This window comes from Stegostoma tigrinum, chromosome 34 (genome assembly GCF_030684315.1).
Source record: "Stegostoma tigrinum isolate sSteTig4 chromosome 34, sSteTig4.hap1, whole genome shotgun sequence".
NCBI lineage: Eukaryota > Metazoa > Chordata > Chondrichthyes > Orectolobiformes > Stegostomatidae > Stegostoma > Stegostoma tigrinum.
In genome coordinates this window covers 205,919-350,097 of record NC_081387.1, presented here as the reverse complement: position 1 = coordinate 350,097, position 144,179 = coordinate 205,919, and the positions used below count along the sequence as shown (strand labels likewise).

Genomic DNA, 144,179 nt, shown 5'->3' with positions numbered 1-144,179 from the left:
ACCCATGATTATGGAACATAGAATTGATTGTCATTATATTAAACACATTAATGGTTAACAATTTCTGCAAGAGAAAATGTAGATGCCTAATGCCACTTGTGAAAGAAATCCAGTCTTTTACCAATCTGTCCTAAATGTGATTCCTGATTAAATCTTGAATGCCTTCTTAAATAGCCATTCAATTCAGAAACAATTTTGGATTATCAGCAAATGGTGGTCTAGTTAGTGATTCCCTATGTTTATAAAAGAATAAAGATAATGATTTATAAACCACTGAGGTGAGAGATAAGTGGCACAATTAATCAATCCTACAACAAACCTGTTTCATAAGCCTTTGAAATGTGACTGGTGCATTTTTCATTGCAAAGTGCATTTTAAATTGATATAGCTCATTTGGGTTTACAAAAAACAAAGTTATTTTGCTCTCTCTGACAAAGGTACTTGCGAGTAATGATGAAATGAGCCCAACTTAATGACGTAAATGTCGTGTCCTACTTTTTCCACACAATCCTCCAGCCTTGGAATTGGGTATGAGTCCGATGAGTCCAATAATCTATGCAGAATCACTGAGTACCATCAGGTTTGGGAGCCAATGCAACTCTACTCACTTTGACTCGTCTCTACGATATCTTCTTGGAGCATCACTCCCACTTCCTTCTGAACCTGCATTGCTTTGAGAGGATTAAGCCATTAGGGGTGTTGTTTCAACAGATTAGCAATCCCTACAACCTCATGTACTATAGCATTAGTCCTCCCCATTCTATTTCTACATAGGTTCTCATAGCACTGGAACAATTTCTTTCCATTTAGCTCTAATTTCTTAGGACAGATAGTTCAGTACCCTTTCCCATTCCTTAAGGACCTCCTCATTATTCAATTTATTCTAAGGCTCATCAAATCTAAATAATCGATTTGACTCCTCACTCTGAGTGGCAATAACTAGTGCCTGTTTTTCCAAGATAACAAGGTGTAGAGCTGGATGAACACAACAGGCTAAGCAGCATCAGAGGAGCAGGAAGGCTGATGTTTCGGGCCTAGACCCTGCTTCAGAAATTTTTTTTTTGTTTTTTCAGTTCACTTTCCTAGTCATAGTAATGTTTCAGCATTTTCACATGACATTCCTAATACTTTTTTCCCCTATCTGGCATCTTTACCAGATAATTCCCCTTTTTCAACTTCTTGTTAATCTGATAGGGACTACTAAACCATGCTTTGAAGGGATCTCCTATTCTAAGATTTTACAGTAGATTTCTAGCTCGGGTTGTGGATGTTGTGGTTCGTTGGCTCACCAAGCTGGTTCGTTGTTTCGTAGACGTTTCATTACTCTTCTGGGTATCATCAGGGATCTCCCATAATAGCACCAATACTTTAACCCATGGGCAAACAAATTTGGGATTTCTCAGTGATAATGGGAACTGCAGATGCTGGAGAATCCAAGATAATAAAATGTGAGGCTGGATGAACACAGCAGGCCCAGCAGCATCTCAGGAGCACAAAAGCTGACGTTTCGGGCCTAGACCCTTCATCAGAGGACATAGAGCAGTTTTTCCGCCGCCTTCGCCTCCACGCTTACTTCTTCAACCGGGAACCTAACCCTCCCTCCACTGACCCCTTCACCCGCTTCCAACACAAGTCCTCCTCCTGGACACCACCCCCAGGCCTCCTACCTTCCCTCGACGTCTTCATCTCTAACTGCCATTTTTTATATGAGATTTCTCATCTGCTTCTTGCTTCATTTGGTGTTGTGTCACCTTCAAATCTACTCTGTTTAATCTTTCTTGCAGATCAGTTATGTAATTCAACTGTGAGATTTCTGACTTCAGACCTATCAACGTTTCCTTAATTAATTTTTAAAAACCCTCTTACTTTGTGTTCGAATATCAATTCAAATGAAGTAAACTAAGTTGATTGACTTGGAGCATCTCTGATAATAATACAAATGGAATATCTTTATTCCAATCATTTGGGTAATCCTAGCAATAAGCCCTCAACATTGTCTTTCAGTTCTGATGCCATCTTTCTAGTGCTCCCTTGGATTCAGGATGGTACACACTTGATTTAAAATGTTTGATGCCTAAACCATCTACGACTATGTTAAATAATTTGGCAGTAAAAGTGGACCCTTGGTCTGACTGAATCTCTGTGTAGTCCAAAACGGATAAAGAAAGCAAGCAACTCCTCCACGACACTTTTTGCCTTGACATTCCAAAATGGAATTGCCTCCAGGAACCTGGAAGATACATCCATCATGGTTAGCAAATACTGGTTCCCACTTGTGGTTTTAGGGAGGGGGCCTACACAATCAGTCATAACCTGAGTAAAAGGTTCTTCAAATGTGGAAATTAGCATCAAAGGCACTGGTTTTATCACTGTCTGTGACTTTCCTACCATGTGACATGTATTGACAGGTATGGCCAAATTTAACCATACCTTTATGTAATCTAGGCCAATAAGAATGCTTCTGTACCTAAGCCTGAGGCTTCCTCATTCATAGGTAATCTCTTACGAGTAATTTGTGTGCTACTCACAATACTTCCTGTCGGTGTTCTACCGGCAACACAATCCAATGAACTTCTCCCCATTCCTTATCTGCACTAACCTGCCAAGGTCTCCATTTCTGCCTTAAGATTTTTTCTTAAGGTATTACCCTTCTGGAATGCACTCTGATTCCTTTATAAACCCTTTAGCTGCCTCATCTTTTTATTGTAACTCTATTAATCTTTCAGAACTGATCCTCTGCCTGCTTGGGTTTTTCCTTCACCATCTCATCAAACAGAGTAGCAGCTAATTGAACCCCAACTCCTTCATCTTTGTCCTTTGTTTTAACTTATGGCTGTGGGATCTTGTCACTTCACAGTGTGGAAAAGTTCCAAGGTATTTTTCTTTTAATTTCTCAGTTCTCTGGTTTTCTTTTGGCTTTTCCACTATAAAGGGTATCACTCCCACCTGTGATCCAGCTGTATCATTTCCAAGAATAAAAATTCCTGGAATAGTCAATTTCTCCATCACTCCCACTATCACTTCCTCAGTTTTGATTGGACTTTCTAATCTTATTTTACACAGGGGAACACTACTCCTCTTCCCATTTATTCCCAGACTACCACTCTCTCAGGCAATATTTTAGAAGAAGTGCAAGAATTTTCATCTTTTACTATTAAGGACAGACTAACTCCTGTATACTGTAATATTTTAACTTCTTTTCTTACTCTCCCTGTTCTACCTGAGTAAATCTTACCCACATATTGAAGTGTTTGAAAAGATAGGCGTGATGTTATGATCCAGCCTGACTAGGCTGAGCACTGAGACTAGACTGTGACAAACATTACATTGGACAAATAGGAAGGAAATTAACTACAAAGGTACATGGACATCAATTGGCAACAAAAAGACATGACCAATACTCACTCATCTCCATCCACATAAGGAGAACCACCAATTCAATTGAGACAACACCACGACCCTGGGACTGGCAACAGGAGAGACAGGCACAGGAATTCTTCGAAGCCTCGTACTCCAAAAAGAAAGCCATCAATAAATACATAGAGCTAGACCCCGTATACTCTCCACTGTGGAGGATAACCGGAAGTAAGGTAATCCAGTTCAACAGACACCAGAGTTTAAATAACAGGAGGGAAAACACACTGGTGCTTCATTGGATGCTGCACAGGTGATGTTATGCAGCAGGGTAATGAAACATCTGCAGAACAAAGAATCAGCTCGGTGAGCCAACCAACCACAACGCCCGCAACTTGAGCGACAAATCTACTCTAAAAATCTTATAGGCTGAGCACTCTCCTGCAGCTTCTCCACTTCTTTTCGGATTTCCTTCACTACCTTAACTAATCCCACTGGTATAGCCTCTTTTACGACATCTTTTTCTCCAGTGCCTCTCTTAAACGACCAGCACTGATTTTGTGCATCCTACCTTAGTGCAGTGAAAACACCTGAGGTCTTTCTCCTCTTTTTCATCCTCTTGGGTTTCTTTTTTCACATGGTAAACTGTTCTCAGTGATTTACCTGTTGCTTTTCATTGAAGGATCTCCCTTTTTCCCAATTTCTATCCCTCACAGGATGGTATTGCTGTCAGAAGCTAGATTTCAATTTATCTCTAATGTGTACTCATACAGCATCTTTGCAACTCTTCTCGCCATTTTAACTTGCTGTTCCTCAACATGGTTCTTATCACTTCTGGAAGTGAGTTTTTAAACTCCTACAGCAGAATTATATCTCTAAGAGTCTCGTATGCCTGTTTTGTCTTTAATGCTCTCATCCATCCATTGAAGTTGCACTGTTTAATTCTTTCAAACTCAAAATAAGGCTGACGTGGTTACTTTCTCATATTTCTGGACTGTTGTCGATATGTTTTTAGTACCAATTTGTTGGTAGTCAAAATAGCCTTTTTTATTTTTTCAAACTCTCTGGACATCTCCTTTGACAGTGCTGCTGTAAGAGGGACCTCTGTAAAGGCATTCAGAGACTCAGAGACAACAAAGTAGGGCAGCACTTAAGAACTTTATTGAAGCAAAACACCAGTGTATACGCAGGGGGAGAGGTCTAAGATTCATTCAGGATTTTGAACTCTCTGGTAAGAAAGTACTACTTTTAAGACCATAAGACATAGGAGTGGAAGTAAGGCCATTCGGCCCATCAAGTCCACTCTGACATTTAAATCATGGCTGATGGGCATTTCAACTCAACTTCCCCGCACTCTCCCCGTAGCCCTTGATTCCTTGTGAGATCAAGAATTTGTCGATCTTTGCCTTGAAGGCATCTAATGTCCCGGCCTCCACTGCACTCCACAATGAATTCCACAAGCCCACCACTCTCTGTCATCTCATTTCCGTTTTAAATTTACCCCCTCTAATTTTAAGGCTGTGCCCACGGGTCCTAGTCTCCCTGCCTAATGGAAACAACTTCCCAGCATCCACCCCTTCTAAGCCACGCATTATCTTGTAAGTTTCTATTAGATCTCCCCTCAATCTTCTAAACTCTAATGAGTACAATCCCAGGATCCTTAGCTGTTCATCATATGTTAAACCTACCATTCCAGGGATCATCCGTGTGAATCTCCGCTGGACACACTCCAGGGCTGGTATGTTCTTCCTGAGGTGTGGGGCCCAAAATTGGACACAGTATTCTAAATGGGGCCTAACTCGAGCTTTATAACGTCTCAGAAGCTTTTATACCGTTACACAAACAGACTGACACAACGCCGAAACTATATTAAGATAACAAAGTGTGAAGCTGGACGAACACAGCAGGCCAAGCAGCTGACGTTTCGGGCCTAGACCCTTCATCAGACCCAAAACGTCAGCTTTTGAGCTCCTAAGATGCTGCTTGACCTGCTGTGTTCATCCAGCTTCGCATTTTGTTATCTTGGATTGTCCAGCATCTGCGGTTCCCATTATCTCTCACCGAAACTGTATTAATTACTATCCACATCTAGGACCAGCAGAAAATCTAACAGCACCGCGCAGTGTACTATCATGATATACTATCACACTGGGGGCTATTGTCCATTGAAATCTTTACAAAAAAAAACATGCATTCATCATGCCTAGCCCTGACCCCTTGCCAAGAACATCTGCAGACTAGAACAAAGAAAACTACAGCACAGGAAGAGGCCCTTTGGTCTTCCAAGCCTCTGCCAATCCAGATCCTCTATCTAAACCTGTCACTTATTTTCCAGGGATCTGTATCCCTCTGCTGCCTTCCCATTCAGTGTCTGCCTTGATACATCTTAAATGATGCTGTCATGCCCACCTCTGCTGGCAGCGCGTTCCAGGCACCCACCACCCTCTGCATAAAGAACTTTTCATGCATATCTCCCTTAAACATTTCCCCTCTCACCTTGAAGTTGTGTCCCCTAGTAATTGGGTCCCCCATTCTGGGGAAAAAGCTTCTTGCTATCCACCTTGTCTATACCTCTCATGATTATGTAGACCTCAATCAAGCACCCCTCACCCTCCATCTTTCTAATGTAAATAATCCTAATCTACTCAACCTCTCTTCACAGCTAGTGCCCTCCATACCAGGCAACATCCTGGTGAATCTCCTCTCCACCATCCTTTTGGCAATGCGGCAACCAGGACTGTATGCAGCATTCTAAATGTGGTCAAACCAAAGTCCTATACAACTGTAACATGACCTGCCAACTCTTGTACTCAACGAATGAATGAAAGCATGCCATATGCTTTCTTGACCACTGTGCGGCCTGCGTTGCCACCTTTAGGGTACAGTGGACCTGAACATCCAGATCTCTCTGTGCATCAATGTTCCCCAGGTATTTTCCATTTACCGTACAGTTCTCTCTTGAATTGGATATTCCAAAATGCACCACCTCACATTTGCCTGGATTGAACTCCATCTGCCATTTCTCCACCAACTCTCCAATCTACCTATATTCTACTGCATTCTCCAACAGTCCCCTTCACTACCTGCTATTCCACCAATCTTAGAGTCATCTGTAAACTTGCTATTCAGACCATCTATACCTTCGTCCAGATCATTTATGTATATCACAAGCAACAGTGGTCCCAACACGGATCCCTGTGGAACACCACTGGTCACAGCTCTCCATTGGGAAATTCCCTTCCACTACAACACTCTGTCTCCTGTTGCCTGGCCAGGTTTTTTTAATCCATCTAGCTAGCACACACTGGACCCCATGCAACTTCACTTTCTCCATCAGCCTGCCATGGGGTACCTTATCAGCCTTACTGAAGTCCATGTATATTACATCCACAGGCCTTCCCTTGTCTATCAACCTTTTCACCTCCTCAAAGAATTCTACCAAGCTGGTAAGACATGACCTTCCCTGCACAAAACCATGCTGCCTATCACGAATAAGTCCATTTTCTTCCAAATGCAAATAGATCCTATCCCTCAGTATCTTCTCCAGCAGCTTCCCCACTACCGACATCAGGCTCACCATTCTATAATTACCTAGATTTTCCTTGCTACCCTTCTTAAACAAGGGGACAACATTAGCAATTCTCCAGTCCTCCGGGATCTCACCTGTGCTAAGGATGCTGCAAAGATGCCTGTTAAGGCCCCAGCTATTTCCTCTCTCGCTTTCCTCAGTAAACTGGGATAGATCCCATCCAGACCTGAGGACTTGTCCACCCTAGTGCCTTTTAGAATACCCAACACTTCCTCCTTCTTTATGCTGACTTGACTTACAGTAAGCAAACATCTATCCCTAACCTCAATATCTGTCATGTCCCTCTCCTCAGTGAATACTGACACAAAGTACTCCTTAAGAATCTCACTGATTTTCTCTGATTACTCGCATAACTTCCCTCCTTTGTCCTTGACTGGGCCAACCCTTTGTCTAGTTACCCTCTTGCTCCTTATGTATGAATAAAGGGCTTTGGGATTTTCCTTAACCCTGTTCACTAAAGATATTTCATGACACCTTTTAGCCATCTTAATTACTCATTTCAGATGGGTTCTACTTTCCTGATATTCTTCCAAAGCTTCATCTGTTTTCAGTCGCCTAGACCTCATGTATGCTTCCTTTTTCCTCTTTGCTAGTCTCACAATTTCACCTGTCATCCATAGTTCCCTAATCTTACCCTTTCTATCCCTCATTTTCACAGGGATATGTTGTTCTGCACTCTAATCAACCTCTTTTTAAAAGCCTCCCACATATCAAATGTGGATTTATCCTCAAACAGCTGCTCCCAATCCACATTCCTCAACTCGTGCCAAATTTTCATTCCCTATTTTCGTTCCTGCTTGGAACATCCTGAAGCCTGTTCTCTTATGAACAATCTTCCAACTAACTACCTGTTTCTGCACCAGCAAGCAAGTGCTCTTTTAAGACTTACTTTTAATCCTTACCTATATATCTGTCCATTACTACAGATCTGTTTGAAAATTATCATTCCATAAGAAATCTACACCTGTATACTCTTTTCTCCTTCACTGCAAATAATTCACCAGCTCTACCTACTAATTTTGTTTCGATCAACAGATGCACATGGTCTCTGGCCAGTTCAACTGTGCAGCCAATTTCTCAAAGTAAATGAAAAAGCCTCTCCATCTTTTTAATTCAATTTTGGTAATGTTTGGACATATTTGCATATATCACTATCTGGCTGTTGACTACGATAAGTTTGCTCATCATGACTTCTATTGTGTACTTTTACTTCTCTCATTTGAAGTCTTTTTGCTTCAAGTTCCAACTTCATTTTTTCCAACTCGAACATTCTTTCCCTTTCTTTACCTTTCCATTCTGCTTTTAACTGAAATTCAAACAGTTTCAGTTCACTTTCTTCTCTCCCTTTTCCCCGTTGAAGTTCATTTTCTAACTCTTTTGTCTCATGTGCGATTTAATCTTTTTTAACTCCAATGTACTTGATTGTTTCTCTGGTATGCCTAAATGCTTGGCTAACTCCATCACAATTCCAGCTTTCTTATTTTCTGCAGTTAAACCCAATTTTAGCCTGCTTGCTAATTCTACAAGTGCCACCTTTTCTTGTTCTTCTAAACTTTCTTGGCAAATTTGGAAAGCATCTTCTGTAAATCTAGACCCCCAGCGGGGTCTCTCGATTCCATGCTCAGAAAATGAACACGCGCAGTCGGTCTGGTTGTTTAAGATTTACTCTTTATTTCTTCAGTCGGCCGGGTACAGATCATCCGGAAACACAGAAGTTGAGCACTTCTGTATTCCTCGGAGGAGCTGCACACACAACTTTAATACAAAGACATTTTTATACTTTTCTTAAAGCAGGGTACATAGCATGATTGCATAGTGTATTCAAACAATTACCAATCAATACATGATATTGTTTCATTAACAGTTACATAATCCAACAATATTAACTGGTAAACAACTTATGTCACAATGCTTAGATAACAAAGTGTGTAGCTGGATGAACACAGCAGGCCAAGCAGCATCTCAGGAGCACAAAAGCTGACGTTTCGGGCCTAGACCCTTCATCAGCTCTGATGAAGGGTCTAGGCCCAAAACGTCAGCTTTTGTGCTCCTGAGATGCTGCTTGGCCTGCTGCGTTCATCCACCTACACACTTTATTATCTTGGATTCTCCAGCATCTGCAGTTCCCACTATCTCTGGTCACAATGCTGAGGTTACTTTTTGTCTCGCCATATAGCGCCATAACATTTGCTACTGAAGGTCAGCGAGAATGGTTAGTACTGCATTATCTTATCATTACTGCATTATTTATGCAGCTCTAGCAAAACACAGAGTTCCCAGGCTAAAAGAGCAGCTCTAGCAGTATTTACAGTTCCCAGGCTGGAAGCCATTTTGTTGCCAACTTGCACCAGCAGCCATCTTGTGCCTGGACCCAAATTTCAGATTCTCATTCGAACCCAGAACCTCTTCAGCAATGTTGAGAGCCATTTCCCCACTTTTGATTTAACCCACATCAAACAACCAAAATTAAACAGATTTTCCACTTCTCACTTAAGTTTTATTTAAAGATTTGGGACACTAGTCCCCACATCTGTTTAAATCTGCTGGGATCTTTCATACCCTAAATCTATTCAAATCTGTCCAAATCCTGGACCCAAGTCCCCAGTCTGTTATAAAGTGGAGGTTGACCACCCTCTGAGAACTAAAACCGAAATACCCGATGAGGTAATCTGTAAAAGAAGTGTGAAAAGTGGTGTAACATGCTCTTCGGCAACTTCTAGCAGTTAAATAATATAAATCCCTGACACTCACTTTAAAATCAACAAGTAACAATTTATTTGTCTAACTCTAACAATGAACAAATGAACAGTCCAAAGGTGTGCAGGCTAGGTGGATTGGCCATGCTAAATTGCTCGTAGTGTTCAGGGGTATGTGGGTTAGAGGGGGATGGGTCTGGGTGGGATGCTCTAAGGAGCGGTGTGGACTTGTTGGGCCAAAGCGCCTGTTTTCAGACTGTAAGGATTCTAATCTAAGCTAGTAACAAACAGAATAAATCTCTTCTAACCACTAACTATTCCCGAACAATGGCAAGATTCTAATGGTACACTGTTCCAATAAATAAAAGTCCGACACATATAACAAAAAATAGAGATAGTGAAGTGTGGAGCTGGATGAACACAGCAGCTTTTGGATGAGATGCTGTTCAGAGTGTCAGTATGGACTTAATGGGTGAAATGCCCTGGCCCCACACTGCAGACATTCTAAATATTTCTGAAATGTTATCACAATTGCCATCTTTAAAGAAGTGAGTTCCAGATTCCCACCACCTGAGTGGAAAAGTAATATCTCACATTCTCTCTAAACCTTAACTCTATGCCCTCTCATCATGATTCCACCACCAAGTGAAAAGATTTTTCCTATCTACTACCCTATCTACTATGCTCCAATAATTAAATATACCACAATCACATTCCCCTTTTATCTCCTTTGCTGCAATGAAAACAAAACCAGTCTATCTAATATCATATGTCAGTGTCTGGGAGAACTGTATCCTCATTGAACATTTTCAGTGCCACCTCCACAGAACAGCTATGAATTATTTATACACCAGGTAGGCAATGACCCAGTGGCATTATCGCTAGACTATTAATCCAGAAAGTCAGCTAATATTCTGTGATCTGGGTTCAAATCCCACTATGGCAGATGGTGGAATTTGAATTCTCTAAAGTCTGAAATTAAAAATCTACCATTAACCATGAAATTATTGCTAATTGTCAGAAAAACCCATCTGGTTCACTTAAGACCCTTAAGGGAGGGAAATCTGCCACCCTCACTTGGTCTGGCCTGCATGTGACTCCAGGCCCACAGCATGTGGTTGACTCTCAATTGTCCTCTGAAATGGCTTTGCAAACCATTCAGCTGTACCAATCACTACAAAGCCTCAAAGAAATGAAACTGGATGGGTCATCTGGATTGACCTTGGCACTGGAAAAGACAACAGCAGAAACAGCCCTGTTGACCCTGCAAAAGTCTCCTCACTAACATCTGGGGGTTAGTGCCAAAATTGGTAGAGCTGTTTCACTCCCAAGTTAAGCAACAGCCTGACACAGTCATACTCTTAGAATCATCCCTTACAGACAATATCCCAGACACTATCATCCTCATCCCTGGATACGTCCTGTCCCACTGGCAGGACAGACCCAGCAGAGATGGCAGAACAGTCTACGCAGTCGGGAGGGTGTTGCTCTAGGAGTCCTCAACACTGACATTCAACCAATTTCATCAAGCCTGCTTCAATGGAGACTGCAGAAGGCCATGCCAGGAGCAGCACCAGGCATACATGAAGATGACGTATCAACCTGGTGAAGCCACCAAACAGGACTACTTGCACACCAAACAGCAAAAGCAGCAAGTGATAGACAGAGCTAAGTGATCCCACAACTAATGGATCAGATCTAAGCTTTGCAGTCCTGCCACAACCAGTCATGAATGGTTGTGAACAATTAAACAACTCACTGGAGGAGGCTTCACAAATATCCCCATCCTCAATGATCAAAGAGTCCAGCATATCAGTGCAAAATATAAGGCTGAAGCATTTGCAGCAATCTTCAGCCAGAAGTGCCAACTAGATGATCAATCTTGGCTTCCTCCAGTGGTCCCCAGCATTACAGATGCCAGTCTTCAGCCAATTTGATTCACTCCACGTGATATCAAGAAACAGCTGGAGACACCAGATACTCCAAAGACTACGAGCCCTGACAACATTCCGGCAATAGTACTGAAGACTTGGTCCAGAACTTGCCAAGCTGTTCCAGTACAGTTACAACAATGGTATCTACTTGACAATGTGGAAAATTGCCCATTATGTCCTGTGCGCAAAAAGCAGAACAAATCTAACCCGGACAAATACCACCCCATCAATCTACTCTCAATCATCAGTAAAGTAATGGAAGGTGTCATCAATAGTGCTATCAAACAGCATCTGCTCAGCAATAAACTGCTCAATGACGCCCAGTTTGGGTTCCGGCAGGGCCACTCAGCTCCTGACCTCATCACAGCTTTGGTTCAAACATGGACAAAAGAGCTGAATTCCAGAGGTGAGGTGAGTGACAGCCCTTGATATCAAGGCTGCAATCGACTGAGTGTGACTTGAAGGAGCTCCAGCAAAACTGGAATCAATGGGTATTGGGGGCAAACTCATTGGTGTTTGAAGTCATACCTGACACAAACGAAGATGGTCATGGTTGTTGGAGGTCAATCATCTCAGCTCCAGCACATCTCTGCAGGAATTCCTCAGGGTAGTGTCCTAGGTCCAACCATCTTCAGCTGCTTCATCAGAGACCGCCCCCACCTATTGTAAGGTCGGAAGCAGGGAGGCTCGCTGATGGTTGCATCATGTTCAGCACCATTCATGACTCCTCAGAAGCAGTCCATGTTCAAATGCAACAAGATCTGGACAAGATCCAGGCTTGGGCTGACAAGTGGCAAGTGATATTCATGCCACATAAATATCAGGCTACAACCATCACCAATAAGAGGCAATCTAACTACCATTCCTTGACATTTAAGGCGTTATCATCACTGAATATCGCACTATTAACATCCTGGGTGTTATCATGGAGCAATGACTCAACTGGACTCACCACATAAACACAGTGGCTACAAGAACAGGCTAGAAGCTAGCAAAATTGCAGCTTCAGTAGACTCACCTCCTGACTCCTCAAACCTGCCCACCATCTACAAGGTACCAGTCAGGAGTGTGATGGAATACTTTACACTTGGAGTGCAGCCTCAACAACACTCGAGGCTTGACACCATCCAGGACAAAACACCCCGCTTGATTGGCACTACGTCCACAAGCACGTGTTCCCTCCACCACTCCCTCATTAGCAGCAGTGTGTACTATCTACAAGATGCACTGCAGAAATTTACCAAAGATCCTCAGGCAGCACCTTCCAAAGCAATGACCAGTTCCATCTAGAATGACAAGGGCAGCAGACATATGGGAACACCACCACTTCCAAGATCCCCTCCAAGACACTCAACATCCTCACTTGGAAATATATTGCTGTTCCTTCACTGTCGCTAGGTCAAAATCCTGGAATTCCCTTCCTAATACCATGGTGGGTCAACCTACAGCAGGAGGACTGCAGCTGTTCAAGAAGGCAGCTCACCACTACCTTCTCAAGGGCAAGAAATGCTGGCCAGCCAGCAACAAATGACTTAAAAATATATCTGAGATAACAAGGTGTAGAGCTGGATGAACACAGCAGACCAAGCAGCATCAGGGGAGCAGGAAAGCTAACATTTCGAGCCTAGACTCTTCTTCTGATGAAGGGTCTAGGTCCGAAACATCAGCTTTCCTGCTCCTCTGATGCTGCCTGGCCTGCTGTGTTCAACCAGTTCTACACTTTGTTATCTCAGATTCTCCAGAATCTGCAGTTCCTACTATGTCTGAAAATATATTTGATTGTTTTTGCCATTTGTCAGGGTGACTCTGAAGTGATGGCTACTGCAATTAAATCAGGGCTTACTGTGCCATTGGGAGAATTCATTATGAAACAGCCTGGGATTCTTGATCTTCAATCTTTTTGTCTTTTTTTCCTTTTCTTATAGAATCGCTACAGTGTGGAAACAGCCCTCGGCCCAACAAGTCCACACCAACCCTCAGACCATCCTACCCAGACCCACCCCTCTATAACCCACCAAATCTACACATCCCTGAACACTGCAGGCAATTTAGCACGGCCAACCACCTAGCCTGCACATCTTTAGACTGTGGGAGTAAACCGGAGCACCCGGAAGAAACCCACACAGACACAGGGAGAATGTGCAAACTCCACACAGATCGTCTTCCAAGGGTGGAATCAAACCAGGGTCGCTGGCACTGTGAGGAGCCAGTGCTAACCACAGAGCCACCATGCCACCCCTATTAAACCTGGGCTCGTCTGGGACCTTTTAAAAGCAGACAAATATACTAAACTCAAGGATTTACACTTCCATTGATTTTACAGATGCTTTCAGATCGCCAATTTAGTCAAATGTCTAACTGTACATTACAGTGCTTAAAAGCTTGTAAGCTTTTTCCAAATTCATTTGGTCCTTGGTTTCTGAGCTGAGGAATCTTTATTGAAATATACAGAGAGGTATCAGCAGGCCAAGTGAGTGGAGCACTGATTGCAGGACAGGGCAGTTGATCAGTGACTGGCTCATAGGATCACATGAGGGCATCACCGGTCAGTGACAAGATCCCTGGTCACAGTGTGTGATCAGTAGGTCAATGGTTAGGTCACTTAGCAGTTGGTGGGGTCAGACATTGAGTGATTTGTCAAGTCATCACTAGCAGGAGTGAGGGCTCCAGTAACTAGATCTCTGAACTCAGGAAAGATAATCAGTTATAGGATTATCAAATTGATCACAAATGAGTTCAGCGGTTTACTGATGAGATAAATATTCACTGGAAAGGGTCATGAAACTGCTGACCAGATCATTGAATACCAAGAAGGGTCAGTGGGCAGGTGACTACATAACCGATCACAGGGTACAATCAGCCTTTTGGTGAGCATATCATAGACCACAGCATCACAGCAGCAGGTCAATTACTTGATCACTGATCACATACAGGGATCAGGAGATTGGTGGCTCAATTACAGATCACAGGAGGGGTCAGCTAGCCAGAAATTAGATCACGCGTTAAAGGCAGGATTGTATCCTTGTCATTTCTCTCTGGATGTTTACAATTTTTCACCACACAGTAAGTTAAAGGTACTGTTTTTGTGTCCTGTTTTTCCACATTTCCTGAGTTGGATACATTTTCTGTTTCTCTTGGAAAAGCTAAAAATCCCTGAACCCAGAGTAATTGAGTAGAGAAATATAAGATGGTAATTATTGCACTTTATCTGATGTTTCCTCTTCAAGTTTCTATTCTCAGAGGCTACTAAAATAACTGTGATATAATCACAAACATGCATGCTCATTTGGTTTGAAGTTGCATAGCATTTTTATACATATGTACACTATTTTATGACAATTTTCCACTTTAAATGTTTCTCCATTTTTTCATGTTGGGATGATATCAGTGATTGATGAAACCATTAAAGTTTTGTTTTTGCCAACTTGGTGTCTCTCTTTCTAGCCCCTTTCCAATATGTGGCAATGTTTCTGGTGACCAGTGACTTCATAATCAAAAATATTTGTAGCCAGTGGCAGTGGAAACTGATGAGTAAAACAATCTATTTTCTTGTGAATAAAAACCGAAAGAACTAAGAATGCTGTAAGTCAGGAACAAAAACAGACGGGAAGCTCAGCCCGTCTGGCAGCATCTGTGAAGAAAAAAACAGAGTTAATGTTTTGGGTCTGGTGACCCTTCCTCAGAACTCCTGAACTCCATATTCAATTGCTGACAACACTGACTTCGACAAACATCAAGATATCAGCCCACACTTTCCTCTCAGCAAGCGTGCAATAACAATATTTACCAATGACTACAGTTGCACAGGAAAGCCAACAGCAGTTGGTGTGGAAGAAAGGCCCTTTTCAAGTTATATCTTTGACTTTGTTTTGTGTAAATTGGGAAAAGATGTTGATTCTTAATTTCTTTGGAAATAACGTATCAACTTATGAAGATATGAAAGAGTCAGATAAATGGAAATTTATTAAAAGGGACCTTGGTGTATTTGAATAACAGATGTCACAGAACAGTTGAAGACAACTAGAGTGGTCGCATGAGAATGACACAAGATATAACATTGCAACAAACCTCTGGGATGGAATAGCTACAAGCAGCAGCAGAAGCTGGCAATTTAATTATCTTCAAAAACAGAAATTGCTGGAAAAGCTCAGCAGGTCTAGCAGCATCTGTGAAGAAAAAACACAGTTAATGTTTTGGGTCTGGTGACCCTTGCTCAGAACTCCTGTTGCAAGTTATTAACTGCGATCACAACCATGGCTTTCACAAGGGGAGCATAAAGGAGCAGAGTGAGCATTAGTAAGTTGTAATGCCAGGATTTGGAGGGTTAGAGGGGTGGGGGGCAAGGACAACAGCTGTAAATAATATTTAATGTGACAGGTCTCCACATTAAGCAATGGGTAAAAATGGATTGGTGCAGTAGGGTGAAGTAATGTGGGACATGGATAATGTGAGGGTCACCTGGCAACCAAGCAAGATCTGGTGCTAAGTGTCAAACACAATAAGTTGACAGCTATAACCTTCCTTTCTCTAGATGTGAGCTGCTCTGAGAAAATAGCTGGAACCACCAGAGGAGAAAGTGTCCGTTTGATGGCAGAAGCATGCTTGGTGGATGCCACAACATCGTCACAGCAAAAGAAAATCACACACCAAACATTTACAAAGTGCAGCTACATTGGATTTGCAATCACTGCATTGTGCATTTCATATGTATTCAGAGTGAGGCTGTTTCAGAGTTTGATGTTGGTCAAAGGCAACTTGCTACATGCTAATAAAATGTGAGGCTGGACGAACACAGCAGGCCAAGCAGCATCTCAAGAGCACAAAAGCTGACGTTTCGGGCCTAGACCCTTCATCAGAGAGGGAATCTCCAGCATCTGCAGTTCCCATTATCTTTGCTACATGCTACATTTTTTTCAAATTGAACTTCAGCTTCTCAATAATGTTAAAAAGTTAGCAGCAATGACAGTACAAATGCTAGCATTGGCTGGAAGGAAACTCACTACTTATTAAATTGTCAAGCGTCCTGTGTGAACCACAGCAAGTTCACGTCCTCAGAGAATCATAGAGGTCCATGGTGCCGGTCGAAAACAAGCACTTAACTGTTGCCACAACTTGACCTATAGCCCTCCATGACTTGGCACTGCATTTAAATACCTTTTCAACGTGTTGAGGGTTTCTGCCTCTACTGTCCTTACAGGCAGTGAGTTCCAGATACACAGCATCCTTATAGAGTCCTGCAGCATGGAGGCAGAGCCTTCAGCCTAAACTGGTCCACACCAACCAAAATATCCATCCATGCTAACCCATTTCCCTGCACTTGGCCCATATACTTCTAAACCCTTCCTACCCATGTATTTGTCCAAATGCCTTTGAAATACTGTTAAGGTACCCACTTCAACCACTTCCATTGGCAGCTCATTCCATACGTGTACCACCCTCAGTGCAAAACATTGCTCATCAGGTTCCCACTTATTCTTTCCCTTCTTACCTTAAACTGATGCCCTCTAGAATTCAATTCCCCAACGCTGGGAAAAAGACTGAGTGCATTCACCCTCTTCATGCCTCTTAAAACTTCTGTAAGATCCCCTCTCAGTCTCTTTCTCTGTAAAAAAAAAAGTCCCAGCTTGTCCAACCTTTCCCTATAATTCAGTCCATTAAGTACTGGCAAATTCCTGGCAGATTTCTTCTGCATTCTTTCCAGTTTAATAACATCCTTCCTAGAGCAAGATGACCAAAACTGAATACAATAATTCAAGTGTGACCTCACCAACGTCCTGTACAACTGCAACATAACTTCCCAACTTCTGCATTCAATGGCCTGACTAATGAAAGCCAGTGAGCCAAAAGTCTTCTTCACTGTCCTGTCTACCTGAGACTGTTTGTCTAATTCCATCAAAATTCACCTAGCCCCAGTTTAGAACTTGAACCTGTGGACCAATTTTGTCCTTCCATATAACTATTTTAAAATTAATAGGACTATGGTCAACTGGTTCCAAAGTGCTCTGCAACTGTCACCTCAGGCCTGCCCTATTTCCCAAGAGTAGGTCGAGTCTTGCCCCCTCCCAAGTAGGGCACTCTATACACTGCTTGAGGAAACTTTCCTGAACATACTTAACAAATTCTATCCCATCTAAGCCCTTAATACTATGGCAGTCCCAGTCTATGTTAGGTAAATTAAAATCCCCTACTATGACAACCTTATCGGTCCTTCAAGTCTCCCTAATCTGCCCTACAACCCCAATAATGTAGACATACCCTCCTTATTTCTTAGCTCCACCCTCAAAGCCCGACTAGATGATCCCTCAGTTATTTCATCTCTTACTATTGATCTGGTGCTCCCCTTAATCAAAAATACAACTCCCCCTTTCGTCTTTCCTCCACTTCTGTACTGTCTAAAGCATCTGTACACTGGTACATGAAGCTGCCAGTCCTGTCCCTCCTTAGTTATGTTTCTGTAATGGCTATGATATCCCATTCCCATGTACTTATCCACACCCTGAGTTCATCAGCCTTACCTGTCAGCCTTCTTATACTGAAATAGGTACAATTTAATCCAACAGGCATTCCTTGTTCCCTGTCATGTTCCAGCCTGGCCTTGCTATTTCTGATTACTGTATCTCCTTCCTGCATCACACTTGTCTCCCTGCTGTTGAGGATACCACCCTTCTGCCTGTCTAGTTTAAATACTCCCTTGTAGCACCAGCAAATCCGCCCACCAAGATCTTATTACCCCCTCCAGTTCAGGTGCAACCGGTCCCTTTGAACAGGTCACCTCTGCCCCAGATAAGATCCTAATGATCTAAGAATCCTGCCCCCGTACCAATTTTTCAGCCACACCTTCATCTGCCATATCCTCCTGTTCTTATCCTCACCAGCAGGTGGCACTGGAAGTAATCTGGCGATCACCATTGTCGACGTCCAGATTTTTAACTTTCTTCCTAGTGCTCCTCAATCACTCTGCAGGACCTCATGCCTGTTTCTACCTATGTCATTGGCACCAATGTGCACAATTAGTTCTGGCTCACCCTCCATCTTGAAAACTTTCTGCCACTGCTTCAAGACATCCTGAGCCCTGACTCCCAGGACGCAACACACCATCCTGGATTCCTGTTTGCGGCCAAAGCATCTCCTGTCTGTCCCCCTAACTATTGAGTCTCCTAGCTCTGAGGTCCTGTTTACCTTTACCCTGTCCCGCTGAGCCCCAGAGACAATTGTAGTGTCACCTAACCAACTACTGCTGCTTTCCCCTCCAACAGTATCCTCTGGGTGAAAAACATTTTCCCTCACCTTACTTAAATCTATGCAGCTTCGTCACTGATTCCTCCACCAAGAGGAAATGTTCCTCTTGACCACACCATCTATGCCCTCATTTACATCTTAATCACTTTCCCCCTCTGCTCAAAGGAAAACATTCTCAATCTATCCAATCTCTTTTCATATCTAAATGTCTTCAGCCCAAGCAGCATCTTGCTAAGTCTCCTCTAAACTCTCTCCAGTGCAATCACATCCATCTATAATATGGTTTCTACCATTGCGCCGTGGCCTAAACAAACAAATTCCAGCATGACTTTCCTGCTCATAAACTCTATGCCTTGGCTAATAAAGAGAATGTTCCCATATGACTTCTTAACCACATTATCTACTTGTCCCACTACCTTCAAGGGTCAGTGGCCCATGCACAACAAGATTCCTCTGAAGAACGATAATACCCAAAATGTTGACTTCTCCTTTCCTCCAGATGCTACCTGGCTTGCTGTGTTCTTCCACCCTCCTGCTTGTCTACCTTGGATTTCAGCATCTGCAGTTATTTTTTGTCTCAGGTCTCACTGATCCTTGGTGCTTCCCAGGGTACCGTTTATCATGCATTCCCTTGCCTTGTTTGTCCTGCCCAAGTGTATCACCTCACACTGCGCCAGATGTAATTTCATTTGCCATTGATCAGTCCACGTGGCCATTTCATCTATATTGTCCTGTAATCTAAGGTTCAAATTTTGTATCATCAGTGAACTTACTGATCAATACACTTACATTCATGTCTAAATCATGTATACATCACCTAAAAAACAGGACCCCAACACTCATTTGTGGAATCATTGTATATGTTGCTCAGAGCCGCAACACATTCCTGAACCAAGATAATAAAATGTGAGGCTGGATGAACACAGCAGGCCAAGCAGCATCTCAGGAGCACAAAAGCTGACGTTTCGGGCCTAGACCCTTCATCAGAGAGGGGGATGGGGGGAGGGAACTGGAATAAATAGGGAGAGAGGGGGAGGCGGACCGAAGATGGAGAGTAAAGAAGATAGGTGGAGAGGGTGTAGGTGGGGAGGTAGGGAGGGGATAGGTCAGTCCAGGGAAGACGGACAGGTCAAGGAGGTGGGATGAGGTTAGTAGGTAGCTGGGGGTGCGGCTTGGGGTGGGAGGAAGGGATGGGTGAGAGGAAGAACCGGTTAGGGAGGCAGAGACAGGTTGGACTGGTTTTGGGATGCAGTGGGTGGGGGGGAAGAGCTGGGCTGGTTGTGTGGTGCAGTGGGGGGAGGGGATGAACTGGGCTGGTTTAGGGATGCAGTGGGGGAAGGGGAGATTTTGAAACTGGTGAAGTCCACGTTGATACCATATGGCTGCAGGGTTCCCAGGCGGAATATGAGTTGCTGTTCCTGCAACCTTCGGGTGGCATCATTGTGGCAGTGCAGGAGGCCCATGATGGACATGTCATCAAGAGAATGGGAGGGGGAGTGGAAATGGTTTGCGACTGGGAGGTGCAGTTGTTTGTTGCGAACTGAGCGGAGGTGTTCTGCAAAGCGGTCCCCAAGCCTCCGCTTGGTTTCCCCAATGTAGAGAAAGCCGCACCGGGTACAGTGGATGCAGTATACCACATTGGCAGATGTGCAGGTGAACCTCTGCTTAATGTGGAATGTCATCTTGGGGCCTGGGATGGGGGTGAGGGAGGAGGTGTGGGGACAAGTGTAGCATTTCCTGCGGTTGCAGGGGAAGGTGCCGGGTGTGGTGGGGTTGGAGGGCAGTGTGGAGCGAACAAGGGAGTCACGGAGAGAGTGGTCTCTCCGGAAAGCAGACAGGGGTGGGGATGGAAAAATGTCTTGGGTGGTGGGGTCGGATTGTAGATGGCGGAAGTGTCGGAGGATAATGCGTTGTATCCGGAGGTTGGTAGGGTGGTGTGTGAGAACGAGGGGGATCCTCTTGGGGCGGTTGTGGCGGGGGCGGGGTGTGAGGGATGTGTCGCGGGAAATGCGGGAGACGCGGTCAAGGGCGTTCTCAATCACCGTGGGGGGGAAGTTGCGGTCCTTAAAGAACTTGGACATCTGGGATGTGCGGGAGTGGAATGTCTTATCGTGGGAGCAGATGCGGCGGAGGCGGAGGAATTGGGAATAGGGGATGGAATTTTTGCAGGAGGGTGGGTGGGAGGAGGTGTATTCTAGGTAACTGTGGGAGTCGGTGGGCTTGAAATGGACATCAGTTACAAGCTGGTTGCCTGAGATGGAGACTGAGAGGTCCAGGAAGGTGAGGGATGTGCTGGAGATGGCCCAGGTGAACTGAAGGTTGGGGTGGAAGGTGTTGGTGAAGTGGATGAACTGTTCGAGCTCCTCTGGGGAGCAAGAGGCGGCGCCGATACAGTCATCAATGTACCGGAGGAAGAGGTGGGGTTTGGGGCCTGTGTAGGTGCGGAAGATGGACTGTTCCACGTAACCTACAAAGAGGCAGGCATAGCTGGGGCCCATGCGGGTGCCCATGGCCACCCCCTTAGTCTGTAGGAACCATCTTGCTCTGCTTCCTACCACTCAGCCAATTCTGTACCCATTGGGCAAACTTCTTTGGATCGCATTGACTCTTAAGGTCACTATCAATTTGTAATGCAGGACCTTATCAAATCCTTGGTGAAGTCCAAAAGGACGATGTCAAACACCTTATCCCTCTCTAAATGTGCTCACCTCCTCAAAAAAAAAGTCAAGTTGGTCAGACAGGACCACCCCGTAATAAAAATATGCTGACTGTTCTTGCCTCTTAGAGCAGATTCTTCGCCTCAGAAATTCTTCCAATAGTCTCCCCACTAATGCGGTGAGCCTGAATGGTCTCTCATAATTGAGTTCTTAAGCACAGAAAAAGGCCCATCTGCCCATCACGTCTGTACTGGTCCAAAACAAGCAATGATTCTGCAGCACTTGGCCTTACAAAACTGGCTTGAAGGTAGGAGAGAGAGGGTGATGGTGAAGGGTTATTTTTCGGACCGGAAACCTGTGACCAGCAGTGTGCCTCAGGGATCGGTACTGGATTCACTTCTTTTTGTCACTTATATAAATGATTTGAGTGTGAAATATAGGAGAAACGGTTACTATGTTTGCAGATGACTTGGAAATTGGTAGTGTTGTGGACCATGAATAAGCACAATCTCACACCACAAGGGGGTCTTGATGGAATATACTGATGAGACAAAGAATGGAATTTAATCAAGGTAAATGTGAGATGTTGCATTTGGGTAAAGAGTAGGGCTTATATGTTTAATGGTAGGGCCCTGGGGAGAGTTGGTGAACTAAAAGACCTTGGGGCAAAGGTTCATAGTTCCTTGAAGGTGGAAACACAGGTAGGCAGGGTAGTGAAGAAAGCACAAAAACAGACATTGCTGGAAAAGCTCAGCAGGTCTGGCAGCATCTGTGAAGAAAATATCAGAGTTAACATTTTGGGCAGTGAGCCTTCCTCAGAAATGATGGTAGCTAGGAAATTATCAGTTTATATACAGATAATAGGGAGGGGGAATGTGGTAAAGAGCAAATGATTGGTTAAAGGATAGTGCCCAAAGAGACAGAAGAGCAATTGGAGAGACAGAGGAGTTGATAACAATCTGACTAGGGGGGTGAACAGTTGTTAATGGGGATTGTTAGTGACTAACAATAGGTAATGTGTAATGGCAGGCTATCTGATAATAATTCCTGGTGTGTGGGGTTGGGGGATAGAACATGGGAGAATTTAAGCTCTAAAATGTTTGAGCTCAATATTGTGTCCAGAGGGCTGCAGCGTCCCCAAGTGGAGAAATGAGAAGTTGTTCTTTCAGCTTGCACTGAGCTTCACTGGAACATTGCAGCAAAACTGAGAGAGATGTTGACCAGGATACAGGGTCATGCGTTAAAGTAGCAGGCAACTGGAAGCTCAGGGTCTTTTTTGCAAGATGTTCTGTGAAGCGGTCATTCAGTCCACACTTCGTGATCCCAATGTAGAGGAGACCACATTGTGAACAGCAAATGCATTAGACTAGATTCTGGGAATTGCAGGTGAAGTGTCGCTTCACCTGGAAGGTGTGTTCAGGCCCTTGGATGCTGGAGAGGGAGAAGGTAAATGAGCAGTTTTTTTTATTCATTTGTGGGATGTGGACATTGCTGGCTGGCTAGCATTTCTTGCCAATCCCTTGAAAAGGTAGTGATGAGCTGCCTTTTTGAACCGCTGCAGTCCTCCTGCTGTGGATTGATCCGCAATACTACTAGGGAAGGAATTCCAGGGTTCTGACCCAGTGACAGTGAAGGAACGACAGTATATTTCCAAGTCAGGATGGTGAGTGACCTGAAGGGGAACTTGGTGGTGGTGGTTTTCCCATATATCTGCTGCCCTTGTCCTTCTAGATGGAGGTGGGTTTGGAAGCTGTTGTCTTTGGAGGATCTGCACTGCATCTTGTAGATAGCACACACTGCTGCTACTGAGCGTCAGTGGTGGAGGGAGTGAATGCTTGTGGATGTAGTGCCAATCAAGGTCTTACACCTTTGCCGGTTGCAGGGACTTTGATGGGTGTTGGGGGTGAAGGAAGAGTAGACTAGGATGGCCCAGAGGAAACAGTCCCTGCGAAAGGCACGCAAGGGAGGGGAGGGAAACATGTGTCTGGCATCTCACTGGAGGTGGTAGAAATCGCAGCCGATGATCTTCTGGATGTGTATGCTGGTGGGATGTAGGTAAAGACAAGGGGAACACTATCGCTGTGCAGGAGGGAAAAGAGAGAAAGCATGGGCAGAAGTGTGGGAGATGGGTTGGACCCAGCTGAAGGCTTTGTCGACAATCATGCTGGGAAGCCCTCGGTGGAGATAGAAGGTGGACATTTCAGAGGTGCCTTGTCGATATTGGCCTCATCTGAACACGTGACAGAGACAGAGGAACTGAGAATGTGATGGAGTCTTTACAAGAAGCAGGGTGTGAGGATGCACAGTCAAGGTAGCTGTGGGAGTTGGTCGGTTTATAGTGAAAATTAGTGGCCAGTCTTTCCCCAGAAATGGAAACAGAGACATCGAAGAAGGGAACGGAGGAGTCAGAAATAGACCAGGTGAAAGTGAGGGCGGTGTGGAAATTGGAAGCGAAATCAATGAACTTTTCCAATTCCGGACGAGAACAGGAAGCAGCACCGATGATGTCATTGATATATTGAAGAAAGATCAGTGGGGGGGGGGGGGCAGGAATGGGACTGGGACAAGGAATGTTCCGCGTGTGCCACAAAGAGACAGGCATAACTGGGGCCCATGCAGGTACCCATTGCCACCTCTCTGGCCTGAAGAAAATGAGAGGAGTTAAATGAAAAGTTGTTGAGGGTGATGTGCACAATACTCCAGCTAAGGTGTAACAAGTGTTATTGCAAAGTTCCACATCATCTCCTTGCTCTTGTACTCTAAGAGCCTTTTAAGAAAGCCAAGAACACTGTATGCTGTATTTAGATCTCACTCCACCTTGTCCTGCCACCTTCCTTGATCTGTGCACATATACACCAAGATTACTTGGCTCTGGTACCTTATTAGAATTGCACCCTTTATTTTTTATTGCCTTTCACTCTTCTTTGCACAAAAATGCATCATCTCACATTTCACTGCACTGAACCTCATCTGCCATTTATCCACCCACTTCAACTTGTTGATGTCCTTTTGAGTTACACGTTATCCTCCTCACAATTCTTTCGAAGTTTAGTGCCCGATCTCACAGGCTCCATCCTCCCAGCGTCACACACTGTCTGGCCTTACCGGCTCCATCCTTCCCAGATCTAGATTGACACCCGCTCCAGTAAATCTGTCCATAAACAGTTTGATAATTAACGCCGATGCCGTTTCTCACCCTCACTGCAGAATCGGGATTAAAGAAAACTCCCGGTCCACCTTCCGGGCTCTGAATGACAGACAGGCGCAGTTAATAGCACTGTACAGCCGCGCCGATCTCGCGCAGGTTCAGTTTAACTGCGACCTACGAAACTCGATGCTGCTTGAGCCTGCTGTGTTCGTCCATCTCCACAGTTTGTTACCTCGGATTCTCCAGCATCGGCAGGTCCCATTATCACCGTCAAGAGCCCGCCCCGCTTCCAGGGTGGGGCTTAGCGGCACACTCTCTACTTCGATTTGTAAGCCTGCCCGTCAATCATCCTGCCGAAGCCAATGTAATGTGCTTCTCTATTCCCGTCGCCCTCTCGATGTCTGCTGGTTTACGTCTGCGACTGCGTTCGGGTGTGAAGTCGACGTGAGTTTGAGAACGGAAAAAGATTGTTCTTTTCGTCCGTAAGGTAAATAAATAAGCGGAATCTCAAAAAAGTCACTAATCTCAGGACTATTGCCAGTGCTTGATTTAAGGGATTGAATGTGTGGTTGACGAGCTTGTGCAGCAGATTTCTGTTACGATTCCTGGCCAGGTAGGGGACCTGTGCAAGGTTACACTTTAATGGAACTGGGACAGATATCCTCGCAGTGAGATTTGCTAGTGCTGGAGGTATCTACAGGTCACTCGTGGGAGAGTAGGATATGGTACTAGTTAGGAGGTGAGAGAAAGAACAGGGTCATAGAGATCTACAACTCGGAAATAGACTCTTTAGTCCAACTCGTCCGTGCTGACCAAATAAATGTACTCCCGTATGTCCTATATCCCTCTAAACCCTCTATTCATATAGATGCCTCTTAAAAGTTGTAATTGCACCAGCCCCCACCAATCCCTGTGGTAGCTCATTCTATACACACACCACCCTCTGTGTGGAAAAAGTTTTTCCTTAAGTCTCTTTCCCTGTCACCTTAAATCTGTGATCTCTAGTTTTGGACTGCTCACCCAAGGGAAAAGACCTTGTCTATTTGCCCTATCCATGCTCCTCATGATTTTATAAACCTACACCTTAAAATGCCACTTTGCTGCTCTCCTGTGGTGAGTTCTCCCACACAGGTTTCTCCACTGTCACCTGTGTATTTTGCTGTTTATTAACTTGTCTTAGATGAACTCTGATGTCCAGAGATACTTGAAATCAACCAGCAGAGGCAGTAGCTGTGCAGATTCACAGCTAGGTCAGACAGCACTGGAGGTTTCCTTCTCGTTGAATTGCTTCCCATGTGGTCACTTCCACTGCCTTTGTCTGTCTTCCTCCTTTTTTTAAAGTGCAGTTCATAGAATTCCTACAGTGTGGAAATAGGTCGTTTGGCTCAGCAAGTCCACACTGACCCTCCCCTATAAACCAACTTAATCTGCACAGCACTGAACACTATGGGCAATTTAGCATGACCGATTCACTTAGCCTGCACATCTTTGTACTGTAGGAGGAAACCTGCGTAGACGCGGGGAGAATTGAACCCAGGTCCGTGGCGCTGCATGGCAGCACTGCTAACCATTGAGCCCCTTTGCTGTTGTTTTGATTTTTCTTTCCACAAAGTTCCAAAACAATGTAATAACTTATAAAACGGTAATTACAGCTCTTAGAGTTGGAGGAATTCAGCTCTAATACTGAAAGTATCCAAAAAATGGAGTAGCTCTGAACAGCCGTGAATTTTTCTAGTCCTCCATCACAGTTGTCATGGGAGAGTTTATCGTGTAGACTAGGTAACTAATTAAGCACTAAAGTTGTGGAGGATGAGTTTTTAAAGCCACATGTTGAGAAGCGATCTGAAGTTGGTTATTGCTGGTTCAAAAACAGAAGTTGCTGCAAAATCTCAGCAGCTCTGTCATCATCTGTTAAGAAAATGTCAGAGTTAACATTTCAGGTCCGGTGACCCTTCCTGAGAACATTATGAGGAAGGGCTACCGGACCTGAAACATTAACTCTAATTTTTTTTTTCTTCACACGTGCTGACAGACCTGCTGAACTATTCCAGCAACTTCTGTTTTTCTTCTTCATTTACAGCATCTGCAGTTCTTATTCTTTATCCAGTTATTTCAAATCTGGTATTATTTAATGATGAAGGACTAATGAAAAATCTTGCTAAAGACTCTTTAGGGATGAGTGACCACAATGTGATAGAATGAACTCCATTTAAAAATAAAATTCTGAGAAAGGGTATTCAAATTATGAAGGCATGAGATTCAAATTGGCAGAGTTGGATTGGGAAATTATGAAATTGTATATTTATTTGTAGAGAATCTTGAAAGAACAATTACATGACTGCAGTGACTGTACAGTCCTTAATGGTGCAAGAACTCAAAATAAAAGTCAGTGGCTGACCAAGTTAAGGATTGTGTAAGGTTAAAAGAAAATGCTGATGTACTTGCTTGAAATAACAATCATTTCTGAAGATTGCGAGGTTCATAAGAGTACGATAAAGGAAGACAAAGAATCTGATAAGGTAGGGACAATGGAATATGAATTGCAAAAACAAACATTGAAAATCTAGGAACTCTGCCACCCCTCCAGAATCTCATCACCTTCTGAATGAAAAGATTTTTCCTCACTTCCTGCTAAATTTCCTGCCTCTTACCTGTCCTTGGGCCATTGATTTCCCCCCCCCCCCCCATCAAGGGGAGCACTCCTTGTCCACCACATCTATGCCCTCATAATTTTATATCTCTGTCATGAACCCCTTCAGTCTCTGATCCAAAGAAAACAATGCCAATCTTTTCAATCTCCTTTTTAGATCTCTCCAACTCCCAGCAACGTTCTCTTTTACTCCTCTCCAGTGCAATCACATCTTTCCTTGTAATGTGGGTCCCAGAAATGCACACAACACTCTAACTGAATGAATTAGCTTTATTGTCACGTGCGCTGGCCTCCAGCCTGGGACTCGCCTGCCTGCGCTGGCCTCCAGTCCAGTCTGAAAAAACACTCAGGAGGAGGTGGGGGGAAGAAAAGAGAAAAAGAACGGATGGAGTAGAGGAGCTCTGGCTGGGTGTGCTACTCTGCCGTCATCTTGACTCTGGCCTAACCAACAATTGTTCCAGCATAAGCTGCCCCTCCCTTGTTAAGGGTAAATCACTGCAAGTTACCTTTACTTGTTAAGAATTCTCATGGACAATGATTTAAACTTTTATTGCATGTAGCAACAAAATTAAGACCCCTCAAGTTAGCAAATAAAGCCTTACAACTCAACTTGGCTATTCCTGATTAATGGTGGAGTTTAGCTATGATTCCAACCAAGTGTCCAGGGTTTGATTTGTTTGCAGTATTCTGTGGCGTTCTGCTGAGAGAATGTTCAGGAGTTACTTTCTATGAAGATTTTCCTTCCTTCAAATTCATATGATCTTACTGACTTTTTTTCAATTCCTTTCATCCAAAATATTGACTGTTTTGGAGACCTTGAGACTGTAGCTTCCTTCCTTGTCAGAAGTAACTTCTTTATTCCTTATTACATTTACCCTAACCTGTCTGAAGACACAGCTTTCCTTAAATTCTTCAGACCAGCGTGCTGAGATTTCCCAGCTGATTCTGTTTGTGTTTCTGATTTCCAGCAGTTCATAGTTCCTGGAAAGTGGAGTTGCAGGTAAACAAGATAGTGGAGATGGCGCTTCATATGTTTGCCTTTATTGGTCAGTGCATTGGGTATAGCAGTTGGGATGTTGTGTTTTGTATATACAGAACATTGGTTAGGACACTTTTAGAATACTGTATTTAGTTCTGGTCTCCCTGCTCTCGGAAAGACGCTGTTAAACTTGGAAGGGTTCACAGAGAATCTGCAAGGATGTTGCTGGGGTTTGAGCTATAGGAATAGGCTAGGCCTCGGAGGCTGACGGGTGACCTTCATAGAGGTTTATAAAATCATGAGGTGTGTGGATAAGCCTTTTTCCCAAGGTAGAGGAATCCAAAACTAGAGAGCATAAGTTTAAATCTTGCCTCTCTCATTAAAAGGTACCTAAAGGGAAACTTCTTCATGCAGAGGATGGTGTGTGTATGGAATAAGCTGCCAGAGGAAGTGGTGGAGGCTGGTACATTTACAAAATTTAAAAAGGCATCTGAATAGGTATATGAATAGGAAGAATTTAGAGGGATATGGGCCAAAAGCTGTCAAATGGGACTAGAATAATTTTGGTAAACAGTTGCATCGATGAGCTTGACCAAATGGTCTGTTTCTGTGCTGTAAACTCTGGGGCCACGACGGTCATTTATCCTTGTGGCTTGAGGTGTCCAATTATAAAGCAGGTGTCAAAACAGTTTTGTTCATGTAGCCTTGACTCATTGCTTTCCCAGACACGGCTAATTGCTTTCAATTCCTGTATAACAGCTTGTCGTTTTCGCCTAACAACTTATTCTAGACAGAGATAACAAGGTGTGGATCTGGATAAACACAGTAGGCAAGGCAGCATCAGAGGTGCTGGAAAGCTGATGTTTCGGGTCTGGACCCTTCAGAAATGGGGGGAGGAGAAGCGGGCTCTGAAATAAATAGAGAGGGGGGGAGGCGGTGATAGAAAGTGGATAGTGGAGTAGATAGATGGAAAGAAGACAGACCAGTTAAGGAGGCAGGGATGAAGCGAGTAAAGCTGAGTGTAGATAGGGAATTGGGATGGGGATTGCTTAGTGAGGAGGGAGGGGCAGGTAAGTGGTTGGAAGACAGACAGGTCAAGGTGGTGATTAAGCTAGTAAAGCTGAGTGTAGGTAGGAAGTTGGGGTGGGGGTCTGTTAGTGAGGTGGGAGGAGTGGGTAGGTGCAAGAGAAGACGGACAGGTCAAGGAAGTGGGGACATGGGGAGTTGGGGGCTGGTCTTGAGATGAGGTTGGGGCTGGGGAGGTTTTGAAGCTTGTAAAGTCCACATTGAGACCATTGGGTTGTAGGGTTCCAAGGCAGAATATGAGGTGCTTTCCTCCGGCTTTTGGGTGGCATTGTTGTGACACTGGAAGAGGCCCAGGATGGACATGTTGTCCAGGGAGTGGGAGGGTGTGTTGAAGTGGTTCACGAATGGGAGCTGTTGTTGTTTTCTGTGAACCGAGCATAGGTGTTCCACAAAGCGGTCTCGAACTTCTGCCTGATCTCCCCGATGTAGACGGAGCCACATCGGGAACAGTGAACACAATAGACCACGTTGGCGGATGTGCAGATGAACATCTGTTGAATGTGGAAGGTTTTCTTGGGGCCTGGGATGGAGATGAGGGGTGAGGTATAGGGGCAGGTGTAGCATCTCCTGCGGTTGCAGGGAAAGTTGGTGGGGCTAGTGGGGAGTGTGGAGCGGATGAGGGAGTCATGGAGAAACCGGTCCCTCCAGAAGGCACATAAGGGTGGGGAGGGAAATATACCCTTCACAGAAGGGTTCGGACCCTAAGGATCCAGACCTGAAACGTCAGCTTTCCTGCTCCTCTGCTGTCTGGGCTGCTGTGTTCATCCAGTTCCACACCTTGTTATCTCAGACTCCAGCATCTGCAGTTCCTACTACATTTTATTCTAGACAGAGTTGTTGCTGCTTCTTTACATGTGGAAAAGTTTTATTTTCGATCCTTTCAATCCATGAACAGATATTAAAGTGCTGAAGTTCATAATATCACAACCTAAACACTATACCTTGGCAAATAAAGATGATGTGTCACATTAACCATTTTATTCAACTTCCCTGAGAAACTTAAGGGACCAGCGTACATGCACACGAAGGTCCCGCTGATCCTTGGTACTTCCCAAGGACTGCCTGTTCATTGGGTATTCCCTTACCGTGATTGTCTGCCCACATGCATCACCTCAATCTTATCCAAATTGAATTCTATTTGACCCTGAGCAGCCCATCTGACTAGCACATCTATATTCCCCTGTAATCTAAGGCTGTCTTCCTCACTATTTGCCATCTGACCAATTTTTATATCATCCATTCGCTTACTGATGAACCCTCAATCACTCAAGCCACAACCTTTTTATGTACTGCAAAGAGCAGTAGCTCAAAACATAAGCCCACTGGTCACAGGCTTCAGTCACAAATAGCTTTTGACAATTACCCTCTGCAGGTGTAGCATCTCCTGCGGTTGCAGGGAAAGGTGCTGGGCGTGGTGGGGCTAGTGGGGAGCTAGTGGGAACTAATTCTGGGTCCACTTTGCCAAATTTACTTGGATGCCAAATACTCTTACCTTCATGATCAGTCTGTCAAACAGGATGTTATGTTAAGCTTTGCTGAAATCCAAATGAACTACATCAAAACATTGTCCTCATCTACACCTGGTCAGACACTGCCTCTCCTTAAAATAAAATGCCATCTATTCTTGGTTGGTCCCTGCTTCTCCAAGTGCAGGTTAGTTCTGTCCCTCAGAATTGCTTCTATTAGTTTCCTGACCCTGAGGTTAGACTGACCTGCCTGTAGTATCCTGGTTTATGTCCGAGGAACATGGGAACAGCATTAAAACATAGAACATAGAACAGAACAGGCCCTTCAGCCCACTATGTTGTGCCGACCATTGATCCTCATGTATGCACCCTCAAATTTCTGTGACCATATACATGTCCAGCAGTCTCTTAAATGACCCCAATCACCTTGCTTCCACAACTGCTGCTGGCAACGCATTCCATGCTCTCTCAACTCTGTGTAAAGAACCCGTCTCTGACATCCCCTCTATACTTGCCTCCAACCAGCTTAAAACTATGACCCCTCGTGTTAGCCATTTCTGCCCTGGGAAATAGTCTCTGGCTATCAACTCTATCTATGCCTCTCATTATCTTGTATACCTCAATTAGGTCCCCTCTCCTCCTCCTTTTCTCCAATGAAAAGTGTCCGAGCTCAGTCAACCTCTCTTCATAAGATAAGCCCTCCAGTCCAGGCAGCATCCTGGTAAACCTCGTCTGAACCTTCTCCAAAGCATCCACATCTTTCCTATAATAGGGTGACCAGAACTGGACGCAGTATTCCAAGTGCGGTCTAACCAAAGTTTTATAGAGCTGCAACAAGATCTCACGACTCTTAAACTCAATCCCCCTGTTAATGAAAGCCAAAACACCATATGCTTTCTTAACAACCCTGTCCACTTGGGTGGCCATTTTAAGGGATCTATGAAAATATGTGGTATCATCTGTCAGAGTGAGATTTGAAGCCAAGTCCCAAGTACATTAGCTTGTGTGTCTGGATTAATAGTCCGATGATATCACTACTCCACCCACACCTGTAGAATTTTGTGTCTTGTTTGTCCATGATAGTTGTCCACCAGTTACCCTTAAAAATAAAATAATTTGACAACTTGAACAGAAAATTGTCTTTGCAGTATTGTATTCTCAGCTGACTCCTTTGAAAGATTCTTTCAGATGAGTTTTGACAGCAATTCTAATAACAAACGGTATTGCAGTTAATAAAACTACCAAGGAATGAATGGGTCTTTATGCTGTATTTATGGTCGAGCGGTCAAGCCACTATCAACCTGCTAGAATTTCAATCTGTGCCGGCCTAGAGCAGCTAATCGTTTTTGATGAAAATTACACACATAACCCCTGTAGGACAGAAGCAAAACAAACATAAGGCCTAAAGTCAATCTTTATAATGTTCCCTTCAGGGCTATTAAAACTATTGCACTTATAATGAGGAAAAATAATTTTTAAAATTAATTTATTTTAATACAAGTCATTCTGTATCCTCAGCACATAATGAGCTTGGCTTATGACAGTCAGCCAACCAACCGCCAACTTAGAGGCTCTTAATCATCATTGTGGCCCCCTTTTTGAACTTGACCAGTGACACACAATGAAGATTAACAGCATGTACCTCTGCATCCTTTGCTTTGATTAGGAATGACATTGAGCTTACCAGCTTGGAGATTCTGAGTCTCTGCTCATTATCAGGGAGCTTAGTTAGGTGCCACTGAGTCAATTTTTGCATCACTATTTATGTTATTTCAGCTTCTTGATGGTGTGGACATCAGAAACTCTTGGAAGCCAATGTTATCAGTACTTTTTCTAAATGGGCCTTGTGTTGCTGGCTAGGTGACTGTTTGTTTATTGCTCATGCCAAATTGCTTAGAAGGCAGTTAAGCGTAAACTATGATGCCTGGCCTAGACTGAAGGGTTTGTTCTGTACCATATGATTCTGTGATTTTATGAATGTGAAGACTGGAATCACATGTATCCTAGGCCAGGTTTCCTTCTGTATAGGGCATTAGTGAACCAAATGGCAATTGAGAATGGTTTAATGGACACGTTCTGGCTAACTTTTTTATTGCAGACTTCCATTGAATTCAGGCTTCAGAAAGAATGCCAAGAGTAGGTACATCAGCATTGCAGCATTCCCTCAACATTGCCATCATTTTCTGCTCAAGTCCTGGTTTGGAGCTTCAACCTAAAATTTCTAACTGGGTAGAGGGTGGAAAGAAGAGGATGACTGCGTCAGTGGAACAAAAATGACAGACACGTTGGAGTTTTTTTTTCCCTTAAATCATTCATGGAGTGTGTCCATTGTCCATTTCTAATTGCCTTTGAGAAGGTGAGAGTAAGTCACTGCAGTCCATGTGATGTGGGTATATCCCAATATGAATAGAACGTAGAACATAGAACAGTACAGCACAGAACAGGCCCTTCAGCCCACAATGTTGTGCCGACCATTGATCCTCATGTATGCACCCTCAAATTTCTGTGACCATATACATGTCCAGCAGTCTCTTAAATGACCTCAATGACCTTGCTTCCACAACTGCTGCTGGCAACGCATTCCATGCTCTCACAACTCTCTGCGTAAAGAACCTGCCTCTGACATCCCCTCTATACTTTCCACCAACCAGCTTAAAACTATGACCCCTCGTGCTAGCCATTTCTGCCCTGGGAAATAGTCTCTGGCTATCAACTCTATCTATGCCTCTCATTATCTTGTATACCTCAATTAGGTCCCCTCTCCTCCTCCTTTTCTCCAATGAAAAGAGACCGAGCTCAGTCAACCTCTCTTCATAAGATAAGCCCTCCAGTCCAGGCAGCATCCTGGCAAACCTCCTCTGAACCCTCTCCAAAGCATCCACATCTTTCCTATAATAGGGCGACCAGAACTGGACGCAGTATTCCAAGTGCGGTCTAACCAAAGTTTTATAGAGCTGCAACAAGATCTCACGACTCTTAAACTCAATCCCCCTGTTAATGAAAGCCAAAACACCATATGCTTTCTTAACAACCCTGTCCACTTGGGTGGCCATTTTAAGGGATCTATGTATCTGCACACCAAGATCCCTCTGTTCCTCCACGCTGCCAAGAATCCTATCCTTAATCCTGTACTCAGCTTTCAAATTCGACCTTCCAAAATGCATCACCTCGCATTTATCCAGGTTGAACTCCATCTGCCACCTCTCAGCCCATCTCTGCATCCTGTCAATGTCCCGCTGCAGCCTACAACAGCCCTCTACACTGTCAACGACACCTCCGACCTTTGTGTCGTCTGCAAACTTGCTGACCCATCCTTCAATTCCCTCGTCCAAGTCATTAATAAAAATTACAAACAGTAGAGGCCCAAGGACAGAGCCCTGTGGAACCCCACTCACCACTGACTTCCAGGCAGAATATTTTCCTTCTACTACCACTCGCTGTCTTCTGTTGGCCAGCCAATTCTGTATCCAAGCAGCTAAGTTCCCCTGTATCCCATTCCTCCTGACCTTCTGAATGAGCCTTCCATGGGGAACCTTATCAAATGCCTTACTGAAGTCCATATACACCACATCCACAGCTTGACCCTCATCAACCTTACTAGTCACATCCTCAAAAAACTCGATAAGGTTTGTAAGGCATGACCTACCCCTCACAAAGCCGTGTTGACTGTATTTGATCAAGCCATGCTCTTCCAGATGGTCATAAATCTTATCCCTCAGAATCCTTTCTAACACCTTGCAGACGACAGACGTGAGACTTACCGGTCTATAATTGCCGGGGATTTCCCTATTTCCTTTCTTGAAGAGAGGAATTACATTTGCCTCTCTCCAGTCCTCAGGTACGACTCCAGTGGAGAGCGAGGATGCAAAGATCTTCGCAAGTGGCGAAGCAATTGCATTTCTCGCTTCCCAAAGCAGCCGAGGACAAATCTGATCCGGGCCTGGCGACTTGTCAATCTTAATGTTTGACAAAATTTTCAGTACATCAGCTTCCTCTATCTCTATCCATTCCAGCATGCACACCTGCTCTTCAAAGGTTTCATTCACTACACAGGTCGTTTCTTTCGTAAAGACAGAAGCAAAAAACTCATTTAGGGCTTCCCCTACCTCCTCAGGCTCCACACACAAGTTCCCTATGCTATCCCTGATCGGCCCTACTCTTTCTTTGACCATTCTCTTATTCCTCACGTAAGTGTAAAATGCCTTTGTGTTTTCCCGGATTCCTTCTGCCAAGCCTTTCTCGTGCCCCCTCCTGGCTCTCCTCAGACCATTTTTGAGCTCCTTCCTTGCCTGCATGTAATCCTCTCTAGCTGAACTTGACCCTAGCTTCCTCCACCTTATGTAAGCTACCTTCTTCCTTTTCACTAGAAGCTCCACCGCTCTCGTCATCCAAGGTTCCTTTATCTTACCCCGTCTTGCCTGTCTCAGAGGGACATATTTACTCATCACTCCCAACAACTGTTCCTTAAACCATCTCCACATGTCTATAGTTCCCTTACCATGGAACAACTGCTCCCAGTCCATGCTTCCTAACTCGTGTCTAATCGCAACATAGTTTCCTCTTCCCCAATTAAATATCCTCCCATTCTGCCTAATCCTCTCCTTCTCCATAGCTATGTAGAATGAGAGAGTGTTATGGTCACTATCACCAAAATGCTCTCCCACCACAAGATCTGATACCTGCCCCGGCTCGTTTCCGAGCACCAAGTCTAGAATGGCCTCTCCCCTCGTCGGCCTGTCAACGTACTGCGTTAGGAAACCCTCCTGAACACACCTTACAAAAACAGCTCCATTCAAATCTTCTGCTCGAAGGAGGTTCCAATCAATATTAGGAAAGTTAAAGTCACCCATTACAACAACCCTACTGCGTCCACACTTTTCCAAAATCTGTCGACCTATGCTTTCTACAATCTCCCTGCTGCTATTGGGGGGCCTGTAGTAAACCCCTAACGAGGTGACTACTCCCTTGCTGTTCCTAATTTCCACCCATACTGACAATACTAAAGCAAACACACTTTAACCGATCCCTTGGTTCCTTCCCAGGAAAATCCTTCCCACTAGCTGGTCTACCTCTTGCTACTGCCTCACCTGCATCAACGCTCACCTCTGGTATACAGCTCAGGTTCCCACCCCCCTGCCATACTAGTTTAAACCCTCTCGAACTACTCGAGCAAACCTTCCACCCAGGACATTGGTCCCCTTCCAGTTCAGATGCAACCCGTCCTTCTTGTACAGGTCCCACCTTCCCCAGAAGGCATCCCAATTATCAACATATCTGAAACCCTCCCTCCTACACCAGCTGCGTAGCCACGTGTTCAGCTGCGCCCGCTCCCTGTTCCTCACCTCGCTATCTCGTGGCACCGGTAGTAAACCAGAGAACACTACTCTGTTCGTCCTGCTCTGCAGCTTCCATCCTAACTCCCTGAAATCACTTTTTATATCCTCAAACCTATTTCTGGCTATATCATTTGTGCCAATATGTAACACGATTTCTGGCTGTTCACCCTCCCCTTTCAGAACTTTATACACCCGATCGGAGACGTCCCGGACCCTGGCACCAGGGAGGCAACATACCTTCCGGGAATCCCGATCTTGCCCACAAAATCTCCTGTCGATTCCCCTAACTATCGAGTCCCCTACCACGAGTACTTTTCTATTCTGCCCCCTTCCCTTCTTTGCCACAGTGTCAGGCTCAGTGCCAGAGAACTGACTACTATGGCTTTCCTCTGGTAGGTCAACCCCCCCAGCAGTATCCAAAACGGTATACTTATTGCTGAGGGGAATGCCCACAGGGGATCTCTGCACTGTCTGTCTGTCCCCTTTCCTCCCCCTAACTGTAACCCATCTATCCTCGTCCTGAGCCTTAGGAGTGACCAACTCCCGATAACTCCTCTCAATTACCCCCTCTGCCTCCCGAATGATCCGTAGTTCATCCAGCTCCATTTCCCTAACACGGTTTTCAAGGAGCTGTAGCTGGGTGCACTTCCCGCAGATGTAGCCAGCGGAGACGTGTGCCACATCTCCCAACTGCCACATTTTGCAGGAGGAGCAAGCAACTGCCCTAGCATCCATACCCCACTTATCTGAACACCCACTCAATACTAAAGCAGAAAGCTCACTTCAAGTAATAATAACAAATTAATAACAAACTTATGTTCAATAGAGAAAGTTTAGAATGAACCTTACCTTATTAACTAGGTTAGAGGAGGAGGGCGGGTGGGAGACACTACAGTTGTAGAGTCTCGGGTTAAGCCGCCTTGCTGATATATATGGTCACTGCTTTCCTTCCCGGCTGCCCCTCTGGTCCTCGTCACTTCCTCTGATGCTCCCGCTCCTTCTCTGAAAGAGGAAAAAAAAACACCGCTGCCCGCTACCGGTAAGTAATTTTAAAAATAAACTGCTTTACCTTAGCTGCAGTCTTCCGGGTCCGTCTTGCCTCCGCTGCTGCTCGCACTCAAAAAGGCCGTTGGCGTCGAAGGGTGAGTATTTATACTCACTGCTTTCCTTCCCGGCTGCCCCTCTGGTCCTCGTCACTTCCTCTGATGCTCCCGCTCCTTCTCTGAAAGAGGAAAAAAAAACACCGCTGCCCGCTACCGGTAAGTAATTTTAAAAATAAACTGCTTTACCTTAGCTGCAGTCTTCCGGGTCCGTCTTGCCTCCGCTGCTGCTCGCACTCAAAAAGGCCGTTGGCGTCGAAGGGTGAGTATTTATACTCACTGCTTTCCTTCCCGGCTGCCCCTCTGGTCCTCGTCACTTCCTCTGATGCTCCCGCTCCTTCTCTGAAAGAGGAAAAAAAAACACCGCTGCCCGCTACCGGTAAGTAATTTTAAAAATAAACTGCTTTACCTTAGCTGCAGTCTTCCGGGTCCGTCTTGCCTCCGCTGCTGCTCGCACTCAAAAAGGCCGTTGGCGTCGAAGGGTGAGTATTTATACTCACTGCTTTCCTTCCCGGCTGCCCCTCTGGTCCTCGTCACTTCCTCTGATGCTCCCGCTCCTTCTCTGAAAGAGGAAAAAAAAACACCGCTGCCCGCTACCGGTAAGTAATTTTAAAAATAAACTGCTTTACCTTAGCTGCAGTCTTCCGGGTCCGTCTTGCCTCCGCTGCTGCTCGCACTCAAAAAGGCCGTTGGCGTCGAAGGGTGAGTATTTATACTCACTGCTTTCCTTCCCGGCTGCCCCTCTGGTCCTCGTCACTTCCTCTGATGCTCCCGCTCCTTCTCTGAAAGAGGAAAAAAAACACCGCTGCCCGCTACCGGTAAGTAATTTTAAAAATAAACTGCTTTACCTTAGCTGCAGTCTTCCGGGTCCGTCTTGCCTCCGCTGCTGCTCGCACTCAAAAAGGCCGTTGGCGTCGAAGGGTGAGTATTTATACTCACTGCTTTCCTTCCCGGCTGCCCCTCTGGTCCTCGTCACTTCCTCTGATGCTCCCGCTCCTTCTCTGAAAGAGGAAAAAAAAACACCGCTGCCCGCTACCGGTAAGTAATTTTAAAAATAAACTGCTTTACCTTAGCTGCAGTCTTCCGGGTCCGTCTTGCCTCCGCTGCTGCTCGCACTCAAAAAGGCCGTTGGCGTCGAAGGGTGAGTATTTATACTCACTGCTTTCCTTCCCGGCTGCCCCTCTGGTCCTCGTCACTTCCTCTGATGCTCCCGCTCCTTCTCTGAAAGAGGAAAAAAAAACACCGCTGCCCGCTACCGGTAAGTAATTTTAAAAATAAACTGCTTTACCTTAGCTGCAGTCTTCCGGGTCCGTCTTGCCTCCGCTGCTGCTCGCACTCAAAAAGGCCGTTGGCGTCGAAGGGTGAGTATTTATACTCACTGCTTTCCTTCCCGGCTGCCCCTCTGGTCCTCGTCACTTCCTCTGATGCTCCCGCTCCTTCTCTGAAAGAGGAAAAAAAAACACCGCTGCCCGCTACCGGTAAGTAATTTTAAAAATAAACTGCTTTACCTTAGCTGCAGTCTTCCGGGTCCGTCTTGCCTCCGCTGCTGCTCGCACTCAAAAAGGCCGTTGGCGTCGAAGGGTGAGTATTTATACTCACTGCTTTCCTTCCCGGCTGCCCCTCTGGTCCTCGTCACTTCCTCTGATGCTCCCGCTCCTTCTCTGAAAGAGGAAAAAAAAACACCGCTGCCCGCTACCGGTAAGTAATTTTAAAAATAAACTGCTTTACCTTAGCTGCAGTCTTCCGGGTCCGTCTTGCCTCCGCTGCTGCTCGCACTCAAAAAGGCCGTTGGCGTCGAAGGGTGAGTATTTATACTCACTGCTTTCCTTCCCGGCTGCCCCTCTGGTCCTCGTCACTTCCTCTGATGCTCCCGCTCCTTCTCTGAAAGAGGAAAAAAAAACACCGCTGCCCGCTACCGGTAAGTAATTTTAAAAATAAACTGCTTTACCTTAGCTGCAGTCTTCCGGGTCCGTCTTGCCTCCGCTGCTGCTCGCACTCAAAAAGGCCGTTGGCGTCGAAGGGTGAGTATTTATACTCACTGCTTTCCTTCCCGGCTGCCCCTCTGGTCCTCGTCACTTCCTCTGATGCTCCCGCTCCTTCTCTGAAAGAGGAAAAAAAAACACCGCTGCCCGCTACCGGTAAGTAATTTTAAAAATAAACTGCTTTACCTTAGCTGCAGTCTTCCGGGTCCGTCTTGCCTCCGCTGCTGCTCGCACTCAAAAAGGCCGTTGGCGTCGAAGGGTGAGTATTTATACTCACTGCTTTCCTTCCCGGCTGCCCCTCTGGTCCTCGTCACTTCCTCTGATGCTCCCGCTCCTTCTCTGAAAGAGGAAAAAAAAACACCGCTGCCCGCTACCGGTAAGTAATTTTAAAAATAAACTGCTTTACCTTAGCTGCAGTCTTCCGGGTCCGTCTTGCCTCCGCTGCTGCTCGCACTCAAAAAATTTGATCAGCTTCAACATGGTACGCTCATTCAGAAAGTAAGGAGGCATGAGATTCAGGGAAATTTGCCTGTCTGGATACATAGCTGGCTGCCCAATAGAAGACAGAGTTTGGGAGGAGATGGAAAGTATTCAACTTGGAGCTCGGTGACTTGTGGTGTTCCGCAGGGATCTGTTCTGGGACGCCTGCTGATTGTGATTTTTATACATGATTGGAAGAGGAAGTGGGAGGGTGTGTTAGTAAGTTTGCCAATGACACAAAGGTTGTTGGAGTTGTGGATAGTGTGGAGGGCTGTTGTAGGTTGCAACAGGATGCAGAGCTGGGCAAAGAACTGGCAGATGGAATTCAAACCAGAAAAGTGTGAAGTGATTTATTTTGTAAGTTCAAATTTAATGTAGATTACAGGGTTAATGGAAGTATGGAGGAACAGAGGGATCTTGGGGTCCATATCCAAAGCTCTTACCAAGTTGCTACCTAAGTTGAGAGGGTTTTTAAGAAGGCATATGGTGTGTTGGCTTTCATTGACAGGAGAATTGATTTTAAGAACCACTAGGTTATGCTGCAGCTCTCTGAAACTCTGGTTAGTCCACACTTGTATTTTTATGTTCAGCTTTTGTCGCCTCATTATGGGAGAGATGTGGAAGCTTTAGAGAGGGTGTAGAGGAGATTTAGCAACATGCTCAAAATTATCGGAAAGGCTGTCGAGGAGCTGGCCATGTCATGCTTCCGCACTGTTTGCGAGTTTGCAGCATTCATATGATAAATGTACTTGTTCAGAACTGAGGAAAGGTCACTGAAATGGTAACTCTGATTTTTCTTCACAGATGCTGCCAGGCCTGCTGAGTTTTTCCAGCAACTTCTGCTTTTGTTTCTGATTTAGAGCATCCGCAGTCCTCTTGGTTTTCGCTCAGAATTTTTAATTTGTCTCAGTGGAAGGGATCAAAAATTTTGTTTTTAAGAGGGACCTGAAATAACTCCACAGAGCTGGTATCCTGTCACCAAGTCACCTTTTATTTACAAATGGAGAGTCCTTGACACTCAACCAACTGTTTCAGAGTGAGCAGGATGTCTGACACTCCAGTTCTTATCAATCAGCCAGGGCTTCCTGACTGGACCAGATTAAGCCCCATTCAGGAAACTCACTCTGTGCTGTCCATCTGGCTGACCTCGTTACATTCTATATATTCCTCCCCTTCTGAGTTCAAGGACACAGGCTGGTTCTTTTTCTTTTGTGGTTTCTGGATGTTCTAGCGTCGGGTCAGGTTCCTCTAATCCTGCCTCAGATACGGGCAGAGTGTAATGTGCAGTAGCTTGCCTCTTGCGCCGAGAGTATCTCGCAAGAAATCAGTTTTATTCTGCAAGTGGAAAAGGCGTCGAGGCAGTGACCATCTCAGATTCCGAGGTATCTTCGATGCTTGACGGGGAAGTCGAACACACATGTTCTCGAACTATTGGAAAGGCTGTCGAGGAGCTGGGCACGCACGTTGTGCCCCTGCACTGTTTGCGAGTTTGCACCATTCGTATGGTCTTGGTGACATTCTCGTTCAGGGCTGTTGCATCTACTTGATTTTTATATGTCATTCGACCTGACCTCACATTGACCATGTCCATTACTCCTGCAGGTCCATTCCTCTGGTTCCTACACCAAACGTTATCCCCTGAAATAAAGTCTCTCACTCAGCAGTCTCATGTCTGGCACTGGCTTTCCTGATGCCGTATCAACCTAGTTTGGTTAGCATGTAAAACAATACTTTTCACTGTGTCTGTCTACATGTGACAGTAATATGTCAAATCAAATCTCATTTATTAACTTCCCATGTATACAAAGATGTATGCAGTGTGATATGTTGACCTTTGGAGTTTCACCAATAGATTAATTCTCATTTCTGTTGCCTTTGAGCTTTTTTAATCAGCTTGCATTCCAATTGATATTTCACAGATTGTAGAATTGTGGGTTATTTGTGTTGTGGACTCCTGCACATTGAGACTATGAATTTTGACTCTTTACTTTCATAACACGCTACCAATTATTTGCCACTAATCACAAATTCCTTTAGTTTGTTAATAAAGTGTGAAGCTGGATGAACACAGCAGGCCAAGCAGCATCTCAGGAGCACAAAAGCTGACGTTTCGGGCCTAGACCCTTCATCAGAGAGGGTCTAGGCCCGAAACATCAGCCTTTGTGCTCCTGAGATGCTGTTTGGCCTGCTGTGTTCATCCAGCTTCACACTTTATTATCTTGGATTCTCCAGCATCTGCTGTTCCCATTATCTCTTCCTTTAGTTTGTTGTTTGACTGCGAAATATACATGGTGAAAGGATTTAGAGGAACTGTGTATGAAACCTGAACAGTAAATGCAGCTGTACAAAACTTGATTTAGTCAAGACAAGAACTTTGGAACTTTGTATCCATGTTGTATACAACAATGTACTTTATAAAGTAGGCCAGCAATATTGTGCTAAAGGTTTACTGCCTTTCTTTTAAGATTTGTTGGTGTTTGATACTGATTGCCTATTTGGTATTAGTTGGAATGCTCTTTCACTAAAAGCTGTCCAGAATATTTTGATGCACTCCTGTGAACAATAAAGAAAGGCTTTGTGAAATACTTAAAGACAGTGCATCCCTTCCACTCGTTTTAACAGGTTCAGCTCGGATCCAGCTGTGCTTAGTTTCAATTTGGCTTTGGATCCAATCTAATTATACTGTAAAGGAATATCAGAACCAAGGGCAGGAGAAGACTGTGCAGCCCACTGTGCCTGCTTCCTCATTCACTACAATCGTGGCTCATCTTGGGCTTCAAATTTGCTTTCCTGCTTGCTCCCCGCATCCCTCGATTCCCTGAGAGAATGAAGGTAAATTTTTTTCTTAGGTACATTCAGTGAAAACAATTGATATATATTTGATTTTGTCATTATGAACCTATTTTGAGCAGCATTTTCTTGGGACATAATTTTTTTTTGATTTGTCACAATCTATATTGGAAGAGTCTACTAGAGATTGAACCCCACTATTCCATAAGTAATTGTAAATATGACGAGTGTAACCCCAAGGGTCATTAATGTCTGACTGTTAACGTTATTGAGGATAAAAAAAATTTGCTCCAGGCTTCATCAATGAATGGGGAAAAAATATATTTATTATTTTAAATGTATTCTTTAACAAGTGACAAAGTGGATTATTGATGATTAACATGTAAACTTAAACTATTCTACATTCAGTGCAGACATGCGTACACCTGTCTACAGTATCGTGGGTGGAAGATTTCAGGAAAGAGAACAAACCCTGTAGAACAAGACTCTAAACCAAAAGCGGGGTAAATGAGGTGACTTTCTCACAGTTCCTGTGCTTTTTGGCAATGGTGTCATGTCACCGATCACATTGATCTTCAATTTGATAGTTGATCAATTGAACCTATGTCCAGGCTTGTATCAGAAAAGGCCTGATTGCACACTGTAGGCATTCTAACACAAGTTTGATTTGTGTATGCTGAAAAGATTTTGGGCCAGAAAATCCTCAGCAAAGACATTTTGGTTGAGAGTTATGTGCTGTGTCGAATTAATATAGCAACTGCCACCGACTGTTGTAGAGTATAGCTGAAAAACAGATGAGTATGGAGGAACTGTTGGGTACATCTCCAGCAAGGTAACAGCCTTTCAGGAAAATTGTGGAAGTAACTATTAAAATTAGAGTGAGGTTTTTTGGTAAATTATTCTTTAACTGAAGTGTGGAAAAATGTGAGCTCAGCAGGAACAAAAATGAAAGGGAACAACACGAACTAGAAGTCAGAAATGGAAACAACATATTGCAAATGTACAGATTTTCTGATGACATCTAAAGAGAAGAGTAATTATTATTTGGAACCTTTGTTAACTGGAGGGTTATGGAGCCTTAATGGAGGCTGTCAGGAAAGGCTGTTGTCGAAACCAGAAATGGAATAGTTACAATGTGCTAAACATACCTGGAATGGTGTTAATAGTGTTTATTAAAAGTATTTTTTGCCGGAAATTATTTTTCCTGAATCCATACATTTTTGGTGAAGACCCAGAATTCTGCTGGAGAACACTCTGGTCCATGTTCACAACCCCTCATTTTCTTTGCAGTGTATTTGATGGAGGATTCTTGACTGACATGGCAGCATTTATCAGCACCACGTTTTTGTTTCTTCAACTGACTGGCGGCTTTAATTCAGGTTTGACCACATCCGAATCATCAAAACTGGTGACAATCCCACTTTTGTTCACCTTTTGCTTTTGATACTTTATTGATGATATCACTATATTGTACGCTCATTCAAAGTTTTCTTCTTCTTAAACTCCAGTCACAAAATAGTTTGGTACTGAAACAGTGTCTTTTCTCACTTCTGCCATTTACTAATTAGCTGGGAAAGTTTATTACATTTGTCACGAAAATGTGATACTGGAGGCTGTTTCCATTCAGACTGAGTTATAATAGTGACAAGACTGAAGCAGTCCATCAAAAGCATTCATCTACACCCAGCCTAGACGCTCATCCTTACAATTTGTTACAAATCATATTTGGAAGAAATAATATTAATGAACAGCATTAGCATAATTGCAATAAGCACTTCACTGTATTACTTTTCTCAGGCATCTTAACTTTTAGTCAGTTGAAAATCGGGGTGAAAGCCTTAGTAACTTTGTAATGACAAACTGTCAAATGGAAGAAGTGCTGCAGTACTGAAAGTGTGAATGACAGTGCAAAAAGATTTAGAAAAATAACATTTATTGCTGCCTCTTTTAAAGTGTTTCAAGTGTGCATTGTGACTTTGAGGGAAATGGTTGAGGAGGAACTAATGAGCCAAGTGAGCTGAATTAATGCAAAGAAACTTGCAGTCTCCAGATTGTCAGAAACCACATGTATGACTAAAATTGTGAGTTGATATCCTGTGGAATTCCCGACTTATGGAGCTGTGTGGATCTAGAGTTGGAAACCTGTCAGATAGGGCTAAGTATGGACTATTTTCTTTCAATTTCCATTATTTCCATGATTGTTATATCGGAAACTTGCATGGACTGAACTTTCTTTCAAAACGACAAAAGCATGGACCTAAAATGATTGCTGTGGTCTCCTGATAATGGACTGCAGCAAGCTTCGGGCAACCTATGTGGAATGAATGAATAAATTAATCTGCATTTAAGTCATGATTTCATCTGTAGTCATTGAAACAGGCAACTGAATCAGCATCAAGAAACTCACATTTCCTGTTGTAGTTAACATATATATGATACTTTTACACATTCTGAATGGAGAGCTCAACTGCCAGTCAGCCAGCTTGGAAAGATAGTGCAGCTAAACTCTGAAATTCCCACTAAACTATATTTCAACAGCTGTTATTAAGAAGAGAGCAGAAAAAGAGAAAAAAGATGCATTCATGACAAGAGCTGGAATGCTTTCTCTCCCTTTGTATCTCATCATGTTGGAAGACAGTGCCTAGTGGAAAAAGCAAATTGGAAAACAACAATTTATCAAGGAAGCAAAGGTAGCTACAGATTCGTCTACTGCTGAGTATACATTTCAAACATTAAACAACCGTTCTCCCGAGCTAAGAATCTAACATCCCAAATGTTCAAATGGCTTGGCCGGAGAAGCTACAAGTAACATTCATACCACACAAACCCTAGGCCGTGACCATCTCCAATGCGAGACAACCGAATCTCCACCCCATGACATTCAGTGGTGTCATGGAATCCCCCTGTCTCACCATCCTTAGGGTCACCATTGACTGGAAATGCAGCTGAACTCGCCACGTAAACATAGTGGCTACAAGAGCAGGTCAGAGGCTAGGAATATTGCGGCAAGTAACTCGCCACCTAACTTCTGAAAGCCTGTCCACCTTGTACACGGCACAAGTCAGGAGTGTGATGGGATGCTTCCCACTTGTCTGGATGGATGCAGCTCAAACAACACTCAAGAAGCTTGATGCCATCCAGGACAAAGAAGTCCATTTGATTGGCATCACATCCACAAACACCCACTTTCTCCAACCATTGATGCTCAGTAGCAGCAGCATGCATTGTCTAAAAGATGCACAGCAGAAATTCACCAAAAATCCTTAGCACCTTCCAAACCCACAACTACTCTCAAGGCCCTCACTTCACAACTTTGTTAAAAAGGCAACTTGATAGGTGACATTATTCTTTCATAATTTTTTTAATGTTGCTGAAATTAAATGATCAGTTTCGATGAGCATTTAGGAGGTGTCTAAAATTATAGCGGGATCTTGAACAATTGGCCATTGGGCTGAGGGGTGACAGATGGAGTTTAATTTGGATAAATGTGAGGTATTGCATTTTGGTAAAACAAATAAGGGCAGGACTTATACAGTTAATAGAGCTGTGGATGGAGTTGTAAAACTGAGAGACCAAAGGATTGATGTTACATAATTCTTTGCAAGTTCGACGTGGTTAAGAAGGCAGTTAACATGCTTGCCTTCATTGATCAGACCATTGAGTTCTAGGAGTTGGTATGTTGTGTTGGGGTTGGACAGTTCATTGGTGAAACCACTTTTTGAGTATTGTTCCGATTGCCTTGCCATAGGAAGGATGTGATTAAATTGGAGAGGGTTCGGGAAACATTTACCAGGATGTTGTTGGGACTGGAGAATTTGAGCTATAATGATACGCTGGATAGGCTGTGACCTTTGTCACTAGAGCTTCAGGAGATTGATGGGTGACATTATACAGGTTTATAAAATCATGAGAGGTACAGATAAGAAGAATAGCAAAGGTCTTTTCTCTAGGGTAGGGGAGTTCAAAACTAGAGCACACATTTTTAAAGTAAATGGAGAAAGATTTAAAAGTGACCTGAAGGGAAACTTGTTCACACGGAGGGTAGTTCGCTTGTGGAATGAACTGCCAGAGGAATTGCTAGATGCAGGTACAGTTCTACTCCGTTGCTGTATGATTCTATGACTCTAGTGTCAATTGACAATATAGCTGTCCCCAGATTGAAGTGCCTCATTAGTTCTAGGATTCCTGCCAACTCGATAATATGAAGCAGAAGGTGAGAACTTTGGAAACAGCTTCAGGTATAAATTGTTTGCTTAAAGTAAGAACTATGTATGTATATTTTGTGATGGCATCCAAACATGCTCTTCTGTTAAAATCTTATTGGCAATATCATTGCAAAACACAAAACACTATCTGTATTCTTGTTCTAAAGGCCACCCACCCTTTGATGCCATTTGGTGTTGAGATCGTGAACCAATCCCTTAATGATTTCCCTTCAATTGTATATTGCCTGAAATAGAAAGAAACAGGCCCGGGAGCCTGAGAAAGAGAAAATTAGAATGAACATGTTATTCTCCCTATTGCCAAGATGTTTTCAGTTCCTGTGAAAAAGTGAATTTTTACAATTGCCTGAGTAGAAATTTATTCTAACCCATTGTATCAGTTCAGTAATCTCAAAAATAAACAATCATGAAGCTGCAATATTAGCAGGACCATTTAATAATATTTGGTCAGGTTTGCGTTGAAGAGATTGAGCGTTATCTATAAAATCAGGAGAGAGTTTACATGGTAACTAAATTACGTAATGGCCTGACCTTTAACAGTGCGCAGCTACCGACAGCACATGACAGTATTGTTTATAAATATTTGTACTTTTTTGCTCCAAATACTAGCTTGTAGAATTTAGATTAAAACAAGTATTATTTTGGAGTCTTTGAGCAAGTTGTGTAGAAACTGCTGATTATTACAGAAATCATCAAAAAGGTGTAAATTGCTGGGAGGGAGAAGAGCTGTTACATTTATCAGTTGTCACGTTGACATATTCCATTGTAGTAGGTAAGTTAGTGTCTTCTGTGATTTATTTGTTATAAATTTAATTTATTTATCTTTTTCAAGTATTTATCTTTTAGAAATTCAAACTAAATTGCCACCAGCAATTTTTTTTTGGTGATCAACTTCGACTCCATTATCCTGCATCACAATCAAATTCTAATATTTCTGAACTGAAGAATCATAGAATTTTACAGTATAGAAGGTGGCCATTTGGCCCACTCTGTCTGTACTGGCTCCTGAAAGATCTACCCAGCTGTGTCTCTGTTGGCCTCTAAATTCAGCACTTTCAAATATATATCTCAGGAAGGGTCATCGGACCTGAGATGTTAATTCCAATTTCTCTTCACAGATGCTGTCAGGCCTGTTGATCTTTTCCAGCAACTTCTGTTTTTGTCAAGTAAAGAGATTTAGATTTTCCCTTACTGGAGATTGTCATTGCCTGACATTTTTTTGTAATGCATAATTCTTACCACTTGTCAGCCCTAGCCTGAAATTTGTCCAGGCCTTGCTGCATATGGACATGGACTGCAGTAATCAGTGCCCATACCCACTTTTGACTTTGTGAAGGAGTTACGTTCATTGATAAAGCAGCTGAAGCTGGTCAGACTGAGGAACTTTGCAGCGATGACCTGGTACTGAGCTGATTGATCTCCAGCAACCACAACCATCCTGCCTTATGCTGTCTATATCTCCAACTATTCGGCCATTTCCTACCTGATTCCCATTGACTTCAGTTTTTGGAAGGCTTCTTGATGTCAAGGTGAGATACTTTTCTGTCAGCTTTGGAAAACCACTCTTTTGTCTCTGTTTGGACCGAGATTGTATTAAAGTTAGAAATTACGTTGGCCCTGATGGAACCCAAAATGAGCAACAATGAGCCGGTTATTGTCCAGCTTCGGGTCCAGTTCTGAGGAACAGTCACTGGACCTGAAATGTTAGCTCTGATTAATTTCAGTCACACACAGTTAGAGAAACTACGCTGTTCCAATCATAACAATTTATATAACCGAGCGCAACCTTGACTTGTACAATGAGTTAAAATTCTAGACTCGACCTCCAGTTACCCAGGTCATTCAGTACTAATCTCGGTCTTTTGATTGTTAACACTTTGTGGAGCTGTTTTATTAATTGTGTGGTGCTGTCATATGAACAGGAGCTGCCAGAGTTCGGTTTATAATTAGCTCTTGTGTAATGCAGTTGATTTCAGTCAAGTTTTCATTATGTTCAAGGAGATATAGTGAGTTGACTGACTTTTATTAAGAGCTGTGCAATTTTTACAGCCATGTGTGTTTCTGCTGAAAGCAATATCTTTTGATGAATTGTATTGCGTGTGTCAAAAATGTGAAAAGATTTAGTTCAGCACACAGTGTGATTCTGAGTTGAGTGGCTTAAAAAATATTTACAGATTTGTGACCAACATGCTTAGTGAATTCTTTGTCCAGGGAAAGCTTTATGAATCTCAGTATTCGTAACATAATCTCAACTATCTAATTTATACCCATATTCCTAGGTTATGCTCTATCTTTCATTCAAATTACTTTATAATCCATCACATGGATAATTCAAGATAACAAAGTGTGAAGCTGGATGAGCACAGCAAGCCAAGCAGCATCTCAGGAGCACAAAAGCTGACGTTTCGGGCCTAGACCCTTCATCAGAGAGGGGGATGGGGAGAGGGTTCTGAAATAAATATGAAGAGAGGGGGAGGCGGACCGAAGATGGAGAGAAAAGATGATAGGTGGAGAGGAGAGAATAGGTGGGGAGGTAGGGAGGGGTTGGTCAGTCCAGGGAAGATGGACAGGTTGAGAAGGCGGGATGAGGTAGCAGGTAGGAGATCGAGGTGCTGCTTGACGTGGGAGGAAGGGATAGGTGAGAAGAAGAACAGGTTAGGGAAGCGGAGACAAGTTGGGCTGGTTTTGGGATGCACTGTGGAGAGGAGAAGAACTGGGCTGGTTTTGGGATGCATTGGGAGAAGGGGAGATTTTGGAGCTTGTGAAGTCCACATTGATACCATTGGGCTGCAGGGTTCCCAAGCGAAATATGAGTTGCTGTTCTTGCAACCTTCAGGTGGCATCATTGTGGCACTGCAGGAGGCCCATGATGGACATGTCGTCTGAGGAATGGGAGGGAGAGTTAAAATGGTTCGCGACTGGGAGGTGCAGTTGTTTATTGCGAACCGAGCGGAGGTGTTCTGCAAAGCGGTCCCCAAGCCTCTGCTTGGTTCTCCAATGTAGAGGAAGCCACACCGGGTACAATGGATACAGTAGACCACATCAGCAGATGTGCAGGTGAACCTCTGCTAAATATGGAAGGTCATCTTGGGGCCTGGGATGGGGGTGAGGGAGGAGGTGTGGGGGCAAGTGTAGCATTTCCTGCGGTTGCAGGGGAAGGTGCCGGGTATGGTGGGGTTGGAGGGAGTGTGGAGCGGACAAGGGAGTCACGGAGAGAGTGGTCTCTCCAGAAGGCAGACAAGGGTGGAGATGGAAAAATGGCTTGGGTGGTGGGGTTGGATTGTAGATGGCGGTAGTGTCGGAGGATGATGCGTTGTATCCGGAGGTTGGTAGGGTGGTGTGTGAAAACGAGGGGGATCCTCTTGTCGTGGTTGTGGCGGGGGCGGGGTGTGAGGGATGTGTTGCGGGAAATGCGGGCAACGCGCTCAAGGGCGTTCTCGACCACTGCGGGGGGAACGTTGCGGTCCTTGGGGAACGTGCACATCTGGGGTGTGCGGGAGTGGAATGCCTCATCCTGGGAGCAGATGTGGCGGAGGCGGAGGAATTAGGAATAGGGCATGGAATTTTTGCAGCAGGGTGGCTGGGAGGAGGTGTATTCTAGGTAGCTGTGGGAGTCGGTGGGCTTGAAATGGACATCAGTTACCTGAGATGGAGACTGAGAGGTCCAGCAAGGTGAGGGATGTGTTGGAGATGGCCCAGGTGAACTTGAGGTTGGGGTGGAAGGTGTTGGTGAAGTGGATGAACTGTTCGAGCTGCCCTGAGGAGTAAGTGGCGGCGCCGATACAGTCATCAATGTAACGGAGGAAGAGGTGGGGTTTGGGGCCTGTGTAGGTGCGGACGAGGGACTGTTCCGTGTCACCTGCAAAGAGGCAGGCATAGCTTGGCCCCATGCAGGTACCCATGGCCACCTCCTTTGTCTCTAGGAAGTGGGAGGAATCGAAAGAGAAGTTGTCGAGGGTGATGACGAGTTTGGCTAGGTGGATGAGGCTGTCGGTGGAGGGGGACTGGCCAGGCCTGCGGGACACAAAGAAGTGGAGGGCTTTGAGGCCATCTGCATGCGGAATAAAGGTGTATAGGGACTGGACATCCATGGTGAAAATGAGGTTTTGGGGGCCAGGGGATTGGAAGTTCTGGAAGAGGTGGAGGGCGTGGGTGGTGTCACGGACGTAGGTGGGGAGTTCCTGGACCAAGGGGGAGAAAATGGAGTCCAGATAGGTGGAGATGAGTTCGGTGGGGCAGGAACAGGCTGAGACAATGGGTCGACCAGGGCAGGCAGGCTTGTGGATTTTGGGCAGGGCAGGCAGGTTTTTAACACAGCACAGGAGATTTGTTGAAACAGTATCTAATGGTCATTAGATTAAGTCCTTTTCTTTATTCACTGCTCACTTTGCGAGTCATTCTGAGCTATTTCCCAAAAATGGTCATGTTAGGCAATCGAATTTGAATTTCTCAGCCAATATCTTTAACCAAAGTTATTGATATTATGAACTACCTATTATGCTTATGAATTGGTTATTGTCTCATAGAGGCCTCTAGCTCAGGAAAGGAACCTTTGGCATGTGCCTGTGAAAAACAGCCACCTAACTATTCTAATTCCATTTTACGGCATTTGTACCATTTGCCTTGTATGCCTTGGCATAGCAAGTATCCCCTTTTATTTCGTAAATCTTACGAGGGTTTCTGCCTCAGCCACCCTTACTGGCAGTGAGTTCCAGATTCCTACACCCTCTTGGTAAAAACATTTTTCCTCTCATCCCTTATGAATCTCTTGCCCCTTACCTTAAATCTACGTGACCAGTCATTGATCCCTGCACCAAAGCGAAAAGTTTCTTTCTGTTTATGCCTCTCATAATTTTATACATTTCAATCATATCTCCCTTCATCTGTTCTGTTCTATGGAAAACAACTTTAGACTGTTCAATCTTTCTTCATTTCAAAAACTCTTCACCTTGGACAGCATCCTGATAAATCTCCCCTGCACCTTATCCCCCCAACCCTTCACTGTGGATTCCAGACCTGTGCCCATTATGCTAGCTGTGTCCGAAACAATGTTTTGCATAGTTCCAGCAGAACCACCCTACTCTTAAACTCAATGCCTTAGTTAGTAAAGGTAAGTGTCCCTTATGCCTTCTTCATTACTTTATCTACCTGACCTGATACTTTAAGGGACTGGTGTACATGTATATCAAAATCCCTGGGATCCTCAGTGCTTCCACCTTTCATCATATATTCCTATGCCTTATTTGTCCTGCTGATGTGCATTCTCTCACGTGTATCCAGATTGAATTCCATTTGCTGCTGATTAGCCTATCTATATTCTCCTGTAATCTAAAGCTAACCTCCTCATGAATGACTACTCCATCAATTTTTGCACCATCTGCAAACTAACTGATCTGTCTTGCTATATAGATATCTAAATTGTTTATAAATAACACAAACAGCAATAAGTCCAACATTGATCCCTGCACTGAATACAGAATTCCAATCACCAAAACACCGAGCAATCATCATCCTCTGTTCTTTGCCATTCGACCAACTCTGGATCCGAGTAGCCAAATTTCCTCAGACCCCTTGGGCTATTCACTATTAGTCTCCCATGTGGGACATTGACAAAAGCCTTGCTAAAGTCCAAGTAGATTATGTCAAATGTAATCCCCTCTTGTACACACCTGGTTACTTCTTCAAAAAATGCAATCAAGTTATTCAGACATGGCCTCCCCTCAATAAAACCGTGACTGTCCTGCCTTTCCAAGTGTGGATTAATTCTGTCCCACAGAATTGCTTCCAGTAGTTTCCTCACCTGAGGTGAGACTTACTATTGTGTATCTTTATTTCAATATACAATATTTATTCACTTTTGCGATATGGACATCACTGCCTGTCTTGAGTTGCCCTTGAGAAAGTGGTGGTGAGTTGCTTTCTTAACCCGCTGCATGCCATGTGATATAGCTACTCTCGCGATGACATTAGGGAGGGAATTCCAGGATTTTGACTTGTTTTAAGCATTTATATGTACTTTTTCATGAAATGCTGACAAGGTCGACAAGGAAATATAAGGATTCAAAAAGATTTATGGTCCTCATGAAGAAATAGTTAGGACTGGTAGACAGACCCTCAATTTGCCCAGACCTGGTGTGTTTGTTGTCGGCCTTTTTCTAAAGCAGTTGATTCAAACGGTCTGATTGTAAAATTCTTTTCCGTACAAATGTTTGCTTTAAAATAAATAGAAGTAAAGAAAAGAATCCGTCTAGAATTAGATTTGATTTGTGTGTGGCTTTGAGAGTGATCTTGTCATGAGTATGCTGTGAGATTACCCCAGAGACTCTGATATGCTAAAGTAATAGACTTTTGGAGACTGGCAACAACTGTTCTGCTTCTGTGCCACCACAAAAAATCAAATCTGTCTTGTTTAGAAATACTTAGAGGCATCCTGTTGCTGTGCATCTGATTTGAAAACTGTGACATGCAAAAACATACTCTTAGCATTACCCTGAAAGATTCAACATAAAGTAATTCAACAGATTTCTTCTATTATCTAGAATATCTTCTGAAATATTTGGTTTGTAAATGGGTAAGTAACAAAATTGTATCAGTGATAATGGGAACTGCAGATGCTGCAGAATCCGAGACAACAAAGTGTGGAGCTGGATGGACACCGAAGGCCAAGCAGCATTTTGACACACCCAGCATTGCCGAAGTGATTACCCACTGCAGTTTAGACACAACTTTGAGTAGGCTTGTCATGAAAGACCAATTTAATCATCTAGTAAGCAGTATGTTCTGGCTGAAATACTAAAACATGATGAAAATATTTGCAATTAGACAACTGTTTTACATTTTGCATTATGCATAGAAACGGACAAACAAGAGGGTTGTGTTCTGAGGAGGGGTCACCCGACCCAAAACGTGAACTCTGATTTTTGTTCACAGATGCTGCCAGACCTGCTGAGCTTTTCCAGCAACTTCTGTTTTTGGTGTCATCTGATTTTCTCATTTTGTTTTGTCATGTTGATTCTTTGGAGCACATGTTTTTGAAGTTGAGCCTTCCCTCAGAAACGTCTCATTTGTTTTCACCAGCCATTTGCTGTGTTTGCCAGCAGCAAAGCCAAAATTTCTTTAATTTATTTCTTGTGAAGCATGCCTTCAACAACCTTAGTTTACCTTATGGGTATGCTGCGCTTTTCCTCCAGGCTTGGTATTTTTCCCTGTATCCGAGTGCAGTTATCAAGTGCATTCTCATGAGAGCAGTTTAATCATGGCTTTTCTTGTTTTGAATTTGCTGTTGTTTTGGGTGTATAGTTTGGCAGTCTGTCGTTTGGTTGTTGCTCTGCTTTGGTTGGAAGGTTAATCTGATTATCTATAGCTGCTGTATCTGAGTTAGTATTTCTTTACCATTGAGTCCATTGTACTTCTGAAATTTGACGCAAATAGAATATAATTTCACTTTGTGACTTTGCTGTTAACACAGTAAATGGAGGAAAGTATTTGCTAGACAATGCTGAGAGGATGTAGAGAATCTACAAACAATTGTAATAAGGGTTACGAATGTGATAACTCTAGCTGGCATATGGCAGTTGAATTTCTTGTGTTAAATTGCTAGATTATATTTTGGAGACAAAATTCTGAAAATAATATCTTGCTGTATGGAAAACATTATCCTTGAATACTGGTCGGTCAGTTGGAAGGCAAAGAAACACTGGGATTCCTGAAAGTAGAAGGAGAGAGAAAAATCAAAGCATTAATGAACCTGGTCCAAAGTCCATAATTGCCAGTGATACATCAGAGAATTTGTTGGTTACCTGGCTGCTGATGCACTAAAGCAGTAACACAAAATAATGAAGTAACAAAAAACCATTCAAAAATGAGAGGGCATTGAAATAACTGACAGCATTGAATCTGCTCCTGTTGTGATGAAAGTGCCTTATTGATTTGTAACAAAATAGTTCCAGGTTGAATGAATAATCAGGGGCTACATTGTATCAACTCAACGTAAGAGTAGTTTGTCTGTGGGACCTCGGGATAGTAATGATAAAGATCACTCTTGTCTATGGTTCCTGATTTCTACTGGTATGTGCTGTGGCAATCTATCAGTTCAGAGATGAAAAGGGTAGAGCAAGGGAAGGAGATTCAGAAGGTAGTTCGTTCTTTCAATAAAATACTTTCCATTTGCTTTGTTGAGAATACAGTCTTGAGTTTTGCAAGTGGCTTTAATAGCGTGTATTTCAGGTGTTGAGGGAGTCAAGGGATTTTATTTGAGAGGTGCTGGTAATTGTTAAGAGGAAATTATATTCTGGGAATATCTTGGTAATACAAATTGGAAACAGATTAACTTTCAAATAAAGATCCAAAAAGATCCTCTGGTTGCTGGTTTGTTTCTGACTCAAAGGACATGTCTTTAAGGGCGGCATGGTGGTGCAGTGGTTAGCACTGCTGCCTCTTGGCACCAGGGACCCAGGTTTGATTCCAGACTTGGGTGACGGTCTGTGTGGAGTTTGCACATTCTCCCTGTGTCTGTGTGAGTTTTCTCCGGGTGCTCGGTTTACTCCCACTGTCCAAAGATGTGTGGGTTAGGTGGATTGGCCATGCTAAATTGCCCATTGTGTTCAGGGATGTGTACATTAGGTGTGTTTTAGGGGGATGGGTCTGGCTGGGATGTTCCAAGGATCCAACTGAACTTTTTGGACCGAAGGGCCTGTCTCCACATTGTAAGGATTCTAAAACTTAAAGTTCATTACACTTAACCAAGATTGGAGTAAAATACTGGAAATGATTGTGAGGAGTGAGGGTCGAACAGCTAATCTAACTAACATTGGCCAACATGTAGGTTTGGAAGGGGGCAGTCTGGCTGACTAACCGCTTTGAACTTTTAGAGGAAATCATGTTCCAGGTAGACTGTGGGAATTCCAAGATGCAGAAATAGGATAAGGTCATTTGGATCTATGAGTCTGCTTTGCAATTCATTTAGATCATTACCTGATCTGACATATATCTAGACTTTAAAAAAGAAACTTCAGCAAAGTTCCATGTAACAGAGCTATTGAAGCTCATGGGACAACATGGACTCAGGGGTTTAATGTGAACTGGCCAAATTTTCTAACAGTGACAAACTGGTGGAGGGAAGGGACTAAGTCTGAGATCAGATTTTCGAAAAATATGTCTGCCACTTCAATGCACCACCTTGCTCCCTGGCCAACATCTCTGTCTCCGGCTTGCTGCAGTGTTCTAGTGAAGCCCAGTGCAAGCTGGATGAACAACACCTCAATTTCTGCTTAGGGACCCTCCAGCCCTTTGGACTCAATATTGAGTTCAATAATTTTTGGGCCTAAACTCTCCCATGTCCCAGCCTCCCTGATCCCACACACCAGGCCTTGTTACCTAGCCTCCCCTGACACACCCCAGTCCCCATTAACAACTATTCACCCTCCCAGCCTGATCATTAGCAACTCCCAAATCTGTCCAACTCTTTTTCTCTTTGGGCTCTACCCTGTTGATTGCTCCTGACCCCACCCACCTCCCCATTTTCTACCTATACAAACTGACGTTTTCCCAGCCACCATTCAGTTTTTCAAAACTAAAGTGCATGTTTAGGCCTGTACATTGGCATGTAAGTGAACCTGCTTCCATTTTCTCAGCTAATAACTGAAAATTTAGAAATCTATTTACATTGGGAGTTGGCCAAAAGTTTTCAACTCGGAAATGTTTTAGATTGCCCAGGGCAATTAATGTGCAGTTCATTCCAAAGTCAGAGGGTATTGAATTCAATGGATGGAGAGGAAGAGGCTTTCGTACGGAGGGATGATTATACAGTCAAAAGTATCTCATCAAAACAGGTTGGATTTGATGAACATTGTGTCAGATGGCAAAGATAATCAATTTGCTGATTCTCCAAACCTTTTTACTCAATCTGCAGTTGTGGAATTATTTCATTAAGTAAGCGAGATATTGATTTTATTTGCATTATTGTGTGTTTTCAAATGTCAATGCAGTAACCTACTCAAAAATTATGGTTCATATCTGGCACTCTGGGTGAAGATGTTCTTATGAGAAACTTTGCAATGTTCTATCGTTGACTAATGCTCTCTAATCTGTAGTAGATTTTAACATAATTATTTATCAATTGGTATATTTTTGGTTTGTTCTTTGCAAAGCCTCTGTCGGAGTCGTGCAAATGTGCCGTTCCCAGAGGGACATTCCGTGCCAGTTGTATTGTAAGCCTTTGTAATGTAGGCCCAAGCAGTGGAGCATTGCTTCATTTGTGTTATTTTTCCAGGATTAATCAAATGTTTTGTATTTGTTGCTTATTAAATAATAACAGCTTTGCCAAATCTAAAATGTCAGGGAGACGCCAATTATAAATCCTGCGAAGGGAACGAATGACAAATTCCAATTAATTTTAAAATTTTTAACACTGATTCTTACAGGAATATTTTTGTCAAAACAGGAACTGTAAGAGTAGGGGAGTGAAGCCCCAGTAATTGCAAAATAAACTACACAGTCTATGTGTAGAGATGATAAAGTGTGGAGCTGGATGAACACAACAGGCCAAGCAGCATCTTAGGAGCACAAAAGCTGACGTTTCGGGCCGAGACCATTCATCAGAAAAGTTCCTAGGTTGCTGCTTGGCCTGCTGTGTTGATCCAGCTCCACACTTTGTTATCTCGGATTCTCCAGCATCCGCAGTTCCCATCATCTCTCTCCACACAGCCTAGGTGTAGTTGCCTCTCGTGCATTTTATTGACTGTACAGTTACAAGAATGATTAAACATTTTAGTTCAGAGATAATGGGAACTGCAGATGCTGGAGAATTTCAAGATAATAAAATGTGAGGCTGGATGAACACAGCAGGCCAAGCAGCATCTCAGGAGCACAAAAGCTGATGTTTCGGGCCTAGACCCTTCTCACTGTTATTTGAATAGAATAGAATCCCTACAGTGTGGAAGCAGGCTATTCATTCCATTGAGTTTACACTGACCCTCTGAAGAGAATCCCACCTAGATCCACCCTATCCAGGAAACCCTGCATTTCCCATGGCTCACTCAACTAGCCTGCACAATGCTGGGCACTATGAGGTAATTTAGCATGGCCAGTCCTGGACATCTTTGGGTCGTGGAAGGAAACCAAAGCACCTGGCGGAACAAGCAGACTCTACAGAGACAGTTGCCTGAGGGTGGAATTGAACCCAGGTTCCTGGCACTGTGAGGCAGCAGTGCTAACCACTGAGCCACCGTGTCACCTCTTTCTCAGCTACATATGAATTTATATCTACAGGCAACTTTAATACTTAAAGGGCTCCTACTCTAACAACTTCAGTAAATTTGGAGCTTCGAAAGAAACAAAATCCTCTTTTGTTGGTCTTAACTTGACCTTTACTGCTACAGCGGGTTAAAGCTCACTCAGTTCTCTCAGCTGTCTGAGATCCATTGCACAACGTGGGATTCTCTAATTTTGACTGAATCTTACCTCTGTAGCTTGAAATGTATCCTTAACTGCAATCTATGCAAATACAGCCTCAAGCCCCGAGTGCCACTAAATGTACCAGTATAGATAAAGGTACTGGGATTTGATTCAGTTGTTTGGGCAGCTGGTTTGAGTGATGCCAAAAACATGGGTTCACTTCCGACACTGGCTGAGGTTACCATGAATTTCCCAATGTTTCAATGTCACCCGTAGCTCAGAGGCATTGGTGACCTTCAGGTTAAGCTCACCACCAGTAATCTCTTGCCCCATGCTCCTTTGAGTCTATGGTGACTTTACCTTTTATATCTCTTAACAAAAGAAGCTGAGTAGAACGTAGATAACCGAGAAGGCTAGTCACAAATAACAAAAAAGCTTTTCAGCTCAGTACTGCAATAAGTGTTAATGTTACTTTGAGTGAAACATTTAACAAATCTTTGAGTACCTGAAAACTTATATCTGCTTTTTGTTTCAGTAGAGAGAGTTTTACACTGAAAGCCAGCAGCAGGAGTATGTTGCAATATGGTTTTTGGGTGTATGTTTACTGTTTATTAAATCAGGTTCTGGCTCTTTGCTCATATCTCCAGGACTGAAGTCTTGCCAAAAATGAGGCCTCAGGGAACAGGAGTGTACCTGGTTTCAGAGAACAAGGAGGCTGCAGGGTGCTGATTAACATAATAAACAGCAGCTAGGAATAGAAGATTACGGCAGGCATTCAGTATAGCAGTTGAATAAGAGCTTGAGAGCCTTGTATTAAACTAGGCAGTGCAGTGATCTGTAGTATGAGGTAGAGAAGCACAGTGGAACTGATGGGCACAGATCTCTGAACTCTCAGCCTGTAGCAAAGATGGTAATAAATCTGAGGGACTTTTACATGAACACATTAATTTACAGATCATTGGGAGTGGTCTGGTATTTTGCTGTGGTCTTCCTTGCCCTGGGGACTGAAGTCCCATTTGATGTCACTGTTTGGTTCTATGTTTACAATAGACTCCCTTCGAGGATTGGTTTTCTTACCTTTGCGCAGAAAGTCCTTTTTGAAAATTTCTTATGTGACCATTGATCAGTTATTTTTGACTTCCAAATTGCCAGTGGTTTAGACCAACTGTTTGATTCAGACGGACCCCAAAATTGGGTACATTAAAGGAAAAACAGCTGGGCCATTGGAAGACGCGAGAACTAGCAAAGTCTTTGACTGAACTTTAGGGTGAGAACTGCCTGAGACGAAGAAAGCACAATGGAAGATGGCTGAAAGCCGCAAAAGACTACTGAGCACCCTGGACCTGGGTATCTTTGGACGAGTCCTTTTGAATTGATGGATGTGTGAAGCTGCTAATATGTAAACCACAATCTGATGGATTTAGTGTGTAAGAGAAACATGAGGACAGGTTAAAACAGGAGGTAATCTTCTTGAAGATGTAAAACTGCAGCACAACAGCAGTAATGGGACAACCTATGGCAGAAAGATGTCGGCTGTGTCAAGGTGAGGCATAATGATGAATGGCCTGAACTTCAGCTTGCAGGAGTTGCTAAGAAAAATTGAACAGATATAGTAAGAAAAACATGATTTTATCTAATGGCCTAATATTTAGTTCTTCATTCCATGTTATTCACTTTGCGTTTAATTTCTGTTGATGCAGTGGTTAATACCACAGCACACATTCTCTTACATACTTCAATGTGTTGTTGATCCGTTTCTAAGTAGGTTGAAAACTGTGTTAGTGCCACGCATAATGGAATTTTATGAACATACAACAGCAGTAAAAGTCAAAGTACATCTATGTTAAGTTTATAGAGAACTACAAAGTGTGTTCAAATGTTGGGAAAAGTCAGTGGAATAGTTTATTTGTGTTTTAGTTAATTACCAGAGATGCCTGTCACAATTTACAGAGAGCATATCCTGCTGTGGAGAGCCATGTCTTTGTTTAAATTGAGAAATTAAACATGTAATGATTCTCTTATATATTCGAATAACTGAAAGTAAATACAGTGGTCATTCTTAAATAGACTCTGCTTTAAACCCCATAAACCTCTCCAGCTTTGAATTGAGGAGGATAGTTATTCACCAGTTTTAAATACATTGATCGAATACATGTGTGTTCCATTTATCATTGTTCTAATTGTTTTGAAGTAGTATTTACTGTGGAGAAATGCAAGAAACCTGTTCTGGCCATGGTTTCCAGCCAAACAATTGGGGCCACAATTTATGGGAGTTTTCTCAATTTTCTGGAACTTAGTAGCATTTGACCATCGACTGCATGAATTATTCATATGCCTGAGAGTTTGTAATTAGTTTTGCTGACCTTTAACTGTGGCCTAATTTCCACTGCTAATTTAGTGAAAGAAATCCATACAGTATGGATTAACAAGAGTGCCTTATTCACAGCATTGTAAAGTTGGACCAGAGAGTGGATGATGCTTATACGAGCATCCATTTGCTGTCAGGTACCTGGATTGATTGAACTGACATTTCATTTCCTGACCTCCTGCCCTTGGCCTCTCTATGGCAACAATTTTGGAATTAGTAGAATAAGGTCTTGTTATCATGTTAAAAAGGGGAATTGTCAAATAGGATGTTTTTGGCTTTTATTGCAGTTTCAGGATAAGAGAAAAAGGTGCTGAATTAATTTTTCAGTGAAATTTGTATCCAAAGGCAGAATGACTGTGAAGTGGGGTTGTATCTGTCTGCAAGAACCAAGCATGTTGTTTTTATGGAATTAACAAATTGATGCATAAACATGGCGGAGGAGTAAAGTGTTACATATCATGGTTATTAGCTGATTAAAGCCTGAGTTCTTGTGCAGGGGTTGTTTCCTTCATGTAGATGCCTGTTGAGCGAGAGAGAGATTTTGTTTATTTGAATTTAATGTCTCTGGAGTTTAACATACTGTGAAAAGCATTTGTGTTGTATTTGCATTGCATTTCATACAGTTTTCAGTGTGCCAACCATGGCACAGAGCAAAGCAGTAGATCAAATGTATGACTGAATATTACGTTCAAGGTAGAGCTCAGTTCATGCAGCAGTCATAGAATCCTTAGTGTGGAAGCAGACCATTTGCTCCATCGAGTCCACGCCGAACCTCCAAAGAGCAGCCTATCCAGATTTATCCCCCTACATTATGCCTGTCATCCTGCACATCCCACAGCTAATCATCCTTACCTGCGTGCCTTAGGACTGTGGGACGAAACCGCAGCACTCAGAGGAAACCCACGCAGACATGGGGAGAACGTGCAAACTCCACACAGACGGCTGCCGAAGTGGGGAATCGAACCCAGGTCCCTGGCGCTGTGAGGCAGCACAACTAACCACTTATCCACGGCACTGCCCACTCAATATTTGGGAAATAAGGGTTGAAGACTAATTGTGTGTTTAAAAATAACCTAATTCTGGCTGAGTAGCTTCTTAAAAGTGCAGTGTTTTTGATAGTAGCAGACCGTTGCTTTAGCTAGCCATTCCTTCGAAGCCTTTCATCAGTTTCTGTTTGATTCTGGAACCAAGAGCCTCCTCTATCTGTTTTCTTTCATTTCGTTCTTCCAATCATTGATGTGTGGATTGCTTTAAGACAAGTTTTAAGCTCATTATCTGCAGATGCTTGATCCTGAGCAATTTTCTTGACAATCTTATTTTTAACCAGCAGTGGTTTGCTATTCCCTTTCACTTTTAGGGACAGACTGAGGAGGCAGATTCCAGATCTACCTCAGTTGGAATGGGAATCGTGTCCATGCAGTTGGCATTATTCTTGAGGGAATTTGCCCAACCCAATAAATCTCTGATATTTATTTTCCATTAAGGGCCCCTCATGCATCCTTTTCAGAGCATTAAAGCCTCACAACCAGAAATTGCTCCGACAAATCAGCACTTCTTAGAAAAAAGAGAGATAACAAGGTGTAGAGGTGATGAACACAGCAGACCAAGCAGCATCAGAGGAGCAGGAGGGCTGATGTTTTGGGCCTGGACCATTCTTCTGATTGGTTTCGGCCTGAAACATGAGCTTTTCTGCTCCTCTGATGCTGCTTGGCCTGCTGTGTTCATCCAGCTCTACACCTTGTTATCTCAGATTCTCCAGCATCTGCAATTCCTACTGTCTCTGAAACTCATTGTAAGAATCAACCTTGATTTCTTGCTTTGGGATCCATCCATTAATTCACATCTTTCCTGTAAGATGGAACCAGGAACGAAATACTTTATACCAGATACAAAATCTAGTGTGGCAGACTAAATTCAGCATGTGTCATGTGAACTGATACAGAAACAAGGTAGAATAAATGTTATAATTTAAATGGCTGCCCAGAAATAAAGACACACATACTCAACAGTTCTCGTACACCGACTCGAAAGTCTTTGTAGGTGGCAGGGTTAGACTATTAGAAGCACAGTCTGTAGCAAGTGCCATTAAGGAATTTATTTACACAAAGCTGAAAAAAATGCAGAGTTGTAGAGAAGGGAAAATGGAGTGGGGCAAATTGGATAATGCTTGCAGGGAACGAAAGTGACAAAGTGAATTGCTTCCTCTCAAGATTTAAGAAACTTGATATAGCCTTGCAAATCCATGTGCAACTTCAATATCTTAAATATAAAGTCACATTTTTACTTATGTACTTAAACATTTTCTTTAGTCACCACTGCAAATATTGAATCGGTGATTTTTAATGGCACTTCAGTCAAAGCCCAAATCGATCTTAGAAATAGGAGTAAGCCATTTATCCCTTGACCCTGCTGAATTTTTCAGTGTTATGGCTGATCTGATTGGGCATTAACTCCACTTTCCTGCCTGCCTTCCGTAGCCCTCAACTCCAGAACTCTAAAATCTGTGAGGCAACCTGGAATTAGTCAGGAACCTGGCCTCCACTGCGCGCTGGGCCAGAGAATTCCAAACTGATGACTGAGAACGTTTTCTTTTCATCCTATTTTACATAGGAGACCCCTTAATTTTAAACAGTATGCCTCGTCCTGGATTCCTTTCGGCATCTACCCCGTTAAGCCCTCTGAGAATCTTGTGTTTCAATAAGACCAGTTCTTATTCTTCTAATCACCAATGAGTTAAGGCCTAACTTGCTCAGGCTTTCCACGTAGTCAAGCCCTCATCCTAGGAATCAACATAAAGAATGTCCTTTTGAACTGCTTCCAATATAAATATATCCTTAAGGAAGGAGGTCAAAACTATACCCTGCTGAATATTGGGGCAGCTAGAATTCCCACCTTTTTTCAGTTCCCCTTGTAATAGAGGCCAGTGTTCCCTGATCTTTCTAATTGTTTCTTAACATTTTGCGACAAATTATGTAGCACCTAGGTATTACTTGTGTGTGTTTGTTACATTGTGTCTTCACAGGACCCTTGTGGTGCAGTGATAGTGTCCCTGTCTTTAGACCAACAAGTTTAAGTTTCACCTGCTCCAGAGGTGTGTAACAGGTTGATTAGAAATTGTCTATATTGTCTTTTCATCCGGTCAGTGTGAGGACTACCAATATCTAGAACTGGGTCTGATGCCATTTCGCCAAAACCTCTGCCTTGTTATTTCAAATTCTTTTGGTTTGTTGCATGTATGCAGAAGTCTGAAAGTAATAATGCTGCCACTTTTTCACCTTACTCCTAATTGTGGTGGTGTCTTGTTTGCCCTTCTTGATAGATATTTGGAGAAAGCTTGTTGTTTTTTATATTTTCTGCCAAATGACTCTCATGTCCCCTCTTTGTGTTGACTTGATTTTATAGTGCCACCCATGGTGGTTCCTGCCTGTGCCTTTCAGAGTGTTGTAGGGATTTTCTTGCTTCCATTCTTGTGTGACCAATTTTCCACACATTCTGTTTTATTTTCTTCTCTGAGCGTAACCTGACGGCATAGAGTTTTACATGGCTATCAATGTTCGGATTGCTGTTCTGACTCTGGCCGCCTTTGGGTTTTGCAAGCGTAGGCTGATTGAGCGTGAGCACAAGCCTATTGTGAATGGCTGAAAGAACATGTTTAATTTGATCAGCTACTTGTTAGCAGACATTTTGTTTCACATGGCATTAGATGTGATTCTGTAATTGGGGCATTGCTTACCAAAGAATCCAAAGTGTGTGTCAGTAGCTGCTCTAAAAAACAATTTAATTGGTTAATCTTGTAATGTATCTTATTCGTTCGAGCTAGATGCGACCTAGTTACATTCACAGGTGCTTTCTCCTGAACAAAATGATTTGTCCAATTTCTGCACTTTGTTTTTTTAATTACCCAATAGCGTGGTAACACTTTGACTAGTTCGAGTCAACTTGTCAATCGATCAGCCCTTTTCCTCTGTGCTATAAATTATGATCCTTTGAAACTTAGCATTCTTGCATTTGTCCTGATGAGTGCAAAGTGGAAAGCTGTGGCAAATTGTGTCTGTTTTTGGCAGTATTCTATATGCTGAAAACGCAAGAGATAACTTAATGAAAGGGCTGTTCCTTCACTGTTGCTGGGCCAACAACCTGGGATTCCCTCCCAAATAGCATTGTGGGTCAACCCATAGCAGGAGGAATGCAGCGGTTTAAGAAGATAGCTCACCACCACCTTCTCAAGGGAAACTAGGGATGGCCAAGAAATGCTGGCCAGCCAGTGACGCCCACATCCCACAAATGAAGAAAAAAATGAAGGATCAACATATTTTTTCTTGCTGATTAAACTGCTGTACATCTCCACTATTTCCTAGATTTATATATACAAAATATCTGACGTTTTTGGGGGGGCAATATTTTGAAACTTTCTTTAGTAATGTTATTCAAGAGTCAGCCTAATACAGATTAAGCTATCAATCTTAAACCTTGTTAAACTTGACAGAAATGAAAACTCTACTTTCCATTTATAGAGTTGATGCCACTATGACAACTTGTTGTCCCTAAATATTGCAAATAATAAAGAATTGCCAACCCATTCTATAATGGTCATTGTTTGGTTTGTCAAAGGCCAAAGGTCCCAAATCTGATTGAATCAACAACTGGATAGGCCTGTTCAGGTTGCATTAGTAGATCTTTAATTAATTCTGTCTGAAATATTTGATTGCACTGCAAGTATATTACATGAAGGCAAAACAGGTGGTTTCGACTATGTGCGGGGCTGAGGGTTCTTGTCAGTAATGTTGTTAACTTGTTGAATCCAACATTTTTTGTCCAGTCCTCCAAAGACAGTTTCCCTGTTTAGCCCTTAATAAACATCACAAACAGAGAGATAAAGCTGGGACTTTTTGGTCATGTGTTCTGGTAGCCCATGATGGCCTGGATTTACTGTAAAAATATCAGTGAAGCTAACGGTGGGCTAAATATTCCCAGCCTTTCTGGATGATGTGGGCAGTGCTGGATCAGTTGGAAAAAATACGACAAGATTAGAAAGAAATACTTGGCTTTGAGAAAAAAAATCCAGTTTTCCATCAAAGGTTTCAACGGTGAGAGATGAGTTTCACTGGTGTGCAGCAAAAGGCCTTTGTGCAAGTATTTAGATCTCATGACTATCTCACCTCACTTTGAGGTGAGGAATTAGACAGTGACAATTACTGACATGAAAGTCAGAGTGGATATTTGCCAGCTGCTGCAACTGCTTCTCTCGCCTCTATCTTGACCAGCAATTGTCAACATCGCAGGGTCTGCTCTCGGGGAAGTGACTGCTGGCACCCGCGTGACAACAGAGTTTGGCTTTGGACAAACCTCCTGCTGATATGCCTTCGACCTGCCTGGATTCACTACCAAATATTAGGTCCAGAACTGTGCACACCCTGCCCCCTCCCCCCTCCCCCGCCCCCGAATGCAATGCAACTCGAGTATTTTGCTCCCTTCCTACCTTGCAAACTTAAACTATTCCAGTGAATGGTTGGGTAGTTAAAGTCCCCTATTACGGCCTTATTATTCTTACCCTTGTCTGAAATTTAATTATATTTCAATCCTGTATCTCTCAGACTGTTCAGGAGCACACAACAGTAAGCTTGCCCTTTTTATGTTTGTTGCCTCCTTCCATATAACTTTGCTTTGTGATCCTTCCAAGTTATAATCCTTCTTCATTGATTCCTTGATCAATATTGTGACCCACCTTCTTTACATGGCCCACTCTTCTGTCTGTCCTGCTCTCTATCTGGTCTGAATACCCAAAAACGACAAGTGATGAGCTGCCAATCATGCCCATCTTTCAACCACGCCTCAGTTTTAGCTATGATATAGTACTCCCACATGCCTATCTGTACAGTCAGCTCATCCGTCTTATTCTATACACTGACCACATTAATGAAATACATTCTATTTAACCATATCAAGCTCACTTCTGTCTTACATGCCATTTGGTTCCTCACCCTTCCAGACTTAATCACTCACTCGCTGACTCAAACATTTTAACTTAGAATCCATCTCAAAATCTATCCCCTCTGAACTACTTGTCAGGATCCACCCTCCTTCCTTCAAATGACTAATATATGTTGTAAACAGTTGTAGTCCCACCGCCGATTCTTGTAGAACCCCACTGGTCATGGGTCACCAAACTGAAAAAGAACCCTTTATCTCCAATTGCTGTTTCTTGCCTATGAACCAATCTGTATCCATGCTAATATGCTACCTCCAACACTGTGGGCTCTCATGGTATCACTTAACCTTTTGTCAAAATACAAAGCCCAAAGACAACACATCTACAGAACATCGAACATTACCGAACAGAACAGGCCCTTCGGCCCTCGATGTTGTGCCAACCTGTCATACCAATCTGAAGCCCATCTAACCTACAATATTCCATGTACGTCCATATGCTTGTCCAATGACGACTTAAATGTACTTAAAGTTGGCGAATGTACCACCGTTGCAGGCAATGCGTCCCATACCCTTACTACTCTGAGTGAAGAAACTACCTCTGACATCTGTCCTATATCTTTCACCCCTCAATTTAAAGCTATGCCTGCTCGTGCTCGCCGTCACTATCCTAGGAAAAAGGCTCTCCCTGTCCACCCTATCTAACCCTCTGATTATCTTATATGTTTCAATTAAGTCACCTCTCAACCTTCTCTCTAATGAAAACAGCCTCAAGTCCCTCAGCCTTTCCTCGTAAGACCTTCGCTCCATACCAGGCAACATCCTAGTAAATCTCCTCTGCACCCTTTCCAAAGCTTCCACATCCTTCTTATAATGCGGTGACCAGAACTGTACGCAATACTCCAAGTGCGGCCGCACCAGAGTTTTGTACAGCTTCACCATAACTTCTTGGTTCCAGAATTCTATTAATAAAAGCTAAAACACTGTATGCCTTCTTAACAGCCCTGTCAACCTGGGTGGCAACTTTCAAGGATCTGTGTACGTGGACACCGAGATCTCTCTGCTGAGAGAATTAGCAGTCCTCTGGCACCTTAGCTGTGGCCAGAAATGACTTGAAAACCTTTACCAGGACCTCTGATATCTCCTCTCCTGCTTCATAAAGTCATGCAGTACAGAAACAGACTCACTTAATCAATATCAAAGCCAACTAACAAACATCAAACTACTAATCCCATTTACCTGCACTGAGTCATTACCGACCATACCCTGGCCCTTTAAATGCTCATCTGTTGCTTCTTAAATATTGCAAGCGTACCTGCCTTCTTCACCTGGCCAGGCAGCATATTACATGTTTGTATCACTTTTGGTGAAAACACTTGCCTCAGATCCCCTCTAAATAGCTGACAGTTCACCTGAAATCTATGCCCTCTGACTTAAACTCATTTACTGGTTCTCACAATAAATCTATGCCTCTCATAATTTTGTATACGTCGATCAGCCTCCTCTGCTGCATGGAAAACGCACTTAGCCTATCAGTTTCTCCTGATAAAACTTGCATTCAATCACAAAACAACACCCTGAAACATATACTGTCAACAAACCTGGCCAACACCTCTGTCTCCGGCTTGCTACAGTGTTCCACTGAAGCCCAGCGCAAGCAGAAAGAACAGCACCTCATTTTCCACTTGAGGACCTGACAGCCCTCCAGACTCAATATTGAGGTCTGTAATTTTAGGGCCTAAACTCTCCCATATCCCAGCCCCCGCTACCCGACACACCAGGCTTTGTTACCACGCAGCCTGCCACGACACATTCCCTGTTGTTAGTGACGAACAGTTCCCATTCACAACTGTTCACCCTCCCAGCCTGATTGTTTGCAACTCCTTTATCTGTCCACCTGTCTTTCTCTCTCTTTGGGCTCTATCCTATTGTTTACTCCCTACACTACCCTCCTCCCTATTTTCTGCATAGAAACCGATGTTTTCCCAGCCACCATCAGTTCTGGGGAAGGGTCACCGGACCAGAAACCTAAACTCTGTTTTCTCCTCCAACATATGCTGCCACGCCTGCTGAGCTTTTCCAGCAACGTTGTTTTTGTTCGTCATTTACAGCATATGCAGTTCTTTCGGTTTTTATCAACAAACCTGTCAGACTCACCAATGCTTTGAAATGCTCCCACTTGTTGCTCAAGACCCTGGGCTCCAGTTGCTCCAATACGAGGCACCTGCTGTACACATGGTCATGCAGACCAGCAGGAGCACTCAGCATTTGACATGTCGTGTAGGATGCAGCAATCATGGGTCAGAGCTTAATTCCAGGCATACCTTAACTGAACAGAACACTGATCTTTGCTTTTAATTTACTCATCCGCCTGCTCAATTGGAGGGAACACAAACCAGTGTTCCCACTCAGGTCTCTGCTCATACGCATGCTTTTCAGTGAGAGCCTTATCTCACCCGCTCCTCTCAATAACATTCTCTGACTGTCACTGGGCCATCACCGGCTCGTCTCAGTAAAACTGACTGACTGTGTGACAGGGCCCTCACCCTCTCCTCTCTGTAACACTGCCTGTCACAGGGCCTTCACCCGCTCCTCTGTTGCATTGACTGACTGTCACAGGGCCCTCACCCGCGCCTCTCAGTAACTCTGCGTGTCACAGGGCACTCACCCCCTCCTCTCAGTAACAGTGACTGACTGGACAGGGCCCTCACTCCCTACTTTCAGTAACACTGCCTGTCACAGCGCCCTCACCCGCTCCTCTCAGTAACATTGACTGACTGTACAGGGCCCTCACGCCCTCCTCTCGGTAACACTGACTGACTGTCACAGGCTCTCACCCGCTCCTCTCAGTAACACTGCCTGTCACAGGGCCCTCACCCGGTCCTTTCAGTAACGTTGACTGACTGGACAGGCCTCTCACCCACTCCTCTCAATAACACTGCCCATCACAGGGCCCTCACACGCTCCTGTCATTAACACTGCCCGTCACAGGGCCATCACGTCCTCCTGTCAGTAACACTGACTGACTATCTCACCCTGGGATCTGAATTGTCCAGTATCATCATCAACTGGGATCATAACACTTGTCATTTCAAAGGCCAAACCTGATATTACCACTCGAAAATGGAATTTGATTCATTCAATTGTCATACATCAATGACCTTGATAGTGTGTTGTAAATTACAAAATGAAACAAAATAGCCCTTCACCATTTTTCTTGTAAAGCAAATCCATCATATTTGATTGTTGTAGTGGTACAAAACACTAGTAAGTCACACATTGCAAAGTCCTCCTGAATGTGAGCCAGACATTTACATAGATCTGTGGTTAACCTCAAGAGGCAACCCAATCTTGTATTTGTTTCCTGTTTATGACTTTTTAGGCCACTTTTCTGACAAGAAAGACTTCACCAGTCTCCTTAAACAGCTGAGATCAGACTAAATACAAAGCTCTATTTTGTCCATAACCTATCCTTGATCAATGCTAAAGAAGATAACGCTAGCATTTAAATAAAATTGTATTTATAGAGTCATAGTGATACAACACAAAACAGACCTTTCAGTCCAACTAGTCCATGCTGACCATAATCCCAAACTAAAGTAGTCCTGCCTGCCTCCTGCACTCGGCCATATCCCTCCAAACATTTCTTATTCATGTACTTATCTGGATGTCTTTTAAATAGTGAAACTGTACCCACATCCACCAATTCTTCTGGAAGTTCATTCCACATATGAACAATCCTCTGTGTAAAAATATTGCCCCTCATTTCCTTTTTAAATCTTTCTCCTCTCATCTTAAAAATATGCCCCCTAGTTTTGAAATCCTCCACAGTAGGGAAAAGACATTTGGCATTCACCTTATCTAGATCCCTCATTATTTTATAAACATTCATTGGGTGACCCCTCAACCTCCTATGTTCCAGTGAAAAAAGCCCCAGTCTATTCTCACCTTAAATCTCAAACCATCCATTTCTGGCAACATCCTGGTAAATCTTTTCTGAACCCTCTCCAGCTTAATAATATCCTTCCTTGAACACCGACCAGAATTGGACACAACAGTGTAGAAGAGGCCTCACTAATATCCTGTACAACTTCAACATGGCATTCCAACTCTTCTCCTCAAAGGTCTGAGTAATGAAACACCTTCCTAACTACCGAAAGAACTGCAGATGCTGTAAATCATGAACAAAAACAAAGTTGCTGTAAAAGCTCAGGAAGTCAGGCAGCATCTTTGAAGGAAAAAACAAAGTTAACGTTTCGGGTCCGGTGACCTTTCCTCAAAACTGGCATTTCCCCTCTTCGCTGTCGACTGTACCACCAATTTTGGTAACATCTGCAAGCTTACTAACCAGGCCTTCTATATTCTCATCTAATTCATTTATATAAACGACAACCAAAAGCAGACCCAGCAATGATCCCTGTGGAACACCGCTGGCAACAGGTCTCCAAGATGGAAAACTTCCTTGCATCACCACTCTCCATCTCCTGCCTTTTATGCAATTTTGTTTAGTTTCTACTCAATTAATATTCCAGTAATAAACATCCCTGATGAGTGGCGGAATGGTAACCACACCCGAAGTGTTAACGCTGCTTTTCTTTTCCATCACAGATGTTGCCAGACCTGGTGAGCTATTCCAGCAACTTTGTTTTAGTACCTGATGAGCTGCGACTTTGTACTTGACTGACTTCCAACATCAAAAGTTCTAAATGTTGGAAGAGATTGGTAAACCTTGACTTCCTAGCTTGAAAATGTGCCTTTTATGCAAAGAAACTGTACTCTGGGACAGTGGTTTTGCAGATTTACCTGCAGGCCCAGCTGTGAATCAGTTGAAGAAGTTGCATGCACTGATGAATAGGCAGCTGTTTAGCCTCTGGATGGAATCCTGTGGAAGCGACGAGGGTCTAGGCCATTGACTCGAGAACTGATGAGGGAACGGCTTGCCCCAACCATCTTCCCTTCAGGGGAACACCAGCCTCAGGTCGCTGCCCTCAAGGGGTGTGTCATCCTGACCTTGCTCCTCTCATGCGTCGGCAGCTACATCTTTCTCCCCTCTGGCACTTAATAGAATGGCGGCAGACCTGGTGGGATTTCATTTGCCATGAGCTGTTGGCTCATCAGAACCCAGCAGGTGTACTGAGCAGCAGTGTCACTTGGGAGGTGATGATCTCTGTTACCATGGCAACCAATCTACGATTATTGCTCGATCTCGGGCCAGGATTGAGTGAACCACCATTAGCACACCGCTTCCCCTTCTTGATGTTGCACATTGAATGCCTTTGAAGGCCTGTTACATTTCTTAATGGTGATACCCCTGCCCACTGTTGAGTCAATACCAGTTGTTGTGGGATGATGTATGTGTGCGTCAGTTGCTCAGTTAGGGACTTTAACTCGCAATGAAGTTGGGAAGTTATGTACAAGTCTGCTCACCATGGATTTAATCTGGCTCTAAACAGAATTGTAGGTGGTGCCATCCTTCAACCTGATTAAATGTCCTCTATTTCCAAACTTGCCACAAGGGAAAGTACAAAATCCCGCTGTTTTTGTTCTCAATTCATGGTTTAATTTTGCAATCAGTGTCGTAAGCAGCAGATTAGTTCAGTCCTTGTGAAATTGAAGGCAATGCAACACTTTAATTGGTCACTTTTTAACATGGTAGGTTCTCAGACTGAGGAAATGGTGAATGTTGTTGATCTTTAATGCAATATAATGGAGGAGAGAAAAATCTGGACGACAAAACCCACAGGAAGAAAATTATAATCTGTCAGTGCTGCCTCCATGAGAACAACGCCAAGTAAATACCCGTCCCCATATCGAACAATAGAAGTTTCCTGCATAACAGAACATACCCATTGAGTGGGGAACTGACGAATAATGCAGGAGCACCATCGGATTGAAATACTTTTATTCTAAGGATTTCAGAACATGCTGGGATTTTTATTGCAAGCAATACTTGTGATGGAATATTCTTTTAATGTCAAAGTGCTGCAACAGTTTGGAAGAACCAATATTAAATGGATATTATTGCAGATAATATATGTGAATGAAATAAAATTGTTTGCTTAAAGTATTTTGTAATTCTAATTGAATGTCGCATTTTTGCATCTTAGTTGTCTTCTGTTTCTTATTTTTATAGAGCAGGTATTGTCCTGGTCACTTGTAATGCTGCCAATTCAAGATTAACTACATGGATGGTCTCTATCAGTTGCTTCATCCCCGATGTCAGTTTGTAATCCTGAATCCAATATTGTCACTTCATCTTTCAGTTCTGTTTATAATCAAAGTTTGAGATCAACAGCTTTCAGTTTACTATCTGGAAGTCAATTAGTGCAGATTTTGTTTGTAAACCAGCGTTCTGTATGTAAAACTGCCTCGTTTAATTAGATTAGTTAGTTGAGATTCATTTTAGTGAAATGAATCCTAACTAAGCTTCATCTCTTCCTCATTCTGAACACATGCTATGTCACGCAATGGCTATTCAATTTTGCATTGGTGCCGGTTGAAATCATGTGTATTCCAACTACGGATTGATACAGATGAAATAGTACCATTTCCTTGTTAGTACCATTCTCACCGTACAATGTTTCAGCATTTCATTACGTTTCTGTGTACAGTTCTGAACCAGTCCCCTTGCCCCTGAGCTTGCCAAATGTCTCAATGTTGTCATGACATTGTCAAAGAATTCATTTCTTGGTAGATTCAGAGATAAATTAATTTAAACTAGTATGTGTTAATGTCTCTGCTGTAATTGGGCGAAACACTCAGGCCATTGTCTTAATTTTTCTCTCTTGTATTTATATTGAAATGTTGACCATGCCATTTGCTCCACTTACTGGGATTGGACTTGTTACAGAAGCGCTGAACGTCAACTTGCCAAGTACAATTGGCTAAAAAGTATGAGGCCAATCAGTCTCTTGAAACACTTTTGCTGTGCAAGCAACATTCCAGCAGTAATTGACAATGAAAAATTACGTACGTGCTTCAGAAGATTCGATTTGAAACAGAGATTTGTGAATATGAATGGAGCTATATATGTCTCCATCTCGGGCACCAACCTCAAGTCCACCTGGACTATCTCCAACACCTCCCTCACCTTCCTGGACCCCTCTATCTCCATCTCGGGCAACCACCTAGAAACCAATGTCCATTTCAAGCCCACCGACTCCCACAGCGACCTAGGATACACCTCCTCCCACCCACCTTCCTGCAAAAATTGCATCCCCTATTCCCAATTCCTTCGCCTTCGCCACATCTGCTCCCAGGATGAGGCATTCCATTCCCGTACACCTCAGATGTCCTCGCTTTTCAAGGACCGCAACCCCACACCCCCGCAACCCCCCGCAGTGGTCAAGAACGCCCTCGACCGTGTCTCCCTCATTACCTGCAACTCATCCCTCACACACCGTCCCCGCAATAACCACCAAAAGAGAACCCCCTCATCCTCACATACCACCCTCCAACCTCTGGAGACAACGCATCATCCTCCAACACTTCCACCATCTGTAATCTGACCTCACCACCAAAGACATTTTTCCTCCGACCCTTTATACTTTCTGGAGAGACCACTCGCTCCATGACTCACTTGTCCGCTCCACACTCCCTTCCAACCCCACCACACCCGGCATTTTCCCTGCAACCACAGGAAGTGCAACACGTGCCCCAATACCTCCTCCCTCACCCCCATCCAGGCCCCAAGAAGACTTTCCACATCAAGCAGATGTTCAACTGCACATCTGCCAATGTGGTATACTGCATCCGCTGGACCCGTTGTGGACTCCTCAACATCGGGGAAACCAAGGAGAGACTTAGGTGTTCTGCAAAGCAGTCCCTATGCTCGGTTCACAATAAACAACTGCGCCTCCCAGTCGTGAACAATTTCAACTTCCCCTCCTATTCCTTAGACGACATGTCCATCCTGGGCCTCCTGCAATGCCACAACAATGCCACCCGAAGGTTGCAGGAACAGCAACTCATATTCTGCTTGGGAACCCTGCAGCCCAAAGGTATCAATGTGGATTTCACAAGCTTCAAAATCTCCCCTCCCACTACTGCATCCCAAAACCAGCCCAGCTTGTCCCCACCTCCCGCACCTGTTCTACCTCTCACCCATCCCTTCCTCCCACCTCAAGCCACACCCCCATTTCCTACCTACTAACCTCACCTCTTGACCTGTCCGTCCTCCCCGGACTGACCTATCCCCTCCCTACCTCCCCAACCTACACTCACCTCGACTGGCTCCAGCCCACCTCTTTAACTTGTCTGTCTCCTCTCCAACTATCTTCTCCTCTGTCCATCTTCGATCCGCCTCCCCCTCTCTCCCTATTTATTTTGGAGTCCTCTCCCCCTCCCCCTCCCCCTTTTCTGATGAAGGGTCGAGGGCCAACATGTCAGCTTTTGTGCTCCTGAGATGCTGCTTGGCCTGCTGTGTTCATCCAGCTGCACACTTTGTTATCCCTATATCTCTTAACAACCTCATGAAGTGAGTTCTCGAGTTAACTATGCAGGGGAGACTTAGGGATTTATCATTCTAACTTGCCAGGCCTGAAAGATGAAAGTTGGTTTATGTTGGATGTTTGATTCATAGCTATGAAAGATATCCTGAACGGATTTTTCATGTCTTTTGTTGAGAATTTTACCCGTTTAGTCACTTTAATCCTTTTCCTTTCTTAAAGTTTCCTTGGTGGTCATAAATTTTAAATATCTGCGGAATTTTATTCGGCTTTGTCGTGGTTCTCTGTGATTCCCCATGAATGGCTCCGTGACCTGCCAGCTAATTACAGAATTTATCATTGATGTGCCTGTAATAAAATCTTTAGTCTAATACTATATATCCCAATTTCAGGAGAAAGTCCAGAGAGAGCTTTTAAAGGAAAGGGGTTCCGAAAGAAAACTTAAGTTCCATTGATCAAAGTCATGAATAGTTGATAAATTATTTGCATTTCATATTTCCAGAACCTACCCCAGAAGAGAATGCCCAGAGAATTGCCAAAGCTGTCCGCAAACAGTCAATAGAAGTGAAGGAAAATTGGGAACAACTGAAAACCCATGTGAGCAACTGGCAGAAACAGGTGGAAAAGGCGTTGGAGAAACTTCAAGAACTGCAGAAAGCTCTGGATGATCTTGAGGTTCGTGTGATAACAGCTGAGGGGGTCCACACTGATCGGCAACCTGTGGGTGACCTGCTTATTGACTCATTGCAGGATCACATTGATAAAACCACAGTAAGTGCAATTATATTACACTTCACTTATGAACAGATGTAACCACAATGTTGTATCGAGACGATCAGTAATATGAGTACTACAGTAATATTGATTGAAGGGTTGTTAACTTAATTTGCAAATGAAAACTTAGTTGAGCATGCCTTCTGATGATATCACATCGTTAATATCAGTATAATTGAGGATTCTATTAGTCAGTGACATCAGCTGAGTTATCTGCTTGTTGCCATGTTGTCAGGATTAAAGGTAAAGTCTGAACACGCCATTTGGCAACTGCTGAGAGAGAGACAACTGGTTATGATTTAACCGAAGATCACCATGCCTCAGGCAAGTAGAGCGGTTGAAGCGAAGACCCTTTGTGGTAAGGTCACTGGTGTGGCAATTGAGCCCTCTCTGCAGGGCGTCAGTCTGCATCACAAACCAACTGAATTTGAATAGAGTTTAGGATTGGAGAGCAATCCATGCAATTGTATTTTTTTTAATGAATGTTTCTCACTGGCAAACTTTTTAAAAGCCAGCTCAGCCATACAGGCTAGATCAGTTCCTGATCTCAGCTGAATTTTTTGACGTGGGGTGGGTCAGCGTTAGGAGTTCATTGATTGGAATGAATTCTCATTAAGTTAGCGAGAGGGATTCTGCACGTGAATAGATCAATGTTTTGAAAAGAGGATGAGATATGAGCAAAAGTTTAATTGATGTGGAAGACCAGCCATAATCATCATCGACGGTGGAGCAAGCTTGAGCAGCCGTGCAACATTGTGCTGCCGCTATTTGACTTCTTCTGTGAAGAGGAAGGAAAATGGTCAAAGTTTCAAAAATGCTGAAGACCTCATCATTCTACAACATCAAAATTTGATTGTGTTCAGTATATTATCACTCCTGGTACCCCTAAATCCTGGTCTATCATCTCAGCAGCTCGACTCTGCCCAAAAGCTGTTTACTTGTGACATTTTTGAAGAATCTTCCCAAGTCTGTAAATCATTTTTGTTTTGTAGAATCAGAGTTGGCGTGTGGAAGGAGGTCTTCTGGCATATCATAGCTGTTTGAAATAACTCCCCAATTCGTCCCCCTCTGCTGTGCAATGACTTCAACCACTTATTATATATAATCTCTTTAATGGAGGGAAACTTTGAAGGCGTCTGAAAGGAGTATTAACGATCCCAGAATACAACTGAGCCTTATTAAGTTGTTAGTTCTGATGACCAAGAGCTTGATCAAAGAGGATTGTTTTAAAAAGTGCCTTAAAAGAGGAAAGGTACAGAGGCTAAGAGGTGTAGGAAGTTAGCGAGGTTTGAGAAGATTTGTTGCTCAGGTTGAGGTTCTGGATGTGAGTTTGCTCGCTGAAGGTGTAGGAAGTCTCTTGTTGGGTTTGAAGCCTACACAATTAAATGTTTGGCAACCAGTAGTGGACCATTTAAAATCAAGAGTGGGCAAGAGGGCATAATTAGATGAGTGCAGATATCCTGAAGTATGGTTGGACTGGTGGAGATTACCAAAGTACCGATAGGCATAACCAAGGAACAATTTGGAAACAAAAATGAGAATTTAATAAAATTACTGTTAATATTATCAGTGAGGTAGCAAGTACAGAGAATAGGATTTGGTTCAAGATGAGACTCAGGCAGTGGAGTTTTAGACGACCTCAAGTGTTCAATGGGCAAATGTGGGACTCTAGCAGGGAATGCATTGGAATTGTCAGGTCCAGAAGTGAAGTAGTTCCAGTTGAAGGTTTCACTGCTAATGAGGCAAGACAAGAGACAGCTTTAGGGATTTTATGAATGTGTTGTTGGACGTTCATCATGGGATAAACAAGATGCCAAGGTTGTGCTGAGACAAGCGTAACTTTACATTGTTGCCAAGGGGGAGTCATGCAATCAGTAGGTAGTGAATACAGATTGGTGTGGGGACCACAAACAGTGGTCTTCCCAGTTTTAAATTGTTGTCTCTACATAGTTCCGCAACTTTATGTTCCATTCAAAGGGCATTACTGACAAGAACGCAGAAGTTAGCCATTTGTTTACTTGACAATATATCTTGATTTTTCCACCATGTTCTCCAATTATTTCCAAAACCTGTGCAGTGTCCTAAGTGAACCATTCAAACCTGAAAAGGAAATGTTAAAATTGTGGAATAGAAAGTTAAATTTATTTTATTGAAAATTTAAATAAATTACATGAAGGTTTGACCAAGACTGCAAGGAATTAGATGGAACACCAGATGAATAAAACAAGCAGTAGTAAGGTGGTATTAGCTGGATGTTCCTGAAGAAAGAGAACACAGCCAACCTTTCTTCCATCAGGGGGATTAATTGTGTGGTGTCAGACACAGTCGATTAAATCATTCCTTCTGTCTTTCCTGTCTGACTGTACTATGGTTGTAATATTTCCTTTCTTAAAGGCTCAAGGTTCAACATACTTCTCATTTTATAAATTTTAAGAAGTTGGCTCATTATCAAGTCACGGTAGGATTGAAAACACATTCTATAACTGTTTGAAGTCAGAAGTCACATGACACCAGCTTATAGCCCAACAGGTTCATTTCAAATCACACAAGCTTTTGGAGTGCAGCCCCTTCATCAGGTGCAGTTAGTGAGGTGACCACACAGACACACAACTTATAAGCAGAGGGATCAAAAGATCATAGAATTGGAGTGAGTGGAGTGTCATATAATAACTCTATACAGGAGTCCAAGAGTGTTAGAGGCAAGTAAAGTGTTTATAAAGTCAATGTCAGTGCTGTGTTGTCATGATAATCAGGCAGCGCAACAGGAATGTACAAAAGGTGACATCTCAGGTCAGACTCTGACTTGTAGTTTAGAGGCTTGTGTTCAGAATCTGTCTTAGAGTTTTAACCTTTATTTCAAAAGCAGGAATTTATAAGATACCACACTGACTGTCACTACAAGTTGTGTGCTTCTTCAACAAAATATCTGCAAATAAACAAACATCCTGGATGAAGACTTATTATCTGACACTCCACTCACACCAGTTGTATGATCTTTTGATCTGTCTGCTTATAAATTGTGTCTGTGTGTTTTCCTCTCTGACCGCACGTGATGAAGGGACTGCACTCCCAAAGCTTGTGTGATTTCAAATAAACCTGTCAGATTATAACCTGATGCCATGTGACTTCTGACTTTGTCTATCCTAGTCCAACACCAGCACCTCCACATAAGTGTTTGGAACCAAGGCAGTGCAACAGGTATATATCGAACATTTGACTTCGGAAGGATGCCTAGTGCCGACAAATTCATTAATAACAAAGGATTTCTCCATTATGCCATCTATCGTAACATGCTGCGTCTCACAGTCATAATGAAAGGATGCCCACTTTAATTTAGCAGGGCCAAGAACAGTTATGGACATTTTTAACATGGGAGGAGGCCAATCAACCTATTTTATCTGTCCCAGCACTCTCCCAGCGCAAGAAAATTAATCCTTCTCTCGAACTCATTCCACATATTTCACAGAATTGATATATATAGGTACATACTTAAGAGATTTTAACATCAAGTGAGCAGTTCTCGCACTTCACCTTGCCACTAAAAATTGAAAATGTGACTTACAAAGAGTGGGTCTTTATTTTGTTCTGATTTGATGACGAAGCAGATGCAAGTCAAAGTGCTGGAACTGGCCTCTGGAACTTACAAACTTTTAAATGTGTATAAAATGAATTCTGTGCGCATCGACTAAAAGCAGTTTTATGGAAGGAAAAGGTACCAAAGAAGATTTGGTGTATTGTACTTGATGCTATTATACGCCAACCTGTGAAAACAGAATTCTACAACTGTGAGTGTTGAGTTCTGAGAGGGGGCTATCTTGTTTGAATTTACATTGCTAAGCCTAGGCCTATTTTCCCAACAGCAAAATTGGTAATCCAGAAAGAAATGGATATTGGTTTCTCGCATTTGTTAGCTGTAAGTGTCTGTATAAAGTTTGAGTACAGTTTCCTTATATACAGGTGCTTAACCTGCTTTTACAGTTGGAACATTGGCACAACAAATGAAAATTTTTTGAATGGTTTCACCTCCAGTTTTTTTCTTTATACATATTTGGTATTTTTTCAGGGTAAGGACTATCTGCAAAATCTGAGATTGGGTTTTGAAAGACATCAGCCTTTATTTTGGAGAGATAATGGTAACTGCAGATGCTGGAGAATGCGAGATAACAACGTGTGGAGCTGGATGAACACAGCAGGCCAAGCAGCATCTCACAAGCACAAAAGCTGACGTTTCGGGCCTAGACCCTTCTTCAGAATAGGCGGAGGGAGAGAGGGTTCTGAAATAAATAGGGAGAGAGGGGGAGGTGGATCGAAGATGGATGGAGAAGAAGATAGGTGGAGAGGAGAGTATGGGTAGGGAGGTAGGGAGGGGATAGGTCAGTCTGGGGAGGCCGGACAGGTCAAGGGGGCGGGATGAGGTTGGTAGGTCGGAAATGGGGGTGCGGCATGAGGTGGGAGAGGGGAATAGGTGAGAGGAAGAATAGGTTAGGGAGGCGGGGACAAGCTGGGCTGGTTTTGGGATGCAGTGGGAGGACAGGAGATTTGGAAGCTTGTGAAATCCACATTGATACCATTGAGCTGCAGGGCTCCCAAGCAGAATATGAGTTGCTGTTCCTGCAACCTTCGGGTGGCATCATTGTGGCACTGCAGGAAGCCCAGGATGGACATGTCCTCTAAGGATTGGGAGGGGGAGTTGAAATGGTTCATGAGTGGGAGGTGCAGTTGTTTATTGCAAACTGAGCGTAGGTGTTCTGTAAAGTGGTCCCCAAGCCTCCGCATCATATCCCCAATGTAGAGGAAGCCACAACGGGTACAGCGGATGTTTTGGATATTTCTTAGGCATTGATTTTCATTCAAAGTTGGTTGGATTTTGCTGAAGCAATAGACATAACTCACTATCACGCAGACAATGTCAAAGATAACGTTTCAAGTCCTTTGACCCTTCCTCAGATCTCACTCTTCACTGATGCTGCCAGACCTGCTGAGCTTTTCCAGCAACTTCTGCTTCTGTTCCTGATTTATAGTGCCCACAGTTCTTTTGTTTTTTATGACACAGACAAAACTTGATCTCTGCAGGTAGCATGATGCTGAATTCTCCAACTTCCCTGCCTTTTTGTAATATAATATTGTCTTTTTAGGGCAGAAGTGGCTTTTTTTTTTGTTTGTTTTAACTTCTGCACATACTTTCTTTGCAGGTTAAAAGTCTACACCTTTTCAGTTCACTGCAGTGCTGCATAATGAAGACTTGGAACAATTTTTTTTATAAAGTAGAAAATCAGTGTGGTTTGTTTTCCAAAATGTGATGTGTAAGTGCAACACTTAACAGTGTGTTCATCAAACTATTGTTTCCTTTGATCTTTGTGTTGCAGAAATTTCTAGAATCATTTCATATATATTTTTCTTGATATATTTTAGCAGCTTTCTTGGAGCAAGTCTGTTTTCCTTAGGATGAGACGACTTTCAGACATACTCCCTTTATTATGAGATTTAGTTGCGGGTAAATGAGGAGGATTTTTATTCACTGAGACACACATGACTATATATTTAAAGCATTGGAAAATGCATCCTGTTCGGACTGTCATGTTATCTGGTGTTTGTACCAGGCTTTCTGATTAACCTCAAATGATTAAGGATGCTCATGGATACTATGTTATTACAAGAGGAAATGAACATACAAGTAAGGATTTTATGCCACAGTTATACATAGCATTGAAGCCGTGCTTCAATTATTGCATATAATATAAGTTGCCTCATTTAAGGAGGCAGTTCAGATTTAGGTTTACTAGAACAATACTTGCAATTAATGGGTTGTCTTATGAAGTAAGATCAGAAGGACCGGGAAGGATTAGAAGGATCTCCTCACCTATACTCTACTCTCCTCTCTACCTATCGTCTTTTCTCTCCATCTTTGGTCGGCCTCCCCCTCTCTCCCTATTTATTCCAGTTCCCTCTCCCCATCCCCGTCTCTGATGAAGGGTCCAGGCCCGAAACATCAGCTTTTGTGCTCCTGAGATGCTGCTTGGCCTGCTGTGTTCATCCAGGTCCACACTTTGTTATCTTAGAAGGACTGGGCTTGTTTTTGCTGAAGTTGAGAAGAGGAAGGAGGTGATTTCCTTGAAGTATATTTGATTCTGAATGGTCTTCACAAGGAATATGTAGAAGGATTTTTCCTATACTTTGGCGAGCGCAGAACTAGGGACACTTATGCAAAATTTGGACTTGCCACTTAAGGACAGATGAGCAGAGCATTTTTTTTCTCTGATAGTTGTATGACATTGGAACTAGCTGCCTCCTAAGATGATAGAGTTGGGGGTCATTGAATATTTTAAGGTGGATTTAGATTCTGGTAAGGCAGGGAAAAGGCCTCTATTAGTTGGAGTCATACCAAGCACAAAGGAAAAGGTTTGTGGTTGTTAGACATAGTCGTCTCACCTCCAGGACAACTCTGTAGGAGTTCCTCAGGGCAGTGTCCAAGGCCCAAACATCTGTGCTGCTTCAGCATCCTTCTATAAAGTCAGAAGTGGGGATGTTTGCTGATGACTGCACAATGTTCAGTACCATTTCCAACTCATTAGATAATAAAGCAGTCCATGTTCAAATGCAGCAAGAGCAATATATTAACCAGGCTTAGGCTGTTACAGTGCGAGGTAACATTTGCACCACACAAGTGCCAAGCAATGGTCATCTCCAACAAAGGAGATTTTAGCCATCATCTCTTGACATTTAATGCTGTTACCATCGCTGACTCCCCCACCATCAACATCACGGGTGTTAGTATTGACCAGAAATTGAACAAGATCAGCCACATAAATACTATGGATTCAAGAACAGGCCACCCTGTTGTGTGCAGGTGATTTTCATCACTCCATTTTTACCAAGATTTAACTGGAAATTTGGGATTTGTCATATTTCTGAAGAGTCGAACGGCAGCATGCTTTTCTTTTCATTAATTCTTTGTAATTTATTGCATTTAAAACTCCTATTGCCAGAAAAAGAAATTATGTGGCTTAGCGACTTTTTTCGAATGTCTTGTGAGAAGTGCCATTCAGAGGTGGTCACATTGTTACCTTGTGAACAGTCTGGATCAGTCGGGCTGGAAATGAGATGAGGCTGGGGTGGGAAGATTTTGAAGCAGGTACTTCAGAGAAAGTAGCCTCTCCCTACAGTCAAACCCTCCAACCCTGGCAATGTTCTTGTAAATCTTTTCTGAACCCTTTCAAATTTCACGACAACTTTCCTATAGCAAGGAAACCTGAATTGAATGCAGTATTCCAAAAATGGCCTAACCAATGTCCTTTGTAGCTGCAACGTGACTTCCTAACTTCTATATTGACTGCTGTGACCAACAAAAGCAAGCATATTAAACGCCTTCTTCACTACCTGCAACTCCACTTTCAAGGAACTCTGAACCTGCACCCCAAGTTTGTTTGGTGACACTGCTGAGGACCTTACCTTTAAGTGTATAAGTTCTGCCCTGATTTGCCCACCAAAACCTAAAACCCTTTCCACATTAAACCTAATTGTCTGCTATTTGCTTGGTGGTATATATAAAAAGGGAAGAGTTTATGCTTGTTCAGGCAACCCATACCCGACATTCAGAGGTTGATTTCCTAATGGCTTGAATTGGAACTGGTTAACAGATTGAGTTTGGGATGCCTCAGGATGTCTTTATATGTTCTGTGCATCAGGCAGGTGTCAAATTGTAATTTCACACACTGTTCTGCATACAGATAGCATAACGTAAGAAAGAAGAACAGGACTAAGTAGAATTATCCTTCAAAGCCTTGTTGAGTTGATTTGTCCTGTTTTGTTACTTCTACATTTATTAAATCCACTTTTTTTAAAGCATTCTTTCACAGGATGAGGGCACTGCTGGCAAGGCTAACATTCATTTCCCGTCCAGGAATGGATTGGTGGGCCATTTTGGAAGTCAGTAGAGTCAGCCATATTCCTGTGAATTTGAAGTCATATACCAGAATTGCTAAGGAAAGCAGATTCCCTTCCCTAAAGAATACATTAGTGAATTCAGTTTTTGTTACAACAATTTATGATAGTTTCATCGTCACTGTTATTTTTAACTCGACAACTTTATTAATTGAATGTCATTTCCAGCAGATGCTTTTGTATTTTGTATTTAATATTAGGATGTTAGTTTTAACTTAATTTCTGATTAACATTTAATCATTAATTTCAGGATGTTTCTCAGATTTTGTATACTTCCTCTCCATTAGGCATTTAAAGAAGAAATTGCCCCAGTGAAACAAGAAGTCAAAATATTAAATGATCTGGCCAGTCAGTTATCTCCACTTGATGTCTCTTTATCTCCAAAGATTTCTCACCAACTTGATGACCTAAATATGCGTGGAAATTCATGCAGGTAACAGTGAAAATATTTTCAAAGCCAGCCAATCTGTTGTAGAATGTACAGATGAAAGCATGTACAAATAATTTGGCTTCAAACAGATGAGCAAGATAAAGAACCCTTTCAACTGAAGCAAGCAATTAATATTTTATTATCATGGTTTATGAAGTTATTCAACTTTATAATATTTCTTTTACAAAAATACAGTGTTCTGGTCTGCAGTCTGCACTTTCGAATGTAATCGCAAAACAAAATCCAAATAGTGAGAGATGTGAGCCTCCGAACTACAGTCTGAAATGGTTCAGGACTAGAACAATTTGAATATATTCCGGATGAAGCTGCAGGTAGCAGATATTTTTCCCAATCCATCTAAAAGAATTTGGAATTGGAACATTGTGATAACTGCTGTGCACTTCAGTATTATGTATTGTTTCATATATTTTAAGTGCCTGAGAAAGACAAACTTGAATGAATTACAACAAAGATATACTTGATGCATTGAAGGGAAGAATGACATAAAATTGTATGAACTGCATGTATTTCTTTCAATTGAGCAGATTTTAATTGATGTCAGCAAAGTAGTAGATGAAAATTTCCTTTATCCCATAAAGTCTCATGAAATGTTTTGTTGAGCAAATTATTTCAGTCTCGTTCTGTGGCAGTAGCTCGCTTGGCCATGTAGCACTGTAAAACTCCTTATCGGTTCTAGAAAGCAGACAAAAACATAAGAAATAGCACCAGGACCTGGATGTTCTACCTCTCGACCCTGCCTCACCATCCTATAAGAACATGGCTGACCTGCCCAGGACTCAACTCCTCTTCCATACCAGCTTCTCAGAGCGCTCAATCTCTCTATTTCAAAAATCTTATCTACCACCTTCTTTAAATACTTCCAGTGATCTACCTTTCACAATTCTCTTGTATTCTAAACAATCACTACCTGCTGAGAGAAGAAATTCCTTTGCATCTCAGGTTTCAATAAATGTTCCCTTATTCTGTAACTATGTCGCTGAGTTTGAGATTTCCACACTAATGGAAACATTGTCTTCACATCTAGCCTGTCAAGCCCCCTCAAAATTTTGTTTCAGTAAGATCACCCCTCATTCTTCTAAACTTGAATGAATAAAGACCTTCTGTGTAACCATTCTTCATAAATCATGATCCGATGAATCAGCCCAGTGAGTCTCTTTTGAACTGCTTCCGATGGCTGTGTATCCTTTCTTGTATTTCTCCAAGTGTGACCTCCTCAATAGCCTGATCAGTTGCAAAAAAACTTGCCCATTTTTGAACTAAAACCTCCTTACAATAAAGGCCAAAATTCCATTTGCCTTCTTAATTACTTGCATCACCATCGTCATGGCTCACATCAACTCCAACCTACCAAAGTGTTTTGATCCTTTGCAATTCACCTACCACTGCAACAGGTCTCCAGCTGATACCGTCTCCCTGGCCTGACAGTCATCCCTGGAATGTCTGGATAACAAGGATACCTACATCAGGCTGTTACTTATTGATTGGAGCTCCACCTTCCACACTAATTCCAAACAAACTCCTCTTTGAACTCGGAGACCTAGGCCTCAGCATCCGTCTCTGTAACAGGATTCTTGACTTCCTGACCCAGAGACCGCAATCAATAAGGATAGGTGACAACACTTCCTCCACCGTAAGCCTCAACACCAGTGCCCAGCAAAGCTGCATACTCAGGCCCCTACTCTATACTCCTTATGCAATCATGACTGTGTGGCCCCAACTCCATTTACAATTTTGCTGATGATGCTTCCATTGTAGGTCAGACCTCAAACAACAATAAGTCAGATTACAGGAAAAGAAATTGAGTGCTTGCTGGCATGATGGAAAGATAACAATCTGTCCATCAACATAAGCAAAATGAAGGAGCTGGTCATTGATTTCAGGAAGCTTCTGTCCGCAGCAATGAATATCAGTTTGAATAAGCGTACAAATAGATTTAAGAACAGCCTCTTTCCTGTTGTGACTTTTGAGTGGACCTCTCAGATGTTAATTCTGATCCCTCTCTCTCTCAGCATCTTCTTTGTGGCTGTAACACTGTATTCTGCATGTCGTACGGTGTGATTTGCCTATACAGCATGCAAATCAACACTTTCCACAGTATCTCAGTACATGTGACAGCCATAAAGCAATCAGTCACCTGCATGCTGGTATGTGTTTCATGGACTAGAGCATCCAAGTTCCCGACCCTGCATTTTTTTAGAGTCTCCCTCTATTCAAGTAAGAGTCTATCTTTTGATTCTTCCTACCAAAGTGTACTTTCCTACATTAAACTCTATCTGCCACCTTTTTTTCCGACGTGCTCGACCTGTCTATCCCCTTGCAGATTCTTTATGTCCTCATGACAACATTCCCTCCCACTATTTTTGTAGCATCAACAAATTTGGATGGATTTATGCCTTGTCCCCTCCTCTAAGTTATGAATGTAGGTAGTAAATAATTGTAGTCCTAGGACTGATCCCTGTGGCACTCCCCTAGTTATGGCTTTCCGGCCTGATAAAGATGGTGGTTAGGAAATAATTGGCTGAACGACTGAAATGAAAAATGTGTAACAATATGCACTTGCATTGTTTGTGAAATACTTAAATCAGATTGTAGATAATAAAATATAAATATTACAGTAGTTCTTGATGAATACAGTTTATCATTTAGCTTTATGAAAATTCTGAATATAGTTCATGATTTACGATAGCATCAGTTTTCATGCATCTTTATCTGAGAATACAGATTTGTTTTGTCAAAAATTGTGCTGTGCCACACATGATATTTGCTAAATCTGTCCTGTCCCAGCAGTTCAACTTGTTCAGTTTTGAGATAACTTTTGTAAGGACCCCACAGTTGAGCTACCTTGCGTTGATAGCTCACTACACACTTCTTGCATTGAAACAAATGCACCTCAGACCACCTGTCCGTCTGCGTTCATCATCTGCTCTATGTCTACTCTTCCTCTTAGTCACACTGACTTCATTATCTAGTTCCTTACAGGCTGTAGTTATTATCTTTTAACTGCCCACTAACCTCTGCATTTGGCTCCCATCCCCCTGCCACATTAGTTTAAATCCTCCCCAACAGTGTTAGCAAAAGCAGCCCCGAGGACATTGGCGCCAGGTGTAGACGGTCCAATTTGTAATAGTCCCGCCTCCCCCAGAACCGGTCCCAATGTCCCAAAAATCTAAACCCCTCCCTCCTGCACCATCTCTCAAGCCACTCATTTATCCTGCCTATTTCTTCATTTCTACTCTGATGAGCATGTGGCACTGGTAGCAATCCTGAGATTACTACCTCTGAGGTCCTACTTTTTAACTTGGCTCCTAACTCCCTAAATTCTGCATGTAGAACCTCATTGTGTCTTTTTAACCCATGTCATTGATGCCTATATGCACCATGGCAGCTGGTTGTTCACCCTCCCCCTTCGGAATGTCCTGCAGTCGATCTGACACATCTCTGAATGGTGGACCTGGGATAAACATACCATGTTTTTGACCATAGAACCGCCTGTCTCCTCCCCTTACAATAGAATCCACTGTGGCTATAGCCCTTCTACTCTTTTTCCTGCCCTTCCTGTTTTGGAGGGAGATGACCGCAGGGGACACCACTGCCTTCCTACTTTTTTTTCTGCCTTTTGGTCACCCATTCCCTTTCTCCCTCGGCTATCCTCATTAGCGATATGACCAATTTGCTGAATGTGCTATCGTGGATGCTCCAAAGTGAGTCCATCCACAGCTCCAGAGCCGTCATGCGGTCTAACAAGAGCTGCAGCTGGACACACTTCCTGCACGTGAAGGAGTCACGGACATCAGACACGTCCCTGAGCTCCCACATTGAGCAAGAGCAGCATAACACGGGTCTGGGATCTCCTGCCATTTTTAGTCTTAAGCTCTACTTAGTGCTGCTATAATATCAAATATTAGATGAATGAAATGAAATAAAATTGTACCATGTACACAGATCCTTGAAAGTTGCCACCCAGGTTGACAGGGCTGTTAAGAAGGCATACAGTGTTTTAGCTTTTATTAATAGAGGGATCGAATTCTGGAACCAAGAGGTTATGGTGAAGCTGTAAAAGCTCTGCTGCAGCCGCACTTGGAGTATTGCGTCCAGTTCTGGTCACCGCATTATAAGAAGGATGTGGAAGCTTTGGAAAGGGTGCAGAGGAGATTTACTAGGATGTTGCCTGGTATGGAGCGAAGGTCTTACGAGGAAAGGCTGAGGGACTTGAGGCTGTTTTCATTAGAGAGTAGAAGGTTGAGAGGTGACTTAATTGAAACATCTAAAATAATCAGAGGGTTAGATAGGGTGGATCGGGAGACCCTTTTTCCTGGGATAGTGACGGCGAGCACGAGGGGGCATAGCTTTAAATTGAGGGGTGAAAAATACAGGTCAGATGTCAGAGGTAGTTTCTTTACTCAGAGAGTAGTAAGGGAATGGAACGCTTTGCCTGCAACGGTAGTAGATTCGCCATTTAGGTACATTGAAGTTGTCATTGGATAAGCATTTGGATGTACATGGAATAGTGTAGGTTAGATGGGCTTGAGATCGGTATGACAGGTCGGCACAACATCGAGGGCCGAAGGGCCTGTACTGTGCTGTTATGTTGTGTGTTCTATTTATTGTTGAACAGCAGCAGGAGGTGAGGAGGCAGAGACTGCAACCCTGAGGTCATGGAGGGAAGGAAAAGAGGCTCTTACTTGGAGATTGAGAAGCAGGAGAGGGCACACCCCAGAGGTTTGGGAGTGGACAGAGGCTGCAAGTTGGAGGTGAAGGTGAGGAGAGGCACCAGTTGATGTAGTAGATTAAACGTAATACAGAAAATTGTGAAGTGGTTCAGTCTGGTTGGAAAAACAGTACATAAAATGGAAGGAACCATTCTGAATGGGTGCAGAGGCAGACAGGTTTTGCTGTTATGTGCATAAACCATTCAGTTAAACCACGGCTAGTCTGAGCTTCAACTCTATTTGCCTGCTGAAAAGTCATGTCGACTGAAAACATTAGCTTGCTTTCTCTCCATGGCTGATGCCTGACCTACTGTGGTCTCCGGCATTTTTTGTCGTCAGTCTGTTTACCTCCCTTTCTTCTATATCCCTTCGTACCCTTAGCTATCAAAAATAATTTCAGTCACACACATTCTTATTGATCCAGCATCCACATTCTTTTACGAGAGAGTATTTGAGATCTTGACTGTTGTTTGTATTAAGATAAAATTGCTTCCTGATTTCAGTTCTGAATGGCTTGCCATTGAATCTCATATATTAATAGATAATACTTCTGATAAGAAATGTTTTCAGAGTGTTATAGTGGAAGCTTCTATGTTCTATGCATCCTCTATCTAGCCACCAGACTCAGATAAACTGTTGGGACCATCCAAAAATGACTGAACTTTTTCACTCATTAGGTAAGTAGATTGATAATAGGACTCTGGTTCTGTGCCACTGTCAGATCATTGCGACTCCAAAAGGTACCACAGTAAATTTTGGATTCTAGGCAAATATACCTATGTGTTTAGATCTATTTAGATGCATTCATGTAGGCTAAAAATACTTGAAATAATGTATAATTAGGAGTGACAGACAAAATCTGTGACGTTAAATGAAAAACAAGAACAAAGAACTTAGGTTTGTATTTCATCTTCCGGATGAGGCATGGTAAATGCACAGTTATGGGGCAAGGATGGAGGGGCCAGTCTTGGACACGATGCACTTCGAAGGGTCAGTGTAGACTTAATCAGCTGAATACATTTTGCATTTTTGGGATTCTTTGATTCTGTGATAGATTTTTAGATGTTAAAAGCATCAATAAGTATACAGGAAAGTGGGAATATGATATCGAGATGTAAGATCAGCCATGATCTTATTGAATGGCGGACTTGGCTTGAAGGACTGATTGGCCTATTCCTGCTTCTAGTTTCCATGTTCTTCTGTGACTGAATGAAGCTGATAGCGGAACTAGAATGCATGAGCTTTAGGGTGGATGTGCAAATTGACTATCGCACTGTGGTTAAAAAAACTTTCAATGGGGCTTGATAAACGCAACGTAGTATAGTCAGTGGGATTGACTCTATTCTGTGCCGCACAGAGTGAGAGTCTGTAACTGTGGAAGCCATTGCCACAGAAGACTGCGAAGGCTAAGTCATTGAGTGTATTTAAGACCGAGATAAATAGGTTTGTGGACTAGTAAGTGCATCAAGGGTTACGGGGAGAAGGCAGGAGAATGGGGTTCAGAAGTATGTCAGCCGTGCTTGAATGACAGAGCAGACTCAGTGTGCAGTATGGCCTAATTCTGCTCATACATCTTAGGGTCTTATTTGCTCATACGGGAAAAGACCTTGCGGTGGGAGGTGGAGATTCCAGTCATTGTAGGCAGGACAAAAAAGGAGTTTGTGAATAGTTGTAATGAGGAATTTGGCACCATGAAGCAGAGCTTTCAATGTCATAATCTCTGGATGCATAATGTGTTGGTCAGAAAGGCTTATTTCCATGCAGTGTGCCGCCAAGATTCTAACTCCAGACAAACATATCCAGCTTCTTTGCGCTCAATCTGACTCTTACGAGCAGGGAGCTTTCCCCCATTCCTGTTAAAATCAGTTTTGCTCGTTTCCCTGGATGCCACATTTGGTCAAATGTGGCCTTGATGTCAAGAACAATCACTGTCACCCTCACTCCCTCCCCTCTTTTGTCCATGTTTGAACCAGGGCATCAATGAGGCCAGGAGCTGGGTGGCCCTGGTAGAAACCCATCTGAGTGTTAGTGAGTAGGTGATGCCTTTATTTTCACCGACTGTAGTCCCAATCATGCAACTATGTCAATTGCTACCCCTGCCAAGCGCTGGAAGCCTCCCCAGAGTTATCCAGACAGCAGAAAATTTGTTTCAGGAAGACGAGGACCTGCCCTGTCAAATTTCATGTGGATGTGCTGTTGCACATGCACAGAGCGTGATTAAAGGGAGTCAGCATGGCTTTGTGAGGGAGTTCTTTGAGGAGGTCATGAGACAGGTTGACGAGGGACAAGCAGTGGATGTGGTTACGTAGACTTCAGCAAAGCATTTGATAAGGTTCCCCATGGCAGGCACTTTCATAAAGTCAGGCGGTATGGAAATCAGGGTGACTTGGCTGTCTGGATTCAGAATTGGTTGGCTGACAGGAGGCAGAGAGTGGTTGTAGATGGTAAATATTCTGCCTGGAGGTCAGTGCTGAGTGGTGACCCGCTGGGCTCTGTTCTTGGGCCTCTGCTCTTTGTAGTTCTTATAAATGACTTGGATGTGGAGGCTGAGGGGTGGGTTAGTATGTTTGCTGATGACACAAAGGTTGGAGGTGCCGTTGATAGTATCGAGGGCTATTGCAGGCTTCAGCAAGACATTGACAGTATGCAGAGGTGGGCTGAGAAATGGCGGATGGAGTTCAACCTGGATAAATGCGAGGTGATGCATTTTGGAAGGTCGAACTTAAATGCTGAATCTAGGATTAAAGGCAGATTCTCGGCAGTGTATAGGAACAGCGGGATCTTGGTGTTCAAGTGCATAGCTCCCTCAAAGTTGCCACACAAGTGGATAAGGGTGTTAAGAAATCAGATGGTGTTTTGGCTTTCATTAACGGGGGATCGAGTTGAAGAGCTGCGAGGTTATGCTGCAGCTGTACAAAACCCTGGTGAGACCACACTGGAATATTGTGTCCGGTTCCGGTTGCCCTATTTAGAGGAAAGATGTGGAGGCTTTGGAGAGGGTGCAAAGGAGGTTTACCAGGTTGAGGAGGTTGACTGAGCTCGGACTTTTCTCTCTGGAGAGAAGGAGGAAGTGAGGTGACCTGATCGAGGTGTACAAGGTAATGAGGCATGGGTCGAGTTGATAGGCAGAGACCTTTCCCCAGGGCAGGATTGACTGCCATGAGGCATAGCTTTCAGGTGTTAGGAGGAAGGTATAGAGGAGATGTCAGAGGGAGGTTCTTCACCCAGAATATTTTGCCAGTGGTAATCGTGGAAGCAGAGCCATTAGTGACATTTAAGTGACTGCTGGACATGCACATGGACAGCAGTGAATTGAGGGGAATGTAAGTTAGGTTCGGTTATTTTTGGATTGGGATTATTCCACGGCACAACATGGTGGGCCAAAGGGCCTGTACTGTGCTATACTTTTCTATGTTCTATGTTCTTTGTAAGAGTCAGAAGCCCAGTTGTTCGTGGCTTGGCTCTTTAGCTCAGTAGCTACCCCTTAATTTTTTGATGGCCGAAAGTGGCTGGCAAAGCAGACTTGCAACTTGAAAGCATTATGACATTTGCCAGGATATGAAGCATTGACCTACATGGTTTTTGTCAGATATCTATTACTGCATCCATGTCTGTGAATGATTTGCGTAGCAGCCTTGAAGTTTTCAGAGTCCTTCAGAACTTAGATGTGGACCTTGGCAACTTTAAAGAAGTCTGAAAAATATCAACACACATACATTTTGACAATAACTGGTATGATAATCGCTAGAGGGTGGAGGTAGCTCTTATGAGGAGGCATAGTTTAAAAGTAAGTGGAGGTAGATACATGGAAGACGTGAGAAGTAGGTTATTTACTCAGAGTGTCAGGAGCGTGGAATGCATTGCCAGAGAGGGGAGTGGAGTCAGCTTCATTAGGAGCGCTTAAGCAGCAATTAGACAGGCATATGGATGATAGTATAAGGTAAGGGTGGAGGTTAGCTAGACCTTAGGTTTAGGGTAAAAGCTCAGCACAACACGCTGAAGGGCCTGTCCTGTGCTGTACTGTTCTATGTTGCATGATCTATGAATCCGTCAGGAATTAATCTGCAAGTAGCTGACAGTGTCTTTAAATAACTCTGGCAGAGGGGCTATTCATGTTCCTGGTGATCATACTTTCAGCAATGTGTCATTGAGGGACTTTAAGCATTGAGCTCTGATATCACAGTATTAGCAATATCTTGCCTCCTCTACATCCTTTCGTCAGGTATTTGCTGCATGCAACGTAGAATTGTCAGAATGGCATCCATGGCAACTTGCATTTGATGTATGCTCATGAGTCAAATATACCATTTCAGATCTCAAAACCCTTTGTGGCCCTGAAAAACCAGGCGGCGAGATTGCAGACTTTACACCAAGCATGATTATCTGAATCTTTCTCCTACGATAAAGCTGACAGTGAGACTTCCGTGAGTTCCACTGTATTCACCAGATGCTGTTTGCCAGTTATGACATGAATTTCATGTAGCTTTTGACCACCTACATGAGGAATGGGTAACAAATGCTGGTCCTGTCAGTGATGTTCCCATCCCTGAAAATATGTGGAAATAAATTGAACCGAGTAGTTATCATTTCCTTTTACTGTGCCTTGTATTCTTCGGCAGATATTTATCCCCCTGTATTCATTGCAGAGTAGTTGAGCACGTGTTCCAATTGAAATGGTTTGTACTAACAGTTAGGAAAAATGTATTCAAAGATTTTTTTGAATGCAGGTGATTTAAACAACGTGCGTTTTTCTGCATATCGGCCAGCAATGAAGATCCACCGACTCCAGAAAGCGCTCTGTTGTAAGTACATCCACATATTCCAGAATTTGTAATCTCGTGCTGTGTTTTGTTGTGAGCTTCCTTGCTTGCCTGTTGTCAGATGTCATTGATTATAATGAGCTTGGTTTTGCAGTTGTTGAGACATCAGTTCGGCATGACCTTACAACCTTCCACTCAAAGGACGTTTGTCTATAAAGTTGCTGAAAATGCAATCTGATAAGGGCAGGCAAGCATCTTAGACTAGAGTGAATGAGGAAAGCAACAGGATGTCTTCTTAATGATTGGGAAACAACCACATGAAGGACTGAGGAGGACAGTGAATTAAAAGAGGAATGGTTTGTTTCAAATCACGTACAGCAAAAGAAGTTAAGAGAACGTAGGGAAGGTTGAAATTAAAACGGCAAGTAATGGTTGATGTTCATTGGAAACCATCAACAACAAAAGTACAATTAATAAAGTATTTGAGAAAATACAGAAGATTTCTTCAAATGAAAGGGAGACGCTGTCTTCATGAAGCCAATAGCAGGGAGTGCAACTTTGGCGTTTAACCACACCATCCCTTGGCCTGAAGTCACTGTACTATTTACCCATTTTATAACAGAAAAATACTTTAGTGATGAGTGTCATGGAGAATTTCAGCCCAGAATATAACCGTATTCTGAGCAATTGCCACAACAGCTTCTATTACATGACTTTATAAAACATCCCAAGGCATGTCATAGGAGCTTTATAGAGTAAAATTTGATACTGAGTACTGAAAGAGATCCGAAGGTAGATGATTAAAACCTCATCAAAGAGGTAGATTTTAAGGACTGTTTTGAAGGAGGAAAGAATGATGCAGAAGTTCAGCAAGGTAATTCTAAAGTTTAGGCCCGAGGAAGTTGAATGTCAGGCTGTCGATGATGGAACAGCACAAATTGTGTTGAGAGGCTGGAACTAAAGGAGTAATGTGCCAAGAGGGGCTATGAGTTGGACATTGTCAGGGGATGTGCATGGGTGTTGCAACGTCAGGGAGGGATTTGAAAGACAGGACAGCAATGTGAAAACCAAGGCACTGCTTAACTGTGAGCCATTGTAGGTCAGAGTGCGCAGAGAAAGATGGGTGAATGGAACTTGGTGCGTGTTAAGACAGAGTCAATGGACTTTTAAATGATGCCATGTTAAAGAAAAGGAGAACTTGGGAGGCCAACTTGATATGCATCGGAATGGTCATGTTCAGAGTTAATCAATGCGGTCGGGTTTCAAAACTAACGGACTTACCTGGGGCCAAATGTTGTGGATGTGAAAATAAGTAGACTTTGTGACATCAGGCCTATGTGGCCAGAATTTAAACTCTGGGTCAAAATAACAAAGGATACAACGAAAACCGGTAGCTAGCAAGCAGACCTCCTTTCAAGGACCATAGATAATGGCTTCGTTCTGTTCAAGATTTATTAGATGGAAACTATCCGGTTATGTAGAGACAGTGGAAGAAATGAATGAGGGGGTGGTGAGATAGATCTGGGCATTGCCGCCATGTATGTGGAAAGTGCAGTGCTGTCACATGATATTGCTCTGGGGCAGTGTTCAGATGAGAAAAGGAGAGGGATTTTACTGATTTGGCTAGACCTAGGTGATTCACACCCACGGCCATGCTGTCAAAGATTTGTGGAAGCCAGCAAAACTGAACTTGACCGTTTGCAGTAAATGTACAGCATTTCAGATGTCACTTGATCCTGCAGATTGACTCCCTAGAATCTGCTTGTCAAATGATTTTATGGCTAAAAGGTTCAAGTATGATTTTGTGCTGTGGAACTCATCTCGAACCGAAACTCGCCAGTTTTTATGTCAAGATCTGGAGAAAGTATTAGTTTTTTGAAGAATGTTCTGATACAGAGATAGGCTAATAGTTTCCTGAGAAATTGTGGGGCATTGGCCAGGAAGTTAAACAAACAGTGGGGAAAAAAACAAACTTGACCTGAATCCTATGTTTAGTATATAATGGATTTGTTCCACAGTGAGGATATCAAAAGATATTCTCATTTTTAAGATGAGACACTCGGGATAATTTGGGGAGGATGCACTTCTTGAAGGGACCAGCAAGGTACAGAATTATCCATTAGATGTGAAAAATTTGAAATGAGGACAAAACTTTTTGAGGGGACGAAATGAATTTGCTCATTCAACCTCTCCCATGACAAAATGCATTTGTAGTGTCTATAAGATTGGTGACAGCACTTAAATGAAGAAAAATCAACATGGACGTTTCTTCTGCTCTGTATAAACCACTAACATTCAATCTCTTGGCAAGGATAATGTGACAGGGCATTTGAAAAGCCAAGTTATTGTAATTTGAATTAAGAGATCAGGCTGTAGAACCTGAGATCAATCTCAGAATAAAATGTAACAACAGCGATAGATGAGGAACCTCTTCACTCACAGAGAGGTGAACTTTGTATTTCTGTACTCCAGAAAATGTGGAGCCTCAGCCAAGAAGTATGCTCAGAACGGGGATTGACATGCTGGGGTAGTCAGTGAGGCACTATTAATGTCACAGGATTAGTAATCTGGAGGCCTGGGACAATGCTGTAGAGTATAGGCTAAAATTCCACCATAACAGCTGATGGAATTTGAATTCAGTTCAATATAATTTTGGGGGTAGGTGGGAATGTGGAGCCGAGATTGCAGTCAAGTCAGCCACGACCTTATTGAATGGTGAAGCAGGCTTGAGGGGGCCAGTTATCCAACACATGCTCAAATTGATATAATCATAAATAAAGCTGGTCTCAGTGATGGTTACACTGTCACTGTTACACTCTTCACCGTTATATGTTCTTTAAGAAAGGAGCTCTGCCATTCTTATTTGATCTCACCTCCATATGACTCCAGATCCACAATAATGTGGTTGACACTTAACTGCACTCTGAAATAGTCAAACAATTTGGAGGAACTAGGGATGGGCAGCAAATACTGTCCTTGCTATTCCTGCTCCTTGTTGCTATGACCCTATATGCTCTAACATATTAACCAATTTCCTCTTTGAATCCATTTGAGGAGCAGTGTATATTTTGTATCGCTTGGTGATTCTCCAAGTATCTGATGGATTTTGCATAGTTCCTTCTACCTTCTAAATGTGAGCTCCTTCCAGTGTTTAACCTTTAAGGTAGGCAATCGTTCTCGAATCTTTTTGATTGAATGCCTTCATATTAATAGCAATCACTAACCTATCTGTTATTAATTGCATATTCATAATACAAAGGGCTACATGTAAAGAAGTGTTCTAATCATCTTTTTAAAAAGCTACTTCCTGACGGTTATCATGGAGATTAGATTAGATTCCCTACAGTGTGGAAACAGGCCCTTCAGCCCAACAAGTCCACACCAGCCCTTGCAGCATCCCACCCAGACCCATCCCCCTATAACCCACACACACCCCTGAACACTATGAGCAATTTAGCATGGCCAATCCACCTAGTCAGCACATCTTTGGACTGTGGGAGTAAACCGGAGCACCCGGAGGAAACACACGCAGACACGGGGAGAATGTGCAAACTCCACACAGACAGTTACCCGAGGCTGGAATCGAACCCGGGTACTTGGTACTTGGTGCTGTGAGGCTGCAGTGCTTACCACTGAGCCACTGTGCTGCCCCGATGTGTGTATTTGCTTCTAACTGTGATATCTGTCAGTCCCTGGACTGGTGTTTGATAAGGGCTCTCATAATGTATATCCACTTTATCCAAATGCGCTTCTATTGTTAGCCTGATAAATCAAGAAAAGGGCTGGATCCTTTTGTATATTTTTAACATCACTATATCGTTGAGAGTTTCAAATTGCAATAATTAAAAATTTATGACAGATAAAGTATTCCAGAATTGTTTCAACTTGATGATAAATAGTGAATATCTGTTCTTGACTGCAGCTTTCCAGCCTATCAGTGCAGAGAGGCATTGCTTAGCAAGGTTGGATGAGGAATATTACTGTTCCAATTAGTTACATTTAATTTATCACCATTGAAGCTCGCGTTAGTTAGTATGCTTTTTTCCAATATATTTAATCTCAAGTTATGACAGATGATTTGGTTTGTAGATCTCCAATTACCTCTCTACTGTAGAACCCAGTTTTGAAACAATTGATATAAGGCACTTATTGTACTGTCACTGATGCTGTCATGATACTACCAGAGTATGGCTGTAATGCTGAATTACTTTAGCCTGCCTTCATGAAGCAGTGCAATCTTTCCTAGATAAGGATGAGGGGAAGGTGCACATAAAAGACTGATTTATAAAATTGAGATTCATGGAATATATAGGTCACTATCAAATTTGGTTAAAAAAGATGGCTGAAGGACAGAAGCAGCAAGTGATGGTAAATAGATTAGAAGATCGCTATTAGCAGTTTCCCAAGTATTAGGACACTGATTTTTGGAGATAGATACATGATTTGAATTTGGGAATATGGCATACAGAAGGCCCTTCAGCCAATCAAGTCTATGCAAACCTAACTGCACTAATCCCACTTTGCAGCACTTGGAGAATAACCTTTAATTTCATGTGCTCATCCCAGCACTTTGTTCAAAGTTGTGGGCTCTCTTGTCTCAACGACCCTTCTGGGTAGTGCATTCCAGATTACCACCACCCTCTGGGTAAAAATATTTTTCCTCAAATCCCCTCTACATCTCCTGCCCTTCACCTCATAATTGTGTCTCCTTGTTATTGACCCTTCAACTAAGGATACGGCTGCTTCCTAACCTTGCCCCTCCTAATCTTATACACCTCAGTCACATCCCTCATCAGCCTTCTCTGCTCTAAAGACGACAACCTGAGCTTATCCAGCCAGTCTTCGCAGCTAAAGTGCTCCGCCCCAGGCAATATCCTAGTGAATAATCTCTGCACCCCCTCCAATTCAATCACATTCTTCCAACAGTGTGGTGATGAGAACGGCATACAGTATTCCAACTTTGGCTTAACCAAAGTTCTATACAATTCCAACGTAACCTTCCAGCTGAAACCATCTGTGCCATGACTGATAAAGGCAAGTTCTCAGTATGCATTCTTATTCATCGTGTTAACCTGTCCTGCCACCCTCAAGGTTCTGTGGACAAGCAACCCATGATCCCTCTGTGTCCCCAAAGCATCCTAGTGTCTTGCCATTCATTGAGTGCCTCCTTGTCTCATGACTTCTTCCGATGTGCATCCCCTGATATATTTGAGGATTAAATTCTGTCTGCCACCGATCTGCTCATCTGACCAACCCACCTATATCTCATTATGTTATATATATCACGAACGGTGAGGGACCCAATATGGAACATTGTAGTACACCATTTGACACAAGCTTCAAGTCGCACAAACAGCCTTCTACCTCTGTGCTCTGTCTCTTACCACTCTGCCATTTTAGAACTACCTTGCTGTAATAGCCAGTGGTGCCAGATGTGTTTACCTTTATTATCAGTCTCACATGTGGGAACTTGTTAAAGGCGTTTTTGAAATCCATACAAACTCCATCAGCTGCAATATAAGCGTAGAGCACAGAAGCAGAAATAGGCCATTCAGCCCTTTGAATCTGCTCTGCAATTCAAAGAGACCATGGCAGAACCGTTAATTCTCAAGCCTACTTTCCTGCCTTTTCCCAATATCTGCTGTCTATCTCAACCTTAAATTTACTTAATGACCAGCCTCAGTAGTCTTTTGTGGCAAAGAATTCCACAGATTTGCAACCCTCAGAGGGAAGAAATTTCTCCCAATCTCTGTCTTAAATGTGTGACCCCTTATTCTCAGATTATGCCCTCTGGTCCGAGACCCTCCCACAAGGGAAAACAAACTCTCTGCATCTACCCTGTCAAGAATCTTGTAAGTTTCAATAAGATGGCATCTCATTCTTCCATATTACAACAAGAACAGACTCAATCATCTTAACCTCCTGGAACTTACTTGAACTTCCTCCACGTCCTTAGATATGTGTCCCAAAACTGTTCTCAGTGTTACAGCTACGATCTGACCATTGCCTCGTACAATTTTAACAAAACCTCTGTACTTTTATATTCCATTCCATTTGCCTTTCTCATTATCCAATGAACTTGGATGCTTGCTTTTTGTGATTCGTAGACGAGAATATTTAAATCCCTCTGTTCTGTAGCTTTCTGCAGTCATTCTCCATTTAAATAATAGTCAGCTTTTCTATTCTTCCTGCCAAAATACATTAGCTCACATTTCCCTTCATTATATTCCATCTGCTAAGTTTTTGCCCATTTGCTTAGCCTGTCAATATCCCTCTGCAGACTTTTTGATTAATCCTTACTAATTGCCTTCCCACATGGTTTTGTGTCATCAGCTACAGTATATTCTCTTTCCTCATTCAAGGCATTAATGTATTTTATAAATAATTGTGTCCCCAGTACTAATCTGTGCGGCGCTCCGCTAGCTGCAGGTTGCCAGTCTGAAAATGCCTCCCTTGTCCCAATTCTGTCTTCTATGAGTGAGCCAGTCCTCTGTTCATGATAATATACGACAGCAACATCATGGACTATTATCTTATTAAGTAGCCTAATGTGTTATAGCTTATCAAAACCCTTCTGAAAATCTGGGCACCTGCATACCTCGCAAAATTGTTTCAAAATTGTGAAGCGTGACCTCACTTTGATGAAGCCATGCTGATCAAACCTTGCATTTCCAAGTGGAGATGAATTCTCTCCTCCAGAATTTCCCCAGTTGTTTCCCTCCCACTGATATGAGATTCATTGGTCTGTAATTCCTGGTGTATCTCTCTCTCTCTCCTTGAAAAATGGTACCACATTAGTTGTCCTCTACCAATTCCCCTGTAGCCAGAGAAGAATTGAAAGTTTGGGTCAGAGCCCCTGTAATTTCCTCTCATCTCTCATTGCAGCATACGATACAACCCCTTCAGACCTAGAGAATTATCTACTTTTAGGCCTGGCAAAGCCTCACTCCCTGTGTCAGTCTGCTCAAGTACCTCAGTCCCTGTCCAGAAGTTCTCTACCTACATCTTCCTCCTCTTGAATGTAGACTAAAGTGAAACATTCTACCAGTGTCCTTCTGTACGGTATAAAGTTTTCCCCTGGACCCTAATGGGCCCCATTCTTTCTCTGGTTATCTTCTTCCCCTAAATGTACTTGTGAAATATCTTGGGATCTGTCAAATTTTATCTTCATTTTTTTTCATGCACCTGTTTCCTCCTAACTGCTTTAAGTTCCCTCTGAGCTTTCTATACTCCACTAAAGCCTCCATCATTTGCTCTGAAGATGGAGAGAAAAGAAGATAGGTGGAGAGAGTATAGGTGGGGAGGTAGGGAGGGGATAGGTCAGTCCAGGGAAAACGGACAGGTCAAGGAGGTGGGATGAGGTTAGTAGGTAGATGGGAGTGCGGCTTGGGGTGGGAGGAAGGGATTGGTGAGAGGAAGAACAGGTTAGGGAGGCAGAGACAGGTTGGGCTGGTTTTGGGATGCAGTGGGTGGAGGGGAAGAGCTGGGCTGGTTGTGTGGTGCAGTGGGGGGAGGGGACGAACTGGGCTGGTTTAGGGATGCGGTGGGGGAAGGGGAGATTTTGAAACTGGTGAAGTCAACATTGATACCATTAGGCTGCAGGGTTCCCAGGCGGAATATGAGTTGCTGTTCCTGCAACCTTCGGGTGGCATCATTGTGGCACTGCAGGAGGCCCGTGATGGACATGTCATCTAAAGAATGGGAGGGGGAGTGGAAATGGTTTGCGACTGGGAGGTGCAGTTGTTTGTTGCGAACTGAGCGGAGGTGTTCTGCAAAGCGGTCCCCAAGCCTCCGCTTGGTTTCCCCAACGTAGAGAAAGCCACACCGGGTACATTGGATGCAGTATACCACATTGGCAGATGTGCAGGTGAACCTCTGCTTAATGTGGAATGTCATCTTGGGGCCTGGGATAGGGGTGAGGGAGGAGGTGTCGGAGGATGATGCGTTGTATCCGGAGGTTGGTGGGGTGGTGTGTGAGAACGAGGGGGATCCTCTTTGGGCGGTTGTGGCGGGGGCGGGGTGTGAGGGATGTGTTGCGGGAAATGCGGGAGACGCGGTCAATGGCATTCTCGACCACTGTGGGGGGAAAGTTGCGGTCCTTGAAGAACTTGGACATCTGGGATGTGCGGGAGTGGAATGTCTTATCGTGGGAGCAGATGCGGCGGAGGCGGAGGAATTGGGAATAGGGGATGGAATTTTTGCAGGAGGGTGGGTGGGAGGAGGTGTATTCTAGGTAGCTGTGGGAGTCAGTGGGCTTGAAATGGACTTCAGTTACAAGCTGGTTGCCTGAGATGGAGACTGAGAGATCCAGGAAGGTGAGGGACGTGCTGGAGATGTCCCAGGTGAACTGAAGGTTGGGGTGGAAGGTGTTGGTGAAGTGGATGAACTGTTCGAGCTCCTCTGGAGAGCAAGAAGCGGCGCCGATACAGTCATCAATGTAACGGAGGAAGAGGTGGGGTTTGGGGCCTGTGTCGGTGCGGAAGAGGGACTTTTCCACCTTCGGTCTGCCTCCCCCTCTCTCCCTATTTATTCCAGAATCCTCACCCCATCCCCCTCTCTGATGAAGGGTCTAGGCCCAAAACGTCAGCTTTTGTGCTCCTGAGATGCTGCTGGGCCTGCTGTGTTCATCCAGCCTCACATTTCATTATCTAACATCCTGGTAAATCTCTGTTTCTCTGTCATGCCTTGTCTTTCTAAATATTTTTGAGTCATCTCCAAATTTAGCCACAGCACATTCACTTCTTTCCTCAAAGTCATGAGTAAACAACCTCAAGACCTGTGGTTCCTTCAGCACTACCTCATTTCTTACTGACAAGCCAACCCTGCCATCTCTGTCCATTTGTATCAGTGATAATGGGAACAGCAGATGCTGGAGAATCCATGATAACAAAGTGTGGAGCTGGATATATCCGACATGTTTCAGTATGATCATCTCTCATTCTTTTAAACCCCAGTGGGTTGAAGCCCAACCTGTTTAGCCTTTGGTCACAAGACAATCCCTCAATACTAGGGATCATTCCAGTCAACTTTCTCTGAATTGCTTCCAATTAAATGATATTTTTCCTTCAATAAGGGGACCAAAACTGTAAACATACTCCAGATGTGGTCTCACCAACATCTTTTACAATTGCAGTCATGCTTTCGTACTCTTATGCTCCAATGCCCTTGAAATAATGGCCAACATTCCATTAGCCTTCTTCATTATCTGCTGTCCTTGTGTGTTTTCTTCTGTGTTTTGTGCACAATAGCTCTAAGTCCCTTTACGTTACAGCTTGCTTTTACTGCAGTTATTCCATTTGTAAATATTCTGCTCTTTTGCTCTTCTTTCCAAAATAAACAACCTTGTGTTTCCCCCACGTAATGCTCCATTTGCGAACCTTTTGCCCACTTACTTAACCTCTCAAGATCACTCTGTAAGCTATTTGCATTCCTGTCACAACATGCCTTTCACCTATTTTTGCCTTGTCTGTAGATTGACTACAGTGCATTCACTTCTTCCATCCAAGTCAATAACATTTACTGTAACAGTCATGATCCCAGCACTGATTCCCCTGAAACCCCATTGGTTACAAGTTGCCAACATGAAAAAAATAACCCTTTATCTCTTTTCGCTGTTTCTTGCCAATGGGCCAATTGGAAAGGCACTGCCTGAGGAGTCTTGAAAAAGTTTCTGTTTGGCAGGACTGCAATACCTTGAAGCCTTCTTCAAAACATAGCAGAGTAAATATTGAGGGAGTGCTGCATTGTCAGTGTCATCACTGAGGAAGCTCCACACTGTCGGGAGGCCAATATTTAGGGAGTGCTGCACTGTCAGAGGGTCAGTACTGAGGGAGTACTGCACTGTCAGAACCGTCCGTCATGACGGAGTGCTGCACTGTCAGAGTCAATTCTAAGTGTGTCCCACACTGTTCGACGGATAACGATTAGCTCGAGATGCACTGTGCGACGGTCCCTCAATTCTTATCCGATGACAATGAGGCGCTGCATTAGTATGGCCCTCTGACAAAGCAGCACAACCCCAGAACTGACCCATTGAAAATGAAACTTTCCCTCAGGACTGACCCTCAGAGTGCTCTACTACAGCACTGACGCTCTAATCTGGTAGCACTGTCTCAATTCTGACCCGTTTACAAGGAATCAACAGGTCAGTGTTGACCATCTGATAATTATGTACGCCCGCAGATCTGACACTCTGACATTGTTGCAAAATCTCAGTCGTGAACCTAAAATCTTGAGGCACTCACTCTATTGTGACCCTTTTACACTGACAGTGCACTTCTTCCTCATTGTTGTCGCAGTGCAGAATTCACTGACACTGACCCACTCACAGCGCAGCATCCCTTTAATGCTGAACGTCTGATAGTACTGCGGGGAGCTGACTCTGACAGTGCAGCATTCTCTCAGTAGTTACCTCCTGACAGTTAGTAGGGGTGTGCTGCACTGCCAGAGAGTCAATGATGAGAGAGTGCTGCTCTATGAGAAGGCCTGCACTGAAAGAGAGCCACGCTGTCAGACGGTCGATATTCAGCGTGAGCTTCACCGAGAGCTTCACGGAGAGGGTGAATATTAAAGAAATCCAGTATCAGAGGATCAACTTGATGGGAGGACTTTTTTTTATTATTAGATTAGATTCCCTACAGTGTGGAAACAAGCCCTTTGACCCAACAAGTCCACACCGCCCCTTGAAGTATCCCACCCAAACTCATCCCCCTATAACCCACACATCCCTGAACACTACGGGCAATTTAGCATGGCCAATCCACCCAGCCTGCAAATCTTTGGGCTGTGGGAGGAAACCCCGTAGCACCCAAAAGAAACCCACGCAGACATGGGGAGAATGTCACCCGAGGCTGGAATTGAACACCGGTCCCTGGTGCCGTGAGGCTGTAGTGCTAACCACTGAGCCACCGTGCCGTCCTCTGAATCTCCCTGAAATTATCTTGTTGGAGAGTCAGTATTAAAGTAATGCTGCACAGTCCGGGGGTCGTATAAAAGGAGTGATGCGCTCTCAATGGTCAGGGAATACTGCGGTGAGGGGGTGAGTTCAGCACTGGGGGAGTGCTGCACAGAATGGGGTCAGCATTGAGAGGGATCAGCAGGAAGGGGGTCTGCACTGGAGTTCTGCACGGAGGAGAGGCAGAACTCAGAGGATTCAGCACTGAGGCCGTGTTGCACTGAGCGGGGTCAGCACTGAGGGAATGCAGCAGCGAGGGATGTTAGCACTGAGGGACCACTGCACTGGGGGATTTGTATTGAGAGTGTGCTGCACTGAGGGAGGGCTGCACCGAGGGGTGTTAGCACTGAAGGGGGTCTGCATTGAGGGAGGTCAGCACTGAGGGGGCCTGAATTGCGGGTGCACTACACTGAGGGAGTGCTGCACTGAGGGAGGGCCAATATTAAAGAAGTACTGCACTGACAGCATCAATAATAAGGGAGTGCTACACTCTCCGAGGGTCATTGTTGAGGAAGTGCTGCACTGTATGGAGTCACTATCAGTGCGTTGATAATGAGGGACTGCTGCATTGTCAGAAGATACATATTAAAGTGGTGATTCATGTCAGAAGGCCAAAATTAAGGCACTGTCAGAGAGTTATTACTGTCAGGGGTCGCATTGAGAGGGTGCTGTACTTTCAGAGAGTCTTTATTGAGAAAATGCTGCATTGTCAGAGAATCAGTAGAAAGAGAGTACAGCTTTTTCTTGGGTCTTTTTGAGGGTGTCCCATGCTGTAGGAGGGTCAATAATGAAGGAATTCTGCACTGTCAGAGTTAAAATTAAGGGAGTTTCAGAAAGTTAACGTTGATGGGGGTGGGGTGGCGTAAAGTTGTGATATCTAAGTGGTAACTCGTGCTACACCACTGAAGGGTCAGCACTGAGAGAAAGCTACCCTCTCAGAGGATCAATATTAAGGGAGAGCTTCACTGTCAGGGGGTCTATCTTCAGAGAGTGCTCCAGCATTGAGGCTCAATATTGCTACACTGTCAGAGGGTCAATGATGAGCACGTGCTGAAGTGTTGCAGAGTAAGTACTGAGGGAGTGCTGCATTGTCAGTGTCATCACTGAGGGAGCTCCACACTTGCGGAAGGCCAATTTTCAGGGAGGGGTCACTACTGACGGAGTACTGCACTGTCAGAACAGTGAGTCATCACAGAGGACTGCACTGTCAGAGGGTCAATATTAAGGGTATGCTACACCGAGCGGGATCAGTGCAGCACTCCCTCTCTGCAGCCCGCTCTCAGTGCAGCATTCCTTCAGTGCAGCCCTCAATCAGTGCTGATATCCGTCTGTGCTGATGCCTCCTCAGTGCTGACCATCCTCAGTACACCACTTCCTTAATGCTGAGCCACTCAGATGCCACTTCCTCAATATTGATCCTCGGACAGTCTCACAGCACTGACTGGTCAACAGTCATAATTCAGATCGAATCATTATTGTTTTGACCAGTCCTCAGGTCAGGCTCCCTAGGTGACTGAGTTATCCCAAATTGTTAAGCTCCCTAGTACCTGACTCCCCTTCTGCACTGTCAGAAGGCTAATATTAAGGGAGTGCTGCAGTTTTAGAGGGTTAATGTTGATGGTGAGTGGTCGCGTAAAGTGGTGATCGGTAAGTGGTAAGTCATGCTATACAATAGAAGGGTCAGCACTGATAGAAAGTCACCCTCTCAGAGGTTCATTGTCAGGAGATCAATATTAAGAGAGTGCTCCAGCATTTAGAATCAATATGAAGTGACTGCTACACTGTCAGAGGGTCAATGATGAGCACGTGCTGAAGTGTTGCAGAGTAAGTACTGAGGGAGTGCTGCATTGTCAGTGTCATCAATGAGGAAGCTCCACACTGTCGGAAGGCCAATTTTTAGCAAGTGCTGCACTGTCAGAGTGTCACTACTGAGGGAGAACTGCACTGTCAGAACAGTGAGTCATCACAGAGCACTGCACTGTCAGAGAGACAATGTTAAGGTTGTCCTTCACTGTTAGACTGTCACTGATGTGCTAGTGATGCTCTGTGGGGTGTCAGTACGAAGGGAAGCTGCCCTAAATCATGGGGATGTTCAGCACTTCCTCAGCACCCTGACAGGGTTGCACTACCTCACAACTGACCATATTAAAATGAGGCATCATCTCAATTTGATCCTTTGATAATGATGCACTCCCTCAGCACTAAGCCTCTAACAAAAAGGCACTCCATCAGTAGTGACCTTCCGATAGCACTGCAGTACCTTGGTACTGATCCTCTAATTGTGCGACATTCCCTCAATTGTTATCCTATTACAGTGAGGCACCGCATCAGTATGAGCTTCTGACAAAGTAGCACAGCCTCAGAACTGACCCATTGATAATGAAGCTTCCCCTCAGAGTGTGGCTCTACCACAGCACTGACACTCCAATCCTGTAGCACTGTCTCAATTCTGACTCCTTTACAAGGAATCACCAGCTCAGTATTGACCCTCTGACAATTATGTACACCCACAGATCTGACACTCGATCACTGCGCTATCAGAGGGTCACTACTGATGGGGTGCCTTTTTGGGAGAGGGTCAGTACTGAGGGAGCACATCATTATCAAAGGATCAACAATGTCAGGGGGCCAGTAGTACGGAGGAAGTGCTGAACATCCCCATCATTAAAGGAACACTCTTACAGTTGACCCTCTGAGAGGGCAGCTTCCCTTCGTACTGACACCGCACAAAGCATCACTAGCTCACCAGTGACCGTCTAATAGTGTAGGACACCCTTAATATTGACTCTCTGATAGTGCAGCACTCTGTCATGACTGACTGTTCTGACAGTGCAGAACTCCCTCAGTAGTGACTCTCTGACAGTGCAGCACTCCGTAAAAAGTGCTGCAAACCTCAGCCCTGACCCTCTGATCGCGAGGCACGCACTCAGTTCTGACCCTGTTACACTGACAGGGCAGTTCTTCCACATTGTTGAGCCTGTCGCAGTGCAGAATTCACTGACACCGTCCAACTGACAGTGTGGCATACCTTTAATGCTGAACGTCTGACAGTATTGCGGGGAACTGACTCTGACAGTGCAGTATTCTCTCAGTATTGACCCTCTGACAGTATTTAGGGGAGTGCTGCACTATCAGAGGGTCAATGATGAGTGTGTGCTGCTCTGTGAGAAGGCCTGTACTAAAAGAGAGCCATACTGTAGAGGGTCTATATTATGGGAGAGCTTCACTGTGAGAGGGAAATGCTCCAGTGTCAGAGGGTCAATTTGATGGGAGTACTTCTGTCAGAAATTATCTTGTTGGCGAGTCAGTGCTGATGCAGTGCTGCCCAGTCCGAGGGTTCGTATACAGGGAGTGAAGCACTTTTAGATGGTCAGGGAGTGCTGCGGTGAGCGAGTGGGGTCAGCCCTAAGTTAGTCAGCACTGAGGGAGTGCTGCGCTGAGGAGTGTTTACACTGAAAGAGGTCACTATTGAGGGAGGTCAACACTGTGGAGGCAGGGGCTGCATTGAAGGTGCGCTATACTGAGGGAGAGATGCACTGAGGGATAAGCATTGAGAGTGCGTCTACACTGAGGGAGTGCTACAGTGAGTGATCAGCATTGAGAGAGTGCAGCACTGAGAGAGGGCCAACATTCAAGAAGTACTGCACTGTCTGAGCATCAATAATAGCGGTGTGCTACACCGTCCGAGGGTCATTGTTGAGGAAGTGCTGCACTGTATGGAGTCACTATCAGTGCGTTGGTAATAAGGGACTGCTGCATTGTCTGAAGACCAATATTAAGGTCGTGATTCATGTCAGAAGGTCAAAATTAAGGGAGCGCTGCACTGTCAGAGAGCTGCTACTGTCAGGGGCCGCACTGAGAGGGTGCTGTACTTTTGGAGAGTCAGTATTGAGGAAATGCTGCATTGTCAGAGAGTCAGTAGTACAACAATGTTGGAGGGTCAATCTGAGGGTGCGTTATGGTGTAGGAAGGTCAGTAATGAAAGAATTCTGCACTGTCAGAGGGTTGAAATTGAGGGATTAGTTTCAGAAAGTTAATGTTGATGGGGCCGTTGTGTAAAGTGGTGATGGGAAAGTGGTAAGTCGTGCTACACTATTGAAGGGTCAGCACTGAGAGAAAGCTACCCTCTCAGAGGGTCAATACTAAGGGAGAGCTTCACTGTCAGGGGGTCAATCTTCAGAGAGTGCTCCAACATTGAGGCTCAATATTAAACGACTGCAATACTGTCAGAGGGTCAATGATGGGAGAGTGCTGCTCTGTGGAAAGGCTTGAAATGAAAGGCAGCACCCTGTCAGAGGGTCTATATTAAAGAAGTGTGAAAGGGTCAATATTAAGTAAATGCTCTAGCCTCAGGGGGTCAATTTGATCGGATCATAACTCTCTGACATTATGTTTTTGGAGGGTCAGTAGTAAAGGAGTGCTGCAGCGTCCGAGGGTTCGTACAAAGGGAGTGATGCACGATAAAATGATGAAGTGATCGCAGGGTTGGGAGTCAGCAGGCTAAGTGGGTCAGCACTGGGGTGGTGCTGCATTGATGGCGGTCACACTGAGGGTGGTCAGCACTGAGGGAGTGCTGCAGTGATGGGGTTCAGCACTGTGGGGTGTCAGAAGTGAGGGGGTCACTACTGAGGGAGTGACTCATTGAGGGGAGGATCAGCACTGAGGGAGTGTTGCACAGAGGGTGGGTGCACTGTGGAGGGTCAGTGCTGTAAGATTTTCTGAGGGGCGGTAGTGAAGAAGTGGCGTACTCATGGTGTCAGCATTGAGGAAGTGGGACACGGAAGGGGTTCTCCTCTGAGGTAGTGCCTCACCGTCATCACTGAGGGAGGTCTGCACTGAGGTTTTGCTGCACTGAGGGATTCAGACTGAGGTTGGTCAGCACTGAGCGGAGTTTGCGTTGAGGGATTCAGCACCAGGGTGGTCAGCACCGAGGGAGGGATTCACTGAGGCAGTGCTGCACAGCCGCCTGGACATAAACAACCAAACACAGACCCATGTGTACAGAAGCCCTAAAGCACAGAGTGCCCTGTAAATAATCCCCCAAACCACAGAGCCCCCTGGACATAAAACCTGACACACAGAGCCCACTGTATAAAGAGCCAAAGACACAGAGGCCCTGAATAAACCCTCAAATACAGAGCTTCCTGTCAATAAATCCTAAAACACAGACCCACCTTCACATAAACCCTAAAACACAGGGACCTCGTACACAAACACTGAATGATAAATCTGTTTTTGCTTTCACAGATGCTGCCAGACCAATTTGGTTTTGTTCCTGATTTCAAGTTTGTGTATATGGGGCTCTGTGATTTACCTTTTATTTACAGGGGCTCTGTATTTGATCCTTTATTTACGGGGGACTCTGTCTTTTATGGTTTCTTACCAGTTTTGCTTTATTTATTGGAGAATAAAAACCGAAGGAACTGCGGATGCTGTAAATCAGGAACAAAAACAGAGTTGCTGGAAAAGCTCAGCAATAAAGAGCCCCTTGTAAATAAAAACCTAAAACACAGAGCCTGTAAACAAACCCTCAAACAGAGACGCCTGAAAACAAAGCCAAAAATGGAGACCCCTTTCAATAACCCGTAAAATAAGGAGCTCAATGCAAACAATCCCTAAAACACAGAGCCCCCGTACATAAACCCAACCCCACTAAGTCCCCTGTTATTATACACAGACGCCTTTAAATGAACTCTAACACATATCCCACAGGAAGTAGAAGGTAAAACACAGGGGTGCCTCCAAATAAAGCCGAAAACACACAGCACCTCGAAATACACCACAATACTTAGCCCACCTGCAAATTATCCGCAGAGCAGGGCCCCTTACAAATAACCCTAAAAGTCAGAGCTAGCTATAAATAAAGGACCCACTGCAAATAATTCCTAAAACGCTGAGCAAAAACCAAAAGAACTGCGGATGCTGCAAATCGGGGAAAAAAAAAGAAAGTTGCTGGAAAAGCTCAGCAGGTCTGGCAGCATCTGTGAAGAAAAACACAGTTTCAAGTTTCGGGTCCGGTGACCCTTCCTCAGAACATCCCTCAGTTCCTCTCCACCTATCTTCTTTTCTCTCCATCTTCGGTCCGGCTCTCCCTCTCTCCCTATTTATTCCAGAACCCTCACCCCACCCCCCTCTCTGAAGGGTCTATGCCCAAAACGTCAGCTTTGGTGTCCCTGAGATGCTGCTGGGCCTGCTGTGTTCATCCAGCCTCACATTTTATTATCTTGGATTCTCCAGCATCTGCAGTTCCCATTATCACTGAAACAATTTTAACCTCACTGCAAAGCCTCTTCCAGGGATGCCTAACCTGAAGAAGTTACCCTCCTCCCTCCAGACCAACCTCAGGGAATCTCTCTCCCATTGCAACTCTCATGTAATCTCTTCGGCCTTGAAACTGCTCGACCATGTCCTGAAGCAAACCAGGTACCACAGCCACATCACCTTCCTCAGCACCTGCCTACGGAACCGGATCATCCCCAATGGACTACAGTCTACATTTCAGCCTTCCCAATTTGGCCCCAACCGTGACCACCTCTACACCCAGAATATTCAGACCCTTCAGAAGCGTTTCTCCCTGCGAGTCCTGAAACAGACACTCGCGGCTATGCGCCGGCACCTCCAGGCACTGCAATCCAGCCTGCCCCAGCTCAGAGCCTCCCTCTCCCGGACCTGCTAAGGACCCCTGCTGTTTTATCCGCCGCAGGATCCACAGACTGAACACCCAGTTTCACTCAGCTTTACTGGACACCAAAAATCGTAAGTACAACCAACTCACTGGCCCCTGCCTCCCACAAGAGGATTCCTGCGCCTCCCAAATCCCGAGTCTGTACCTGCCCCGCCGCCATTGACCATGAAGACACGGCCGGAGACCCCACCGATGACGTCACATCCGCCTCCGTCGGCCACACCACTTCGGGGACCACTGCAGCAGTCACCGCCTCCACTTCCAGTCACAACACCTCACACACCACCCCTCACCGCAGCTGCTGCCGCCCTCCCCGATCCTCCAACCGCCGACGGAACCCCGCCCACGGCCGACACCGACGGAACCCCTCCCACGGCCGACGACCTCATCGCTCCGCCCACAACCTCCACAGCCAGCAACCCCAGAGGAGACAGCCACACTGAGCCCTGCCGCATCTTCACCATCCCCCCAGACTTCCCACTAACTGAGGACGAATGGTCAGTCCTCAGTAAGGGGCTCCCTTTGTCCCCCTACAACCACACATCAACGAATACCAGTCACGATTGGACATAGAGCAGTTTTTCCGCCGCCTTCGCCTCCATGCCTACTTCTTCAACCGGGAACCTAACCCTCCCTCCACTGACCCCTTCACCCGCTTCCAACACAAGTCCTCCTCCTGGACACCACCTCCAGGCCTCCTACCCTCCCTCGACCTCTTCATGTCTAACTGCCGTCGAGACATTAACCGCCTCAACCTCTCCACCCCTCTCACCCACTCCAACCTCTCCCCTGCAGAACGGACAGCCCTCCGCTCCCTCCGCTCCAACCCCAACCTCACCATCAAACCCGCAGACAAGGGTGGCGCAGTGGTAGTATGGCGCACTGACCTCTACATCGCCGAGGCCAGATGCCAACTCTCCGACACCACCTCCTACCGCCCCCTCGATCATGACCCCACACCCAAGCACCAAACAATCATCTCCAACACCATTCATGACCTCATCACCTCAGGGGACATCCCACCCACAGCCTCCAACCTCATTGTTCCCCAACCCCGCACGGCCCGTTTCTATCTCCTTCCCAAAATCCACAAACCTGCCTGCCCTGGTCAACGCATCGTCTCAGCCTGCTCCTGCCCCACCGAACTCATCTCCACCTATCTGGATTCCATTTTCTCCCCTTTGGTCCAGGAACTCCCCAGCTACGTCCGTGACACCACCCATGCCCTCCACCTCCTCCAGGACTTCCAATTCCCTGACCCCCAACACCTCATTTTCACCATGGACCTCCAGTCCCCATACACCTGCATTCCGCATGCAGATGGCCTCAAGGCCCTCCGCTTCTTGCTGTCCCGCAGGCCCGACCAGTCCCCCTCCACCGACACCCTCATCCGCCTAGCCGAACTCGTCCTCACCCTCAACAACTTCTCTTTCAATTCCTCCCACTTCCTACAGACTAAGGGGGTGGCCACGGACAGCCACATGGGCCCCAGCTATGCCTGCCTCTTTGTAGGTTACGTGGAACAGTCCTCTTCCGCACCTACACAGGCCCCAAACCCCACCTCTTCCTCCGTTACTGTATCGGCACCGCCTCTTGCTCCCCAGAGGAGCTCGAACAGTTCATCCACTTCACCAACACCTTCCACCCCAACCTTCAGTTCACCTGGGACTTCTCCAGCACATCCTCACCTTCCTGGATCTCTCAGTCTCCATTTCAGGCAACCAGCTTGTAACTGATGTCCATTTCAAGCCCACCGACTCCCACAGCTACCTAGAATACACCTCCTCCCACCCACCCTCCTGCAAAATTTCCATCCCCTATTCCCAATTCCTCCGCCTCCGCCACATCTGCTCCCACGATGAGGCATTCCACTCCCGCACATCCCAGATGTCCAAGTTCTTCAAGGACTGCAACTTCCCCCCACAGTGGTCGAGAACGCCCTTGACCGCATCTCCCGCATTTCCCGCAACACATCCCTCACACCCCGGCCCCGCCACAACCGCCCAAAGAGGATCCCCCTCGTTCTCACACACCACCCCACCAACCTCCGGATACAACGCATCATCCTCCGACACTTCCGCCATCTACAATCCAACCCCACCACCCAAGACATTTTTCCATCCCCACCCCTGTCTGCTTTCCGGAGAGACCACTCTCTCCGTGACTCCCTTGTTCGCTCCACACTGCCCTCCAACCCCACCACACCCGGCACCTTCCCCTGCAACTGCAGGAAATGCTACACTTGCCCCCACACCTCCTCCCTCACCCCTATCCCAGGTCCCAAGATGACATTCCACATTAAGCAGAGGTTCACCTGCACATCTGCCAATGTGGTATACTGCATCCACTGTACCCGGTGTGGCTTCCTCTACATTGGGGAAACCAAGCGGAGGCTTGGGGACCGCTTTGCAGAACACCTCCACTCAGTTCGCAACAAACAACTGCACCTCCCAGTCGCAAACCATTTCCACTCCCCCTCCCATTCTTTAGATGACATGTCCATCATGGGCCTTCTGCAGTGCCACAATGATGCCACCCGAAGGTTGCAGGAACAGCAACTCATATTCCGCTTGGGAACCCTGCAGCCTAACGGTATCAATGTGGACTTCACCAGCTTCAAAATCTCCCCTTCCCCCACCGCATCCCTAAACCAGCCCAATTCGTCCCCTCCCCCCACTGCACCACACAACCAGCCCAGCTCTTCCCCTCCACCCATTGCATCCCAAAACCAGTCCAACCTGTCTCTGCCTCCCTAACCTGTTCTTCCTCTCACCCATCCCTTCCTCCCACCCCAAGCCGCACCCCCATCTACCTACTAACCTCATCCCACCTCCTTGACCTGTCCGTCTTCCCTGGACTGACCTATCCCCTCCCTACCTCCCCACCTAAACTCTCTCCACCTATCTTCTTTTCTCTCCATCTTGGGTCCGCCTCCCCCTATCTCCCTATTTATTCCAGAACCCTCACCCCATCCCCTTCTCTGATGAAGGGTCTAGGCCCGAAACGTCAGCTTTTGTGCTCCTGAGATGCTGCTTGGCCCTGCTGTGTTCATCCAGCCTCACATTTTATTATCTTGGATTCTCCAGCATCTGCAGTTCCCTTTATCTCTGATAACATTCTGGGGATCTGTGTTCAAATCCCAGCACAGCAGATGGTGGAATTTGAATCCAATATAAAAGAAAATCATGAATTAAGAATACAATGATGACCATGAATTCATTGCCAAATGTCAGAAAAATCCACCTGGTTCACTGATGTGCTTTAGGGAAGGAAAGTGCCACCCTTACATGGTCTGGCCTACATGTGACTGCAGACCCACAGCAATATGATTGACTTTGAACTGTCCCCTGGGCAATTAGGGATGGACAATAAACACTGCGTAGCTAGTGATGTCCTCCTCCCATTAACAAATAAATAAAATTGGATTCTACATCTTCCGATCCAAGATCGTTTCTTGCTCTCATACTAATTTCTTCGCTTACGGTCACTTTCCCTCCTGCCTGTCTTTTTGGAATGTCGTATAGCCCTGAGCACTTATCTCCAGTGTTGATCTCCTTGTAACCATGTCTTTGTAATAGCTATAAAATCATGCCCGTCAACCTAGAAATGTGCTATTAATTTGTTGATTTTGTTCTGAATACAATGAGCACGCAAGCAAAGAGCCATGAATTTAGCTTTATCACTTGATTTCACCTCTTGATACTATTTACAGCTGTTTTCTGTTTGTACATGCTGTCTTTTCCAGTACCATGCTGAGTATTGTTATCCCGATAGTTCTTTCGTATCAGTCCGTGTGTATCAGTCTGGGCGAATGTGCTCGTGTGGTCTCAGGAGTTGCGGAGGTCACGGCTCTGGGACAGCCGTTTCATCGCCCTATGCTGCAGGTAAGAAGAAAAGAAAATCTCGTGCTCTGAGCTCTGCAAACCTGGGCAATGTCAAAAGGGAAACAAGGTCAAAAGAATTTCAACAAGAATCTCAAAATTAACTGCTGAATTCATATCAACGTTACGGGGATCGCCCAACTTCGTGGCCACAACATCCCACTTTCTATTCTTCACAAACAATCCAAAGGCTGAAGTATCGTATCCCTCTTAACTTTTATCGTTTTTGAGCTAATTTCTTGTTTCTAACTTGTGCATATTTGTGGTGCCTTATGACTTGTTGCATTTAGCAATTGATAAACTCACTCTCTCACGAGTTCAGGAGAAGCTAGTTTTATAGAATCCCCAGTGTGGAAACAGGCCACTCAGTTCAACAAGTCCACAGCAACCCTCCAAAGAGCATCCCACCTAGACCCATCCCCATTCCCCTACTCTATCCCTGTCAGCCTGCATTTCCCACGGCTAATGTACCTAACCTACACATCCGTGGGCACTGTGGGTAATTCAGCATTGCCAATCCACCTAAGCTGCACATCTCTGGACTGTGGGAGGAAACCAGAGCACCCAGCAGAAACCCACACAGACAAGGGGAGAATGTGCAAACTCCACACAGACAGTCATCCGAGGCTGGAATGGAACTCGGGTCCCTGGTGCTGTGAGGTAGCATGACTAACTACTGAGTCACCGTGTCACCCTGAGTTATCTTGACTCCTTCTGAAACATAGGAAGGTATCCACAAGACCAAGATCCTTTTTAATCAGCTTAATTCGTACCAACTGAGGTGGATCTAGTTGGGTGTGTAAAGAAGGGGAGTCTTTCACGAGGGAACTTAACAATTTGGGAGACTCAGTCACCGAGGGAGCCTGACCCGAAGACTGGTCAAAACTATAATGATTCGATATGAATTAGTTAGAATGCAGCTGTTAACAGTAATCCTCCATCCCTATGTGGGAGCGAGATTTAACATTCAAAATCAAAACTGAAACTCTTGAACAAGGTAGTTCAAAACAGCCAGTTCTCTGATTGAGGTTGTGGACTTGCTCGCCGAGCTGGCTTCTTCTCATTCAGACGTTTCATCACCATGATCGGTGACATCATCAGAACAGCCTCCAATGAAACGATGTTATTCTACTCTGTCTGGAATTGACACTGTCCAGTCTGTTACCATGAGTACTGTCATTTCCGGTTTTGATCTGTATGGGTTTGTATGTGGGGGTCCAATTGTATCTGTTTGTTGGTTGCATTATGGGTGGAGAATCACGCCTCTCAGAGGACACTGCGACAAGGTAACCGTAGTAGCCCAAGCCAAGCATAGACACGCACAGGAATTCCGAGAGGCATGGTTCTGCACCCGTTCTCCAGCCTCACATTCTTGGTCTCTTCAGTCTGAATATGATCACTCAACCATATCCTTGATGACAAACAATAGAGTCTTACTTCCCAAAATCTACAAACAGGACTGTCCAGACAGATCCATTTGTTCTAATGATATCATCGTCTGCTGGAGGGATTCCGAAATGTCTGCATTCTTCCTCAACTGAGCATTCCTTGCATTCGTGGTTGACAGAGCTGTCAGCCATGTCCATTGTGCTGCAGGGTTCCCAAGCGGAATATGAGTTGCTGTTCCTGCAACTTTGGGGTGGCATCATTTGTGGCACTGCAGGAGGCCCATGTTCAGTTTGGTTATGACTTTTGAGGAATGGATGGTCCCTTTGAGATTGAAATTGGAGAAAGATTTCAGGATTTTTTCATGTTCTTGTCTTTCTGTTATGCCCGGAAAAAAGCAATGAAAGTGCCGTTAATTTTTTGCATGGCGAGCTGCTGAATACTAACCGGTCTCACACCATTACCATCACCTTGCCCTTGTGAAGACAGACATGGATAAGGTTCTCAAAGCTGATAGAAGATTGAAACCACTCGCATCCTGTGAGGATGGTAAGTTTCCTTTCTTTGAAAAAAATGCTTGCAGCTTAATGAGCATAATAAAGAGCACAGTGGCTCTGGTTAACACCGCTGTCTCAATTCCACCCTTTGGTGACTTTCTGTGTGGAGTTTGCACATTCTTCATGAGCCCGCGTGGGTTTTCTCCGGGTGTTCGAGTTTGCTCCCACAGTCAAAAGATGTGCAAGGTCAGTGGATTGGCCATGCTAAATTTCCCAAGGTGTTCAGTGATGTGTAGGTTAGGTGAGTTATAGGTGGATGGGTCCGGGTGGGATGCTGTGAGGGGCAGTGTGGACATGTTGGGCTGACGGACCTGTTTCCACACTGTAAGGGTTCTCTGATTCATGATTCTATGATTTTACTGAGCGCAAAGGTACAATATTGCCCTATTCATATTTGTCTCACCTCTTTACACATTGACAAGAAAGCTTTAATGTCAGTTTCTATGCATTTGCAACTTGTCTGCTGTCTCTGACAAGGCTGACTACATGTCCTTCTCTAATGCACATCTCCTGTCCACTAACACTGAGAGGTGACACTTGCTTTTCATTCAGTACAATCAATAAAACAATAGCCTCCATATTACGTCCAGCGGCTTCTCTTAACGCTCACACACTTTTCTTTTTTTCCTCCACGTATTGACCACTCATCATTTCTAATTCCTCATCTCTCTATTCTGTCCCTCATGCACAAACACAGTACACACACACAAAAAAAAGTCAGGAACACAGTCTCTCACGAACACACTCTGTCACATTCTCACTCATTCATACTCCATACTATCACACAGTCGTACACGGTCTTGCACACATTCTGTGGCACACTTGCATGCACTGTCGCAGGATCTTTTGCCAACGGTCTTAATCTCAAGTACACACACACTACCACAAATCTCTCCCTCACGCACTGAATTTTGCAAATTCGCTCTTATAGACACTCACTCCCTCATGCATGCTGTAACACTCCCTTCTTGTGCTAACTCTCTTTCACACTCTGAGCACAGTCACTGGCACACACATTCTGTCGTGCGCACGCTCACACTTTCATGCACTGTCTTTGCACTCTTGAACACAATCATACGCTCAGCTCTGTCTTGCACACAGTCAATTTGATTTGAGTCATCATTGTCAGATGTGCCCAGGTACAGTGAAAAGTTTTCTTCTGCATGCAGTATAGACAGATCATACCATGCAAGGCGCATGAGTGAAATGGAACAAAGTGACAGCTACAGAGAGCGAGATCAAAATTAGATTTAAACTTTGCAGTGTCCTATTCAGATGTCCAATAACAGCGGTGAAGAAGCTGTTCTTGAATCTTTTCACACATGTACACAAATTTTTTTACACCTTCCCTTCAGAAAAAGGGACAAGAGAGTGTAATTGTGGGGTGAGAAGGGCCTTTGATTATGTCAGTTTCTTTCCCGAGGCAGCGGGAAGTATAGGTGGAATCAACGAATGGAAGGCTGGTTTGCATGATGGACTATGCTGTGTTCATGACTCTGTAGTTTCTTGTGGTCTTAGGAAGAGCTGTTGCCAAACCATGCCGTGACATGCATCCAGATAGGATGCTTTCTCTGGTCCATCAATGAAAGTTGACCTTGTGGACACACCGAATTACCTTAGCCTGCTGGGGAAATAGAGACATTGGTGTGCTTTTTTGCCCATTGCGACAATCTGGGTGGACCAGGAGAGATCGACACTCTCAACTATCTCCACCTCAGCAACATCTCTCTCACTGTCTGATGCAGGCGCTCACACACTCACATTCTGTCACCTATTCTGTCTGTCTGTCTGTCTCTCCCTCTCTCCCTCATCACCCATCTCTCTCTCTCTCTCTCTCTCTCTCTCTCTCTCTCTCTCTCTCTCTCTCTCTCTCTCTCTCTCTCTCTCTCTCTCTGTGTCTCTCTCTGTCTCTCTCTGTCTCTGTCTCCCTCCCCCAACCTCTCTGGCTTTCTCTCCCCCTCTCTCTCTCTCTCTCTCACACACACACACACACACACACACACACACACACACACACACACACACACACACCAACTCATTGCTCAATATTCCATGGTATCTGAATTGTTGGAAGAATTAACTTACACTGAGCATGGATTTTCTCCCAACATAGTTATGACAAAGCAGAACCAATTCTGCCTGGAAGAAGAAAGGCAGGAGCATAATAATTAGGGATTGTTTTGCGAGAGGAACCGTGCTGTGACATGCATCCAGATAGGTTGCTTTCTGTGGTACATCAATGAAAGTTGCCCTTGTGGACACACGGAATTGCCTTAGCCTCCTGGGAAGTAGAGACAACGGTGTGCTTTTTTGCTCATTGCGATGATGTGGATGGACCAGTGAACTAATCTAAGCCCATCCCCCTACACAATCCCATTATCATCCATATGCTTATCCAAGGACTATTGAAATGCCCCTAATGTGGCTGAGCTGACTGCATTGGCAGGCAGGGGGTTCCACATCCTTACCACTCTCTGAGTAAAGAACCTGCCTCTGACATCTATCTCAAATCTATTACCCCTCACTGTTTAGCTGTGCCCCCTCATACAAGCTGATGTCATCATCCTCGGAAAAAGACCCTCACTGCCCACCCTATCTCATCCACTGATCATCTTGTATGTCTCTATTAAATCCCCTCTGAACCACCTTCTCTCCAATGAGTACAGACCCAAGTCCCTCAGCCTTTCTTCAGAAGACCTTCGCTCCGCACCAGGCAACATCTCCTCTGCACCTTTTCCAATGCTTCCACATCCTTCCTGTAATGGGGCTACCAGAACTGTACGCAATATTCCAACTGAGACCGCACCAGCTTTTTGGACAGTGCAGCATGACAACACGGCTCTGGATCTCAATTCCTCTGCCAATAAAACCTAAATCACCGTAAGCCTTCTTAACAGCACTATCAACCTGGATGGCAATTTTCAGGGATCGACATAGATGGACACCCTCTGCACAGCAACACTACCAAGAATCTTTCCATTGACCCAATATTCTGCCTTCCTATTATTCATCCCAAAGTGAATCACCTCACATTTATCCGCATTGAACTCCATCTGCCACCTTTCCAACCAATTCTGCAGTTCATCCAAGTCTACCTGTAACCTGCAACATTCTTCCACATTGTCCACCACTCCACCGACTTTAGTGTCATCTGTAAACTTACTAACCCATCTACCAATGCCTCCGTCCAAGTCATTTATAAAAATGACAAACAGCAGTTGTCCCAAAACAGATCCCTGAGACAAACCACTAGTAACCAGACTCCAGGCTGAATATTTTCTATCAACCACCACTGGTTGCCTCCTTAGCCAAAGCCAGTTTCTAACCCAACCTGCTAAATCTCCCTCAATCACATGTCTCCATGTTTTCTGCAATAGCCTACCATGTGGAACCTTATCGAAGGCTTTACTGAAGTCCATGTCCACCACGTCAACTGCCCGACCCTCATCCACGTGCTTGGTCACCTTCCAAAATTACTCAATGAGGCTTGTGAGACACGGCCTGCCCTTGACAAATCCATGTTGACTATCTCCCATCAAATTGGTGCTTGCTCGATGATTATAAATCCTATCTCTTATAATCCTTTCCAAAACTTTTCCTGCAACAGACGGAAGGCTCACTGGGTTTATAATTACCTGGGTCATCTCTACTGCCCTCTTTGAACAAGGGCACAACATTTGTAACCCTCCAGCCTTCTGGTACTAAACCTGTAGACAATGAGGATTCAAAGATCAAGGCCAAAGGCTCCGCCGCCTCCTCCATAGCCTCCCAGAGAATCTGAAAGTTTCGAAGGATGATGCGTTGTATCCGGAGGTTGGTTGGGTGGTACGTTAGGACGAGGGAGACTTTGTTTTAGTTGTTGTTGCGGGGTGGGGTGAGGGGATTTGTTGCAGGAAATGCTGGAGACACAGTCGAGGGCGTTATCAACCACAGAGCGGGGCAAGTTGTGGTCCTTGAAAAATGAGGACATCTGAGATATCCAGGAATAGAATACCTCATCCTGGGAGTGCAGATGCAGAGGCCAAGGAATGGGGAATAGGGGATGAATTGTTGCAGGAATATGGTGGGAGGACGTGTAGTCTTGGTAGCTGTGGGAATTGGTGGAGTTGAAATGGATATTTGTTTCTCAGTGGTTGGAAATAGAGTGGTCCAGGTAGGAGAGAGAGGTATCAGAGATTGTCCAGGTTAACTTCAAGTTCGGGAGGAAGGTGTTGGTGAAGCGGATGAACTGTTAGAGCCCCTTGTGGGAACACGAGGCGGTGCCGATACCGTCATCAATGTGACGGAGGAAGAGGTGGGGTTTCGGGCCAGTGTCGGTACGGAAGAGGGAGCGTTCTATGTAACCTCCAAAGAGGCAGGCATAGCTTGGGCCCATTTGGCTACCCTGGCCACCCGCTTTGTCTGTAGGAAGTGGGAGGAATTGAAAGAGAAACTGTTGAGGGTTGTTCAAGGACCGGAACTTGCCCCTCCTCAGTGGTCAAAAACGCCCTCGACCGTGTCACCCGCATTTCCCACACCTCATCCCTCACACCCGCACCCCATAATAACTACCAAAACAGTGTCCTCCTCGCCCTCACGTACCACCCCACCAACCACCGGATTCAATGCATCGTCCTCCAACCCTTCCGCTATCTGCAATCCGACCCCACCACCAGAGACATTTTTCCCACCACCCTTAGGTGACCCCCTTATCTGCTCCACACTCCCCTCTAGCACTCCCTGCACCCAGCACTGTTCCCTGCATATCCATAAATGTCATCACAACGTTTAAAATTCACTGGTCCCGATACCTCCCCCCTCACCCCCATCCCAGGCCCCAGGAAGAATTTCCACATCAAACAGATGTTTACCTGCACATCTGCTAATGTGGTCGACTGTATCCACTGTTGCCATTGTGGCCCCCTCTACATCGGGGAAACCAAACAGAGGTTTGGGGACCGCTTCACCTGTGCTCAGTTTGCACTAAAGAACTGCACCTCCCAGTCGCGAACTGTTTCGACTCTCCCTCCCAATCCTCAGATAGTATGTCCATCCTGGGCCTCCTGCAGTGCCACAATGATGCCACCTGAAGGTTGCAGGAGCAGCACCTCATATTGCGCTTGGGAACCCTGCACTCCGTGGTATCAATGTGGACTTGACAAGCTTCAAAATCACCCCTCCCCCTCCCGCATCCCAAAACCAGCCCACCGATCCCATCCTGCCACCTCAAACCCCAACCCCATCTCCTACCTCCTAACCTCTTCCCGCCCCAGAGACCTGTTCGTCCTCCCTGGACTGAGCTATCCCCTCCCTACCTCTCCTCCTACACTCACCTCGACTGGCTCCATCCCCACCTCTTTAACTTGTCTGTCTCCTCTCCACCTATCTCCTCCTCTATCCATCTTTGATCCACCTCCCCCTCTCTCGCTATTTATTTCAGAACTCTCTCCCCCTCCCCCTTTTCTGATGAAAGGTCTCGGCCCAACATGTCAGCTTTTGTGCTCCTAAGATGCTGCTTGGCCTGCTGTGTTCATCCAGCTGCACACTTTGTTATCTCTACATCTCTTAACAACCTCATTAAGTGAGTTCTAGAGAGAACTACGTAGGGTAGACTTAGGGTTTATCATTCTAACTTGCCAGTCCTGAAAGATGAAAGTTGGTTTGTGTTGGATGTTTGTCTCATAGCTACGAAAGTTACCCTGAAAGGATTTTTCAAATCTTTTGTTGAGAATTGTACCCATTTAGTCACTAATCCTTTTCCTTTTTTAAAGTTTCCTTGGTAGTGACAAATTTCAAATATCTGCGGAATTTTATTTGGCTTTGTATTGGTTCTCTGTGATTCTCTGTTAATGGCTCCGTGACCTGCTAGCGAATTACAGAATTTATCATTGATGTGCCTGTACCAAAATCTTTAGTCTTATACTATATATCCCAATTTCAGGAGAAAGTCCAGAGAGACCTTTTAAAGGAAAGGGGATTAGAAAGAAAATCTATCGATCAAAATCATGAATAGTTGATAAATTATTTGCATTTCATATTTCCAGAACCTACCCCGGATGAGAGAGCCCAGAGAATTGCCAAAGCTGTCCGCAAACAGTCAATAGAAGTGAAGGAAAATTGGGAACAACTGAAAACCCGTGCGAGCAACTGGCAGAAACAGGTGGAAAAGGCGTTGGAGAAACTTCAAGAACTGCAGAAAGCTCTGGATGATCTTGAGGCTGATGTGACACAGCTGAGGGGGTCCACACTGATTGGCAACCTGTGGGTGACCTGCTTATTGACTCATTGCAGGATCACATTGATAAAACCACAGTAAGTGCAATTATATTACACTTCACTTATGAACAGATGTAACCACAATGTTGTATCGAGACGATCAGTAATATGAGTACTTCAGTAATATTGATTGAATGGTTGTTAACTTAATTTGCAAATGAAAACTTAGTTGAGCATGCCTTCTGATGATATCACAACATGAATATCAGTATAATTGAGGATTCTATTAGTCAGTGACATCAGCTGAGTTATCTGCTTGTTGCCATGTTATCAGGATTAAAGGTAAAGTCTTAGCACGCCATTTGGCGACTCCTTAGAGAGAGACAACTGGTTATGATTTAACCTGAAGATCACCATGCCTCGGGCAAGTAGAGCACTTGAGGCGAAGACCCTTTGTGGTAAGCTCACTGGTGTGGCAATTGAGCCATCTCTTGCAGGGCATCAGTTTGCATCACAAACCAACCGTTCAGCCAACTGAATTTGAATAGAGTTTAGGATTGGAGAGCAATCCATGCAATTGTATTTTTTTTAATGAATGTTTCTCACTGGCAAACTTTTTAAAAGCCAGCTCAGCCATACAGGCGAGATCAGTTCCTGATCTCAGCTGAATTTTTTGACCTGGGGTGGGTCAGCGTTAGGAGTTCATTGATTGGAATGAATTCTCATTAAGTTAGCGAGAGGGATACTACACGTGAATAGATCAATGTTTTGAAAAGAGAATGAGGTATGAGCAAAAGTTTAATTGATGTGGAAGACCAGCCACAATCATCGTCGACGGTGGAGCAGGTTTGAGCGACCATGCGACATTATGCTGCTGCTATTTGACTTGTTCTGTGGAAAGGAAGGAAAATGGTCAAAGTGTCAAAAATGCTGAAGACCACATCATTCTACAACCTCAAAATTTGATTATGTTCTGCATATTATCACTCCTGGTACCCCTAAATCCTGGTCTATCATCTCAGCAGCTCGACTCTGCCCAAAAGCTGTTTACTTGTGACATTTTTGAAGGATCTTCCCAAGTCTGTAAATCATTTTTGTTTTTGTAGAATCAGAGTTGGCCAGTGTGGAAGGAGGTCGTTTGGCACATCATAGCTGTTTGAAATAACTCCCCAATTCGTCCCCCTCTGCTGTGCAATGACTTCAACCACTTATTATATATAATCTCTTTAATGGAGGAAAACTTTGAAGGCGTCTGAAAGGAGTATTAACGATCCCAGAATACAACTGAGCCTTATTAAGTTGTTAGTTCTGATGATCAAGAGCTTGATCAAAGAGGATTGTTTGAAAAAGTGCCTTAAAAGAGGAAATGTACAGAGGCTAAGAGGTGTAGGTAGTAAGCAAGTTTCGAGAAGATTTGTTGCTCGGGTTGAGGTTCTGGATGTGAGTTTGCTCGCTGAAGGTGTAGGAAGTCTCTTCTTGGGCTTGAAGCCGACACAATTAATTGTTTGGCAACTAGGAGTGGGCCGTTTAAAATCAAGAGTGGGCAAGAGGACAGAATTGGACGAGTGCAGATATCCTGAAGTATGGTTGGACTGGTGGAGATGACCAAAATAGCAATAGGCATAGCCAAGGAATGATTTGGAAACAAAAATGAGAATTCAATAAAATTACTGCTAATAGTATCAGTCCAGTAGAAAGTACAGAGAATAGGATTTGGTTCAAGATGAGACTCAGGCAGTGGAGTTTTAGACGACCTCAAGTTTTCAATGGGCAAATGTGGGACTCCAACAGGGAATGCGTTGGAATTGTCAGGTCCAGAAGTGAAGTAGTTCCAGATGAAGGTTTCACTGCTAATGAGCCAAGACAGGAGACAGGTCGGCAGGATAAAAAGATGCAAAGAGACAGCTTCAGGGATTGCATGAATGTGTTGTCGGACGTTCATCATGGGATAAACAAGATGCCAAGGTTGTGCTGAGACAAGCGTAATATTACATTGTTGCCAAGGCGGAGTAATGCAATCAGTCGGTAGTGAATAGAGATTGGCGTGGGGACCACAAACAGTGGTCTTCCCAGTTTTAAATTGTTATCTCTACATAGTTGCGCAACTTTATGTTCTGTTCAAAAGGCATTACTGACAAGAACGCAGAAGTTAGCCATTTGTTTACTTGTCAATATGTCTTGATTTTTCCACCATGTTCTCCAATTATTAACACAACATGTGCACTGTACTAAGTGAACCATTCAACCTGAAAAGGAAATGTCAAAATTGTGGAATAAAAAGTTAAATTTATTTCATTGAAAATTTAAATAAACTACATGAAGGTTTGACCAAGACTGCCAGGGATTAGATGGAACACCAGATGAATAAAACAAGCAGTAGTAAGGTGGTATCAGCTGGATGTTCCTGAAAAAAGAGAACGCAGCCAACCTTTCTTCCATCAGGGGGATTAATTGTGTGGTGTCAGACACAGTCGATGACATCATTCCTTCTGTCCTTACTGTCTGACTAGACTATGGTTGTAATATTTCCTTTTTTAAATGCTCAAGGTTAGACATACTTCACTTGACATTCTCATTTTATAAATTTCAAGAAGTTGACTTATTGTCAAGTCACCGTAGGATTGAAAACACATTGTATAACTGTTTGAAGTCAGAAGCCACATGACACCAGCTTGTAGTCCAACAGGTTCATTTGAAATCACACAAGCTTTTGGAGTGCAGCCCCTTCATCAGGTGCAGTTAGTGAGGTGACCACAGAGAGACACAACTTATAAGCAGAGAGATCAAAAGATCATAGAATTGGCGTGAGTGGAGTGTCAGATAATAACTCTATACAGGTGAACAAGAGTGTTAGAGGCAAGTAAAGCGTTTATAAAGTCAATGTCAGTGCTGTGTTGTCATGATAATCAGGCAGCGCAACAGGAATGTACAAAAGGTGACATCTCAGGTCAGACTCTGACTTGTAGTTTAGAGGCTTGTGTTCAGAATCTGTCTTAGAGTTTTAACCTTTATTTCAAAAGCAAGAATTTATAAGATACCACACTGACTGTCACTACAAGTTGTGTGTTTCTTCAACAAAATGTCTGCAAACAAACAAACATCCTGGATGAAGACTTATTATCTGACACTCCACTCACACCAGTTGTGTGATATTTTGATCTGTCTGCCTATCAATTGTGTGTCTGTGTGTTTTCCTCCCTGACTGCACCTGATGAAGGGACTGCACTCCCAAAGCTTGTGTGATTTCAAATAAACGTGTCAGATGAAAACCTGATGCCATGTGACTTCTGACTTTGTCCATCCTAGTCCAACACCAGCACCTCCACATGATAAGTGTTTGGAACCAAGTCAGTGCAACAGGTATATATCGAACATTTAACTTCAGAGGAATGCCGAGTGGTGAAAAGTTCATTAATAACAAAGGATTTCTTCATTATGCCATCTATCGTAACATGCTGCGTCTCACAGTCATAATGAAAGGATGCGCACTTGAATTTAGCAGGGCCAAGAACAGTTATGGACATTTTTAGCATGGGAGGAGGCCATTCAACCTATTTTATCTGTCCCAGCTCTCTCCCAGAGCAACAAAATTAATCCTTCTCTCGAACTCATTCCACATATTTCACAGAATTGAAATATATAGGTACATACTGAAGAGATTTTAACATCAAGTGAGCAGTTCTCGCACTTCACCTTGTCACTAAAAATTGAAAATATGACTTACAAAGAGTGGGTCTTTATTTTGTTCTGTTTTGATGATGAAGCAGATGCAAGTCAAAGTGCTGGAACTGGCCTCTTGAACTTACCAACTGTTCAACGTGTATAAAATGAATTCTGTGCGCATCGACTAAAAGCAGTTTTATGGAAGGAAAAGGTACCAAAGAAGATTTGGTGTATTGTACTTGATGCTAAAATACGCCAACCTGTGAAAACAGAACTCTACGACTGTGAGTGTTGAGTTCTGAGAGGGGGCTATCTTGTTTGAATTTACATTGCTAAGCCTAGGCCTATTTCCCCAACAGCAAAATTGGGAATCCAGCAAGAAATGGATATTTCTCGCATTTGTTGGCTGTAAGTGTCTGTTTAAAGTTTCCTTTTATACAGGTGCTTAACCTGCTTTTACAGTTCGAACATTGGTTGTGCCAATGAAAAATTTTTTGAATGGTTTCACCTCCAGTTTTCCTGTTTATACATATTTGGTATTTTTTCAGGGTAAGGACTATCTGCAAAATCCAAGATTGGGTTTTGAAAGACAGCAGCCTTTGTTTTGGAGAGATAATGGTAACTGCAGATGCTGGAGAATGCGAGATAACAACGTGTGGAACTGGATGAAGACAGCAGGCCAAGCAGCATCTTAGGAACACAAAAGCTGACGTTTCGGGCCAAGAACCTTCATCAGAAAAGGGGGAGGGGGAGCAGGTTCTGAAATAAATAGGGAGAGAGGGGGAGGCGGATGGAAGATGGATGGAGGAGAAGATAGGTGGAGAGGAGAATATGGGTGGGGAGGCAGGGAGGAGATAGGTCAGTCTGGGAAGGCCGGACAGGTCAAGGGAGCGGGATGAGGGGAAATAGGGGTGCGGCATGAGGTGGGAGGGGGTATGGGTGAGAGGAAGAATAGGTTAGGGAGGCGGGGACGAGCTGGGCTGGTTTTGGGATGCAGTGGGAGGACAGGAGATTTGGAAGCTTGTGAAATCCACATTGATACCATTGGGCTGCAGGGCTCCCAAGCAGAATATGATTTGCTGTTCCTGCAACCATCGGGTGGCATCATTATGGCACTGCAGGAGGCCCAGGATGGACATGTCCTCTCAGGAATGGGAGGGGGAGTTGAAATGGTTCGTGACTGGGAGGTGCAGTTGTTTATTGCAAACTGAGCGTAGGTGTTCTGCAAAGCGGTCCCCAAGCCTCTGCATCGTTTCCCCAATGTAGAGGAAGCCACAACGGGGACAGCGGATGTTTTGGATATTTCTTAAACATTGATTTTCATTCAGAGTTGGTTGGATTTTGCTGAAGCAATAGACTATCACGTAGACAATGTCAAAGATAACGTTTCGAGTCCTTTGACCCTTCCTCAGATCTCACTCTTCACTGATGCTGCCAGACCTGCTGAGCTTTTCCAGCAACTTCTGCTTTTGTTGCTGATTTACAGTGCCCACAGTTCTTTTGTTTTTTACAACGCAGACAAAGCTTGATCTCTGCAGGAAGCATGATGCTGCATTCTCCAACTTCCCTGCCTTTTTGTAATATAATATTGTCTTTTTAGGACAGAAGTGACTTTTTTTGTTTGTTTTAACTTCTGCACATACTTTCTTTGCAGGTTAAAAGTCTACACCTTTTCAGTTCTGTGCTGCACAATGAAGACTTGGAACAATTTTTTTTATAAAGTAGAAAATCAGTGTGGTTTGTTTTCCAAAATGTGATGTGTAAGTGCAACACTTAACAGTGTGTTCATCAAACTATTGTTTCCTTTGATCTTTGTGTTGCAGACATTTCTAGAATCATTTCATATATATTTTTCTTGATATATTTTAGCAGCTTTCCTGGAGCAAGTCTGTTTTTCTTCGGATGAGACGACTTTCAGACATACTCCCTTTATTATGAGATTTAATTGCGGTAAAATGAGGAGGATTTTTATTCACTGAGACACAGATGACTATATGTTTAAAGCATTGGAAAATGCATCCTGTTCGGACTGTCATGTTATCTGGTGTTTGTACCAGGCTTCCCGATTAACTGCAAGTGATTAAGGATGCTCATGGATGCCACATGTAATTACAAGAGGAAATGAACAGACAAGTAAGGATTTTATGCCACATTTATACATAGCATGGACTATGCAGCATGGATGCAGTGACTGAGTGAAATGGGATGCAGTGGCTGTGGGAAATGGGAAGCAGTGACTGAGGGAAAGGAGATGCAGTGACTGATGGTAATGGGATGCACTGACGGAGTGAAATGGGATGCAGTGACGGAGGGAAATAGAGATGCAGTGACGGAGGGAAATAGGGATGCAGTGACGGAGGGAAATAGGGATGCAGTGACGGAGGGAAATAGGGATGCAGTGACGGAGGGAAATAGGGATGCAGTGACGGAGGGAAATAGGGATGCAGTGACAGAGGGAAATAGGGATGCAGTGACGGAGGGAAATAGGGATGCAGTGACGGAGGGAAATAGGGATGCAGTGACGGAGGGAAATGGGGATGCAATGACTGAGGGAAATGGGGATGCAATGACTGAGGGAATAGGGATGCAGTGACCGAAGGGGTTTGTGATGCCGTGACTGAGACAAATGGGATGCACTGACAGAGGGAAATGGGATACAGTGCCTCCGTGAAATGCTCACAGTGAATTCCCCCCTCCATCCTGACCCTCTCACAGCGACTTGCCCCTCCAGTTCAGACCCGGTCACAGCGACTTGCCCCCTCCGTCCTGACCCGCTCACAGCGAATTCCCCCCTCCATCCTGACCCGCTCACAGTGACTAGCCCCTGCAGTCCTGACCCACTCACAGCGAATTACCCCTGCAGTCCTGACCCGCTCACAGCGACTTGCCCCCTCACTCCTGACCCGCGCTACTTTGAGGAAACCAAGCAGAGGCTTGGTGACCGCTTTGCAGAACACCTCCGCTCGGTTCGCAACAAACAACTGCAGCCTCACAGCACTGGGGACACAGGTTCAATTCCAGCCTCAGGCAACTGTCTGTGTGGAATTTGCACCTTGTCCCTGTGTCTGCGTGGGTTTCCTCCAGGTGCTCCGGTCTCCTCCCACAGTCCAAAGATGTGCACGCTAGGTGGATTGGCCATGCTAAATTGCCCATAGTGTTCAGGGGCGTGGGTCTGGGTGGGATGCTCCAAGGTTTGGTGTGCACTTGTTGGGCCAAAGCCCTTTTTCCACACTGTAGGGAATCTAAACAATCCTGTTCCCACACCTCCATGTTATAACCCTGCTGATCACTGCACACAGAGATGTTTGATAACAAAAGGATAACAATAATATTCAAACCCAGTGCTGGAGATGTATTTTAAATACACTGAGGCCAGTGTCGATCTCCAATTCAACTTTTATTTAGAAATGAACTGTCTTCAACTTTAGCACTGCCTCATTCAGAGATAGTTACCAGGGTGTCAGCATCTCTGACCCTCACACTTCTTATCTGTCAGACAGGGCTCCCTGATTTGGGCTGTTGATATGGACCAGTCAGGCAACTCATATTCTGTGAGGTTCAACTGGCCGGCCTGGTCACAAACCAGTGCGGTGTGTTCATCGAAAATCAAACCTGTACTAGAAAGATACCATTACATACCAGTGTAAAGGAAGGCATGAGGCCAAACTGGGGAGGGAAGAGAACTGCTTATTGGGGGTGGCCCAGAGAGTGGAAGAAAATCGAATGGGAAGAAGACCGTTTGAGACTGAGGGAGAGAGATGTAATTGCCTGAATCAGGAATTCCATTTGCGAAATGGATTTTTGTGTATACACCATGTTCAGTTTCCCTGATCTTAATCTGTACTCCTCTTTAAATAATTAGTATCTGAAATTTCTGTATCACTTCCATAAGTTCTGTCTCTAATGTTATGCTGTTGGAATTGGTTGAACTGCACAGATATCATTTATTTGCACAAATGTGTTCAGTGAAATGAGTTGCGTGCTATATATGTATTATTCTTCCTGATTCTATTATACGCATACAAATTAAAGTTAGTTCCACTTTTGAACAACAAACTGCTTTTAGATGTATGATGTATCTCATTTGCCTGCCACTTATTCTTGTTGATGAGTTGTGTTTCTGTTTTGTGAAGAAATATGAATGAGCTGGAGCACTCATGGCAATGCCCAATGTGGTGATCTTCCAACATTGCAGCTGGAAGGTGGGGCGGGGAGGGGGATGGGTTTCACAAGAACTATTGCAGAGGGAAATGGAGAGACAGGTGATGTATGTGGCAGCGCCGAGACAGTGAGAAGAATGAAATGCAGCCTGAAGGGGAATCTGGCTGTATTCTCAAAGGCACGGGCTGAATGGAAGAGGACAGAACGGATTCACTCAGAGGAAGAAAAGATCAGACTGGACTGATTATGAAACAGGCAATAATCATTGGCAAGTTACTGGAGACCCCACTGGGAAAGAGTGAGGGATTGGCCGTCCTGCTGCCACTGCTGCTGGTGATGTCCAGGCCAGTCATTCTGGCCAGAGACTTCGGCTGCATCATCGGCACGAATGAACAATATGGAGGGTATGACAGTGAACTGGACTCGACGTCCAGATTTCTGATGGAAACGGTTAAAGTTGCCAAGCTGCATAACATCTTCAGCACCCCTGCAGACTGAGCATAGAGTAGAAACGCCTGGTCATAACCCGATGGGTCTATACACCCATTGGATAGATTTCCTGTTTGCGCCCACACGTCCTCGATCATATCCATTGAAGTCAAGCCGGTGTTCTTCTCTGACTACTGCCTCCTGCTGGCTGACTGTCACTTACAGGGTGGCAAGGGAACATGGAAGCTGAATGTGAAACTGTTGACTCCAGAAAAATCATTAAGAAGCTCAAAAGAGAGCACACAGGTTGGAGAACGATGAAGACCCTTTTTGCACTTGGTGGGAGGCAGTCAAAGGGAACACCAAGAAGTTCTTTGTCCTGAAAAGTGTTCAGAAGGTGAGAGAGAGTTGGGCAAAACTGTTCAAACTCCAGAAACCCGTGCAGTACCTACTCTTACTACAGACAATCGGGTCAATGTCACGAAGGAGCCCCAGGAGGTGTCGAGGCAGCAAGCCCCACTCTCTGCCTTGGAGACCTCCAAGATAATCTTGCTGTTCAGGGTCTGCACTGTGGAGCAAGAGAGAGCAACAGTCAGAGACAGACAGCACTGAAACAGACTGTTTGGTCCAATTTGTTCATGCTGACTCGATATCCTAAATAAATGTAGTCCCATTTGCCAGCATTTGGCCCATATCCCTGTAAACTCTTCCTATTCATTTTCCCATTCAGATGGCTTTTAAATGTTGAAATTGTACCAGCTTCCAGTCCCCTCTCTTGCAGCTCATTTCATACATGCACCACCCTCTGCATGAAAATAATGTACCTTAAATCCCTTTCAGATCTTTCCCCTGTCACTTTAAACCTATGCCCTCCAGTTGTGGACTCTCCCACCCCAGGGAAAAGACAATGTCTATAAACCCTATCCATGCCTCTCATGCTGTTACTAATCTCTATCAGGTCATCCCTCAGCCTTTGATGCTCCAGGGAAAATAGTCCCAGTCTATTCAGCCTCGTCCTTTAGCTTTAACCCTCCAACCCAGTCACCATCCTTGTAAATGTTGTCTGAACCCTTTCCGGTTTCACAACATCCTTCCTACAGCAGGGAGACTGGAATTAGATACAGTATTCCAATGGAGGCCAAATCAGTGTCCTTTAAAGCTGCATGTGACCTCATGAGATGTATTCACATTCCTTCTTCTTGAAGATGCTAAAGGAGAGCTCTGTGCTCAGCAGCCTGAAGGATGAACATAGCTCGATAAGTTTGTCTCAATCTGACATCCTGAAGCTCAGCAAATCCTTTTAAGCCAGTCCGTATGACACTATGACCACAGCCAGCGCAATGACACCCAGTCATTCCTGTCCTCGATCCTGGGGGTCTTAGACAACACCAAGCAGGAGAGCCTGGACCGACCATTATCTCTGGATGAGCTGGCGAAGGCCTTCGAGTCCTTAGAAAAGAATAAAACTCGGGGAAGTGATGCCTTTCCAGCCGAGTTGTATTCAGCTCTTTGGGAGTTGATTGGCCAGGGCCTGCTGGAGCTGTACGACAGTACTATGAGCGAATCCATGAGGAATGGTATCATCACCCTGACCTGCAAGTGGAAGGGATTGAGGGAGGAAGTTAGAAATCAGCTACCAATATAATTGGCGAATGTAGCCTACAAAATCCTGTCTCAGTCATTTGTAACTGGGTCAGGTCTGCTCTGCGATTGGTGACTGACCCTGACCAAACCTGTGCTGCAGCGGACAGGACCATCTCTGAGAGCCTCGCGCTCCTAGGGATACGATCACCGGCAGGCAGAACAGAGGGGTGGATACCTGTCTCATCAGCCTGGACCAAGAGAAGGCCTTTGGCAGGATATTGCACACCAACATGTGGGATGTGTTTTATAAAATGGGCTTTGGGGAGAGAATCTGCAATTGGGCCCGACAGATCTACACCGACACCATTAGCGCAGTCTCAATCTGCGTTTGGGAATCACAGAGCTTACCCATCAGATCCAGGGTCTGGCAGGGCTGCCCACTCTATCGAGCCCTTTGCTGAGTCCATCAGTAAGGATGTGAGCCTGAGAAGTGTGATTATTCCAGGTAGAGCGGGCCTGCAGGTCAAAGCGTCCCTGTACGATAACGATGTCACCAATCTCTGCTCAGCCCCAGTGTCAGTGCGCAGGTTCATGAGCATCTGTGACCCTTTCAAACTGGCCTCGGGAGCCACGGTAAATCAAGACAAGAGTGAGGCCATGTTCATTGGGATCTGGCCTGAATGATCCTTCATTCCCTTCACCGTCAGGGCAGATTACCCAAAAGTGCTGGGCACACAGTTCAGAGAGCCTGGGGCGTGCAGAAAGCCTTGGGAGGTGCACATTGTGGGTAAAATCCTGGTCATCAGGTGTGAGGCACTCTCTCTGTCGTTGTGCATGGCACAGTTCTGGCCCATCACCCACACTGCACTGTTTCCCTCATCCGAGCCATCTTCCATTCCTACTGGAAGCCTAAGATAGACCGTGTCTGCAACAACTCCATGTACTAAGCTCTGACTAAGTGGGGGAAGAACGTACCCAATGTCACCCTCATCCTGATGTCCACCTTGTTGTGCATTAAGCTGTGTGTAGACTCTCAGTACACAAAGACCGAGTGTCACTAGGTACTGAGGTACGACCTGATCCCAGTGTTGCGAACGAAGGGACTGGCCTCTCTGCCACGGAAAGCTCCAAGTAGTTGGACCGTTCTATAACATATGTCCTTTGTTGTGAAATTTGCAAAGAAACAAACCTCTGACCGCCAGTCCATCAGGTACTGGTCAGCACGCAGCGTGCTCGAGACCCTGTGGGAAAAGGAGAGGCTGGATCCTGTCGTGTAGTTCCCAGAGCAGACTGACAAAGTCATTTGGTACAATGTGTCATCATCAGAACTTTCCAACAAACAACAAAACATAGATTGGCGGGTGGTGAGAATCCTGTCAGATTGTTTATGTGCACCTTGTTGGCCTGTGCCACAGTACACTGCCCTGGAAGTGGCTGTGGGTGAAACCCGAAACATCAGCTTTCCTGCTGCTCTGATGCTGCCTGTCGTGCTGTGTTCATCCAGCCCACACCGAGTTATCGCAGACTCCAGCATTAGCAGTTCCTACTCTCTCTCGGCTCAGTGTGAGACCTTTTACAGTTACCGTATAGCTACAGGGAGTGTGTGGATGAGGCCAGGCTCAATGTTTACCTTCAGCTTATAGTTATTGGGAGGTGCACAGATGAGGACAGACTTGCTGTGAGACTGTTCACTGTCACCGTATAGTTAGTCGGAAGCATGGAGATGAGGCCAGGCACACTGTGGCACTGTTTACAATCACTGTTTAGTTTCTGGGAGGAGTGTAAATAAGGCCATGCTCGGTGTGAGACTGTTTTGTGTCCCTGTATAATTACTGGAGGTGTGTCAATGAGGTGAGGGCAATTGTCAGACCGTTTACAGTCAAGTGGGACTTCCTGTGAGTTGTGCGAATGAGGCCAGGGCCACTGTGAGACCATTTACAGTCACCGCATCATGACGCGGAAGCGTGTAGATGCTGCCAGGCTCCCTGTCAGTAACCAGGTGGTGTGTCCACGAGGCATAACTGGGATGCACTAAAAGCTTGGGGCAGAACTGGGACGATGGGGCTGCTGCTGCCGAGGCACAGTCGGGAAGGACCACTGTCTGAGGTTTTCCTGCTGAAGGTAAATGAGGGTCCATTCAGTTATCGGACCCTCCCCGTGTCTCACATGTATGTAAATATTTTTGTTGTATGTCTAAGAGAGGTCTTTGGTTCATTGGGTGGAGCCAAAGTCCAATGCTTTATTTGTTTATTTGATATGCAGCTGGACAGAACGCAACTACAGTTGTGACATTGTATATATACAAAGAGATTTCTTGTGAAAAAGGTGTATTTTTCAAATCAGAAATGTGACTGGGAGGAGTGTGGATGAGCCCAGGCTCACTGTGGGTCTGGTTACGGTCACCACATGGTCACTAAGATGTGTGTATATGAGGCATGGCTGGCTGTGAGACTGTGAAAAATCACTGTAATTAATAAGAGTTTGTTTCTTCAATTATTTGTTGGATGTGTGTGTCACTGACTGGTCCAGCATTTATTGCCCATCCCTAATTGCCCTGGAGATGTTGGTGGTGAGCTGCCTTCTCGAACCGCTGTCGTTCACCTGCTGTGGGTTGCCCCGCCCCAGTGCCATGAGGGAGGGAATTCCCATCTTTTGAACAGTCGCAGTGAAGGATTCCGGATATATTTCTAAATCAGAATCACGAGTGGCTTGGAGTGGGATTGAAGGAGGTGTTCCCGTGTACTTGATGCCCTTGTCCTTCGAGATGGAAGCTGTCATGGGTTTGGAAGGTACTGCATGAGGAGCTTTGGCGAATTTCTGCCGTGCAGCTTGCAGATCGTACACAGTGCTGCTGAGGCCGCTCATCATTGGTGGTGGAGGGAGTGGATGATTGTCGATATCGTGTCAGTCAACTGGGCTGCTTTGTCCTGGATGGAGTCAAGCTTCTTGCATGTTGTTACAGCTGCGGCCATCCTGGTAAATGGGGAGCATGCCATCACAGTCCTGACTTATACCTTGTAGACAGTGGACAGGTTTTGGGGAATCAGGAGGTGGGTCAGTCGCCGCAGCATTCCTCACCTCTGACCTGCTCTTGTAGTCACTGTGTTTATGTGGTGAGTCTGGTTCAGTTTTTGTTCAAAGCTCACCCCCACGACGGTGACAGTGTGGGATGCAGTGAATGTAACAAATTGTTTGTCCGGGGGGGGTTGTCTCTTGTTGGTGACGGTCATTGCCTGGTATTTCTGTGGTGTGAATGTAACTTCCACTTGTCTGACCAAGCCTGGGTATTGCCCAGATATAGTTGCATTTGGACAAGGACTGCTTTAGGATCTGAGGAATCATGAATGATGCTGAACATTGTGCAATCATCAGGAACATCCCAACTCCTGGCCTTATGATAAACGCAAGTTCATTGATGAAGCAGCTGAAGATGGTTATATCTCGGACACTGCCCCGAGAAACTCCTGCAGGGATCCCCTGGAGCTAAGATATCTGACCTCCAATAAGATCATTCATTTTCCTGCGTGCCAGGTATGACTCCAGCAAGTGGAGAATTTGTCCCCTTATACCCATTGAGTCCAGTTTTGCTCGGGCTTCTTGATGCCACACTTGGTCAAATGTAGTCTTGTTGTCAAGGGAGCTCTCACTTCCCCTCTGGAATGCAGCTGTATTGTCCATGTTTGAACCAAGGCTGGAATGAGGTCAGGAGCTGAGCTGCCCTGACGTAACTCAAACTGGCCGTCGCTGAGCAGGTTATTACTGAGCAGGTGCTGCCTGATAACAATGTTACTGACACCTTCTATCACTTACCTGATGATTGAGTACAGCCTGATGGGGCAGTATATGACCAGGTTGGATTTGTCCTATGTTTTATATACAGCACAGACGTGGGCAATTTTCCACATTGTCGGGTAGATACCAGTGTTGAAACTGCACTGCAACAGCTTGGCACGGGGAGCGGCACGTCCTGGAGCACAAGTCTTCAGTATTATTGCCAGAATATTGTCAGGGCCTGTGACCTTTGCAGTATCCAGTGTCTCCAAGTGTTTCCTGACATCACGTGGGGTGAATTGAATTTACTGAAGACCGGTATCTGTGATGCTGGCGGAGCCCGAGATGAATCATCCACTTGGCCCTTCTGGCTGAAGATTGCTATGAATACTTCAGCCTTATCTTTTGCACTGATGTGCTGGGCTCTTCCATCATTGAGGATGGGGATATGTGCAGAGTCTTCACGTCCAATCAGTTGTTTAATTGTGCACCACAGTAAATGACGAGATGTGGCAGGACTGCAGAGCTCAGATTTGATCCAGTGATGGTGGGATCACTTTGCTGTGTCTATCACTTGCTGGCTATGCTGTTTGGCGGCTTCACCAGGTTTCTTTATTTATTCATTCACAGGACAAGGGCATCATAGAATAGAATCAGAGAATCCCTACAGTGTTTTGGTATTTCCAGGCGGTCCCGGGAGGGGTGGTGTGTCGGTATTTCCAGGGGGTCGCAGGGAATCTGTCGGTATTTCCAGGAGGTCTCAGGGAGTATGTCAAGATTTACAGTGGGTCGCAGGGAGTTTGTCTGTACAGGGGTCTGGGGGCTGTGTGTCAGTATTTGGAGGAGCTCCTGGGGAATGTGTCAGTGTTTAGAGGGGACCCTGGGAAATGTGTCATTATATACAGGGAGTTCCAGGGAGTTTCTCAGTACTTATAGCGGGGACAGGGAATGTGTCAATATTTGCAGCTGGTCCCGGGGAATATATCAGTATTTACAAAGGGTCCTGGGGAGTGTGGCAGTATTTTCAGGGGTTCTCTGGGACTTGGCCAGTATTTAAAGGGTGTCTAGGGAATGTGTCAGTATTTAGAGGGCTTCCCGAGGAGTGTGACAGAATTTACAGGGGTCCTGGTGATTGCATCAGTATTTGCAGGGTGTCCCAGGGAGACTATCGGTATTTACAGGGGGTGGAGTGTGTCAGTGTTTACGGGAGTTCCGGGGTGTGTATCGGTATTAACAGGGGGAATGGGGAATGTGTAATTATTTCCAGGGGGTCCTGGGAGTTTAGCAGTGTTTAGGGGGGTTCCGTGGAATGTGTCAGTGTTTCGAGGCGTTCCTGGGAAATGTGTCCGTATTTACATGCAGCCCCAGGGAGTTTCTCAGTATTTACAGCGGATTCCAGGGAATGTGACAGTAGTTACAGTGTGTCGTGAGGTGTGTGTCGATATTTACGGGATATCCCAGTATTTGTGGTTAGTTGCGTAGAGTGTGTCTATACGTACAAGAGTCCGGGTACGTGTGTCAGTATACAGAGGAGGCCGAGGGAATTTTTCAGTGTATAAAGCGGGCCCTGGGAAATGTGTCAGCGTTTACAGAGGGTCCCTGGGAGTGTGGTGGCATTTTCAGGGATTCTCAGGTACTATGTCAGTATTTACAGGGAGTCCTGCGGAGCGTGTCAGAATTTATAGGGGCTCGGTGCAGACTGACACACTCCCCTGGAATCCCTGGAAACACTGGCACACTCCCTGGGACCACCTTGAAATACTGTAGCTCTCCCTAACACCCGCTGAAAAAACAAAGTCCACGGGCCCCGCTGTAACTACTGACGCTCTCCCCACGTCTCCCTGTCAATCCTGACACAATCCCTGAGACGCCCTGTAAATACTGACCCTCCATGGGACCGCCTGCAACTACTGACACACTCCCGGGAGCACCTGTAAATAATTACAAATTCCCCGGAACACCCTGTAAATACTGACACTCTCACCAAGAGCCCCTGTCAATACTGACACAGTCCCTGAACCCCTGTAGATCGCGGGAATTTTTCAGTATTTAAAGGGGGCCCCGGGAAATGCGTCAGTCTTTACAGAGGGTCCCAGGGACTGTGTCAGTATTTTCAGGATTTGCTGGGACTGTGTCAATATTTACAGGGGGTCCCACGGAGTGTGTCAGTTTTACAGGTGATTTCAGGGGCTTTGTCAGTATTTCCAGGGGGTCACACAGATGTGTCAATATTTACAGTGTGTCCCCGGGGACTCTGTTGGTCTTGACAGGGGATTACCAGGTCGTGTGTCAATATTTACAGGGTGTCACAGGTTGTGTGTGTGTGTCAATATTTACAGGGTGTCCCTGTGTGTGTGTGTGTGTGTGTGTGTGTGTGTGTGTGTGTGTGTGGGTATTTACAAAGAGTCCCTGGGGAGTGTGTCAGTGTTCATTGTGGCTCCAGGGAGGCTGTCAGTCTTTACAGGGGGCCCTCAGGAGTTTGTCAGAGGGTGAACGCTGAGGCAGTGCCTCATTATGCAGGTGTCAGAATTCAGATAGTGTCCCTTGGTGAGATGGTCAGTACTGAGGTATTGCAGCTCTGTGAGCAGGTCAGTTCTTAACCAGTGTCTCGTTGTCAAGTGGTCAGTGCTGAGGCAGTGACTCCATGCTGGATGGTCAGTGTTGAGGAAGTGCCTCATTGTTAGAGGAACATTACGGAGGGTCAGTCTCAAGGTAATGGTGACAGAGCTGAGACAGAGCCACATGATCAGAGATTCAGAGCTAAGGGATTGACTCAATCACAGCATTGTCTTGAGGCAGTCCCTCTTTGTGAGAGGTTTCGTTCTGATGGAGCGCATTTGTCAGAGGCGGTCCACACTGATCCAGTGCCTCATTGTAGTGGGGTCAGACTAAGAGGCTGCTAAACAATTATCAGGTCAGTTGTGACATATTACAGTTCTATCCTGGGGTCAGTCCTGACAGAGTGCCTCATTGCCAGAGTATCAGTACTGAGGTATTGAAGCGCTGTCTGAGCATCAGGGGTTAGGGAGTGCCTCAGTGTCACAGGGTCAAAAATGTGGGAGTGCATTATTGTCAAAGGGACAGTGCGGAGGGAGTGCTGCCATTTAAGGGGGACAGAATTAAGGAAGTTGTTCACATTTCAAGGGCCAGTACTGAAATAGTTTTGCACTGGGAGGTCAGTGTGGAGGGAGGGCCTCAGAAGCAGTGGGTCAGTATGACGGGTTCCCTTATTGTCAGGGGGACAGTTCTGAGGCACTGACTCGTTGTCAGAGGGTCAGTACTGAGGTATTGAATCACTGTCAGCGTATCAGAACTGTGGGACTGTTTTATTGTCACAGCGTCAAAACTGACGCAGTGCCTCATGAAAAATGGGTTAGAATTGCGAGAGACCCACACATTACACAATCAGTAATGATGTATTGCAGCATTGTGAGATGGTCAGAATGAGAGAGGGCCTCATTGTCGCAGGGTCTGTACTGAGCGATTTCATCATTTTCAGACACTCCGTACCGAGGCAGAGCCTCATTGTGATCGGGTCAGAATTGAGGGAGTGCCACTTGATTACAGGGGCAATACTGAGTTATTGCAGTTCTGTCAGGTGGTCAAATCAGATGGAGCTCCTCATTGTCAGGACATCAGCACTGAGGTATTGAAACACTGTCAGAGCATAAGGGCTGAGGTGTTACAGGTCTGTCAGAGGTCAGTACTACGGGAGTGCCTCATTATCAGAGGTCCAGTACTGAGGGAGTGCACAATCGTCAGACTGTCAGTACTGAGGGAATGCCTGATTGTTCAAAGGGTCAGTACACAAGGAATGTCTCAATGTAATGTATGATTAGAGATGCAGTGCTGAAGGAGTGCCTCATTCTCAGTGTCAGTTCTGAGGCAGGGTCACATTGCTGGAGGGTTGTTCTGACTGAGTGCATTAGTAACAGAGGGTCAATACTGAGGCAGTATCTCATTTTAGGGGCTTAGAATTCATGGGTGCTGCATATTTAGGAGGTTAGCCCCGAGGTATTGCAGCTCAGGTGCGGTCATTAGTGAGGGGGGAGTGCAACATTGTCAGGGGTCAATTCTGAGGTGTCAGAAAAAGTCCTCCCAGAAACATCAGCAGGACTTGACAAAATCTGTACAAGTGAAGCAATGCCTGGCCCGTTAAATAAGAGCAGGTTTGTTGGAGCCTATATAAACGATAGACCTCAGTGTAATGGAGGAAACATTGAGGGAGTCATGTACTGATAAACCAAGATAATAATTCATACATAATTGCAGCATTGTCAGAGGATCAGAACAGCCAGAGTGCATTATTATGAGAGACTGAACACAGAGGAGGAGCTTCATTGGAACGGGTTCAGAATTAATGGTGAGCAACCCATTCAGAAGGTCAGTACGGAAGTACTGCATTTCCATTGGAGGCTCAATACTGAGGAATTACCTCTGTCAGAAGTTAGTACTTTGTCAGTAGTGAGGAATTGTGGCATTGTCACTGTGTTGGTCTGAGAAAGTGCCTCTTTATCAGAGGGTCAGAATTGATGGGAGTGCTCCATGATTAGATGCTCAGGACTAACAGATTGCAGGACTGTCGGCGGGTCAGATCTGTGGGAGTGATCATTGTGAGATGGTCGCTGATGTCCAACCCTAAAACATAGAGCGCCCTGTAAATAACTCCTTTAAAAAAGGCCCCTTTAACTAAACCCGAAAACAGAGCCCCCGTATCTGAGTCCGAACACACAGAACCCACTAAATTACCCCTAAAACACGAAGCTCACAGTGAATAAACCCCAAACACAGATGGCCCTGTAAATGAACACTAAAGAATAGAGCCTCATAAAACAAACAGCACCCGTGAAATAAAGCCTAAAACACAGGAACCCCAGTGTATAAACCCTGACATTCAGAGCCCCCTGTAGATAAACACTAAAAAAAGTAAAAACTAAAAGGAACTGTGGATACAGTAAAATCAGGAACAAAAACAAAATTGCTGGAAAAGCTCAGACCTCACGCTAGCCCAATCCGGCACTCACCAGAGCCTCAGGCCCAAACTAAACCAAGCTCCAGCCGCACTCCTCGCCCTCACACACGGAGCCGCCTGCACAGAGGCCCTCAAACACCTTTCTATAGTCCGAAAAAAGCGGTCTTCACTGTAAATAACCCCTAAAACACAGAGTCCTGTTTAAACAAACTTCTACAATATCAACTTCACCCCCTGTAATTATACGCTCAAATACAGAGACCCCTTTAAACGAACACGAACACATAATCCCCCAGGAAGTAAATGGTGAAATACCGGGCTCCTTCTAAACAAAGCCGAAGGCACAGAGCACCTGTCAATACACCCCAACATCGAGCCGACCTGTATATTATCCGTAAAACAGGGCCCCTGACAAATAAACCCTAAAAGACAGAGCTGGCTGTAAGTCAAGAGCCCCTTGTAAATAAATACCAAAACACACAGTAAAAACCGGAAGAACTGCGGATGCTGCAAATCAGGGAAAATATCCAAAGTTGCTGGAAAAGCTCAGCAAGTCTGACAGCATCTGTGAGGGAAAAGAAAGAGTTAACGTTTTGGGTCAGGTGATCCTTCCTCAGAAACTCTGGCTGGCGCGTCTTCAGTAATGCAGGGTCAATTGCTTTAAAATATCCTTTTTCTGTGAGGCTCTATAACATTATAATAGAAAAACATCAGAACTAAGCAGGAGTAGGCCATCCGGCCCCTCGAGACTTCCCCGCTGTTCAATAAGATCCTGGCTGATCTTTTTGAGACTCAGCTCCACTCACCCACTCGCTCACCATAAACCTAAATTCCTTTCATGTTCATAAAGTGATCTGGTCTTGCCTTAAACACATTCAGCGAGGTAGTTTCAACTGCTTCACTGGGCAGGGTATTCCACAGATTCACAACCCTTTGGGTGAAGAAGTTCCTCCTGTCCTCAGTCTGACATCTGCTTCCTTTTATTTTGAGCTATACCCGCCTCGTCCTCGTTTCACCTGCCAGTGGAAACAACCTCCCTGTCTCCACCTTATCTATTCCCTTCATAATCTTGTATGTTTCTATAAGCTCTCCCCTCATTCTTCTGAATTCCAATGAGTATCATCCCAGCCAACTCAGTCTCTCCTCATATTCCAACCCTCTCAACTCTAGAATCAACCAAGTCAGTCTCCTCTGTGCCCCCTCCAGTGAGAGTATATCCCTTCTCAAGTCAGGAGACCAAAACTGCACACAGTAGTCCAGGTGGAGCTTCATCAGGACCCTAAACAGCTGCAGCATAGCCTCCCTGTTTTTAAACTCCATCCTCCTAGCAATGACAGACAAAATTCTATTTGCCTTTATAATTACCTGCTGCAATGTTACTTTTAGCGATTCCTGCACAACGACACCCAAGTCACTTTGCACAGTAACATGCTGCAATTTTTTTACCATTTGAACCATAGCCTACTTTGTTGTTATTCCTATCAAAATGGATGACCTCACATTTATTGACATTGAACTCCATCTGCCAGACAATTGCCCACTCACTTAGACTGTATAACCATCTGCAGGCCTTCAGTTCTTCTGCACAATTTGGTCTACCGCTCATCTTAGTGTCATCTGCAAATGTTGACACACCACACTTCATCCCCAACTATAAATCATATGTATCAATTGTAAATAATTGCAGTCCCAACACTGATCCCTGAGACACACTACTAGCCACTGACCGCCAACCAGATAAACACCCATTTACCCCTACTCTTTCGCTATGAAAGGGAGACTGAATTAAAATGCTCCTTCCACCCCATTTACAGCCCTTTCACAGTTTTAATCCTCACGGCTTTATTTTGCTGACAGCTGCAAAACGTGTGTCTACATCAGTGTCTATCCCTGAGTACATGTTAATTTTCTAACCTATTCAGAACAATACCATCGTGTCATCGTTTGAAGAAGCATAATATTAATCAGCCCTCAGCAACCGTCTCCCAGGACTTGAACAGCTTGCAGGATATCAAACAGGTTTTCTGCATTAGCAGAGATAGTAGGAACAGCAGATGCTGGAGAATCTGAGATAACAAGGTGTAGAAGTGGATGAACACAGCAGGTCAAGCATCAGAGGAGCAGGAAGATTGATGTTTCAGGCCTAGATGCTTCTTCAGAAATTGGGAAGGGGAAGGAGGTTCTGAGATAACGAGGGAGAGAGGGGGAGACGGATAGAAGATGCATAGAGGAGAAGGTAGGTGGAGAGGAGACAGACAGGTCAAAGAGGTGGAGATGGAGCCAGTAAAGGTGAGTGTAGATGGGGATGTAGGAAGGAGCTGGGTCAGTCCAGGGAGGATGGACAGGTCAAGGGAGCGGGATGAGGTTAGCAGGTAGGAGACGGAGGTTGGGGCTTGATGTAGGAGGAAGGACAAGGGTAGGGAGGCAAGGGTGAGCTGGGCTGGTTTTGGGATGCGGGAG

The 144,179-nt window shown here is 44.5% G+C and overlaps 2 protein-coding genes across 2 annotated transcripts; both read left to right on the top strand.

The window, feature by feature from the left end:
* The first annotated feature begins 25,023 nt into the window (after window positions 1–25,023).
* On the top strand, window positions 25,024–93,561 carry LOC132206201 (utrophin-like). Its single transcript, XM_059639446.1, has 6 exons — window positions 25,024–25,104; window positions 43,777–43,865; window positions 75,349–75,617; window positions 83,849–83,994; window positions 84,187–84,323; window positions 93,449–93,561. Exons 2-5 carry the CDS (start codon window positions 43,805–43,807, stop codon window positions 84,218–84,220), a joined length of 510 nt encoding a protein of 169 aa, XP_059495429.1. The 5' UTR covers window positions 25,024–25,104; window positions 43,777–43,804; the 3' UTR covers window positions 84,221–84,323; window positions 93,449–93,561.
* A 21,264-nt stretch (window positions 93,562–114,825) lies between these two features.
* LOC132206202 (utrophin-like) lies at window positions 114,826–127,514 on the top strand. Its single transcript, XM_059639447.1, has 3 exons — window positions 114,826–115,004; window positions 122,968–123,235; window positions 127,351–127,514. The coding sequence occupies exons 1-3, from the start codon at window positions 114,932–114,934 to the stop codon at window positions 127,469–127,471; spliced, it is 462 nt and encodes a 153-aa protein (XP_059495430.1). The 5' UTR covers window positions 114,826–114,931; the 3' UTR covers window positions 127,472–127,514.
* Window positions 127,515–144,179: the final 16,665 nt, after the last annotated feature.

Bases quoted from the DNA above. Each gene is read 5' to 3' on its own strand.
- LOC132206202 (XM_059639447.1), top strand. From the start codon at position 114,932: ATGTGCTCGTGTGGTCTCAGGAGTTGCGGAGGTCACGGCTCTGGGACA. The intron at 115,005-122,967 runs GTAAGAAGAAAA...TCATATTTCCAG, and splicing joins TTCATCGCCCTATGCTGCAG to AACCTACCCCGGATGAGAGA. The intron at 123,236-127,350 runs GTAAGTGCAATT...GTATTTTTTCAG, and splicing joins ATCACATTGATAAAACCACA to GGTAAGGACTATCTGCAAAA.
- LOC132206201 (XM_059639446.1), top strand. From the start codon at position 43,805: ATGGCAGCATTTATCAGCACCACGTTTTTGTTTCTTCAACTGACTGGC. The intron at 43,866-75,348 runs GTTTGACCACAT...TCATATTTCCAG, and splicing joins GACTGGCGGCTTTAATTCAG to AACCTACCCCAGAAGAGAAT. The intron at 75,618-83,848 runs GTAAGTGCAATT...CCTCTCCATTAG, and splicing joins ATCACATTGATAAAACCACA to GCATTTAAAGAAGAAATTGC.